The sequence below is a fragment of the Pipistrellus kuhlii genome, unplaced genomic scaffold (assembly GCF_014108245.1).
Source record: "Pipistrellus kuhlii isolate mPipKuh1 unplaced genomic scaffold, mPipKuh1.p scaffold_m20_p_5, whole genome shotgun sequence".
Classification (NCBI taxonomy): domain Eukaryota; kingdom Metazoa; phylum Chordata; class Mammalia; order Chiroptera; family Vespertilionidae; genus Pipistrellus; species Pipistrellus kuhlii.
In genome coordinates, this window is record NW_023425551.1 from 17,430,912 (window position 1) to 17,575,090 (window position 144,179).

Genomic DNA, 144,179 nt, shown 5'->3' on the forward strand with positions numbered 1-144,179 from the left:
CATGTTTTTAAAGAGGCAATAGGAGAATGGGTAAATAAATAAGTAAATAAATGCTTGGAAATCATCAGCAAACCAGTTATATTTATAATATGGAGTTTCTTTTTCAAATAAGTTGAAAGATTAACACTAATTCTTTCTCCCCATGATCCCATTTTCTGTGCCACACATAAACTGAGCATCAAGATTTCCTCTCTTATTTACACCAATGTATTCTTTCTTTACATAGTTTTTATACATCTATTCTTTCCTTTATATTTCCCCTACCTTCCACTGTTCTATTATAGGTCCAGACTGCCTCAGATCTTGGTTAATATAACAGTTTATTAGTGCCTTTGATTCAGTCTTAGACACAAACTCTGCCTGAAAACATAGTATCTATGTTTGCTTGCCTAGCATCTAATGCCTTTCATGATCGGACTTTACTTTCCCAACTCTAATCCTACATTTTCCCTATCCGATGTGTTTGTTCCAGGTAAACAAGCATGCCTCTGCATCTTTTCCTTATGTCTAAAATAGCCCATGACCATGGCTATATTTCAGTTTTGTGAAATCCTATCCTGCCTTCAAAGTCCAACTCTAATGGCCCCCTCCTCCAGAAATCCTTTTCCAAATACTTTGGCTTGAAGGTATTAGCTGCCATGTGAGTAAGGTGGGTTCTAGAATGGTTCAAATTAATCTAATTAAATCAACTACTAAGTGGAAAAGACATAACAGTTGGAGGTTCCCATCAAAATAGATTTGGCCATTTAGTAAAATTCATACATCTGGATCAAGGGTAGATTGACAAAAGGGCCATGATTGACATAATGAAACAAAATCTCCATTCTATACTCAGAACTTCCGAGGAATATATGAGGGCCAGAAGAAAATTTGTCACCAGAAAGGTACTTTTTTGGTAAAATAAAGTTTATTGGTTTTCAGGGACGTTGGATGAAGGACCCACCTTGATAGTCCATGTCCAATTAGAGGGCAGAAACCATGTAGTCATCTGAACAGGTAAAGTACAATTTAAAAATTGATTGACTAAAGCAGAGCATTAACTAGAAAGGAAGAACACGGGGCTGAGGAGGTATACCCACAGATGGAACATACTTGGAAGAGAAGCTATCTTCACAGGCAGATATCCACTGGAAAGAAAAAGATCCTTGGATTGTTCTGGGCCAGAGCTGATCCACAGCTCATCTGAGCAGAGGCTGGCAAGCAAGGGACTTGGGGAGGGACTAGCATACAGGGAACATTCTCCTTGGATCCAGGCAAGCAGAGTCTGGCAAATTGGGAACCCTAAGAGGGAATGTTGCAAGTGATAGTCATCTAGAGAGATGTCACCAGAAGCGATCTTGGGTAGATGTCCTCATAGGGAAGTGTTGTGCTCCACTGGCCACTGGATGCTGCTGGCCACTACACATGCTGTAGGAGCCTAGCCTGCAGAGGCCACAGAAGGAGACTGCTGGAAGGAGCACAATGGGTGAACCAGAAAGAGTGCTCTTTCCTCTTGCAGTGTCCTTCCAGCGCCCTCTACTGACAAATCTTAACACTGTACCAGCTGCAAAGAAAGGATGCTTAGAAGATAGAGCTCCGGAACAGTGGATTGGGAGCTGAGAGGCAATACATTGGTAAATGGAACACTGCCAAAACCATTATCTTCTTGTGACCTTATTTTTCTATTTAGCAGAAAAAATAAATTTGTAAATCATCTTCCCAAGGATTTCTCTAGATACCACAGTCATCAAAGAATTCCAAGGGAACAAAATACATGATTAACTCTTGATTTAGAGTAGATGCTTGCCTACATTATGTCCCTGATGTAGGATAATGCAATATGCACTATATTGTATAGTAAGCAACATGTAAGTGCATGCTAGCATTCTTTTTACTTTAACATATGATGAAATTGAAGCTTAAGAATACATAATGCTGTGTATAAAAATCTGAAACTGGGGAAATACGTGATCAGTTCACTAACTTGGCCTAATTTCTTGCCAACAGACTAATTTTGTGTCTGTGATGTGCCAAGAAATTTTAGGTTTTAGACTGAAAACATGGTGCCTCAATAAAGACTTTAAGAAATTCTCCTTGCAATCAGTTTTTACTTTTTGGATGACACATTTGGATGAATGCCTAAAAAGGGCAATAGAAGTTATGATTTTTTCTCTATGAAATTTGATATTTCATAGTGATCACACAAAGTCGAGTTGTGCACACATCTCCACTGCTGGGGGATTCCCTCCAGCTTACCATTTATGGGGCACTGAGTATGTGCTATGTGCAATGCATACTTTTTCCTGTGTAATCCTGCCCACCACTTAGTGGGTAGATAGTACTACCCAGTGTTTCAGATGAGGAAACTGAAGACTGAAGAGGCTAAATACCTTCCCCAAAGTCAGCACCTAAGTGGTGGCACTGGAACTTTAATCTAAATAGGCCTAGCTCAGGTCTGACTCCATAAGACCATCTGGTCACCTTCTGTTGTACAGCTTTATTTTAAATCATCTAGATTTCTAAAAATATAGGAGGAGGTGAATATACTTCTCAGCTTCTTTTAAATAATAAAGGAGATTGTTCTGTTAATTTGGCTCCTTTAAGAATAGTAAGCTGTTTTACAGGATGTAGCCCATTACCAACCCTGTTAGATTAGCAGGGGGAGAGTTACTGATATAGTGCCCCTTCCCCAGTCTCATTAATTCTAGGAGAGGTACTGCAGACCCTGGGAACTTGATGTGAGTAATTTGCAACTGTCTAGGACAGTGGTCGGCAAACTACGGCTCATGAGCCACATGCAGCTCTTTGGCCCCTTGAGTGTGGCTCGTCCACAAAATATCACAGCCTGGCTGAGTCTAATTTGAAGAAGTGGCATTAGAAGAAGTTTAAGTTTAAAAAATTTGGCTCTCAAAAGAAGTTTCAATCGTTGTACTGTTGATATTTGGCTCTGTTGACTAATGAGTTTGCCGACCACTGGTCTAGGATGAGAATAGTAGCTGATATGGTAAACATTTTGGAGGGCTAGTTTTCATGGTCTTGCTTCTTATCCTGAGTGTGCTGTTGGAAGCATCACATCCAGAGGGGAAGGGGGGGGGCGGCGGCAACCTCCACACAACCCTGGGGCCTCCTTTTAACAAAAAATAGATCTCAGTGCACACTTCTGTGACACTCAAACTAGCAGAACTTATATAATTGTTGAAAGGAAATCTACTTAATCCTTTATGGTAAAGATCTAATATGCAAATGGTCGTCATGCCCTCATGCCCTCATGCCATCAAACCGGGGCCTGGGGGGTCCTGAGGCTGGGCCAGGTGACCTGAGGTTGCACTCCCCCACCCCCCACCCCCCTCCCACCCCCCCGCCCTGCAGGGTTTGATGGGGTAGGGCTGGCCAGGTCTGGGTCTCATTGATTTTGAAGCACATGGGGGCGGGTGGGGACTTGACCCTGGGTCCCGCGGCGTGCCCCACACTCTGACAGGAGGGAGATTTTCAAGAAATTTTACTAATTTTCTTTCATCTCTGACACTTCTATTATGGAGAAAAGGCAAATAGCAATATTAAAATATTTCCTCTAATTAATTCCCTTTTAATGTGCACAAATTTCATGCATCGGGCCACTAGTATTTAAATATTTGCTTCACTTACCATTCATTAAATTATATTTAATATTATTTCTATAACATGAGTATCACACCCAAGGTATCTGATTGTGAAAAAAAAAAGGTAGGAAGAGAATTTTAAGAATTTAATATCTTATAATGGATCATTTTATTTAATTCTTTTTTATAAAAATAAAATTGTGCACATCTAGACCTATTTTTTAAGATAAAAATACATATTCTGAGGGGCCTTTTGTAGATGACTCAATCCTGCCAATTATATCTTCCTGGGAGGTCAGTCAGCTCCAGAGCTAGGTCTAATGCTGTGCCTGGAGTCCTGATGCAGCCCAAAGAGGGCATCACATTATTGTAAACCTCACTAAATGAGTCCTAATAACAGTGACAAAAGATAGCAACTGCTGTTGTAATTAATGGAAATTCACTTTGCATGCTTTCCTCAATTCTCACACTTCTCTGTGCAATCCGCTCCTTTCTGTTTTACCATCACGCCACATGGTGGCAGCCTTGTTTCTCGTTTCCTCCTGTATTTTCCTGGCAGAGATTCCCATTGTCACTGAATCCATGTTGGGTTTCAGAAGAAACCTACGGATGCAGAACGACGTTCTGGAGGAAACTAGTGGGAAAAGTAGTGTGGCCTTTGTTCCTTATTTATAAAACGGAATTGATTTACAAAACCCCTTCTAGCTATAGCTTAGGATTCTGAAACCAACTTGATACTGAACTTGAATCTACTAACACTGTGGCAAGAAGATGGTGTGACAAAGCCTTCAGGAGCAAGCTGAACAAGCACCCGCAGAGAAAAGGGAAGTAGTGAGGGAGGGCGTGAACTGAAATGTTCCCAGCATTTTCTAAATGGAGGCAAAACAAAAACCAAGCCCAGCAAACCTCTTGAACAGTTGAGGATCTCCAGGACAAAAGAAATGAAGGAAGATTGTGGTGGAAGTTATAAATGAGCCAGAAAACACTTGTGATAAGTGTTTAATTTCCATAGCCTAGAAAATGTGCAAAATCAATCCTTATGTATAAAATTACCATCTCTGAGGAACACTAAAAAAAAAATCAATTTCTAATGAAAATAATTCTAACAGCTTCTTGGAGGAGAAATACAAAACCATGCAATCCAATCAAGGCATAGTTTCAGGAGGGGGAAAAAAAAAAACACCTGTTCAATAGTAATGTAACTTCTTTCTCTGAAGAAAAAATAATTTAACAGTAAGACAGGTCTGACTATATATGTTTTTCTCAATACCATGTCTTGAATGTTTACCCTCTGTCAACAGAATTGAAGTGCCTCCTTTATCATTTACTAGTTTCCTTTAAATTATGATCTATATTTTCTATTCTTTTAAACTCATATTTTTGTCCATCCCTGCCTACATTTATACTGCATTACTGATTTTTAATGTTTTTATATCTGGCAGTTTAATACTTTCTGTTTGCAAAATTGTCTGTTATACTCTGACATTTTCTTTTTCAAATAAAATTTAGAATCTGATTAATTATGTTAAAATTATAATTAACTATTGATTGGGTAACATTCAATTTATAGATACATTTGAAGAGAACTGACTTCTTTATACCATTGATCCTTTCCATCCAAGCAGTTTTACACTTGCTTTTCTTTTCTCTCCATCTTCTGTTTCTCTCTCTGTGTGTCAGCTTTATTTCTTCATAGTATTGTTCTTTTCCTTACAGAAGAGGATATGTCAGCTTATTGCCCTCAATAACAAAAAAGAATATTGTTTTTTTTCCAGATCCAATTCAATAAATCCTAGGGTAGAACACTCTTTGACCTGGCTTGGTCGCATACCTTGTTCCCAATCAATCATAGGTGCTTGAGGGCGGGGGGAGATTATGAATCCAATTAAAGGAGATAAACCATAGATTGAATTCAGCAGAGATAATACCATCTAAAAATTTTTAACCATAACAGGGAATTGGGATGTTGAGGAATTGGCTAGAAATAAATAAAGAAAATGCTATAGGAAGAGCACCTATAACGAATAGCCATTACCTCCAGAGTTAAGATGGAACACCCAAGGAAGACTCCATCCCTCTAACATGGCTGAGCTCCAGACCTTATTGGAGAGGTCATGGCCATGGCTCACTGAATAACAGAATTTGCTATGATGCTTGATATACAGAATTCTCTGGGACCCACCCTCTAGGATCTTTGAGTATAGTCAATCTCGATCAGGTCCAGTAATAGCTAAATGGTGAATAATAATTTTTTCCCAATGTACAAATATATAATAAAGGGGGTGTGTGTGAGATAATAAAAATGAATGTGAAGGGGCAAAAAGGAGGTTCAATATGCAATGGTTGTAAGCATATACCATAAACTGCTGGACAAGAATAATAAGGGTAAGAAGGACATCACTTCTCCAGCAGAGACATGAGACCTTGGGTCAATCAAAGTGGCAAGACTTCCTTTGTCTATTATTCTCAAAGACCCTGCCTTAGAGAAGTGTGAGAAGAAATCTCCTGGGACTGCCTTGACAACTGAATTCATCTCTCTTCAGATTCAGAGATCGGGACATTATCTTTGAGGCAGCATAATCAGTAGATGCCTTTGCCAGGCTGAGGTCTCCTGGCAATACCTTAAATCTTTCTTGGCTTTCAATCAATGTCATTTGGGGAAAATCCATTAGCTTGTTATCAGAAACCTCACTGAGACGTGAGCTTTGAATATGGACTCTGCCCTTCTGGTTTCTATCTCTTGGAAACTGGCCTGGCAGATCTGTCAATCTCCCTAGACCTTAGTTCATTATCTCTGCCATAGACTTTATCTGAGGGCAACCAGAGGGAACAGAATGGGGTCATAAAGCCAGGTTACAGCACCAGATTCTATGCCCTAAGCTGTATACCCCTCGCCTGGCATAACTAACGTAAGGGGTCTCAGCAGAAGGTATTTGAGAGGACTCCTGAGGGATGAGGCATTCCTGGCTCTGCAGGGTCTTCACATTTCTAGTGCATTAACCTTGCGTGGGGCAGAAATTTTAGTTGTGTCAATGGACAGAGTAGATATCTGATCCCCATCAGTATTAGAGAATGAACCATTGGCAGAAAGGCCTCCTAACAAAGCTGTGTAAGCATCATCCTACTATTGCCTACCTCTACATAAAGGTCATGCTGAACCAGTCTGTCTATCTCATAGTACTAAGGGCAGCAAGCAGTAGCTAACATATTCCTATAGACTATTTTAAACCAAGTTCATAAAGCTAGAGCCTTAGTGAGCATAACTATCTGCAGTGAAGGATCAATTTTGTGTTTCTAGTTACCAACCAAACACAGAAAAATGCTTTCATAAATATGCAACTGCATGCTTAGTTGCCAAAGTAATGTCAAATTATTAAAAGTTGCAAAGTGCTCCTCTCAATGTCTATACCTGTTTCATTGCTGATAAGTACAGTTTGCAGACTGGCTTTGGTCTATACATCACATTTTAAGTAGCACTGATCTAACTGAAAAAGCTCACTATTTGGTTAGCCAGCCTATGTGTCAATTTCTGTATTGAGAGTCTTTTTAAAAAATATATATTTTATTGAATTTTTTACAGAGAGGAAGGGAGAACGATAGAGAACTAGAAACGTTGATGAGAGAGAATCATTGACCAGCTGCCTCCTGCGCACCTCCTAACGGGGATGTGCCCGCAACCAATGTACCAGATTGACCAGAATCGAACCCGGGACCTTTCAGTCCACAGGCCGACGCTCAATCCACTGAGCCAAACCGGTTTTGGCTTAATTGAGAGTCTTGATTCAGAACATCACTGCATATTTTAACCTTATCTAGCACCTGAATAATGAAGCATGTTATAAGTCCAGTGGAGCCCATGGTCTTTATCTCATTGTCTTACTTCTTTCATGAAGTGAATTCCTTTGTCAGGAGAATGGTGTATAGGCGAATGTGATAATGTATAAACACTCAGTAAGTCTGTAGATGGTGTTTGCAGCAAAGCCAAATCCAATTCCAATACAAGAAACTATTGTAGTGAAGCAAATTGTTGACTGATCTGTGATAAAATTGAATCCAAAGTAATTGATGTGCTTGATATCAGGTATCTGCTGGCTTCTTGGAAGGAGGGTGCCTCCTAAAGATCTGAAAACTGGGTCACTGTTGCTGTAAAATCGATTTTCAGCAGCTGCAGGAATCACCAGAATAGAGCCTTTCTCCTGCCACTCATTTCTTGGTACATCAGACCATGATACCCGGCAGCTCACAGCCCTCATGTCCCCTAGCGCTTGGAAGAAAACCCAAACTCCCTTCTATGATCTACAAGGCACTGAATATTCAAGACCTTAGCTTCTCTCCAACTTCATCTCATGTTGCTCTTCTTGCTCTGACCAGGATGCCCTATCTTAGCTAGTAACTCCAGCACAGCAAACTCTTAGCATATCCCGTTCCTTCTGTCTGGAACACTATCCACATCCCTCCCATCCCCACCCCCTTTAGAGACCTGCTGAAACGTTACCTCCTGACAGCTGTCTCCCCACTACCACAGACGTTACTTTCTAATCAGGTCCTTCTCCACGCTACCTAACGCAAGCTGTAATTATTTACTATTATTCAAAAAACAATTTAGCACAGGAATTGAAACAAAACGGAAATGCCATATTTCTGCAGAGCTTTCAAGTGTTCAGATATTTTTTCTTAACACTCAGAGGGGGAAGCAAAAGATCAAGAGACATCTTTGAAGACTTACTAAATAATGAAATGTCCAAATGGTTTCCTATACCCAAAACCTCCCAGAAGTCAGCCTCTGTCTTCTCTTTCAAAAGGAGAGCAGCATTACCCTTTTTCATCTACGATTCACATCCAACGCAGGCCAGGAACCCAGGGAGGCCGCCTTGTGGCCTTTTATTAAACCGGAGGCCCGCGCAGCGCGGGGGTGGGCTCCGGGCGCCGCTGGGTTCTACGTCGCCGGGCTCTCCGGGCGGGCGTTACCTGGAGTCTCGCTCCCGCCCGCATCTCTCAGCCACCCCACTGCCCCAACCCCCGAGTCCCGAGGGCGCCCTCGGACCGCAGCCGTTCAAACTGGCGAGAGTGCCCCCTCGGGGTTCCCGGGCCGTCTCCTGGTTACTTGGGCGCAGAGCTTCGAAGGGGCCTCAGTCCCCAGGCGCCCAGCCTTCTCGTGAGCGCCCTCCTGCCCGGGCTGCCTCTGCCTCCCCGCACCCGGGTCCCAGCCTCGGCCGCCCCCTCCCACGGCCCATCCTCCCGGCGTCCGGCCACGCGGCGCACAAGCCTCCGGCTCCCCAGCAGGTCCTGGCCTCAACCAGAACTAAGTAAGAAATCGAAGAGACAGGAGACAGTGTGTGACTCGAGGTCCCTGCTCATCTATCTATCTATCTATCTATCTATCTATCTATCTATCTATCTATCTATCTATCCATCCATCCATCCATCCATCATCTGCCTTACCTACCTATCAATGTATCTATCGACCTTCCTATCCACTCCCCACCCCACCCTCTTACCTAATCCATCCATCCATCCATCCATTATCCATCCATCCATCTACCCACCCACTCACCCACCCACTATCGCTCTCCTGTAGGACTAGGATTAATGAGAGCTTTAACTGGAAAAAGCCAAGTAGGACTTTTTTTCCCCCAGACAGAAAATGTTTTAGAAAATGTAGTTTTAAAGTCTAGCTTTACTAATTATGTTACATGGTGGAACTTTTCTATAAATTGAATGAGCTCACGAGAAGGCTCCAAGGTTTCGACAAAATTGAAGTCCAGTTGTATTACACTTTACAACAAAAATTACGTACTTGAGTTTAGGAATCAGCCAGATACGCACAAGGGGTACAGAGGTTTTTGTTTTCCCCCCCAAAATCTTTTTAAACGGCTTCAGCAAAAGTCTGAGCAACAGTACGGCCCCCCATCCCCTACCCCACTCCGACAATCTCGTGGGCAGGTGGGGCCGGAGCTCGGGACCAGGAAGGAGGAAGCGGAAGTAAGCCAAAGAGGGCGGAGACAGAGGCGGGAGCAGTGAGAGCCGGAAGTGGGAGGCTAGAGAAGCAGGGAGGAGGGGGAGCCCCGAGCGGTGACGCTCTAGCACCGGAGCGCCGTCTCTATGCTCCCCCGCGTCTAGTCTATTTATTGTCGCGGGGAAGCGGCGGCCGCCCCGGACCCGGAACAACAAAGCGCGAAAGAGGGAGCCCGTGCCTCGGGGGCTCCTAGCAACGGGCCGGGGCGGGAGTTCCATGGAGACTGGAGAGCGCGCCCGCATCATCATCCTCCTCGTCCTCCAGGTTATCCTTCGCGTCCGCCGCCACCGGCATCAGCGCTGCCGCCGCGTCCTTTGCCGCCGCCCCCTCTTCCCACGGTAAACCCGGGGGCGCCCCTCGGGGGGGCAGGGAGCGGGCGGCCCGAGTGCGGGTGCGGGGTGCGGGGCGGCGAGCGGTGCGGGGCCCCGGAGCCGGGCTGCGAGCGGGGCGTGCGGGGGCGGGTCGCCGGAGGAGGGGCGCTCCGGTTGGGAAACGGCTCCGGGAGTCCTGCAGGGACGGACCTTGGGGGATCTCGTTGGGGGCGGCGAGGTGGAGGGTGGGGCGTCGCTGCCGCGGAGCGTCTTCCAGCGGGGTGTCGGAGGAGAAAAGAGGTGTCTCTTTCTCGTGCTCGCCACCCCTGGGAGGAGAGGAGAGCCGGGAGCCGGAGATTCCCTGCCCGCCTGCCCGTGTGCAGCCCTCTCCCGGGGAAGGAAGGGTCGTGCAAAGATGCTCAGGGGGTGCGTTTGTTCCCCAGAAAAACTTGAGTGGCCTCTGCCGCGGCCGGGGTGCTCCCAGATCTCATCCGCGTCGAGAGACCCGCTTTGTTGTTGTTTTTATTAGCCAAAAAGATCAAAAAGATGTGAAGAAGGATCTAGAAACGGAGGAAGAGAGAATGAATTGTGGGTAGGGCTGAGCCAGGACGAGGGTTGGTTGGGGTAAGCGCTTGATAACGGGAAGATCCTAAAAGTGAATGCAGTTGGCAGCGACGGTTTTTTAAAACTCTCTTCTGCCGAGACGATGTGCCTCTCTGCGGGTCGTGTCAGTGTGTGCATTGCAACCAGGCGCAGGCTGCAGCCAAGCCACATCTGTGAGCTCCGAGGCTGCATCTGTCACCTGCGGTTCCCCAGCGACTCTGCCAGTTAGGCGGCGTGGGCTTGTGTGTGAGCGTGAGGAACAGTGTGCCTTCACATCGGTTCAAGGAAAGAAAAGGAAACAAGCTTGGGGTGTGATTTTTGTGGGAAGTAACAATGGCAGATTCTCTGGGGGAATTGAAAAAAAGAAATATCTAAGAAGGTTCGGCTAAAATCTGCAGTTTCTTTGGAAGTTTAAGGAGATGGTCAGTTAATTCCAGTTGAGAAGAGGCTTTGATTATCACTATCTTGTTTAAAGAATTACTGTTTCATTTGGCCAGTGCAATCCTGGTACGTCCAGGTCTATGCTGCCTCTTTAAGCCTTACCATCACTAACTAAAGGTTTTATATTTTCCAAAACTATACTAGGTCAGTGAATGAGATTTTTCCTATGGCATACTGAAAAGGCCACATATACGTACCACAATAATATCGTTTTTGTGTTCAATGGGAACAAAGCTCTGTACATACACTGAAGATTAAGGATGAGAATAAAACTGATAGGTCACCGAAGCACAGCTTCTGTTTTGCTAAGCCTGACTTCTTAAACAAAAAGGTATCATCCTTATGTCCAGCCCTCTCTTTTTGTACACTCTGCCCTCGAAATGAGCCCCAGAAACTGTAATGATCTACTTACTGTGTGTTCCTGAATTTGATGCCGGAATACTCGGGCTTTTTCGTGTAATAGAAGTTCAATGTCTCTTGCTAAAGGATTTTCCTGTGGAAAGTGGTGGGCAGTTTCCTTTAACAAAGATGGGAAGTACAAAACACTGGGAAATTTAAAATTGCATTTTAAGAAGAAAAACATGATATTGTCATCTTTAGGTTAATGAATGGATTGTTGCATAATCTATATAATAAAAGGGTAATATGCAAATTGACCACCGCTGGACCAGTCACTATGCGGTTCACCAACCACCTCTTGGTTCCTTTCCTCAGCCGGCAGACTCCCATCACCTGATGGCCAATGGGGAACTGGGGGCGCGTGGCGGGAGGGGACAGGGCCGCTGCAGGCAGCTGGGGACGATGGCCCTGATAGCAGGCCTGGCCTCGGACTGTACCCGCACACGGCCTCTATCTAGTCTTTTCATATAGTAGCTGTTCTTCTGTAAAGGCTGTGCTGGGAGATGATCACACGTGAGGCTGTTGGATGGGCAGCCCCAGAATTTTCATAGTGTATACGAGACCGTGAATTCAGTCCTCCGTGTCAAAGCTGCTATCACACTCAGTTCACCTGGACCTCTTAGCTGTTGCCTCTGTTCCTTCTATATTTGAATTGGCGTCAAGCCCCACTTTCCACCTTTATTCACAATCCAATTTTTGCTTTCCCTGTTCTGCTGCAACCCTTCCAACATTTGATGTCTTTTTTCCTCACCTTACTTGTGTCCTAATAAAAAATAGGATTTTTTAAATGCTATTTGTATTAGTATTTCTGTTTCTTAGGAAGTTGTCATCATGTGCTTGGTCTGTATATCCTTTTCTTTTCTTTTCTTTTAAATATATTTTATTGATTTTGTACAGAGAAGAAGGGAGAGAGATAGAGAGTTAGAAACGTCGATGAGAGTCATCGATCAGCTGCCTCTTGCAAACCCCCTACTGGGGATATGCCCGCAACCAAGGTACATGCCCTTGACCGGAATCGAACCCGGGACCTTTCAATCCCCAAGCCGACGCTCTATCCATTGAGCCAAACCGGTTTCGGCTGTATATCCTTTTCATTAATGGCACTTCGTGTATTGCATATTCCTTCTGTGCCCCTCCCCTTTATTTGGAGAACTGGAGTAGATATGTCAGATGTTCTGTATTCATTCTGAATAGGTGTTGGTTGTGTAGTACAACAGGTAAGAGCCTTATGCTGAGAATCAAAATACTGTATGGAGATAAGCCATGAAAAATATTTAAATTTTTAGAATAGAAGGTGTTTTAGAAGTTCAGAAGTAATACTGTGATTGTAGACATGGTCACTTTTTTTTTTTTAAAGATAAAAGACTATTTTTGGTTATTTATTGAACCATAGATTTTCCTAATTCTTAGTCTAAAAAACATTTAACATCAATCTTTTCTCATTATTATGCATCTGAATGTTAGACCAAAATTACTTTTTGCCAGATTAGGGGGACAATTGAGGTGATTCCCCAAAATTTTTCTTCATGTGGAAAATTTTTGTGGATGCATACATATATAGAATTTGTTATAAAGCAGAAGAAATACATATAAGACACATAGCTGAATATTTTTGGAGAGTGTTATTTCTTATGGATGTGGCACATTTTAAAATCAGCAAATATTGTATAATACAGTTGAGTGGGTATCAGTGCTGTTTTAGGAGAAGTAGGCCCGTAATAACCTGGTGATTCATTTCATTCTGTTGCATCATAGACCATGTGAAGAAATTAGTGCTATGAAAACTAAAGTTTAAATTGATTTTAGAATAATTTATAGTAGAATGTTCCCATAGTGTCTCTGAGCTAAAACCTCTAGTGTTTTGAAAATTTAGCTATATTATGATTTTTGAAATAATAAATAAAAATTTACTGTAATTTATACCCATACTTTTTGCACCTTTTATAAACCTGATGTCACATCAGGTGTGCAAAGATGGATGAAAAGTGTTTCTCTTCTTGTGCCTTTTTTTGCACTTGTAGATAGCAGAGAAATGACGTGCATGGACACCAAAATATGACAGACAAAATTTTTGAATTTTAAATCCTTTATTACATACTGCTTGAAGCTATAGTTACTGGTGTCAGGATTTCATCCATACCTGCTAAATTAGAAATTTCCTGAGTGTGTGACTGTGGAAAAGCAACATTCCAGAATTATGTCATTATTCTAAAGGAATCGGGTCATATTAGAAATTGTATACATCTGGTTTTATCTTTTGTCATCATGTTGCATATTCATGCGTGTGTGTGTGTGTGTGTGTGTGTGTGTGTGTGTGTATTTTGAAGATTAATGTTAATAGAAGGATATATTTCTATTTTACTTCAGGGAGTTAATCTAGTGAATGAGGGCAACTTTTAGGCATCTAATTAGTAGTCTAATTCTTGATCCTTAAAAGGTCAACTTTTTATACTAGCTGCTAGTTATAAGCAGCAAACATTTCTTGAACATGGTTAGAGTTTTTGTTTTTCTAACCAATTCAAACAATAGAAATAATGGCTTACTGCCCTGGCCAGTGTGGCTCAGTTAGTTGGAGCATAGTCCCGTAAAACCAAAAGGTGGCAGGTTTGATTCCTGGTCAGGCCACATACCCAGGTTACAGGTTCCATCCCTGGTTGGGATGGTTGAGGGAGGCAGCTGATCAACCGATGTTTCTCTCTCACATTGATATTTCTCTCTCTCTCACAAAATAAATAACTAAATAAATAACAATAGCAGTAGTAATAATAATGGTTCATTGCCTTGAGTAGATACAGTATTCTTGTCACAAGACTCCCAGTTTGAGAAATTTCAAAAGGGTGAAATTATATACATATCTGATGTCTTTCAGGCCACTTAGTAACAATCAACCTTTTATTTAGAAGAGAGATTGTGTGTGTGTGTGTGTGTGTGTGTGTGTGTGTGACTGTGGAAAAGCAACATTCCAGAATTATGTCATTATTCTAAAGGAATCGGGTCATATTAGAAATTGTATACATCTGGTTTTATCTTTTGACTAAAGGGTGATAAAATACAGAATTTGCTTCAATGGCTCGTTTTATACTGGAAGCAGACTTCTGGGCATCCCGTAGTATGTTCAAGAAAACACACACAGAAGTGAACTCCGGGATGGTTCAAATCAGAATTCATGTAGGAGTCAATAATGAGATTTTTGAATTTCACCCTCCAAAATGCAGCACAAAAGTTTGCCTGGTGACTTGGACCATACAATATTTATCCGTCAAGAGAGAATACTGAAAATCCCATTGTGTGTTAAGGACAGAGATTTCTTGGGACATGTATGGATGGGTGGCTTTAGTACTTTGTGTTTAGCACCATAAACATCTGTCTATAGACATCGGTCCATGGTATGCTTTTGTTTTTTAACTCACAACTTTTAAAAAGATGTAAAATGTTATTTTATTAATTAAATGGTGTTACTCTTTCTCTTTCTGATAAATTACAACTATTTTCATTGAGACAGAACAGTTTTGATAAAAGTTAGCTATGCTTTCTTAGAATTGGTGTGGAGTTTTAGAGTATGGCCTCCGAATACAGCCTGCTTGTATCCAGGATGGTGGCAGTGCTGCTTACCATGGCCTCGAGCAAGTTACCAAGTGTAATGCTGGGAACAGTGCTCATCGTAGTGAGGTGGAAAAGTATCCGCTGGTCCTAGAAGCCCTGGTACTCGGTAGTACATTAAAGGTGAACCATTAGATCGCTTGAATGCTTTGTTTCTTTGATTTAGAGGCTTTCTATGAAAGCATTGAAATTCTTTGTGAGCACTGACTGCTCGACTCATCTCTACTCTTAGACTTTGGTAGGGGAGGGGGAAGCACTTGCTTTAATTTTTGAATTGTCACACAGGCATCTGGTTATCACTTATGGCAGATGGACTAAGTAAAAAGAGACATCTCTGTTTCTTAGAAAAGGAAGGCCAACAAAGCCTGGTCTGGCACTGTGTTGAAGCTATTGAAATGCTATTTCCCTGTGGACTTGACTGCTTATTTAGTTGTATGGTACCTCTGAATAAAAGCAATAGACTCCCAATGGTTTCATTTAGCAGAATTAGTCTTTCTTTAGAAGACACTATTTTTTACTTGTATAATCTTAAATGATGGTAAACTTGAAACTTGGTATCATTGTCAAGCCATTTAACTTGAGTTTTCTGTGTCATTATAAAGGTTCTAGATAGTGGCTACCTTGTAACTTTAGCAGGAGCTGACACTGCTCCAGGCTCCAATAATTCAAGTGGCTGGAGAATGACTGCATGAAATTGCAAAATTATACTTGTTTATGGTAAGACTGACACCAAATGCTCAGCTACCTAGCCAGGGGAATAACTTGATGATTATAGCTTTTTTAGGCTGCTATTGAAATGGTTAACAGTTAAGTCCAAATATTTTAGTTTAGTTTTAGTTTGTACATTTGAAACTGCTGACTAGAAAATGAATAATTATGCTAAAATACAATGAATTGCAAACTCTTTTATTTTGGCTTCTATCCAGGTCTTGGTTTTTAGTTAAAATAATGTCTGTATAAAATATGTGTTTTAGAAATGTATATAAAATATGTTATTAAAAGAATATTTTGCTTTAAATGTACAGGGGTAAAGTTTTATAATTTCTCCCATATTGTACTGTTTTTATTGGTTTTAGTTGGTCTTTATACCCCTCCCGAAAGTAGATTGACAAATATGCTTGTATTTAGAGTGTGGATTTGCTTTTCTGTTTAAAGAGAGTAATGTCTACATTGATACTGTTGATTTATTAGAGTAATAACTGCATTGGCCAGAATAGATTTAGTATTGATGTGATATTATTAATATTATTCCCATAGCCATCATAGATTCTGGATCTAAAAAATACAGATAAGCCAGGAAATGATTATGGCTATTTCACACACACACACACACACACACACACACACACACTCTCTCTCTCTCTCTTCTCCTCACTCTTCTTCCCGTCCTTCTTATCTCCTCCTCTCTCTTCTCTCATCGCTCCCTCTCTCTCTCCTCTCTCTCCTCTCTCTCCTCTCTCCTCTCTCTCTCTCCTCTCTCTTCCCTCCCTCTCTCTCCTCTCTCTCTCCTCTCTCTCTCTCTCTCTCTCTCTCTCTCTCTCTCTCTCTCTCTCTCTCTCTCTCTCTCTCTCTCTCTCTTTCTCTCCATTAGGGTTTTTTAGGAAAACACATCTCCAAGGTGTCAATACTATTGTCCATAATAAAGCCTTCTGTTTTGAGATAAGGATCTAACACATTGTTAATGTTTCCCTGGTGTCCTTTTCACCACACTGTTTCAGGGACAGGTGTTGCTATCCTTTAGATATAAAGCTAATAAAACCACTATGTAACCTAAAAGAGCAAATATGAAGACGGGTATTTCGTTTTTTACTATAGTCAATTCTGCACCTCAGCTAAGATTCGTGGTGAACCTGAAACTTGTGGACCAAAAACTGACTAATTCTTTACAGATTACCGGATAATTTTGTTAACCACAAAGTCTTTTTTTCTGACCTGCTCATGGCTACAGCATGTTTCTTGGGTATCTCCAGTTTCTTGTGTGCAGGTGCAATCTAGTGGAGTTGGAATGAGCATCCATCATTGTTCATGGGTTTACCACATCCCAGCATCTCCACTGGGGGCAGGTTAGGTGGTTGTAGGAAACACAGCCATGTTGAAGACAGACCCAATTCATTAAGCCTTCCTCAACACAAGTTTTATATGCTAATCTCAAAGGCACACTAGATTTTTTAGCTCAGTTCTCTACTCTTTTTTGGTGGTGGTGATAGGGGGAGCCTGAGGTAAGTGATGTGACATATCTTAACACTTCACAACTGACAAAAAGCTGTATTAATGGTTTTATCATTTTCTCAGCAGCATATTGCTATTATAAATCTTTAGGTCAATTTGGCAGAGAAAACCTTTGGCTAGCCAGTAATCTTGAAAATTCTGCTTCAATATGTAGAGTAAAATTACTTGGATAATTGTTAATTTGTACGTGCATTAAGAATATCTGTCTTTTAATTTACTCTTTCTAGGCTTTTTGTTTTGGGCCTGTTGGAAGAGTTTCAAATGTCTTATATTCTTCATTTATCTTGCATTGTATTCTCACCTCACTTTGTAAAAAGATGAGTAAGAGTTTTATCAAACCCTGTTTAATAGGAGGGTAGCTGTGCTGAAAGGAACAGAGAGGTAGCCAGTCTATAACCAGCTATCATGGAATGAACTTAGCTTATGGGTGAGTTAGGACCCTTGGGGAGAAATGGAGAGCAAACTCTTAGAGGAGGGAAAAAGAAATATGTATCAGAAGTGCTGAGGGTCTATATGTGTGTGTTTTAATTAAATTCTTTCCTTACATTAGAAATGTATTATATTTCTGTATCTGTCAAAGCTCCCAAAACACAGTTGCTCTTCAGGATTTGGGGGTCAAAACTAAAGCCAATTATAAATGTGCTAAGCAAAACATACCAGAAAGTGAAATCTATAATATTAAAAGTGTGATTTGGTAATTAGACTAGACAGCCAGACGTCCTTCCATACAGCCTTCTGGACGAAGCCAGGGCTGTGAGGGAAGCCCCGGTCCCGGGTGCCAGAGGGAAGCTGGTGTAGGCAGCCAGGGGAAGGAAGGCCTACTCTTGCATGGATGTCACACATCAGGCCTCTATTAAGGAAATAATAGGGTACTGTTGGAGAGCTTGAGTGGTTTGGGCCTATGGAGATTATTATTATAGTGAAAAATGTCTTTATTCCCACTGTTTCCCCACCCCAACGATTCTTTCTTTTAATTGCTCTTCAAATATTCATTTAATTCATAACTATTGAGTTGATGACCAAGTGCCCCTTGTTAAAACAAATCTTAAAGAAACACGTTTATATTAAACAGTTCTCTTCAAGGATCATGAGACAGTTATAACAGTATCTTTGCATTTGCTGTGCCCTCTATTTTGGGGGTCTTTTCTCTCAGTTTTTCATATTGCCTGGCTCTTTATCCTTCAAGATCTAACTGTAAGAAGAATTTCTCATCTTTGAGGAAGTTCAGAGGCCTTCCAGGATCATTCTCCTGAAGTTCCTCTTGTGACATCTACTTCCTTAGGTCACTTTCTCTATTTTAATTACTTCTCTGTTTGTTGTCTGTTTCTTCCACTGGAATACAACTTCCATGGGTGTTCCTTATTGACTATTTTGTTCTGAGCTTTTTCCCAGTGTCCAGCCACATTAGTTGTATTCTAAATGAATGCAATTATGAGTAGTAATTTAATTGAAGGAGTGGAGAAGGGCATCCTAGGCAGATATACACTCAGAATAGGGTCTGCTATTGCAAGAGGATTGGTAACTTCAAACTGCTTAAGTGTACTGAAAGTAGAAAAGGTTACAAAGGTATATTTGGAAACGTGAAGCTCACTGAATTTATAACAAAGCAAGTAATAAATAATAAATAAATAAATAAATAAATAAATAAATAAATAAATAAAAAGATAGTAGGAGCCATAAACTCATGTATAGCAATTGAAGCCTGAAAGTTGAATGAAGAAAAGAATTTACTGGTATCTAGTGATCTTAAACCTCAGGGGTCTTAACTCACTTGAGAATATGAAGAAAACAATGGCCTCCTCAGGTGCCACATTCCGATTTTGTGTACATATATAATTTCAGGGGTTTCTCGCCCTGGAACCTATGGTTGAGCTTTCAGGCCTGAAATGAAATTTGGTTAATTAAGAACTTCCAATTTAAGGAGTAGATGGTAAAGTATTTGAGCTAGGAGGAGAATTTAAGATGAAAGGTGCCTCTGAAGCCAAGCCAAGGGTGGGGTGTTGTCAGAGGGAGAATTTTGAGAATGAGGGGTTCCCAGTTATGCCCTGGAGAGGTCAAGTAGGAAGGAGTTTCAACTGTGACTGAATTAAGCCAACAGCCATTCATTGGTAACGTTTTTTGTCATGCAGAGGCCAAAGGCAGATTGAAAGGAAAATTCTGTTATTTTGACTTGTTGTGGTATGGTGTTTCAGCCCAGTGGTTCTTAACCAAGTGCCCATTAGAAACAACTTGGAAATTTTTTAAAAATCAGGGCCCTACAAACCTTAGTTAAATAATGCTTTAGGGGTTGAGCTTCTTCATAGTTTTTATTTCAACTTCTTGTTAAGAACCAATGTTCAAATCAGAATACTTCCTTATCTCTCTTGTTATGTGTTCTTTTAGTTGTGTGTTATTATTTAATTGCTCAGTTTACTATTGTGCTACTTTTAAGTCATTGTCCTTTAGTCTTTCTCATAGAACTTAGTTTCCAGCATAAAAAAATTTATGGCTTTCTTTTGATGTTTAGCCAAGTTCTCCATTTTTATCATTTGAAAATCTGACCAGTTCTGTGTAAAACCAGAAATTCTTAATTGTGCTTATATATGGAAAGTGTATTTATTCTGTAATCCTGTTTGCTTTTATTTATGTTGCATTTTTTACCAAATAGTAAAAACTTAACTAGAATAGGTTGAACTCTTGAACTTTATACAAGGAGCTGATTTCATAATCTTAAATTCCTTTCTTTTATAAAATATTTTTCACTGATATAGAGAAAGAGAAAGGAAGAGGGATAGAGAGATAGAAACATTGATTGACAGCTTCCTGCACCCTCCCCCCTCACTGCAGATCGAGCCCACAGCTGGGGCATGTTCCCTGATGGGGAATTGAACCAGTGACTTCTTGGTTCATAGTCGCTGTTCAACCACTAAGCCACACCAGACAGGCTTACCTTCCTTTTCTTAACATGGCAGTCATAAATGGCATAGACCTCTAACACGTTGTCTAAATTTATACAGGCATTTTATATGAAAAGTAAACCTATAAAAGCAATTGAAAGGAAACTGTAAAAATAGGAAATTTCACTGTTATTTTTTCACGTTGTAGTGCTTTCTCTTGATTAAGCTTTTGATGAGCTATCAGCAGTTCAAGTTTGAGCCTTGCATTCACACATTTTTTTTTTTTTTTAGTTGATTTCAGAGAGGAAGGGCGAGGGGGAGAGAGGAAAAAAACATCAATGTTGAGAGAGAATCAATTGATCGGCTACCTTCTGCATGCCTCCTACTGGGAATCCAGCCTGCAACATGGGCATGTGCCCTTGACCAGAATCGAATCTGGAATGCTTCAGTCCCAGGCCAATGCTCTATCCACTAAGCCAAACCAGCTAGGGCTCCTTTTTATTTTTAAACATTTATCTAACCATGGAAGAATGAAGGAAGGAGAATAATAATAGTAACAATGAGAATAGTTAAATTTGAATGCATGTTACCATGTGCAGGTACTATGCTATAGGCTTTGACATTTCAGTGTTTACAACACGGATAATGTTTTTTTTGCCTTATTTTGCTGGTGAGGACATTGAGGCACAGAGGCATTAAGTAACTTACCCAAGGTCATAAGACTGATGGTAACATGGTAGAGTCTAGATTTAACTCAAATAATCTGCCCCAGAATCTGAGCTCTTAAATGTGTGTGTGTGTGTGTGTGTGTGTGTGTGTGTGTGTGTGTATAGATACTGCTGCTTAATAATCTCAAACTAACGGTTAAGCTCTTACATACATTATATTGAATGTGTTTAGTGCCTTGGGAACTATGCCAAGGCTAGTGTACAGAAATAAGATTTGATCATACATCTGGGAAGATTGTCAACCAAGGAAACATATATAAATAGAAACATTCACTAGATTGTGGGAAAATACAGTGATAGCGGTATGCATAGCAACATGGTAATGGACTCCAAGTAGGGATACTCTGCCATAATCTTGGGGATCAGATATCTTAGTCCCTTTTATTTCTTATTTTACCCATCGTGGTTTTAATTACCTTCTATACTGGGGTTTCCAAATTTTCACCTCCATTCTAGACATAGACTTATCCTGAGCAATGAACTCTTATCTGATTTTTCTGTCTCTCCTCTTGTATGACTCACAATTTCCTTTGGTTCCTCAGTTCTAAAACAGAATCCATACCCCTCCTTCATTTGCCATCTCCCCTGCAAACCTGCTCTCCTCCAGTGTTTCTGTTCTAGCCAATAGTATCTCGGGCCACAAACCTAGAGTCATGCTTCCTCTTCCTTGAGTCAATCTCAAAGCTCTGTTCACTCTGTCTCCAGAAAATGTCTCTCTTCTCTCTGCTTCTTTCCATTTTCCTTCACCCTGTCATCAGCCTACTAGTCATCTCTCCTGGGACTGCTGTACTGTAGACCCTGACTGAGTTTTCTGGCCATTCTTATCTACTAGCTCATTCTCCTGTTACAAAAGCAGCACTGATAGTTTTTAAAAACATTGTCATCTTTTGCTTTGCTTTTCATTTACCGTGCTCTTGGGATAAATATGAAAAGTTTTAACATGGTCTAGAACTTATGATTTGATTCCTCCCTGCATTTCCAGGCTGATCTTATGCCAATTTCTCATTCACTCTTCCTACTCTAGCCATGCTGGCCCTCCTTCAGGGTCGAACAGTTTATATTTTTAACTCACCCCAGAGCTGAGAACATCTGCTATACCTTTTGCCAGATCTTGTTTACTGCTGGACCCTATCCCCTAGCGCTCTAAGAATGCTTAGATTTCCGGTTCATTGTTACAGAATGGATTGGGTAAAAGTGATGCTGAGCTACAGAACAAGTGGGAGTTAGCCAGGTGTACAACTGGGGATAGATCATTTTTAACAAAAGAATAGTATAAGCAGGCAGAATACAAATATTTCTTCACATGGAAGAGCCTTTATAAATCAGTAAGAAACCTCAGAAGGAAAATGAACAAAGGATATGAGATAGTTAACATAATAAATAGTAGTTAGTAATATTTGAAAAATTAAACCTCTTTCGCATTCAAAGAAAATTAATCAATTTAATATTGCTGATTTTTATAGCTCAGGTTGTCAAAGGTTTTTACAAAGTCCTTTGTCGACTAGATATGACAGCATATAATATGAACCCAATCTTATTAATATGCACAGATAAATATGTAGATTTAGCAGCCTCAAAACGTGTCAATATAAGCATAGAAAAATATTAGTAATTATCATTGTGGTAGAATGATGGGTGACTTTTTTTCTTTCAGTATTTCTTATGTAACCAGAAAATGATATGCTATCTTCTTTAAAAGCCATACATCAAGACATTAATTTGAAATACTAAATCTGTCCAAATTTTGCTTTTACATAAGGACTCAATATGCTTGATATTTGAATCCCCAAATTTTAGGTTATATTCAGTAAAATATATTTCTTGTTATCTCTAACTAGACATTGCTTCAGATTAATATTAATGTTAGCACTGACTAATATGACATTGTTTTAATAGAGCATTTTTAATTTGTGAGGTGCTTGTTATTCTGTTAAGACAATTTTGTGAGGAAGTGGGGTTTGCATTTATACAAGAGAGGATAGAAATAGTTTACAGTTGACATGTACCTTCCATCAGGGTCCACATCTTCAGCATCCAAGTTTTATTCCACTAGGCATACACTGTAGTATAATACATTCTGAAGTAGTGGAATTCTTTTTAAAAAGAATATATGTTTATTGATTTCAGAGAGGAAGAGAGAGGGAGGGAGAGATAAAAACATCAGTAATGAGAGTGAAATCATTGATTGGTTGCCTCTGGCACATCCCCTACCAGGGATCTAGCCTGCAATTTAGGCATGTGTCAGGACTGGGAATCAAACCATGACTGCTGGTTCAAAGGTTGATGCTGTACTGAGCCATGCTGGTTGGCCTGAAATTTTAAGAAGGCTGCTATTTAAACATCAATATGAGATGAATATAGGTTTAAATTAAATATTAAGTTTAATTTAACTTACCAAATTTTCATTTTCCTTTAATTGGAACTTCATGAGAATGTAAACCACTGACTTCTCTTTCCTTAACATCCATTCAGAAAAGTCAGTATCATTTACATTTTCTTCACCCCCTTTTAGGTACCGTTACAAATATTTTTATCAACTGAAGCATAAAATATACTGCTCTTTACTATTTTTAAAAATAGATTATTGCTGGCAACCCTCAGAGTTATTATTGTTAATTAACTTCCATTAACATTTTTTGTAGTTTTCTTAATATAGATTTTTTTAAAAGTGTAACACTTTGTTTTGATGCCAGTTATTCACATGCTTACCAGTCTTCAGAACTGGTATTAAGAGTGAGTCAGAGATACAGTAGTTGGAGACATGTAGTGAACATAGTTTAACTTTCTGTTTATCATAACGTGATAAAGATTTTGTACATCAAATACCTTTGCTCTTATTTAAGCACTAGAGGTCCAGTACACAAAATTCGTGCATGGGAGCGGGGGGGGGGGGGGTCCTCAGCCCAGCCTGCAGCCTCTCCAATCTGGGACATCCCTCTCAGAATCCTGAACCACTGGCTCCTAATTGCTCACCTGCCTGGTCGCCCATAACTGCCCCCCATGCTGGCCTGATTACCCTTCACTGCCTCTGTGTGCTGGCATGATCGCCTCTAACACCCCTCTCCCCCCGCCAGCCTAGTTGCTCCTAACCTTACCTGCCCCCGCCCCCTCACTGGCATGGTCACCACTCACAGCCCACTCACCAGCCTGGTCGCCCCATGCAGCCTGCTGGCCTGGTTACCCCATGCAGCCCACTGTTCAGTCGTTTGTTTGCCCCTCGCTAACCCTCCTGATGGCCTGGTTGAAGGCAGCCATCTTGTGAGGGTGTGAGAGTTAATTTACATATTATCTCTTTAGTATATAGAATTTGTTAAATGTTTTATATTAGAGGTCTTGTTACAAAATTTGTGCATTGGTAGGTTCCCTAGGCCTGGCAGGTGATCAGGGCTGATTGGGGCCTTCTGGCTGCCAGCCAGGGCCTTTCTTCTTTCTGCGGTGGTCAGCGCATGTCATAGTGATCGAACTCACATGAGGACACTTGGCATATTAGCCTTTTATATATATAGATGTTGGTATAATATATCATCCTTTCCTTGGTAAATACAAGGATTTTTGTGACCAAGCATATTATTATTGACTTTTTTCATGTGGTTAGAAAATAAAAATGCTAACCCCAAGGACTGGTTTCTGAAGTATAAGCTCTTGAGTCATGCATGAAAACATGTCCTCATGACAGAATGTTATCCTGCCAAACAAGTGAAAGGTTTTGCAATATTGTTCACTGTCTGCTGTCACCCCTTAATACAGTTGTCGGCAAACTGTGGCTCGTGAGTCACATGCAGCTTGCGAGCCACGGTTTGCCGCTCCGTTGACTAATGAGTTTGCCAACTACTGCCCTAGTGCATCTAACTTCCTTCCTTTACTGTCCCTTTGAACACAAATGCATGTTGAAGGTAAGTGGGATATTGATTTAACTAAACTAACATAATAGCTCCAGAATTAAAATTAAAAGTTAGTATATAATTTCTAAATTTTGTCTGTGTCTCCATCTAAGCTGTTATAATTGGGAACTTTCGAATTAGATGGAATATTAGAAACCATTTAGTCTCATCTCCCACCTAATAGAAGACTCATTCTATACCCTTCCTGTTGGTAAATTATCTACCCTTACCTCCCTCCCCCACTCTTCTCCTCCTCTCCCCTCCCCTCCTCTCTCCTTTTTTACCCTTACCTTCTTAAAAGACCAGATTGTAACTGTTTTAGATTTGTAGGTCATTTGGACTTAGTAAGAACTGCTCAAAGGTGCCATAGTCATTATGTAACAACACGAGCCTGGTTGTTTCAATAAAACCTTTTTTATAGAACAAGCCCTAGCCCTTTGGCTATAGTTTGCTGACTCCTATCTGACCTATTAAGACCTCAGTTTTTTTCTGTCTGGTAATGTGATTGTTCTCAAATTTTGTTCCAATTCATTAAATACTATTTGGTTACAACATTTAGCTATGTGAATCTATCAAACAGTAATAGCTGCCATTTAATAAACGGAGTGTGTGCACTATGTGCTTGGCATAGGTAATTAAATTGAAGTCTTAGAAGCACACTGGGAGAGTACAGTGATATTATTACCAATTTCCAGAAAAGTAAGATATATGCTGTACTGTTAAACAGGTGCAAAAGAACACCCTTTTTCTCAAAGGCAAAATGTTTCATTTTTCCATCTTGGTCACAGGCATGTGTTGGGATACTGTCAGGTATAGTAATTGATTGGAATCACCATACAAACTGTTTTCTAGTCTGCTATTTTGGGAGCTTTACAAAGAAGAGTTGGTTTTAAATGCCATGTCTTACTTTTAGAAAAGAATGATCCCTAGGGGAACAAGTGTGTTCTTGTTGTGTTTGCAAATTAGTCTGTAGCCAGCCTTCCCTCTGCCATTTCTTAAATCATGGATAGCAATTTTGTGGTTAAACCTTTTAGGCCCCTCTCTCAATACCTTCATAGGCAACTTGAATACACTTAAAGTAGCTAGAATCACTTTTTTGTATATTACATACTTAAGTTTCTTTAGGGTTATTCGTTTTGCTTTTAGTTATATCTTAGAGTAATTTTTGTTTTGTTTTTATCATGATGTTTATTATGGCCTTTCAGAAGTATCTTTGCTGGTGTGGAATTTAAAATGTATTAGTCTTAAGTGCAATTTGTCATAAAAGCCAGGAGGTGGCAGTGTTTTCCAGGTGTTGCTTAAGGTTTCAGGTGCTGAAGGAATGTTTTTCAATATCACTAGAAAGTCATAGGACCTAAAGAACAGTGCATTATTGTCTGTAAAATCATAGATTGAAGAAAAAGTTGCTTCAACTCTAAAGTGCATTTAATGTAAGCTAGAAATATAACATTTTCTGAAGTTAGGACAGCTGCAGTTTTGAACTTTTCTTCTTATTAGAAGGATATATTTGAACTCATACTAGGTATTTACTTCAGAAACAGGAGAAAACACCCAATTAAGCCATGTCTTCATTTTAGATAGTGGGCACTGGAAAAATAACTGATAACTATATTTAAATAAAAATGGAATTAACTTTATTTTTTATAGTAAATCTAATAAATATTTGTTGTTTTTAAAAAGATAAATCTAGACTACAAAACAAGAGAAGAAAAAGGTTTTAAAATCATTTAGATGCCAACTCTATGAATACAATAATTCTTAACATTTTGACTGTTTAAACATCTAAGTACATACTTAGGATGAACTATGTGTGTGACCTCATCTTTAGAATTTAAGTTGCTGCAGTATAAAAATAATCATCTTTTTTGAAGTTCAAGACTTCTTTGCATTCACAAAGGTTTGCTTTACTCTTTCTATCTTGACTTATTTTTACCCTACATATTGTCCTTTAATTTTCTCCTCAGTTTACTAATTTAATACTCAGAGAAGTACATCTTAAGTGAATTTGTTTTAGCCTGTTTAATGTAAAAAAAAAAAAAATCTGTGTGAAGCAGTAAATTTGACATAGTTTATTTATATGTAATTTCTCCTTTTTTTTTTTAAATCACAGTATCTGCTACTTTTATTTTATTTTTTTAAAATATATTTTATTGATTTTTGTACAGAGTGGAAGGGAGAGAGATAGAGAGTTAGAAACATCAATGAGAGAGAGTCATTGATCAGTTGCCTCTTGCACACCCCCTACTGGGGATATGCCCGCAACCAAGGTACATGCCCTTGACTGGAATCAAACCCGGGGCCCTTCAGTCCCCAAGCCGACACTCTATCCATTGAGCCAAACCGGTCCCGGCTTCTCCTTAAATAATGTTTTTTTTGTAGCTTATTCTCATGGGATGTGTGTCGATTAGGATTGGGTTTGGCTGCATACATCAGAAATCCAGTATGAGGGTCTTAATAGAAATAGATTTTCTCTCATATTCATGACATCTGGAATTCAGAAGTACAAGGAAAATAAGGAATTTTATTACCCAGAGCTTCATGATCTCAGATGACCCCTTGAGCTCCCCCTCTCACATCCAGATTCCAGGCCACAAGTATGAAGACGGGCAGAAAGGCAAAGAGTTTTCTTTCTAGCTTAGATCAGTCCCTTTAAGCACGCTTTCCAAAAGACACAAAACTATTTCATTTTATATTTTATTGACAGAGTCACAGAGTTATGTGACCTTTTGGCTGTACCTGTTACCTGGGAGCCAGGAATGTGTAGTATTTTATTTCTTCCACAATGTGTGTGGCTGCACAGCTGGGTTCTGTCCCTTGTGAAGGAAGGATGCAGTGGATGATGGGATGAGCAGCTTGGAGCTTGTACCTCACAGTTACAATGTAATCATGGGAAGTGATGCTAAGAAACTTCTGTTCTGCCAGTTGATTTGAACTAATTTTATCCATAATCACTTTTGGTTTTATGTTATTATTTCCAAAATATATGTGCTAAGTACTTTTCATACATTTTATGTAATCCCCCAATACTATCTCATGGGCACCATCCTTGTTACATGTCACATCTGAGAAAACCAAGGCACATAACTTGCCCACGTTCTCATAGCTAGTAATTGATTATTCAGACATTGAGCCTGCTGCTTAAGATCAGTATTGATAACTGCCTCTGTCCTCTGCTTATTAATCTACCTATATACCTATTAATAAGGGTCACTGCCACCCCTACCCCACACTTTAAACATAAAAATCATTTGAGTTTGCTTAAACACACACAAAGAACAGAAAAGTGAGAAAATAAGCAGAATGTAGGGAACATAAGTGTGAGAAAATACAATGAAGTTGAGGAACAATTGACATGCAGAATTGGATGCAGTCTGATCGTGTGGAGGTGCCAAAGTCTTGGTCTGGCTTGTTGCTGGGTTCTAGTATAGTGGAAGGCAGGAAAACAGTATTGAATTTTCTTTATTTGGACACTTGGCATCTTCATTGATTTAGTCACATAATTTAAGTCTGTTGCCGCTTTCTGATTTTCTCTTTGTAAATTAGGTGAGTAATCATTACTTATTTATATAAGATATGGAAATCCAAAGAAATTTTTTTTAGCTGGAATATGGGTCTTTCGCATAGTACAAGCTAGGGCTCATTTTGTTTGTTTATGGCAATGCTCCTGTCAGTAGTTTTAAAGTGATAAGTATTTTGGAAGTTGTGATCTCAATAAAAATGATATTGTGCTACTTGTTAGAGTGCCTTCCTACAAACCATACGCACTCGCGCGCACACACACGCACGCACGCACGCACACTCATCTGTGAACTCCTTGAGGACAAAAGGCTTGGCCTCATTCACTGTTTTTTTCTCCAGTATCCTCAATATCTAGGTGTTCAGTAGGTGAAAATAAATGAATGACTGGTAAATAAGAAACATTTGTTTATAAATGTTATTAATAATATTTCTGCTTCTTTAAACTTAATTAAATCATTTACTTGAAATAAGTGAAAAATAGGTTAGACTTTTTATAGCCCTAGCAAATGTGAGAAAGGTTATAGTGCCATTAATTATTAGACATTGGAACCACAAAGTGCAGCCCTTCAACTTGGTGTGTTTGGAGAATTGCCATGACTGTGATACACCTGGAACATAGTGGTTGTATAGGCAAGTAGCAGGAGATAAGTTTGGCAGCCTCCTGGTATGTAAAGTTATTTATTAAATTTAAGAAATGAAAGTTAGATTTTAAAGATACCTTTTAAAATTGGCATTTTTAGTGGGGAATATTAGGGACATTTGATTTGAGTAACATTTAAAAATAAATAGTATAGATTTTTTTTGCATTTTAATTTTCAAACTTATTTGTGAAAAATTCAGAAAACATTAAGTTTAATTACTTTATTTTATTTTGTTTCTCAGGATGTGATCTTCGTGGTGGGAAGCTAAGTTTTTAAACTACCCCAATGGATGCAGACAGTGATGTTGCATTGGACATTTTAATTACAAATGTAGTCTGTGTTTTTAGAACAAGATGCCATTTGAACTTAAGGAAGATTGCTTTGGAGGGAGCAAATGTAATTTATAAGCGTGATGTTGGAGTAAGTATCTGAGTTTTGGTATGTATGCTAATTGCATAGTACTAGGAATGATATACTAAAATGTGTTTATTCTGTAGAGCATCCGACACCAGCTGATGGTCCATGGACCACTGGTAGTCTGTGAGGTCCGAAAGATTGGCGACCACTGCTATAGATAGTTTATGAGTACCTTACCATGTGCTAGTTGTGCTGGATACAATAGTGAGCCCTGTAGAAGTGGCCGCTTTTCCCATGAAGTAGCAGCTTTTGGAGATACTTATCTCCAAGTCTTACCAAAGAACTCATTGGCTACTAGACATTTTATACTGTTCTCTCAATTTCTTTTGACTGAAAAAGGCGACTTTTATACTTTATGTGTATATTTATTTAAGTACTGGAGGCCCAGTGCATGATTTGTGCACCAGTGAGGTCCCTCAGCCTGGCCTTTGCCCTCTTACAATCTGGGACCCCTCAGGGGATGTCAGAGAGCCGGTTTCAGCCCAATCCATACAGGCTAGGCTTAGGGACCCCAATGGTACACGAATAATCCGTATGCACTTAAGGTCTTGGGTTAATCTCTTTCTGCCTTCTTTCCTCCCCACTTCCCTCTGAAATTCATTAGTCTATCCCATGTTTCCATGCCTGTGGTTTCTGCTCCTGCATTGAGTGTCTGCCCCCGTGGTGATCAGTGTGTGTCATAGCTACCAGCCAAATGGCCAGTCGCTTCGGCTTTTATATATAAAGATAATTATGTTTGAATGGTGTCCTAGAATGGAGAAAGTCAGATTGTAAATTTTGTAGCATGTTGTCAAAGTCCTCTTTAATTAGCCAAGATAGTTGGTATTCTTTCAGTAGCAAATTGCTGAAAATATGGTTTATATCCTACCCTGTACATTCTAATTGTAGTTTTTATAAAACCTATAATATTGAAAATAAAAGCTGTTAACTTGCTTTTTTAACCTTATAGTGTTTTGAGATTAACATACATGACAATGGGTGTTCATTTGGCTTTTATAAACCAAAGAATGATGAGATTATATATTTTTTATGAAAATTAAGAATGTATCTGAAGGCTTTATTTAAGCTGTAAAAATTAGATGCCATTATACTTAGGAAAAATATTATTAGTTTTTAGTGCTAGAAACTAAGTGAAGATGAATTAAAATTTTCAATGACCTGCAATTAAATATTTTCAAGTTTAATAATGCCATCTTTATTTTTTTTAAAAAAGAATAAATATGTTTGCTAAAAAGTTTGCTAATGCTACTTTGAAATTTTTGATATACCATATGGCAGGGAACTCATCTTTCCTAGGAATAGTAACTGAAAAGGCTGAATTGATGGACAAGCTGGTGGTGAAAGTCAAACGTAGAATAAACTCAGTCTAGTATTTCCCAGCCACTTCTGTTGGAAATTTTATAATTATTTTAGTTCAGATTTTACTTTGTTTCTTCGTTAATTTTTGTCTTCCCAGATTTAATAACTTTCTAGTTTGATAATATGGAATATAACAGAAAAGGAAGACCTCAGACTGTAACAAGAGTTTTAAGGAGAAATATCTGATTAATTTATGTGCTACATAATTCAGTAAACATTTATCTCTTACACAGAATGGGCATATGATAAATATTCTCATAAATGAAAATTTGCAGTGAAAACTTAAATTCACATGTTATCTTGGATCTTAATTCTTGACCTATTTATACTCACTCTGTAAATAATTTTATTCATACCTATAGCTTTAAATGCCTTTCATATCTAAAATTATATCTCTAGCTCCAACTTTTCTCTTGCATTCAAAATTTGCATATAGAACTAGAATATGTAATAGGCCTTTTAACTGTAAGACAATGTGAAGTGGTGATGGATACCATGAAGCTGAAGAAAGCAGGGTTAGAATTCGCAGAGCAATTAAGGAATGGGTGTTTTGGTGGAAGAGTCAGGAAAGACTCTCTGTGGAGGTGGCATCTGGTGAGAAACTTGAAGGAAAAATATTCCAGTTGAAAATAACAGCTTCTGCACAGCTCATGACATGTGAAAAAATTTCCTATATTTGAGGATCTATGCAAATTATAAATTGTAGTTATGTGACTGGAGTGGAATGAGAGAAGAAATGTTTACATACTTGGTACTTCATCAGTTTTAAGTATTAGTGAGAGATTTATACAGTCCATGTATTTTTTAATTAAGTGTCCTTTTGGATTAATACATTCTTTTGTTCAGTATGGTACTTAATTTCAAAATGGGTGGATGATATAGGAACAGTTATTTTGATCGTGGGTAAGCTTGGAATAGTATTTAAACATTAAAATAGCCACACAGAACAGAAGCATACAGGGTGGGGCAAAAAATGTTTACAGTTGTTTGGATGAAAAATTATACAATAATTAATGATAATTATTAATAATAACTGTTTTGCATACTCACAACTATACGCCTATTTTTATTCACTCTGTATATGAAAATTAATCCTTATTATGTACTTTTTTTTTCAGAAAGTATTAATGAAACTTAGAAAACCTAGAATTACAGCTACAATTTGGTCCTCAGGGAAAATTATTTGCACTGGAGCAACAAGGTAAATTTTACTTGGGTTTTTAATTTTTTAACTTACCCCTCATGGAAGGAACATTTGTAGACTTAGGAACAAAATCATATGTACAGTTTGTCAAGTTCCTCCGTATAAAATTGATTTCCTATATAACAGTCTTTTTTTCCCCCCTAAAACCATAGTGAAGAAGAGGCTAAATTTGGTGCCAGACGTCTAGCCCGCAGTCTGCAGAAACTAGGTTTTCAGGTAACATTTTCAAAATGTATCAAACTGCAAATGTTCAAGGATTTATTATTAAAAAGTTAAAACATTGAATTTAGTAGACTAAAGAAATCACGACAGAAACTACTAAGGTTTTTATACTGTTCTTCAGTATAAAAAGTTGCAAAATTTATCCACGTGGATGTTTTTAAAGGATTCTGGCTTTTTTTTTTCAGATTCTTCTTATAGAGAGACACCGGCTTGTTTTCTTATAAGTTAATACCTTTTTCTTTTCTTTTCTTTTCTTTTCTTTTCTGCCCATAAGAAATTTATTGTGTCTTCAAGACACTATATAGCCAAGACCGATTTGGCTCAGTGGATAGAGCGTTGGCCTGCGGACTGAGGGGTCCCAGGTTCGATTCTGGTCAAGGGCATGTACCTTGGTTGCGGGCACATCCCCGGTAGGGGGTGTGTAGGAGGCAGCTGACAGATGATTCTCTCTCCTTGATGTTTCTAACTCTCTATCTCTCCAACTCTCCCTTCCTCTCTGTAAAAAAAAATCAATAAAATATATATATATTTTTAAAGACACTATATAATGTAGACTTCTCTCCCTGAGGAGATAGGGAACCATCTATCCCTTTCAGAGATAGGGAACCATCCTCCATACGAGTTGCTCATTTGTCATTTTCATAGGTGGCTGGATTCTTCCTCCTGGGTTTCTCAAACTCCTCAGCCCCCCATGTGTAAATAAGATAAAATGCTACAAATGCTCGCCCTCCACAGTCACAGAATCCACTGGTCTCTGTCCACCACTTCTTAACTACCTTTTTAACTCAATATGCCCTTTAATATGCCCTTCTTCTCCCTCCCCCTAAAAAAACACTCACACACATATTTCTGATCATCCCAAGAGTGGTGTGTGTGTGTGTGTGTGTGTGTGTGTGTGTGTGTGTGTGTGTATCACAGTGTTCTGAGAGCTGTAGGACCCTATTGACATGTACACACTGGTCAGCAGACTCTCACACTTATACAGTGACCATCACTGGCCGGGTAACCTCATCCAATATAATTTTGTAAAGGCATAAATTTGAATAAAATTAAAACATTATGCACTTGCTAAGTCACTTGCAGATAATGAGTAAATGAAAGATAAAGACGAGTCCCTAAAGAGATGAGCCTAGGCTCTTTTGAATTTGGATGGGAAGTGATGGGAAGTTGAGTTTTCCTCTGATGTCTTCAATATCCTCTGAGGTAGAAGGTGAGAGGAAAGCACTGAGGAGCTAGTGCCTGTGGGAGTTCTGGTGGTTGAAGACAGGTGGTTTAGAGACAAAAAATGCTGGGGCCTCTTGGCACAATTTTATGGCTTTCTGCAGCTGTCTGGTGCAGGTACTGAGTTGGAGGATGGTTATTTATCCAGAATTGTGGTTTTACTAGGAACATTTGAAAAGATAAGATAAAACCAGTCAGGGAGTTGCTGAAGTTATTAATTTTAAAAGACATTAATTTTAGCCTTAGAGTTTCCTATCTTAGCATAAAATTAGAAATGTTGAGAGACATTCCAGTAAATTAAAAGCACAGTTTTATCCCTTTATCCCTCACTCTGTCCCCCTAAAGAAAACAAACATCTAAGCATACAGAAAGATCATTTTACCTCACTGCATATAAGAAAAAGTCTGATCTTTGCAGTTTAGTGTACTAGTATACTCAACTATTCGTTGAATTTTAAAGTAGCAACTTTTTCATTTAAACTCTTGAGAAGAGGACTGTGTTTTCATTCTTTTCTTCTATTTGCTCTCCTATCCCAGTAGACTGAGTATCCCATTTCAAATATAAAAAAGTATTAAACTAAACATGAAAGTCAATCATGCAAATATCTCAGGTTTTATTTTCTTAATAAAGTTTTTGAGTTGGTTTTCTTTAATTACAGCATTTAATGAATCACTGATAACTTAAAATACTGGGTCTGTGCTTAAGATATTTGTTTTATTTATTTTTAAAGATTGAAACTTAATTGTTAAGGATTTCTCTGATGAAAAGATATTTTGTTTCAAAATAATTCACTGAATTTTATTTCTTTCCTAAAGGTAATATTTACAGATTTTAAGGTTGTTAATGTTTTAGCAGTGTGTAACATGCCATTTGAAATCCGTTTGCCAGAATTCACAAAGAACAATAGACCTCATGCCAGGTAGGTCTTTGAGAAATCAAAGTAACTTACCAAATTTGAAATTACTTGTCAGGCTATAAACACTTATCTTGTGGCTTTTTGTGTGTGTGTGTGTGTAGTTATGAACCTGAACTTCATCCTGCTGTGTGCTATCGGATAAAATCTCTACGAGCTACATTACAGATTTTTTCAACAGGAAGTATCACAGTAACAGGTATTTTATGACATTGAAACCAAACTTGTCAATTCTGTATTGAATGAAATAAGAGATACCCATACCAAAATAGAAAGAATGTCTAATTTGTCCTTTAGTCACTTTTGCCCTTTAAGGGGAATCAGTCTCTTGACTTCAACATGATAGGTTAGTTTTACCTGCTTTCATGTACTGTTTTAATACCATAACAAAGTACTTTGCTTCTGTCTTCTTTCACTCGTTGTTATCCCAGTAGGATTCATCCTCCGTGTAGTTATAGATCATTCATTCTCATTGCTGTGCAGTGTCCAGTGTATACATATACAGTCCACAGAATTTGGATAGTTTCCAGTTTCTAGCTATTAAGAATATTCTAGTATATTTTTTCATAATATTACTTTTAAACTTATATCTTCCATTTAAAATATGTAAGAGAATCCAATTTTATGAACTTCATAAAGATTTTACATAAGCAGAGATTTATTTGTTATATATCTTTTGAGTCAACTATTGGGAAGAGGTGGTTTCTAAACACTAGGCCTGGGTGTCAGAGCGTATCTTGAACTCTGCAGATGATTTGTAAAGGTGCTGTGCTTATAAATTATACAGAGACATTACTTGGGAATCAGACCCAATTTTTGGCACATTTGTGTTAAGGAAATTTCTTTAGTGTCCTTGAGTTTTTCTTTTTATTCCCTCAATCCCTAAAGGAAAATAAAAATGATTAACACCTTTAAACACTCAATAAGTAAGTTTTAGTTTTAACTCATCCCATGGGTTTTTACACCTACTTCTGAAACTTTTCAAGCTTATTGCCAAGGCTGTGCCTGCATTAAAAGTGGAGTGGTGAGGAACACGTCTGTTTGTTCCATTCTTTCAGTTGTCATTTCTGTACTTCCAGAACCCAGTCTTCTGAGGGGCCCCAAAGTCTACAGATAAGTCTCTGCTAAGTCTAAAATAAAATGATGCATATGTAAAGTCTATCTTTTATTGAGTTAATAGATATTTAAACAACACAGTAACAAACCGAAGACAACTGACCTGGTTAATTAGGATGCATTATCTATTTACATCTATAATATTTATGAAATCCTATAAATTCAGTGAACTCATACTCAGTGGTTCCCATGGGGAAAGCCCTATACTATGTGTAGGGGTAAACTGAGTCAAGAAGGAGTGGAGCAATGTAAGATGTGTTTAGATTGCAGAATCTACAGCAGGTCCATATGTATGTTTTTTAGGATCCTTCAGAGGTGATAAGTATAGTTATGAAGCCATTTTTATTCAAAATGTTATAAAATATTTTTTATTCACTTTCATGTTTTTTTTTTTGAGCTATTTAAATGGACGATTACATTTTTAAAAGTTCTTCCCAGCATCACCTCATTCCCTTGTGCTTTCTTTGTGTTCTATTGCCTGAGTAAGCTGTGGGCGTTTCAGACCAGGTGGCTTAGAACAGCCTCCGAGTCCCAGCACTTGGGCAGCAGCTTTGTTTTACTCTGCTGGGCTTCGGACTCCTCGAGCTTCAGTAGCCCAACAGAGAGCCAGACTGCAGGCTCCAAAAGGATAATGGTTTTCCGGGCCCGTTTGCCCTTTCTCCCTCTAATCATCCTATCAGAGCACTTCCTGTTCTCCTCTGCGAGAGTCTGGAGGTTTTTTATGAGCGCTCCTTTCACACCGGTGCCCTAAAACAAGATAAGTAACATCGCTGTTTCAGATTTCCTTTCTTGTCCAGGGAACATTTTTATTCTCTTCGTTTATATTATGATTATGTGCAGAGTTATGTTTGTAGGTTATTTAAAACATTGACCCCCAGGCTACTCGGGTATTTTTAATTGTGAGAACTGAGCTTTTCCTATTGTTCTCTGTGCCTCTTCTCACCCCTTCCTCCATTGTGTTTGTTTCAGGGCCCAATGTAAAGGCTGTCGCTACTGCCGTGGAACAGATTTACCCATTCGTGTTTGAAAGCAGGAAAGAGATTTTATAATTCATCACTTAATTGGTTAGAATCCCTAACTGAGCACCTTTTAAAACCTGCTGCACATTGGACTCAAAACAAAAGGAAACTGGACCAACAATAATTGAGAAAATAGACTCTTTTATTCATTCACGGCTACAATGTAAAAAGCTCCAGTCCCTTTGGATTTTATTTCAAACTTTGCTGTAATATAAAAAGGAAGTTTACAAGACATGACATTGCTGCTTTTACAGAAGGACATTTCTATTTATTTTCGCAGTAATTCTCATGTCCCATAAGCAGAGCTGTCACAGTGTGCACTACCTTAAATTGTTTTGTTGTTTTTTTTTCCAGTTTGAGCTAATGTGTTTTATTTGTGAATAGTCTTTTACATTTTTGTATGCTGAATATGGGCACCAAAGAACCTGTAAAAGTTATCTTTTTCAATTGAATATGCACAAATAAAAGTTTGGAAAAGGTCTCTCTTCATATCCATTCTATAACTTTTATTCCCCATTTTCTATGAATAAAAATAGTAATTCGTAATTTTTTTTTTTTTTAATCTATGCAAGCTTAGACTTTTGCTAAAGTGTGTTGGCTTTTTTTTGGAAGTATGTTTTGTAAATATATATGTAAAGTATCTTTTAATTCTCTGTTACCAAATATCAAATAGGATTTTGTTTTTCCAGATTAGAAATAAAAACATGTATATAAATTCCAGGGAACCAGAATAGAACTTTATAGATTAAGTGTAATGTTTTATGTTGCTAATTTAATATGATAGAAAATGTTAAATATCTTTTAAAAGTAACAAAACTGTAGTTTTAAAAAGAGAAATGTCTTACTTACAAGATGAATATAAGAAAGAAGCTATGATGGGTTGTACCTCATATGTGTACCTTTATATCCTGGAAAGACTCAACTCTAGTTATAGGAAAGTAATAATCTTAGGTTGGTACTCAAGGCCATACTGTTTTGTCACGTGATATATTGTACTGTTTTAATAAGAAGTTCCACTAGTTGCCTCTGGGCCATAGTATCGCCATAATCTAGTTCAACTTGAACTTGAAAGCCTTTTTTGCAAGATCTGTCTTTCCCTTGCTGTGTCTTATGTAAAGGAGCTAAAGAGTAGCTAAGCATATGGGATGGCTTCTCTTAAAGTAATAAATATGCCTTTGTGAAACTGGCTGTCTGGCTCGGCCACCAGCCCGGGAATTGTAATGCAGGATCAGGCTGCCGTTGTGCTCTGCCCTGAGTGTTTAGGAGTTTAGTATAAACAGTGATTTTACCTAGAAATAAGACCTAATCCAGAATCAAATCAGCTTCTCCATGAGACAGTATTCCAGCACAGACTTCCTCTAAAACCTGAATTTCAAAAATGTTTGAAACCTTTGTGAAAAATTGCAACATCTTAACTTCTATATTTTAGTACATTTTCCTTATCGTATTATAAAACCTTGAAAACTTAGTTTAAGCACTGCACTGAACAATACATATCATTCTGTTTTTATCTTCTTTTCTATACTTTTCCCTACCCTGCCTCTCATTCCCTTATAAGCAGGGGCAAAGGCTAACTTTTGTATTTTCTTTCTTGTGAAAAATTTAATTGTGATTTTTATTCTTCTCTTGTCCTTTCTTTTACATTTGTGTTTATTTGCTTCATTTGAAATTCCAGTAGGATAGATAACCTCATAAAATAGAAAATAAAAAAATTACAGGTTCTGTGAAGACTTTTAAAATTGGAGATATTCCACTTATTTTTAATTAACAGTAATTAATAAGTGACTTTGGTTTGCTGTGTTCCCAAAAAAAGGAATATGGAAAGGGGAAAAACATGATTATATGGCCAGGTTACGTAACCAGATGTCATGCCATTTTTAGTATTCGAGTGACTTAATAACGAGAAGATCAGTAAGCACCTCATCAAAATGCTTTCTGGGAAAAGAAGAGGAACGACAGTCCGGCCAGGTCTGGTTTCAGACTGCAGGAGCAGCCCCTGGCTGGCTGGCGGAGATGACCTGCAGAATTTAGCAAAGCCGGTGAGAAAGGATACAGTTTGTGTCTTTGGCTGGCTTTTCACAAGTGCTGTGAATGTTTTCATAAATAAAACCTGTGACTATATACATACACATTTGAAGTATTTCCCCTTTTATTTTTGAAAATCAAAAGCTCTGATTGGCGGTGTATTAGGTAAAAATTAGATTGAAGATAGAGTTGTTTAGTTATAGACTCAATATAAAAGAAAAATATTACAAAGCATTTTAAGAACTGAAGTTGAAATCACTAATAATGAACATAATAAATAGGTTGATAATTTCCTGCCCCTTAACAAAGAATGGCTAAACCCAAGATAACTAAAGTATGTATAGCATTTGAATTTCAAAGTAAACGTAACAGTTTTGTTAAATATATTCTTGAATGCTTGGCAAAGCACAAAAATTTATACTGATTACCTATCTTGATTTTTTTTTTAAATCTCAATATAATTCCACTGAAGATTCATAATAAATTTCTTAAATTGATCCTCTACAGAACACTTTCTCTTCAAAACAAATAAAGGGTGGAAAAAACCACACCAATGCGTGCTGTAACTTGCATATGAAATGTTACACAAGACCCAATACAAGTAGTGTCTGTGTAGGGAATTGTCCTGAAGTCTGAAGGTCATTTATCAAATCTTTCCTTATAACTTTCCCTGCCAGTTTTAATCAAGAGAGTACATTTCAGAACCAGGATTGTTAAACATTCTCCTGAGTCTCTGATAATATAGTATAGTTTTACTCTGTTTTTAATACTTAAAAAAAAATTTACTGATTTTAGATAAGAAGGAAGTGGGAGGGAGGGAGAAACAACAATGATGAGAAAGAATCATTGATTGGCTGCCTCCTGCAAACCCCACATTGGAAATCGAACCGTGACCTCCTGGTTCATAAGTTGATGCTCAACCTTTGAGCAATGCCAGCCAGGCTAGTTTTTTTATTTCTTAAAACAGTCTTCCATTTTGTTACAAGGAAATGCAGTGTCATATGCCCTTATATCAAACTTGGGACAGTTTGTTATGTGCCAAGAGGAAAATAAAAAGGGTCCTTGTTTTTGACTCAGGATTCTCTTTTCTTCAGATTAATCATATTTTTTGTATTAATTTTCAAGTTAGGTTGCTCATTATGTTTTTTTAGTGTCTTCCACAACTTACAATATTAGTAATGTAATGGATTATTACTTAGTGGTTTGAGACTCTTTACTGTAGGTTTTCTATCATATCTAAATTCTATTGATAAAATGCTTCACCAAGTTTTAAAAGTCAACTGGAGAAATACACAAGAGGGCAACTCATTTTGTGGATGAAAACCCAAGCTTATGAGACAGTTGGTGATCTCTGTTTTAGCATAGAGCAGAACATAGGGAATTGTCCTGATGTCTGAATGACTAGTCATCTGAAAGTCAGCATTGGTTATAGCCTGTATGCCATAACCTGAGGTAGTGATAATCCTGAGAAACACAAATAATTACAGGAAACCGGATTGCTATTAAGTTACCATGAATGCCTTACAAAGAAAATTTTATAAGCTTGGCTTGAGAAGTCCAATGTAATTGCTTAGAGATTGGGATAAATAATCTAATGGCCTGACTCCTAATGTTTTACTAATAGCTACTTCTAAATAAATATGGTCCCAGGATTTCATATTGTCCTTTCTATTCATCTTTTTAATGAATGAGAACATGCTTATTTTTCTCAGCTATTGAAGAATTGTTTTTCACATTGTTTTATAATGCTAATATGAAATTCACAAGAGTAAGGTACTTTGCATTACACTGTAGTTCACAATTCATAAATTAAGATGCAAAATGTTGTAAGCTGTTAAACTGTAATTAGGATTTATCACTAAAATCCTAGCCAGCACCCTCTCCTAATGTAGACCATATGTGCAATTGTCCACACTGTGTTCTGATTCTTTTTTACACAAGACCCAGTGCAAGTAGTGTCTTCGTAGGCAAAAAACCACAAGCTTGTGTTTAGACAACTTATGTATCTGAATGATAAAACCGCAATTGGCCTCTATGCATACACACCTGAAGGCCAAGGTGAACGCATCCCTAGTTCAGTCTGTCAAAGCTATTCTCTGAGAAGGTGCAACGTGAGGAACCAGACAGCATTTTTTTACCTGGTATCCTGCTCAGAGTAACAAAGAGCCTTGAGGCTTCTATCTCATTTACCTATTGTGGGTGGAGATTAAAGGCTGTTTTTATAAATTAACTTCGTGACACGAAAGACAAAACATAGCATTGGTCAACACGTATTGGTATGAAGACTCTACTAAATGTTCTTAGACTGCATCAACGTTTATAAGGTTTTGAGGCCAGTAGGTCTCTAGACCAAACTACCTTGGTTGTCCCCCACCACAAAGCTTTTACACTCCAAGAGCTGCTCTTGATGTTTTCTTTTTTGGAGTTGTTTTGGCGCCAATTCCTCTTGGTGATGACTCATAAAGCAAATGTTGTTTTTCACATAGTTCCTGAAAGAGAAAGAGGCATTAATGGAAAATGTCGTTCTTAGTTTACAGTACTTTGGAAAAAAGGCACAAGCTATTCTTTTTTAAATCTCCCTGGGCTTTAATGTTTTAACTATGAAAAAAAAACAAAACAAAAAAAAGGAAGAAGACGACTTTTTATTGCAGAGCCTTTATGTATCATAGAATTGAGTATACCACAGAGCGTGGGTGTGGCGTCTTCTCAGGCATGAGGCATTCCTATATTATGTGCAGAGAAGGACTCCAAGGAGAGAGTTGCATAGGACTAATGGAGGTACATTCCCAGATCCTCTCATTCGTTCCATTTTTTAAACTCAGCCAATATGCCTTTAAATATATATCTACATAATCCTATTTTTCATTGTTTCCTCACTCCTGCATGAAATTCTTTTCTACAGGATTATCCCACTCAGCGTGAAAATATTTTACATTTATTAAAAAAGAGAAATGTACCTTTGAACCTCTTTCCCTTTTAAATAGCTTTTTCTGGAATTTAACCAGTTTATCAAGTGACTGCAATATGCCTGGTGCTAAGGTAGGGGCTTTATATAGAGAAGAAAAAGACTCCTGTTTTTAAGAAGCTACATTTTAGTAGAGGAAATAGCACCTAAGCATGTAATTTCAAGTACTGAACATGCCAATGAGGAAAAGGGGAAAGGAATGACTTTTTTTTTGGAGGGAGGAGTGGCATATGCTTCTGGCATCTCTAAAGAGGTAACATTTGATCAGAAACTGGAATGAAGTTGAGGGAACCAAGAATTGCAAGTGAAGTACCTTCAGAAAGGCCAGCATGGCTGGAGCATTGATGAGTACATGAAAGACTTTTTTTTTTTTTTTTTTTTTAAGATGAGGGAAAAAATACCAGGTTTTTAATGCTAATGAAGAGGTAAAATATAGATGATGTAGAGATGAGCAGGGAGAACTGTTGGTGAATGTCCTGGAGAAGAGAAAAAGCGAAGTGTTTTGACCTTACATAGGAATGATAGAGCTGAGAGAGGCGGGAGGGATGGTGGTGTATTGGATGTAAATGTGAGGGTTGATGTGGGAGGTTATAGAAGTTCCCTTCTAAGTGTGTCTTTTTCTTAATGAAGACAGGAGCAAGGCCCTCCATGGGAGTAAGGAGGGTAGAGGAGGTGGGGAGGTTTCCCGAGAGGTGTTACTGAGCAGCCACCTAGGGGAGAGGCCAGTGATGGACTGGGGATGTGTGTAATGGCCAGGCAGCATCCAAGGCCACCTGAAGTCCGTGTTCATGGTTTTAAATGAGACCCGGCTTGTGTGCTTTCTCAGCCAAGTTCATCTATGCGACTGCAGAGGAGCATGTGGTAAGCCTTAAAATGTAAATTAGATCATGTCATTCCTCTGCCTAAAATATTTTAGTAGCTTCCCCTTACCCTTAGAATGAATCCAAACTCACTCAGATTATAAATCCCTATATACCAGTATCTATCGAATTTCTAAACTGGATCTCAAAGGTTGCAGCCTCCTGGATTTCTTTCAATTCTTGGAACAGTTCAAATGTTTCTGCTTTATCATTTGCACTAACTGTTCTGTTGGCTCTTGATTATCACCTAGATTTTATTTTAAATGTTACCTCTCAGAATAATTTCTCAGCTCAATCAAAAGTAGCCACCAATCACTATTTTTTTGCTCACTGATTAACTGTAGCACCTAGAAAGAGGCCTGACACACAATAGATGCTCAATAAATATTTATTGAATAAATGAATTTGGGATGAATAAAGGAAGAAATGGCCACGTAAAATTAATTATTAAAAGTGAAAAAAAGCCTGGCCAGTGTGGCCCAGTGGTTGAGCATAGACCTATGAACCAGGAGGTCACAGTTTTATTCCAGGTCAGGGCACATGCCTATGTTGTGGGATTGATCCCTAGTAGGGAGCATGCAGGAGGCAGCCAATCGATTCACTCTCATCATTGATGTTTCTATGTCTCCCTCTCCCTTTTGCTCTGAAATCAATTTTTTTAAAAGTGTCTTTAGGCCTCAGAACCAAAATATTTACAAAACAAGTACTTGAGGTTCTCTATATGTTTCCACTTAAGTTGGAGGAAAAATCACAGCTGAAATAGCACATGTGGCCAATGTTCCATTTTCAGTTTTTAATTTGCAAGGCAGAAGTTCAAACTAGAATCCTTTCAGATTACATTTTTGCTGAAATCTTTCCCAACCTCTCAGCTGAGTCACTTTATTTTATAAGAAACTTAACAACTTTGGAAGAGTATTTGTTTTCTCAGGCTAGTAGGAATAGAAGTAAAAGAACCCAACTCCAAACACCAGAGAGGAAAAATGTCAGGCAATGTGTAGGATCAGAAAGTTTCCTTTCTCACTCCTTAGCAAATCATCAGTACTATTTCTTTCCCTGGTGACAAAAGTTAATTCATTGTTTCCTTAATTCCTCAATTCACAGACCCCCTTAACTCAGCAGTGTCCTTTCTCCTTAATTCCTCAAATCACAGACCCCCTTAACTCAGCAGTGTCCTTCCTCCGTCTTCAGGTTAACTTCTGCTTCCCAGGCCTCACAAGGTCCCTGGGTCTCTGCCGCCCCACATTTACTTCGCTGGTTCCATGGCTTTTCAGTACCGTTACGTCTTTTATTTTTATTTCTGTCTCTGGCATTTCCCTCTAGGGAACCTTGCTACATGCATATTTCACACATACTTTGATCAATCTACACACTCCAAGCTGCTTATCTTTTTATTTTCAAAGCTTTTGCCAACCTGCTGCGGCAAGCTGAGACAAGCCCCGGGCCCTAGCGCTGCATAAATAGGAATTCTCCGGTTTCTGCCAGCAGCCTTGTTTCTTAGAGCCTGCCGTCAGTATGGGGCTTCGCCACACGGATACACCCCAGCAGAGACTCCTGCTGCTATAAATGAGTTTAACATGCAGGATTGCTTTTTTACCACCTCATCTTTCATACTTCTCTGCACCAGAGCCCTTTTAGGGGTGTCGAACTCAATCAGAGAAGGGGCCAAAATCTAAAATCCAGCCTAAATCGCGGGCCGAATGGTTTACTGAACAGTCATAAACTGTCATTGTGATGGAAACGCAGCGGAGTGCAGTGATGACAGCGCTGTGCGGGCCACATTGCAAGGCCTGGCGGGACGGATTTGGCCCGCGGGCCTTGTGTTTGACACATGTGCTTAGGTGGTTTTATTCTTCAATACCAACCTCCCAGTGCTTGTGTGGTCTGCCTAGGGGTCGACAGTACCTTGGCTTTCGGTTCTATCCTACTTTGCAATTTTTTACCTTTCTTGGAGAGGGTCTGGCGTTAAGTGTGAGTTACTGCATGACTCAAAAAGTAACAGGAATATGTTTCTTTTTAAAACGTGTCCTGATTCAGTCTTACTAATTTAGACAGATTCCTTCCCCACCCCAGATGCTGACAATAGTTTTGTTCCGTTTTGGATCCCATGTTCTTAGGAAATGTCTTATCCTGGAGATCTGCTAGAAGGAAAGATGGGCCTCTCTTAAGTTCTGCCTTCACATTTCCATTGGGTCTGCAGTTTGATTCATTACGAGCCCCCTGTGAAAAGTAGATCTAAAAGTTTCTTAACCTTAGCTCATCCGGGACACTTCAAGTTGCACTTTATAAGAAAGAGGGCAAAAAAAAAAAAAAAAAAAAAAAAAAAAGAATAATAATAGGGTAGCTTCCTTGGATGAATTCATTACCACCTTCTCCCTGGCTCAGTTTTTTAGTTATTACTGCTCATAAGAATTTTAATGAACCTTTATATTTTAAGGGATTTTTGCTCCCCCAGCTAGTACATGGGTAGCTCAAAAGTGCATATACACAAGATGGGTTTCCATGACACCAATGAAACACACCCATGACCCCTCACGCGCATGTACGTTATCATGAATAATTTTGCATTTATAATTTGTGATATTTTTCTTAAACTGGACCCTCAAAAGTTTATTAAGTTCCACAAAATGTGGATCTGCCGCTACTTGTGGACCTATGTGTTGAGTACCAAGTCTATTTCTCCAACGTGGATACTTCTCCTCAACTCCTGCTCCCAGTAAACACTGGCCCTCTTTTCCTTTCACTTGCATGTCCCATAGGCACCTCAGACGCTTGCAAACTGCTGAGGGTTGTCCCTGACCAGCCAGCCACCAGACCCCTGCCTCCCACACCCGCCTTCTTCCTGCTCTGGGTCTGACTTCATTGAATGTCCCAGTGTCTACCTGGTTAGTTCTCTACGCTCGAGAGATCCCTGTTCCCTAAACTGCCTTTTCCAGTCTAGCTCCGAGCTGTGTAGGTTCTATCCCTGCACCAAGACCAGCCTCAGTTTCCTATCTGATTCCTCCCACACACTCCTCAAAGGTCTCCCTCATTCGGCATCTCCCCTTTCCATTTCCCAGATTTTGCCAGAGTGCTTCTTCAAAAATCCAGTTACCCTCTTCCCCTGTCCCTCTGCTTTTATGATGCCTCGCTACTTTCAGAATAAAATCCAAATTCTTGACCAAGATGAATCAAGACCCTTCCTGATTCCTCAGTGCCCTGTGCTCTGGGCTCACCTCTCAATCCCCAGCTCAGAATCTGTCCTCTTCATCCCCCACTGGTAAGTGGACTGGCCTCTACATTTGCCCCCTCCTCTGTCCTCCACACAATCCCTTTGCCCAGATAACTCTATCAAGACCTTGCTCTGGAATTACCTCTTTCAGGAAGCGTTTATAGATGAAATCCTCCAATGTACGATACTTTGCTTTGTGTCTTCCAACACAGTGTGTTAAATGGTCTGTTTTCTTAAAAAGTCTCTTAAAGAAGCTTTGGATTCTTTGTCTCCTGTACCTTCAGTTCTTTCCTGGCCCAGAGCCGGCCCATAGGAGATGGCCCACAGAGAGCTGAATAAGTAAGATTTGAAGTGGTGGAGAGGGAGTGCCTTGGGATAGCCAGTGTGTCCCACTCATCTGAACACAGACCTCTTCCTCCTCCCGTTGCACAGACGACAGAGTAAGTCACAGCCTGTGACCCACAGAGCAGTTGCCTTCCTGACTATTGCACTTCTCTTTGTAAATGAGTGAGCATCGTTTTCATTTTCTTTTTTGAAAGCAGGCCTTGCCCTAGCTGGTTTGGCTCAGTGGTTAGAGCGTTGGCCTGCGGACTGAAGGGTCCCAGGTTCGATTCCAGTCACTGGTACATGCCCAGGTTTCAGGTTCGATCCCCATTGGGGGATGTGCAAGAGGCAGCTAGCTTGTCATCATTGATGTATCTCTTCCTTTCTCTTCTTCTCTGACATCAATAAGCATATATTTTAAAAAATAATAAAAACAGGTCCTTATCTTTATCAAAAATTAGCCGTATAGTTTGACGTTTAACTTATGGCTTGAATTAAGAGAAAAGTTTTTTCTGCTTTTTACTAAAGTGATATGTTTCTAAAATATGAACCACTTAAAAGTGTATAAAGTAAAAAGTAAAACATTTCCCACCATCTGCTGACCATGCACCCTAATAAACCAGGATTAACAGCTTGGTCTATATAAATACACATGCCTCCTATCACTGCAGGTTTATTCTTCCTTCAGACAAAAGCTGGAGAGTCACTATGCCCACAATTTCAATAGCAATCACATATTTCTCTCTAGTGGATTGAAAGTATCTTTAGAAGAAAGTCTCAAACTATAAATACATTGTTTCCTCCCATTTTATTAAAACCCAAGAACAAGTACCTCTACATTTTCAAGTATAAGTTTTAACTCCTGGGAAGAATAACCAGTTCCCCTTCATTCCTGGCCCGATACACACCCCTTCCCCAGGCCTTTTTTAGCTGTTAGAACCATGAGTTCTGCTACTTAAAGAAATGGAATTTCTTATGGCCCGCTTCTGACTTACATTGCTAACGTGATGCCTGCATTTGGAATGTATTTAACCAGTTTTCTAAATGCAAATTACCTAAGAAACTCCTAACCTTTCTTAAACTTACGTTGTGCCCTATTTGGAATAATTTGTAGACATTTATGCCTGAATTTTCCTGATTATCTTAGCTTAAAGAGATCATCAGGTAGGATAGAGATGAAAGAACTGAACCCCGAGCTTCTAATGCAAGGTGAGCCTGATGTTCTAGGATCTATTATACCTTCAACCCCAAACAAAAAAACCTGCATCAGGGGAAGGTGGGGGAGATGGGAGGGTCCTTTGATCAGGGCGGAAAGATCTTTGAACAGTTCGCTTGTTAGAAAGCATCGATGACTCTAATTCCTTAACCGAGTCACCCAAACTAGATACGCGTCAGAGAAACTGGAATTATGCTATGAGATACAGTTCCACACCAAAGAGAATATCCTAAAATACTTTCAGATGTTGTTATGATTTGGTTGTATATAAAGGCTGCATTTTTTTTTTTAAACCAAAAAGTGCTGTTCGGAGAGCAATGCACATCATACTTACGTTTTTGCCAGTTCCATTGATATTTGTTCCAAAGAGCATCCTTTGGTCTCAGGTATAAACGCAACAACGAACCCCAAGGCTGCGAGACTCATGATCGCATATATGAAGCACACCCACTGCAGGCCAATGAGATCTGCAGAGGACGGAAGGAATTGGTTAGAAATGTATTCTGGGTTGCTCTGGTGCCACTTGTTTGTGGACAGCAGCTTCTTGGAGCATATATAAAAGCAGGTATTTCCAAACACGCGATAGTATCCTGGGAAATAGCAGCACGAATGAAAACTACAGCCAGCCTCGGAAAGCGTCGTGCTTACAAACCACCCCAGCTTCCTCCAGCAGAACAAACAGCAGTCTTGCAACACCCAATGCTATCTTTTTGGTGAGCAAGCTTTTCTCTTTGCTCATTGCAAAAAGAGAACTGGAAACAACACAGAAACGTATGAAGCCGAAGGTAAAATATCTCCTCTCTCTCCTCAGGCTCCACAATTCCTTGGAGAACCACTGAGGTAGCAGTTTGCTTTCTATTAATGGACATCTTAAAAGACACATTGATACAGATGGCTTTTCTGGGAACAAACTCACTCTCCTATACTCTGAATAAATCATTTACCTGTTGGCAATATTTTATCTCTTAGTAGCTCGTGTATTTGCAATGCTTCTTCCTGGATTTACGGGGGGGGGGTGGGGGGGGGGAGCAGAAACGTGATGGTGGTTCTAATGAAAGGCATTTGCTTGCTCAGATTCAGCAGCAAGAAGCCTTGTTTTCCCTCATACCACTTCTAGCGGAAGGTACATTTCCTCTGCAGTGACTGACCAAGACCAAGGTACATTAACCATGAGCTGGCTAGCTTGTGAGAGATGGTCCCCTAGACACGTGAGCCTGCTTGTATCGGGCCAGCCCTGGCTCTGCAGCAGGAAGTCCAGAGAGGCAGGGGGCAGTGAGGAGGCAGCTGGCTCTTCAGACCAACCATGGGCTGGAACCGTGCAAACAGCCCTCAGCAGCTGCAGCCACAAATCACGGCTGGTCAGCCAGGAAAGCTGGCCGGTCAGTTATGTATGAGGCAGTTCCGTGAGTGCGGTGGAAGGAGCTAGTGTGTAGTCAGCCAGCTGTGCAGAGAGGAGAGGCAGGAAGCAGACACAGCACGGCTGTCCTGGCGTTTTATTTAAACCGATGCGTCTGTGCTCTTCTTACTGTTGGCATAGGGTTTGACCCAAGTGAGTGCTTAATAAAGTGCTTGTGCAATTGGTCCTTTTTCCTCTTCTGGGGCATAAAACCAGAGTATAGAGTAAAAAGCGCCAAAAGGTTGTCTCATCAGATGTGTCCCCTGTTCTGTCTTAGCACTCTCCGAACAGGGGGCTCACCACTTTCCAAAGATTTTCTGGGCATGGTGAGCCGCCCCTATCTGTTGCAAAGGCCTTCCTTTTCAGTTTCTACATGCAAGTCTGCCCTTTAGGAACTCCGGTTCCGGGGTTCTGCTTGGCCCTCTGGGTCAGCTCTCCCCACCCCTCTTCAAGACAGCGTTCAAATGTGTCCGTGCACCTGCATCCCTCCCTGAGCATCCCCTCCTCCAAGCCAAACACCCTGAACCGCAGGTATTCTTCACAAGCCATGTTAGAGAGGACAAGCGTCTCAAGGTGTGGGTCATTCTTACTGAACGTTATTCTTGCCAAATGCTAAAACGTAGCACAGAATTTTGCAGACCAGCTGTAAGGAAGATAAGCTTGACAGGAACAACATGTAACTGATCAACTATTGCAAATGAGCAATGGCTAAGCCTCCCTTGGGAGCCAGAGCTTTGGATGTCAATCTTCTGTCTCTTTTACCAGCTGCAAGTAAATGAACCTATCTACCATGTCTCATTCTTGACTAGAACACCCAAGCAGCGGCCCCCCCTTGAGCTCGGTAGCAATAGGTCACACGACCATGTCATCCAGATTGCACTCGCTTGGTGGACACACTGCAACCCTCTTAAAATATTTAAACAGCCTTCTTAAAAATGCTTTACTCAGAGCTGAGCACAATACTGCAGCTGCGTCATGCCCACTGCGAGGAAGTCTCTCTCTGGGACACAGCCTTTATTGACAGCTGAACTTGCACTAAGAAAGTTTGTGTCCAGGGATTTGCTGCCCTTATGCTTTTGACTTGGAAAATTGATTTCTTGAAAGCAAGTAGAGAATTTCAAACTTAGCCCAGTTAAATGCCATCTACGGGTTTCAGGTTATCCCAGGATTTGTAAAAAGTGGATTCACTTTCCCAACGTCTGCTCTAAAAGCCCATGAAGAACTTTGGCATCTTCTTTAGCCCATCACATGTATTCTCTACTCTGCCCAGAGATTTGTGTCATCTTTTTTGTGTGTCCCGTATCATTTCCATTCTTTCTTTAAAAAAAAAAAATATTTATATATATATATATATATATATATATATATATATATATATATATTATTGATTTATTTATTTATTTTTACAGAGTGGAAGGGAGAGATATAGAAAGCTAGAAATGTCCATGAGAGAGAAACATCAACCAGCTGCCCTTGCACACCCCCCACCGGGGATGTGCCCTCAACCAATGTACATGCCCTCGACCGGAATCGAACCTGGGACCTTTCAGTCTGCAGACTGATGCTCTACTGCTGAGTCAAACCGGTTTCGGCCATTCTTCCTTTATATTTCTCTTCCTCCTCATCAAATAGCAGACTAGCGTGTGTGTGTGTGTGTGTGTGTGTGTGTGTGTGTGTAAGTGCAGGGCATAGGCCTCTGAGTGTGATTTGAGTAGGAGAGGTATGGTTGGTGTAAATAACTAGTTCCTGTGCTTCCTTTAATTTTGGGCTATTTCTAAAAAAGTAGGAAGGATACACACATTTTAAAATCTTATATAGAAACTTAAACCATGCTTATTTAACAACTTCAAATGTTCCATAAGTAGATGCACTTAAAAAAAAAAAGTTGACAAGATTCAGAAGTACTATATGAAGATATATAAAAAATCTACATTTTTTAATATACATCCACTTTTGAGAATTTGTATATAATATATGCATATTATTCACATTCTCCCAATGATTTTATAATTATTTTTATACTTTGCTTGACTCACAACCCAAATACATAACTTAAAATTGATATGTATCTTAAAATCTGTAGGTTTTAGCTCCATTTCTCCTCCCTTCCCTTCCTCTCACTTTACATTTTTAATGAAGAAACTGGGTCATTTGTCTCATAGTTTTCCCCAGGCTGGATTTGCCGATTGTCGTCATATCACATGACCTTCTGTCCTTTGTTTCCTATAAGCTGCAGTCTGGATCTAGAGCAGCGTTTTTCAGCCTTTTTCATCTTAAGCACACAATAGAGCCCCGGTGCATGAAAATTCATGCTCTGGAGGGGGGTTCCTCAGCCCAGCCCCTCTCACAGTCTGGGAGCCCTCAGCGGCGGGAGGCAACCCAGTGATCAGGGGAAGGTGATGCCCTATCACACTTCTGCTACTGCCACTGCCAGCAGTGCAAGCCTCAGCTGGCCCTGGTTACCTGAGTCTTGGGTAGCCCCGAGTGGCTGAGCAGCCGGCATCTGAGGCTTGCCTGCTCCTTGGGCCATCCCTGGGTAGTTGGGGGACTGAGGGGACTGGGGGACTCTGGAGAGGCAGGCACATGCCCCCAAGCAGGCCCAACCTTGCTGCATGCCTGCCGCCCCAGCAGGGCTGAGGGACTGGGTGCTGCCATCTTGAGGCTGTGGGTGCCGCCATCTTTGAGGGTGGGGCAGTCAATTAGCACATTCCCTCCTTATTGGCTGAGGGTGCCGCCATCTTTGTGATAGCATGAGGGTCAATTAGCATATTTCCTCTTTATTAGATAGGATAAGCTGCGGAATACCCAAAATACATTATTTTTGCCAATCTGACAAAAAAAAAAGGTATAATTTTGATTCATTCACATTGGACAGCTATTGCGGTGGCTGTTATATTTTTCATTTGACAATCTAAAGGAAAGAGGTTGTACTCCTGACTGAATAGTCAGGTATTGCATTTTTAAAAAATTCTTGTGGAATGTCCAAGCTGGTTTGGCACAGTGGATAGAGTTTCAGCCTTTGGACTGAAGGATCCCAGGTTTGATTCCGGTTAAGGGCATGTACCTTAGTTGCTGGCACATGTTTCTAGCTCTCTATCCCTCCCCCTTCCTCTCTGTAAAAAATCAATAAAATATTTTTTTAAAAATTTAGAAGGAATGATAGAGTGAAAATAACGGATCTGGGCAATAATGCTCAGAGGAAGTGGTTGCGACAAAGCAGGAGACAAGCAAACGAGACATGCCTCGATGGCAGGACACACACGCCATCATCTACAAAGCAGGTTGCAGACAAAGAGACAAGAAAACCCTAATCTCTGCAAGTCTCCAGACCCAAACAGCAGTTGGCAGGAAACACAAGGGACAGAAGGTCATGCGATACGACAGCAATCAGCGAAATCCCGCCTGGGGAAAGGGATGAGATGAATGACCCAGTTTCTTCATTAAAAATATAAAGTAGGGGAGAGGGGAGGAGGAAGGAAGATGAAACCTACAAAATACAAGGAGCATATCAATCAGTTGTAAGTTATATATTTGGATTGTGATTCAAACAAACAAAATATAAAAAATAATTATAAGACACTTTGAAGAATGTGAACACAGGTTGGATATTGACACCAAGGAAGTTTCATTAATATTTTAAGGTTAATAATGATATTGTGGCTGGGACCGGTTTGGCTCAATGGATAGAGCGTCGACTTGGGGACTGAAAGGTCCCGGGTTCGATTCGGTCAAGGGCATGTACCTTGGTTGCGGGCATATCCCCAGAAGTGGGTGTGCAAGAGGCAGCTGATCGATGACTCTCTCTCATTGATGTTTCTAACTCTCTATCTCTCTCCCTTCCTCTCTGTACAAAATCAATAAAATATATATTTTTTTAAATAAATAAATAAAAATAAAAATTTGTTTGTAGACTTTATTTTTTAGAAAAAAAATAATGATATTGTGGCTATAGTTTCTATTTCATGTGTGTGTGTTTTTTAATATGTTTTTACTGATTTCAGAGAACAAGGAGAAGAGAGAAAGAGATAGAACATCCATAATGAGAGAGAAACATCATTGATTGGCTGCCTCTTGCATGCCCCCAACCCGGGGACTTAGCCTGCAACCCAGGCACCTGCCCTGACCAGCAATCAAACTTGTGACCTCTTGGTTCATGATTTGACGTGCAAGTATTAAACCACACTGTCCAGACATGGCTATAGTTTTTAAATGTCTTATCGTTTAGAGGTTTATGCTGAAATGTCTAAACAAATGACATGGTGTCTGAGATGTGCCTTAAAATAATGTGGGAGGACGAACAGGTGGGATTAAGTGAATTATGGCTGACAAACTTTAAGTTGGGTAGTGGGTACGTCAGGTACCTTGCCACTCTTTCTTTTGGAATGTGTTTGACAATGTCCGCAGAACAATGTTTGTTTGTTTTTTAGGTTGTTGTTGTTGTTGTTGGTGTGTGTGTGTGTGTGTGTGTGTGTGTGTGTGTTTAACTGAGTGTGCTTCTCTTGCGTTTGTCCTAAGAGCACAAAGGCATTAGTGGAAGAGGATGCAGTCTTACCCGTCACAGTCAAAAACGTCAGTGAGATGAGGAGGTTGATGCCCCAGTTCATGCTTGACGTTAAAGCCATGGCTCGACCTCTGATTCCACCAGGAAAAATCTCGCTGAGCACCAGCCAGGGCACTGGAGGAAAAGGCAGAGGGGGTGGGGGCAGCAGAATTATCAAAAAGCCATTGAACCCGGGGGCGGGCCACGGATCTCTGCCCTAGTCTTGCCTGTTTGTGGTTGGAGAGCAGGGCCATGTGCCTCCTCCTTAACTCCAGCCAAGTGAGGAAGGGTTCAGGAGGAACTCTGAGAAAGCCTGACAGTGGTCCCCAGAGGAGGGATGGGGATTTGAAATGCTGTGTGTGTGTGAGACACAGGTCGGACAAATGCAAATGAGAGGGGCAGTGGGTGGGGCCACCTGCCAAGCACAGAACCTTAATGTCAGTGCCTCCGGGCCCTTTCCTGTAATTTCGTTTGCCCTTGACCTTGGAGAAATCCCACAGCATAGCTACTGAGTGGGTAGAACATAATACTCTCACTTGTCTTGCTTGTGCTTCCTGGCCTGGGGCAAGCTAAGTAGAGAGAACCTCTAAATTCAATAGAGCTCTAAGATTTGATTAGCATGCCAGACTCAACACACTTGGATCTCTGAAAGGAGACTCTTCTTGGCATGAACACTGATCAGAAGACTTATTATCTGAGAGTGACAGGGAATCCTATAGGACCTGCTTTATGGACTTTGAAAGGGGAGTCCAGGAGTAAATGAACTTGTCTCCTGACCCCAGCCTATCAAACCTAGTTTGCCTAATAAATTGGCTGTGAGTTCCTACAATGGGCTGAACAATTTACAAAACTTACCTCATCTGATCCTCACAAAATCCTACCAGACGAGAGCTATTACTATAGAACAGGAAATGGAGGCTTAAAGAGTTAATAACCAGCCAAGGTCATGGGCCTCCTAAGTGGCAGAGGTGGCATGAAGGCCTGGTGCCCAGTCTCTGGAACTCGTGCTTTTTAATCACGGTGCTGCCTTGGTGGTGGCTCAATAAATATTTGTTAATGAATAATTAAATGCAGAGTTCAAACACAGTTTGATTCTGAGGAAAGAAGGATTTAGGAGCTGTCCAGCCCAGGCTCACTGACCGAGTCATCTTGTGTTGAAAGGCCAGCTGCACCGTCCCAGCCCGGAGGAGGCTGTGGGAAGAAGGAGCCAGAAGCTAGGGAGGGTCCCACAGGTCAGCAGCCACTCGGGCCACCTATGCCAGAATCATGCCGTCAGCTGTGCCTCTAATTTAATTGCTTTCATGACACTACCATGCTGTAGTGAAAACACCTGCTCTTAGTAAATTTGCTGTTTTAAAGTAAGAAAAAAATAAAAAATAGAAGAGGGCAGGAAAAACATTTTTTTTTTCTTGTTTATCTTCTCCAAGGAAATCTACATAGGGTTATTGTTAAAGCCTGGAAGAAAACGGCCATGATTATTAGTGTTCTAATTCACAGGGATTCAGAAACACACGTCTATATCACACTCTCCCACCCCCCTTCTTGCCCCAAAAGACCTTCACTAGGTTCTTGCAGTGCAGTGCTCCGGTAGCCTTGCCTGATGGGATCAAGACTGGGATCTGGCTCTGAGTAGAATGAGAACTACATAATTCTGATGAAGCGTTTGTAATAACCCGTCCTTGGGCAAATACAAGACAAAATTATGTAGATCCTGCGTTTTGAAGCTAAACAATCTATACCACAGACCAGTGCCCCTGTGTCCCTGCCTGCCACGGGTACTTAACATGTTCATGGTAGAGCAGAGGGCCCGACAGCCTTTTGCTCTAGCAGAGGAGGAGGCGAGGGAAGGACACTCATTTTCTTTAAGTGAGGGCATTAGCAAAGGCTTTCTTTCTTTATTTTCTTTATTTTTATTTTTTAGTATATTTTATTTGATTTTTTACAGAGAGGAAGAGAGAGGGACAGAGAGTTAGAAACATCGATGAGAGAGAATCATTGATCAGCTGCCTCTTGCACACTCCCTACTGGGGATGGGCCCGCAACCAAGGTACATGCCCTTGACTGGAATCGAACCTGGGACCTTTCAGTCTGCAGGCCGATGCTCTATCCATTAAGCCAAACTGGTTTCGGCATCTTTCTTTAAAAAATAAATAAATAAATAAAAATATATATATATATAGTTTTGCCCTAGCTGGTTTGGCTCTGTGGATAGAGCATGGGCCTGCAGATTGAAGGGTCCCAGGTTCGATTCTGGTCAAGGGCACGTGTCTGGGTTGTGGGCTCAATCCCCAGTAGGGGGTTGTGCAGGAGGCAGCTGATCAATGATTCTTTAAAAAAAATAAATAAATAAATAAATATATATATGTGTGTGTGTGTGTGTGTGTGTGTGTGTGTGTGTGTGAGAGAGAGAGATAGAGAGTGTGTGTGTGTGTGTGTGTGTGTGTGTGTGTAATTTTATTGATTTCAGAGAGGAAAGGAGAGAGAGAGAGAGAGAGACAGTAACATCCATGATGAGAGGGAATCATTGATATGCTGCCTCCTGCACACTCCTCACTGGGATGGAGATCACAATCCCAGGATGTGTCCTGACTGGGAATCAAACCTTGACCTCTTGGTTCATAGGCTGATGCTCAACCACTGAGCCACGCTGGCCTGGCAGCACAGCTTTTCTTGATTTACTTCCATCCCCACTTCCTCATCTCTGAAACCCTGTTCTCTCCTTTCCCACCATTCATAATGAAGCCTCCTGTAGTCATTCAGTGGGGCCTGGGGATTATCATTGCTGAGGTCATCAGAGCCATGTTGGCCACAGATGAGAATGAGCTGGTCCTGCTGTTATAGGAAGTGTGGTCTCGCCAACCAGAAGATGGAGCAGATGCAGGAGGTCCTAGTTGTTAACTGCTCAGTCTCAACTGCCAAGAGCACCCAGGACCCACACTGAGAGCCTTTCCGAGGCACATATGCCATGCAGTACTGAGCCACGTCCTCGGGCAGTCTGACCAGCCTGTGGGCAATGAACGGACTACTAAAAGAGACTTCCCTCAGTCTCTCATGGAAACGTGTTGGGCAAACCTTGCAGCTGACATGTCAAGAGATAACGTAGCATTGCTGAAAACTTCTACTTCTTTTTAGAAAGAATTCTGAATTCCTTCTAAATTCTACTTCTCAGAGAGAGAATTCTAGAACTGAAGCCTTGGTTTATCGAACAGACTGGATGTTGCAACAAAACTGATGTGTTTCAACAAGGATAGTTCACCTCCTAATATGGAATCTAAATAAAAAATAAGGAGAATCTTATTTTAACCATAATTTTAGTACCACAAATCACAGGTTTTCTGATCCTGAGAGTGTGAAATAAAAATCAAAATGGCACCTTTAGCAAGAGAGAACTTCCGGAAAGGGTCAGAGCCTTTTCATGGCAGACTGAGGAGCAAGATAGGGCCGGACTTCTCCAGGCCTCCGTGTTTCCCTGGGCCAGGGCTGTGAGTGCCCCTAACAGGACAGACAGAGAAGCTTTGTTTCAGTTTGGAAAAGGTACAGACCCTCACCCGAGGATTTGATATGCTGATATTTATAATGTAAAGTGTCTTAAAACCACTGATGTCTTTTCGAAGGAGTTGGCCTAATTTCTCCCCCAAGGAAAATCAAGCTGTTGCCACACACCACAGTAGAGAGGTGGTGGCTCTCTCTGGCTGTCCTCATGTCCCCTTCCCTGATCACAGCCCACAGGAGATGCTGTGTGCTCTTTGCTTGAGAGGAATCCACAGAGTATCCAGAGACATAATGAATGCCTACCAGGAGCTCAGCCACTACAGTTTAGCTGGTCCGGAAACAATTCTCCTTGACCCCTATTACTCCACTTTCAACCCCACCATCCCAGGACTCCCTCAGCAATATCTGTCTCTATAAATGTCAGCATCTGCACGTCTTTAAGGCCTTCACTGTGCTGCACGGGTTTGCTGGGAGATAACTGAGCACAGATATTAGACTCACATTTCACATGATATTAAATCAGGCTGCCTGTCAGAACTCGCCTGGTTCTGATGAGTCTACAGAGTGTTTATGGCTGCACTGAGTGTCATAAAAACACCGTGATGGGCAATAAGTTAAAGTGGCTCTGTGCGCAGTGGAGGACACGGACTTGGATTCACAGGGTCTGTCAGTGGAAATGACTGAGCCCTGCAACATGGAAACCGCCATGGGCATCTCCCCCCTCTTCCATGTTGCTGCCACTGGCACAGTATTCCCCACTGAGGTCGTCAGTTCTCTCCCTGTGCTCGCAGATGTAAACCTTGGGGCGCTCCAGACACACTTTCCTTTTGGCTGGAGCTCTTCCTGAACCACTGGGTGTGGTATCCCCAGGTGTGAAAGTCACACGGGAGTTTTGAAACTCTTACCAGAAAACGCCTACCAACTTTGGAGGAAGTTCTGTGCTTTGGCTGCAGATTCTTATTTATTTTTTTAAAATATATTTTATTGATATTTTTTTACAGAGAGGAAGGGAAAGAGATAGTTAGAAACATCAATGAGAGAGAAACATCGATCAGCTATCTCCTGCACACCCCCTACATGTCCTTGACCTGAATTAAACCTGGGACCTTTCAGTCCGCAGGTTGATGCTCTATCCACTGAGCCAAACCGATTTTGGCTGGCTGCAGATTTTTAACAATTTAGTTTGCCCAGGAGCCAATCCTATACAGTTTGAAGGAGTGAAGCCAACTCCTACAGTTTCTATCACCTATGCAAGTAGCATGTAGCCCACCCAACTCTTATTGCATAGGGCTACTTTCGTGTGCATTTGAAAGAGAATATGCCCACTTTCTTCCTCCCACCCGGATGGTTAGATTCTGGCCTCATAAGTTCCCTAAGTGGGAAAAATTACATTCTTTAAAAAATGTGCTCCACCATAGGTCACCATCTCCCACATCTGTGTTAGTAGCTTTAATTCATTTTTATTTTCTTGTATTCTCTCTTCTCTAAGTCTCTTTGAGTTTTATTCACCCTGTGCCTTGTGAAAACAAACAAACAAACAAACGAACAAACAAAGAAACAACAAAATTTCATTCAAGCTGAATTCCTTAAATAACAAATCAAGACATTCCAAGGTGAATGTCACTGACTTCTAGAATTACATATTCATGTATTCTCTATAAATAGGTAAATTTATTGTTGAGAGGAATAATAAAAGTGGATGGGGAGTTGAAGAAGTTTTATGATAGTAAAGTCATTCATTTCTTCTAATTAACAACTGAAGTTATTTCTAATATCAGCTGATAACTTGTATAGGTCATACTTCAGGTCTGTTGAAAGCAAATTATTGAAAACAACTAGGCTTATAAAAAGATGATTATCTAGTTATTAGAGTCATTTTCCACCCCATACCTACATCAATATTTCCAATTGTCGCTTTAATTAGTGTTTCTGAGGTTTTTATAATGTGTGGCATATATCATAAGATTTCTGATGGATAAAAGGTGCGCTTTCTTTTAAGTGGAAGAACACATAACTGGGGAGAGAGAAGGGAGAAATGTTGGGAAACAGTAAATTTTTCTGAAATTCAAATTTACTTCCTTTGAAGTGTTATTAAAAGATCATTCTGGAAAATAAAGCCCAGAAGCATGCAAGTATGCATATCCTGATTTGCAGACCACTGAATCAGTGTTCAAAATGCAAGGGGGCGGGGGTGAGGGGTGGGTGGAAAGGAAGCTACAAGAAATTAGTCTTTTGTTGTTTAAACTAGAACTTTGAATGTCAAGTTTCAGGTGTAACATTTTATGTCATGCTTTTTCATGCCTGATGCTTTGGACTTCAATCCGAAAAAATTTATAGTTTTTAATGTTGCAAGTGTTCCTTGGAAAATTTTGTAACCTTGTGTTCTGGAAAATAGTAAAGTAAAAAATGAATGCTTGTGCTTATTAAGATGATGTTAAAACCTTAGTATGTCTCTTTAATATTGCTACTGTCCAATATTGGTAAGTTTCAAGGTCATAGGACTATGGTTGTGCTGGGCTGGAAATAACGTTCAGCACTTTTGTATTATGTGAACAGTTGCTGACGGTAACAGATGGATGGTGTCATTCTGTCAAAACACTACAAACGCAATTTTAGACTCCTTGGTTCTGTTAGGGACTACTGCTTCATCATCTGACTCCCAAGAGGAAAATAGGATTTAATTAGATCAGAGTACAATATTTCTTTAAAAGTTTTGCCTCTTTTGCTTGAGTGTAAATTTAGTGTAAAACCATTCAGATACTATTTTTTGTTTATTTTGCATTATTTTAATGACTAACACCAGAGGATCAAATAATTCACCACTTTAATCAATGAAAATGACCTTTGACTTAATTAACTAAAAAAAGGAGCAGTAGTAGTGTGAATATTGGTAATTACTGAAACCTAAGATTTAAAAAGGGGAATAAATGGTTTGCAAGATCTTAAGGTAACACAAACCCTGTGTGTGAGTATGACTGTGTAATGGCTTCACTTGATAACAAAACTCCCCTGTGTAAAGAATAACAATTTGTGCAATATACCTTTTCTGTAAAGATATGTAATTATCATAATAATGGTGGGAAAGGATGATAAACACTAACTGTGATAGTTCTGCATATCAGGGGCCCAGGGTCTAGGGAGAAATATGAAGAACATCTTTTGAAACATTTGATGTCCTTCTGGACTGTAAGCCTCTCTGCTCTAAAACTAATATATTTTAGAGTGAAGCAGCTAAATAAACTTCTAAATTAGAACCTATTTTTCCACATCCCTGGAATTGTCATAATCTTTGTGCAAAAATCACATGGAAAATGTGAAGAGCTGGAGTTATTTAGGTATAACATCTAAATGTAGCCCTAGCTGGTCTGGCTCAGTGCATAGAACGTGGGCCTGCAAACCAAAAGATCCAGGGTTTGATTCAGGTCAAGGGCACACACTTGAATTGCCAGCTCCTCCCTAGCCTGGGGCCTAGTGGAGTGTGTGCAGGAGGCAACCAATCGATGTGTTTCTCTCACATCAATGTTTCCCTTTGTCTTTTCCTCTCTCTCTAAATCAAAACATCCTTGGGTGAGGATTAAAAATAAAGATACATTTAAGAGTTACAGCAGATGGGTTTATGCTTCCTACTGATACCCATCCTCCTAAAAGCTGTTTAACTCCATAAAATCAAACCAAGCTAGGCTCTATAATCTTTGAACCTTAAAAAAAATCTATTTTTGTTGTTGTTGTTAAAGACAGGAAAGTGGGATATTTGAGGTGAGAAACAGTTCTCCATGGGTCTCTTGCTTGTCTTACAAGCAAAGACATGACTGCCTTTGTGCCAAGAAGATAGACATATTGTCTCATCTGAAGCCAAGGTATTTTTACTGTCCAGTAAATTAAAGATAAAGTTTCCCTGCAGGAAAAAAAAAAAAAAAATCAAGCTAGATTGCTATCCTAGCCTATATAATAAAAGGCTAATATGCAAATTGTCCCCACAGAATTCAACTGCTTGCTATTATGTGTGCTGACCACCAGGGGGTGGTGTGGAATGAAGGAAGGCCCTGATTGCTGGCCAGGCCTAGGGACCCTACCTTACTTGTGCAGAATTTTGTGCACCAGGCTTCCAGTCTATTATAAAAAGATTTGGGTTCCCTAAGCTTGGGGTTCCTCTCCTTTACAGTAACCCATCAAGTGTGTAGGTATCCTCTGTCCCTCTTCATGGGGCTTGAGGAACTGGTGCAGCTGCTGATATTCTGGCTATTGCTATTGCTAGCAGTAATACATGGTTCTTTGCCTCTGACCATGCATTCTTTTGCCAACATCCATTAAACTGTGACAGGCCAACTTGCTAGTTTGCAAGTGGTCTAACATACCATTCAGTTTGCAGTTCTTGAGAGTTTGATTACTTGTGGCTATGGTATAATCTTTCTACAAAGATCTTTTATTGCTGTTATTAACTTTAGACTTACCATTTATATCTGAAGAATTTAATGTGATTCTTAAGCCTGAATAATCCATTGAAATATTTCTAAGAGTTCTAATACTAATTAAGTAAGCAAAAACAACCCCCAAATTCCAGGTTCAGATTTTCACATATTTCTCTTCAGAAAACCATGAAAGAATTACCTTAAATTATTTCTGGTAAAAAGTTGGGTTTTAAAACATTCAATTATTAAACCAAGATAGGAATAACCACACCATGATAAAGCAAATCACAATCTTAATTTCCTTTTCCAGGGGAAGGGCTGGGGAAAATAATAGATATTTGGGAATGAATATTTTATCTTAACATCATAAAAATTTTAAATGCCTTAATTTTAGTATATCTAAAACATGAATTTTCTTTAGTCATCAGTTGAATTGGAAATGATCCTGAATTCTCAATTGAGTAGCTTTACTCAGATAATAATTTTTGATAAATGTCCAGCGAGTTCCACACAAGCCATGTTTATCTCTTATTCCCTAGATATTGACTCAGATTCATGCCAGAGGAGATCAGGATGTATTAACCCCAGACTAAAGTGACAGCTCCCCTTTAATCACAGAAACTGAGAGAGGTCCAGAATCATCTCTCTCTCTTTTTGAGATGTTTTTGACTCATCTAACAAATATTTAGGGAGCCCCTATTGTGGGTCAAGCCCAAGGAAACAGCAATGAGCAAGACAATTTCTGTGCACATAGGACAGAGGGTCTAAATTAGTTGCACCAACTTATACGAATGGGCTTTGGGTGTTTCTCAGCCTGCATCAATCATATCAATCACCTTTCACCAAAGTCTAGGGATTTTCTGTACCACCTGTCTGTTTTTTTAGGAAGCTCTCTTGACTGTATAGGTCATCCAGAATTGAACCATATTTCAAGCCACCAATGTTTTTGTTTTTTTCTTGACCCGACTAAAATGGTTTATAGAAGGGAGGTCAGGAGGATCATGGCATCATAATTCAGTATAAGGTATGGAGCATTACCTGTGTTCTGACATGACTTAAGCAAAATGCCTGCTGAGGTCAGTGCTGGCATTTTCAGAGCTACTTATCTCAGTTTGACCATAGCCAGACACTTTACAGTACTAAGAACTAAATATACTGAGTCTATGCTGCAGACCAGACACTAAACCACATGTGGATTGTTCCATTCAACCTCACAATTACACTGTGAGATGGACAATATCACCCCATTTTCTAGATAGGTAAACGGATGCCTACAGAGATGAATTGTCCTGTCCAAAGTCCTACCTTGTGGGGCTGGGACACAAAATGATGCCAAAGCCTCGTCCCAATCCAAACACCACATTATACAGCCTCGAGAGGCTTTCTTGCTGTTCTCTTAAACCTTCTGCTCATGTCCCTCTCAAGATCATTCGACCTGCCATTCTCCCTGCTTAAAACTCCCTTCTCCCAGAGTTTCACACTTCTTTCTTCATATGAGCAGTAGCCCAAATGTCACCATCACAGAAAGGCCTTTTATGGCCATCCTATCTGAAATAACGCTCCTCCAAAATGCTCTTTCATTTACCCTTCTTTGTTTTTTTATCACTCGTCCTCCACCTGACTGTCAACACCTCTCTTTTCCTGAACTGGGATAACACCTGTCTTCATTTTCTTGCCCATTGCCTATCCCCACACTGGTTCCATGAGGGCAGGGTGTGGCTCTTGCTCAGCCATCCCTGAATCTGGGTGAGCGATACACATGTGCTGGATGGGTGAGTGAATCAGTGAACCCCAGGCTTTCCCTCTCTCTCCCTTGGTTGGTCACTCCAAATTGTTTTCTTGCTGGAGGAGCTCCTGCTTATTTGACAGAAGAGATTGGGGCAGATGATTGGGGACCACCTGTCAGTCAGTGTTCAGTATGAATACAAAGGAGTTAGAAGATGGCAGCCACAGTCTCATAACCAAACTTAATCTGTGATCTTGGATAAATTTCTTTCATTTGATCATAATGAAAAAAATATATAATCATGAGATGGAAGAGGAGGTGAATTAATTTTACAGATGCAGGAATCTGTGGATTTAGAAAAGCCTTGGTAATTACTGTGAACAGAGTAGCCACACATTTTTCTGAGTTACATTTGCTGGGTTTCTACACAAGTATTACCTCAAATGAACTCATGAAATAATAACTTTATGCCTTCTGTTCGGGCCCAACTCTGCTTTACTTATAAAGCATGTGGCTCTAAGTCCTCACAATGTCAGAACTCTTCCGTTCTACCCAAAAGCTTGAACCATGACAGAAAAATACCGTTATTAAAAGAAATTAAAACAATGATCAGGGCCACTCCAGAAACACTGTGGAGAGTAAGGGTAAGATTTTGAACATATTTTGAAGTGAAAGATCAGTTAAGGGGGGGAAAAATGTTTAATAGTCCTCAATAAAAGCAATAGAGTATATATTCTGATTTTACTTGATGAGAGAATTTTAGTATTAGTTGTAAAAAAATGCAGGGCCGAGGTTCTTAAATTCTTTGGGCCATGAATTCCTTTTTAGAATAATATTTTAAATACATTAAAATATAATACATAAGATTGCTTGGTATCACATTCATTTCCCCTCCTGAATTCCAGATTCTAGGGCAACCTATTATTTTACAGTTAGGGAAACAGAGGCCCAGAGAGTAAAATTATATAGAGCATACACTCAATCCAAAAATAAATAAATAAATAAAAGAAACACTCCTTAGGCAGAAGAAATTATGGCATGATTTAATTCAATTAAGGAACGCTGTTCTAAGCCAACCCATATTTAAGAAATTTAATGAAGATGGTGTAATCTTGCTTTTTATTTTACTTTAGAACAACATGTGCATTTTCTTTTATACCTCTACTTATAGAAAGGATTTGCTTTACTACAAGCAATCAACTCTCTAAATGAGATATCTGAGAATAATCACATTAGGTTAATAAGTTTTAGAAAGCATTCAAGATCTAGTATGAAAATCTTGCTCCTAATAAAAATCTTCTTAAAACTCCCACTGGTTTTTGCAGCTTACACCAATGCTCTAGAATACAGTTTTGATGATTGAATTGGAATTCCTGTAGTATTCTTTCTTTAGAAAAGAAAAATAAACTACAACATGAATATGGACAAAAATGACTCTTAGCAAGAAAAGAAAAAAAAGGAAAATTACTCAGATCCCTTCTACGAGCTCAAAGAGAATCAATAGCCCCAAACCATAGATGGGGAATTCTGTCTCAGGCTACATACTTACCAGACTCAGCCGTGAATACCTAGCTCAGTCCTTGAAATTACAATTATAAGTTGGAGAAACCAAGCTATTTCCCTTTCCTATGCCAAAAACCCCCATTCAACTCTGAGATTCGCTACCTCACTAGTATTGCTTGGGAGTCTAAGAAATTCTCAAAGGGCCTCACTTCTCCAGGTTGTAGCAAAAAGCAGAGGTGTCAAAACAAACAAATAAACAAACAAACAAACAAACAAACAGTACTGGGACTAATTTTAGGTCCTCTGTACCTGAAAATCCTAATAACTGTGACTTAACAAAGAAAAGCCTTAAATGCCTCCCACTACTTGTTTCCAAGCATGACTAACCCCCCTGCATCTTCTCTTATGAGCAAACACAGAAAGATTTTCCTCACATGCCCATGTGACAAATTATTCTGCAAAAGAACTCGTGATGATGTTTGGCAGAAACAGGAGTTTCTTATGTGCTACTTAGTTTGCCCATAGATTGCTTAATACATGTAGAGAAGCATGCTTTGAGATTTTTCCGATATATGCATCTTATTTTTAAAGTCTTCCCCACCCCCTTAGAAACACAAATGTGTTCCTGCATGGCTTTCAAACAGAATTAAATTGCCACGCTCACTTAAAGAGAGAGAAGAAAAAATATAAAATGCCATTTCTTTCCTCAAAGAGCTTATAATCCAGTAACCATATTCTTGCTAATAAACCAAAACATATAGTAGCAATAACTGTACCAGTAAGAATTAAGTTATATTACAGTGTGCATTACACTACGTGTGTACACTTCCATTTATATCATACCCTGTAGCATACATTTGCTCACCTGATGCTGACTCTGTGACATAAAACAGATATTATTATACCCAATTCATATATTAAAAACAGCTTCATGAACATAGTTGATTTAAAGATCACACAGCCAGTAGGTTGAAAACCTGAGATTAAAACCAAGTTTTCTGACTTAAATTCAAGCTACTTATAGTCCAGAACTGACATATGCTACACTAGAAATGACTAGTAGTTCATACAAATAAACACCTCTAAGAAAGAAGTGAATTCCTAGAAAAGAGAAGAATTTCATTGAGCTTTAAAGGTAGTAAGAATCTCACTGAGCTTTGGGTAGGGTAGAGGAAGTGTAAAGCAGTGGGAAATAAAGAAGCCCAGAGTGATAAGGAATTGCCTCATTGCACAATGCCAGAGACATTGTTCACTGTGCTGTCCATGTGGAGTCTATAGGCACCTCTGTATGAACGGTGGCCCTTGAGCATAAATCACATAAATCCATAAATCACAGTGTAAATGGTGCCCCCTGGAGTTGTGTAAACAGCCTGATATGGTTGGGTGGATGGTGGGGGATCTTGAAAGTTTTGCAATACTTCCTTCAAAGAATGGTGATATAGTGTATGCAAAGCATGGAATTAGGCTTCCAAAGCCTGGGGTTTTATTTCCAAATCTGTGTAATCTCAATCTCCTGTGTATCTTCTTTCTTTTTCAGTAGAAGGAAAATGTTGGAATAGATCATTTCTAATCTTTTTATCTTGTAAAGCATTTGATTTATCTGATATGGCAGAAAGTAGGACACCATGGAGAGTGTGTGAACATTAGGGACATGAGGAAAATGGTATTTCAGGAATACTGCTATAGAAGATGAATGGGCATGAGAAAGGCCTGGAATAGGAGAGAATTACAGTCTCCTAGCAACCTAAGAACCATATGGAAGCAGAAATGGGAAGAAAAAAATAAACACTAGAGCCATCTATAAGCAAAATCCAAGAGCATTTGGTCATTGACTAGATAGGGCATTGTACTCTCTTCGGTTTAGTTGAGCAAGTTTGTTTGGACCTTGATCCTTATTGACAAAGGTTTTAATACCAACTGTATGTGTGAGAAAGAGAGTGAGAAGAGAGAGAGAGAGAGAGAGAGAGAGAGAGAGAGGGAGAATGAGAGAGAGATGAGATGAGGATGATAGAGTAAGCACTTTATTTTCTTGAGTGATGTACAAAAGACCTTTTACAACTTCTCTACAGAGAGGTTTAGACTTTCAGGCCGACACTAAAAGACTAGGGAACTTCAACAAACAACCTATTCTAGCAAACCCTAGAGACTTTGCTTCAGAGAAGGGTTTAAACTTTGTCACTGGAGTAGACTGGCTACATAAAATAAAACATGCTGTAGCTATCTCCCTGTAAATTGTTTGTATTCTGTTTAATAGGAGTAACTTGACTCCCATTCTCTGTTTCATAGGGGAGAGTAAAGTACCCTGGGAGGCTATTTTAGTGATAAAATAGTTTAAAGAATAATTCATTCTCCTTCCTATCTCAGAATTCCATTCTTCTTCACTATTACTAGAATGCACCCACCACAGTAACTTTAAGAAAATCTTGGTACTTTCCCTTTTCACCTATGAAAAAACTCAGGAATGATATGTTTTAAAAAAAAAATGTTATCTCAGTAAACTTTGCTTTCATAAAGCAATATATTCTCTGGAGAAATAAATATCTTCCAAAGTCTGGTTCACCTCCAATCAATTGGTGTTAAAGTATCTTTGTGGGACATATAATTGCAAAATTTCCCTTTGGGTGAATACTGGCCTTGCACATTTCACTAAGCAGGTATAAGCCAGGCATACTTTCTTCCAATATTACCCATGTCCTGCTTCTAGTAGGTCTGTGTGTGAGATACTATAGCAGCGGGATGCTCTCATTGGTCAAAAGCAATTCATTAGCATTTAAAAGGGGTAAGGAGGAGGAATAAAAAAATAAAATACTTACTCGGTCCTAGACCGATTGAGAAAGCAGCAACATAAACAAGTAGGCTGGCCAAGGATAGCCATTTCAAAAAAGGTGGGACTTCCACAGGGTCTGTGACTATCTGGTATTCCGTTTGGCTCAGTCCAGCATTCAGTAAGGATGCTGAGGTCGTCTCCCCTCCCTTATCCACATCGTTTCCCCTGGGCATTAATGAGCTTCTGCTGTGGGATGTGATCCCCTTGAAGGGCTCTGTAAGAGTTTCATTGCTGGCTGACAAGTTTCTTGATCCATAGAACACCGACTCATCCAAGGACTGGTTGATAAGAGTCTGGCTTCTGCAGATAATGGTGAAGTTCATGTGGATGTTGAGATTCACAATGCCCATGGTCACCAAGGAGGCTGCCATCACGGAAGAGCCAACACAGAGGAAAGTTTTGGCCCCAACGTGGTCTACAAGAAGCGTGGCTGGGATGGTGCTGATGACCTTGACAACCCCAACACCTGTGGAGGCTAGGCTAGCTGCCTCATTGCTTTGGAAGCCAACAGATTTCAAAACAGTTGATGCATAGAATAATATGTTTGGTTGGCCAGTGATTTGTACAAAAAACACCAGTGTTAGCCCTATCATTATTCTGGTCCTCATGTTGTCCTTCGAACGAAACAGATCCAAAAAACTATACTGATATTCATCTTTCAGAGAAGATTTTATCAGAGTGAGTTCCTCCATTGTATCTGAGAGGGATCTCAACCTTTGAAGGACCTTGCTGGCAGCTTCCTCCTGTCCTTTCATCACCAGGAACCGAGGACTTGGAGGAAGAAAATACATTCCAATCGCTTGTAAAACTCCCAAGGGAATTACAAGGCCGAACATGTACTTCCATCCATGGGAAACATTGGCAAATGCATAATTTGAAATGTAGGCCAGAAGAATGCCAATGACAATCATCAACTCATTCAGTGACACCAGAAGACCCCGTCTGTGCTGTGGGGCAATCTCGGCAATGTAAACACAAGTGGCAATTGAAGAGAGTGCAATGGAAACCCCTATAGCAATGCGTCCCACTATAAGGACCGTGTATGATAAACTGAGTATCAAGACTAGGCTTCCAAGTCCAAGTAGGCAGGATGACAAGATGATGGCAGCCCTTCTTCCATACGTGTCAATGAGGACCCCTCCCGTGAGAGAGGTGATTAAGGCCCCGATGAGGAGGGAGCTCACGACCATTTCCTGCTCCTGGCACGTGAGGGCTAATAAGGTTCTTAGCTGAAGAAGAGCCCCGGAGATGATCCCAAGTTCATAGCCCACCAGGAGGCCACTGACAGCTGCTGTGACAGATGACAGAAGAGTAAACATGCCGCACCCTGCAAGCAGAGAGAAACAGAGGTCAGTTCTGATTGTTATTTTAAACACACATAAGTAGAATATCCTATATAATAAAAAGCAAGAGGCATCATAACGGAGATGACCAGAGACCATACCACCACAGCTCCTCGCTGGGCTGGCCCTGCCCCTTGGCCCAAGCAAGCAGTTAGGGGCAATCAGGCAGGCAGCCAGGGTGGTTAGGGGTGATCAGGCAGGCAGGCAAGTGGTTAGGGGCAATCAGGCAGGCAGGAGAGCAGTTAGCTGCAATCAGGTAGGCAGATGGCCCCTCACAGGGCTGGCTCTGCCCCCCAGCAAAGAGGGAGGCCCAGGCCAACCAAGTCATTGTACCTCAACCTGTTGCCTGTAGAGAGGCCACCAGTGGCAGGGGAAGGGGGGGCGGGCAGACTGCACAGATGGCAAGCAGTGGCAGTGGCAAGGGTGGGGGGCCAGCTGCCTGCAGCCAGGTTAAGAAAAGCCCCGATAGGTGCCAATCTCAGGCCAGGCCTAGGGACCCTACCCAAGGAGTCCCAGATTGTGAGAAGGCACAGGCCAGGCTGAGGGACCCCCTCGAGTGTACAAATTTTCATGTACTGGGCCTCTAGTAGTAAGATAACATGCTAACCAAAAAAATGGTTAGCTATAAAAGAAAGAATCTTCTTTTTTAAGAGAAGGGTAGAGACATTTAGGAAGACAGTTCTTTCTTTTAAAAAAAAATATTTTATTGATTTTTTACAGAGAGGAAGAAAGAGGAATAGAGAGTTAAAAACATGGATGAGAGAGAAACATCAATCAGCTGCTCCTTGAACACTCCTTACTGGGGATGTGCCAATAACCAAGGTAAATGCCCTTGACCTGAATTGAACCTGGGACCATTGAGTCTCCAGGTCGACGCTCTGTCCACTGAGCCAAATTGGTTAGGTCAACAGTTCCTTATATTTGTGATGTTTATGTTACTCTAAGTTTTGAGCCAATAGTTATGTAAGACAAGCAGATGACATGATAAAGACTGAACAAACAGTTCAGTACCTTTAGCTCCTGCCTTGGTGTTGGATCAGACATTTAGATAGCCTGGCTCCTCCGGTTCCACCCTGGTTCTCTAAAGGCAAAAAAATGCTTGAGGGCAGGATAAAGAGAGTAGGAGCTTCAAGAAGAGCTACCAGCTTCCCACTGTGTACCCTGGGGAGAATGAGCACAGCTCCCAGGAAACCATTCTGCTGTCTCTTGGCCACAGTTGGCTTTTGCTCAAGCACATGAAGGTGTGGGGAGGGATTGGAGGAGGTGTGAGTGCCTTAAAGAAGTCAAGGCTGTGTCAGAAAGAAGGGAGGGAGAAATGGATGTAGGGCAGGAAATCAACCATACCTATTACTGGCTCTGAGTAAGGAGGAGAAGATGGAACAAAAGGAAGAAAGCTCAAACGTTACTTCTATTTTTCTATTATTATAATGCTAAAATCTGAGGAAGTCTGGCCAGTATGGCTCAGTGGCTGAGTGTTGACCCATGAACAGTTTAATTCCTGGTCAGGGCACATGCCCAGATTGTAGACTCGATCCCTAGTAATGGGGCATGCAAGAGGCAACTGGTCATTGATTCTCTCTGATTATTGATGTTTCTATCTCTTCCTCCTTCTCCCTTCCTCTCTTAACTCAATAAAAATATATCTTTTTTAAAAAGCTGAGGAAAATGGCAAAATATTAAGTTATTGATTTTGGTCATAGGTATACAGATGTCTGTAACTTATCAAAACAGAAACAAAAAGTAATTGAAGAAAAAAAAAAAAAAAACAGCAGTTTACAAGGCCTGAGATCATGTTTCAAACTTGTCAGACAGCCAGTACATCATATGTGGGGCATAGTATAAGCTTCAAGAGTACGGTGGAGAGGGCATCCGTGACATGCGTAAGTACAGAGGGGACACTTCATGAAGACCTGGCAGGTCACAGTGACAACTTTTTATTGTATCCCAAGTATATGGGGTCAATGCCTACTGGCTGCTAAGAGGGCACTGTCACTGAGTTTCTTGCTGCTATGTGCAGATGAGTTCTTCCAGGGCAAAGATGGGTAGCAGGGAGCAATGTGTTGCCTTAGTCCTGACAAGAGATGATGCTAGCTTAGACTAGGGTGTGAGGAGTAGAACTGAAGGCAAGTACATTCAAGTACATTCAAGAGGTAAAAACAAACAAACAAACAAACAAAAAAAAAAACAAAAAAAAAATTGACTACACATGCTCATGAACTGGAATTGGAGGTAAGGAAGTGGATTAGAACCCACAATGACTCAAGGGTTTGAGTAGTTGATTGAGTAGAGATTGGGGAGGAGCAGTGGAAATCAGAAGTTCCATTTTAGACTTATGAAAATGTCTTGATTGTTTTACCCAAGTAGGAGACTGAGTATAGAGCTTTGCAGCTTAAAAGGTAGGTCAAAGATGGAGATATGTCTCTGGGATTCAGGGGCATGTATTTGATATTTACAACAATGGGAATGAATGAGATCACTTAGGGCAGTGGTCGGCAAACTCATTAGTCATCAGAGCCAAATATCAATTGCTTCACATCTCTGCTTGTCATTTTTCATTTTATTTATATTCGATGTGTTGGTCTCTGATATTCAGATTGGAGAAATAGTGATTTGAAGAATGAAACACTTGAGAGACAGATTGAGTGAGGCGCCCCAGAAGGGGATTTAGAGTGACAGAGGACAGCATGGGGATACTGAGTCAAGGTCATGGGGGAATAGATGGTAGAACTGATCAAGGAGTAGAAGATTGTCCTTAGCACCCTGACCATGCATGCCGCCTCCTTAGTTTTTCCCTTTTGTTAGATGGGAATGACTGCTTCCCTACAGAAGAAAAGAATCCAGGAAACACCATGTCCTTCCTTGGTGCTCTATGAACCAACTTTATAAAGAGCCTGCGATGGCCGGTGAAGGAGGAGTGGGAGTAAGAGGTGGGCAAGCCAGCTTCTTGTAGTCTGGGGGAAATGTCTTCCAAGAGGAAAGGGATCCAGCTTTTTCTTCTGCTTTCTGGACTTAACTCCACATGCCTAATTTTTTTTAGGGCTCATAGGACACTGACAAACTGGGAAGTATGCAAAGGGTCTGGAAACCATCCCAATTTGTTCATGTCCCTCTTGAGACCTAGTACTGAGTATAATTCTTCAGAGATATAATAAGTTATTTCTATAAGAATTGCTTAAATGCTTTTTACAAAATCAAAAAATTGTATATCCTTTAATCTATGTAGGAAATGTGCTTTCAAAAGCTTAAAAAGTTGTAATAGGATTCTATGATCCTATTCTCACATGGGGGCATGTATACCAACATGGAGTTACATGCTTCAGAATTAAGCTAAGGTCTTCATTGTCTAAATTTTATTTGAGGAGCATACCTTCCCCGTTGTACGCTTTAAGGGCCACTACCCCAAACTAGCATCCCCACTCACCTCACGACTGCTACTTGTTACTGCTGCATGTCTACTACGGTCCTTTGTTTGCCCAGACGGGATTTTAATTCCAATTCAGTGTGGAAGCCTAGTTCCTAATGCTCCAGACATGGCATCCCTGTGACCCCTTAACAGTGGTCGGCAAACTCATTAGTCAACAGAGCCAAATATCAACAGTACAACGATTGAAAAATTTTTTGAGAGCCAAATTTTTTAAACTTAAACTTCTTCTAATGCCACTTCTTCAAAACAGACTTTCCCAGGCCATGGTATTTTGTGGAAGAGCCACACTCAAGGGGCCAAAGAGCTGCATGTGGCTTGCGAGCCGCAGTTTGCCAACCACAGCCTTAGGACTTTGCAGTGATGCAGAAAGAGTCCCCCAAGATGTGCCACAGGGGTATGCAGATTATTATGAGTTAAAGGAGACCAAGATTCTCAGGGCTCTAGAGCAACCACTCTTCCCCTTAACTACCTGGAAAAAATTAAATTAGGAGTTTGACCCATTTTGGGAGTTATCACCAGAAATAACTTTTTACCCACCTCTATGGCAGGGCAAACTATTTATTACTGAACATGCTCTTTCCCTGCAGTTGCCTTCTGAAGCCCCAAGGTACCTTACCTCATTCCTTAGCTCAGGAAGCCATAGAGACGTCAACTTCCTTTTCTATCTCTGACTCTCATGTATGCAGCATTCCCATACATATGCATGTAATTAAATTTGCTTATTTTCTCCTGCTAATCTGCCTCGTGTCTGTCTGATTATATGACCAGCCAGAAGAACCTTGAGGGTAGAGGAAAGTTTTTCCTCCCCCTCAACTTCCTTCACAGATAATTTTCCTGTGCTATTTTACCACATAAAAACAATGAGAAGAGACATAGAGAGTGGATGTTTTCCTGTGTCTGCTTTTTGGCGGCCGATGATAGAAGCAAGATGTTATCCTATGGATGCCAGAAAGCAAAGAGAACTCTTCTAGGAAGTGTGTCAGGAAGCAGGAGGAAAGAGAAAGGATGTGGCAGGAAGGTGGGATTTCTATTTGCCTAAACGCGATGGGAGAGTCTGGGGCGGCTGTGTGGACAGGAGCAGCAGCCAGCACTGAGGGAGAGAGCAGGGTGAGGAATCACAATTAGTGCCTTTTCAAAAAATGACGAGGAACACCCAACCCTGAAGTCAAACAGTCTGCACTCAATGTTCCTGAGGAAGGTTAGCTTTCCCCGCCATGTTGCTCATGGCCTAGCTTTACAGGGGCCCTCCCCTGACACCTCTGTGGTCTCCGAACTGCTCAGCCTTTGTGGACATCACAGAAGTGGCCACTGGCTGGGGACCAGCAGCTGGCCCCCACAGGCTCTGGGTCATGCCTACTGCCTGTGTGGCTTGAAGCCAGCAGTCTGATGATGCAGTGAGGGCTTTTTAATCAGGTAATGAAGGGAGACTGGTCCTATCACCAGTGAGATCGCGGCCAGGAGGCTTTGCACAAAGGACAGGCAGCCCCACAAGCCAGCAGACTGCAGCCACGAGCGACAACAATGGCTGCATTGTCTACCCGGCTCACCAGGACTCAGATGAAACCACAATGAGCCGGAATGCCCAGGAACACTCCACTTTTGCACAGTATTTGAGTTTCTGACTGTTTTCTTTCCCCTCTTCTCCCTATATGCCTATTATAGAGTATGTTCATCATACAAACTCAATAAACACTTGCTGGCTGACTCAATCCTATAGCATGAAAAGCATGTGTACCCAGGTGGTGTGTGTGTGTGTGTGTGTGTGTGTGTGTGTGTGTGTGTTGTTGTTGTTGTTGTTGTTTTTGTGTGTGTGTTTTTGAGGGGCAGGGGGCAGGTAACCAGGTAATTATACAGCTTGACCAACTGTGAATGCTTCACAAATTTAAAAGACCCTTATTTCTTGTTTTGCTTGAGAAAATCTTGTAATAGCCCCCAAATTTCCTTGTATCTGTGGTCTCCCCTTTCTCTGCTTCTTCTCCCCGAATACCAACCCATCTTTCAAGAGTCATTTCAAGTGCCACCTCTCGTGACAACCACCTTGCTCTGCCTTATTTTGCGGCTCCTCTGTGCTTCCACTGTGCACGGGATGTGGGTTTTGGCACCACGTGAATAATCAATAAATGTTTCTTGAGTGGAGAAGTAAATACTGGCCCTTGGACTCCCCCACGCAGGTTTGTCAGCAGATTAAGGTTAATACCTAGTATTACATAATGGTTAGTATATAGAACTCAATGTACACATAAATGCCTAGCATTTAGACAGCACATCGTTAGCATTTCTTTAAAGCTTTCAGCGCTGTTATTATTAACCTGCGAACATAAAAAGCATTGTACAGACCACAAAGTGTTTCATTGTCCCTCATGTGTTGGTAGTTTATTGAATGTCAGCCCCGTGCGTCAGCCCAGACTCGGCGCTTAGCAGTGGAGCAGGTGTTCAGGCCTCACTGCGGTCTCCAGGTAACAGTTGTCCAGCCCATGCAGACCACGTGCTGTTTCTGGGAGATGCTGTGCACCTTTGCAGGCTTGTGCTTCTCTTCATGCTGTTCCCCCTCCCAGCATGGCCTTCCCCTTACTTCAGAGTCTAGAGAAACCCAGGTTTATCTTGGAAGATCCAGCTGAAACATCCCTTCCTCTCCAAAACCTTGCCAGACTCCTTCTCATTAATCTCTCTGCCCTCTCTTGCCTTTGAGTGTGTGGCCTTACAGCACCTCCAGTAATACTTAGTTATGTTTGTTTTCCGCCTTACAGAGGGAGTGCTTTGAGAGCAGAAGTGTCTGTATCATGGGGGCCCACTGTACCTGAAGCAAGAGCTCAGTAGAGGTGTTGGGTGACACAGGAAGGAGGAGCCAAGGAAGAGCGCTGGCTTAACCAGAAAGTTCCCTCACTCTCCCCAAGGGCACGTGCCATGGACAGGTGAGCGGTGGCGTTTCCCACAGCTGACAAAGGCCCCAGGGGTCCCACAGTCTCTTATCTCTGGACCCAGTGTGGTAGGAAATATTGGGTATGAGCCTTCATTTAACCAGTATTCCCTCCTCCCCTACATGGCAATGCTTTCATCAGCATAGAGTGAAACTCAGACCACAAAAACTCGGCCTCTCTGTGCCTCCTATCATCTGACCTTTCTCGGACAAAAAGGTAGGAACTTTGCTTTCACTCCTTCTTTTTGTCCCTCCTTCAATGTGGAGCTTCACTGAGGATAAAGTACTTTTTTCTGGTATTGTTTTGTGCAACTAGTTGAGTTCTACTTAAAAAAAAAAAAAAAAAAAAAAAAAAAAGATTTTTCCTTTTATTTTAGGGTATTTTTCTCCCAGATTATTTAAGAGTCATTCTTTTAGCGTTAGTTATAGATATATTGATTTCTTCTCTTATCTTTATCTCCTTGTCCTTTTTATGTGCATCTGGAATAACTTCTCATATGTATCCTCCACATCACAGATTTCAGATAACAATTCTTCTCTTGCGCTTTTAGCTTCCTCACACTCTTTCCGTGTCTCTGTCTGTTTGCATGTTGGCTCTCAGCTAGCTTTAGCTCGTGGCACCTCTGTTTACTCTTATCATTCATTAGATGTTGTTGACTTAAACCTCTTTATTCAAAGTTGATTAAAAAAATAGAAAACAGAAATCAGATGCTTTACAAAGCTTGTTTCTAGTAAAAAGAAATCTCAGAATGCATGCATTGCCTTTGTATTTAAAACATGCTTGCCAAAAACCAGATCTGCTGCATTCTCTGTACCCAGTCCCCACAAATCACTGGTGATATTTCTGACTTCAAGAAACCACAAGCCTGACAAGCAAAGGCTGAAAACATCGTGGCACCTGTTGTTTAACTAGAGAGACCAAGTTGAGTTTGGTGTCTCCAAGAATTCTATCCACCCTTTTGTTCCCATCTCCTCAGAGGGTTGGCTTTTGTCCAGACTTGTCTTCATAGGTGCAAGGTGGCTGCCACAGTGTCATGCATAAGACTCATTCACAACCAGTTTCAAAGGCAAGAGACAATGGAAGAAGGTTCAGGGCAAGACTTCTTTCCTTTTATCAGGAAAGGAAATTTCCAGAAGCACCTGGAAGACGATGAAGCTCCAGACACAGTGCTCCAAAATATGGTATCTTGGCATACTGGATATTTTTAGCTGAAGGAGTTTAAGAAGCAGGAGGGTCCCTCTGGCCTTTCCCTCACTCTTCCCCCAAAGCAGGTCATAAAACCCAGTAAGAAGCACCCTCCCTATACTAGGAGACAAGTAATGATCTTATCTCCAAAAAGAAGCTAGGAGGAATCCAAACAAACCGGTCTTGTTAAATTTCTCCCAGTTTACTACACTTACCTCATACTCCCTCATCTATCATATTTCTACACCAAACGTGGCATAAAAATACTCAGGTTCAACAATTTCTTTGGGTCTCCATTTCCTTATGAAGACTCCCATAGCTCATAAAACTTGTATTAAAGAAATTTGATTGCTTTTCTCCTGTTTAATCTGTCTTTGTCAGTTTAATCTTCAGATCCAGCATGGGACCCTAAAAATTTGAGGAAAACGTTTGTTCTTCCCCTACAAGGTCACCCCAATGTCTCATTAACCAGAGTCAGTGGGATCTGTGGTCATACTTAGCTGCAAGAGAGGCTGAGAAGTGAGTATCTGAATCTTTTAGCTTCCAGGTAGGAAAGGTAGAAAATCAGAAGGGTGTTCCAACAGCTGTTAGGCTGGCAGTGTCTGACCTCATTCTAGCTGCCCAGTTGCAGCTGCAAGCTTCTCTTAATCAGACCTGGAGGAGCAATTGCTGTGCACAGTTACTAGCCAAATTTCTGACATTTATAAGTTATTTTTCTCATGTGATTCCATTGGACTCAGAAAAAAAATTTTTTAGGGTCCCCTAACTGTGACTAAGGGACATTATTCCTGCATTATTTAAAGAAGCCTGTAGGTTCTTTGCTTAGCACATCAAAAATAGCACATGAAAAAAAAACTACAACTTCTAGAATGCTCATTCCAGTGGCTCCTCTAGGCTTTGCCCTTTCTCACACTGATTTCATGTCCCAAAATGCAACCAACACTGTTTTTCCCATCTAGCCCAAAGTTTCTGGAATCTTAGAAATTGTAATCCCTGAAGAGATATAGAAAGAGAAATAATAATGACAAGACGGGCTGGGAAGAATTGCACTGTGGAACAAACTTCCCTCTGAAAAAGTGTCTCTAAGGGGCTATGAAACATCTCTTTCTCTAGTTGGTAAAAATTCTTTCAACGAGGGATGCACAGTGAGAGTCTGGAAATCTAACATTTTACTGCCCCATTTTATTTTATTTATTTTTAAATATATTTTTATTGATTTCAGAGAGGAAGGAAGAGGGAGAGAGAGATAGAAACATCAATGATGAGGGAGAGTCATTGACTGGCTGCCTCCTACATGCCCCACACTGGGGATTGTGCCCACAACCTGGGCATGTGCATTGACCAGGAATTGAACCATAACCTCCTGGTTCACAGGTCCTGAGCCATGCCAGCCAGGCTACTGACCTAGATATTTTATATTACCCCCATGTTTGCATTTTATTTAGGGTTAACTCAGAACCCTGATAGATCCAAGAACACATATTTTATTTGGGAACTTGTAATCTTATAGAAGACACATTCGTTGCATGTTAAATTAGGAAACTAGCTAAATTAGAACTCAATAAAGTTCTGAAATGAGTGAACCTGGATATCCAATTCTTAGGTCAGATCACAGAACAGAGCAGAAGTTAAAAACATCAGTGCTGGATGATTGGTCAAGTGAGAAAAACCCTGCATTGGATTTAGGATACTGAGGTTCAGATTCCTGTGCTACCTGGAATAAGTCACTTTGCTTCTCTCTAGGAGTCACATGGGCTTAATGGTGAAGGAACAGTCTGGAATCAGAGCACCTGATTAGTTTCCAGCTAGACTTTGATGTGTCTCTTAACTTGCCTGTTCCTCCGTGTCCTCATTCCTAAAATAAAGGTAATAATATTACCTACATTATAAAGATGTTATGAGAATAAATGAGATAGAAGAGTACCCAGTGCATGGCTGTTGCTCTCTCAGTCTCAGTTTCCTTATCTGTGAAATGGGGGTAATATTATCTCATTGGATTATTATAAAGATAAGAAGTGAAAATATTAATGGAAGTTCTTGGTTCACAATCTTCAAGATTTGTGTAGTCTCAACAATGGGGTAAACCCTATAACAGGGAAATAAAACTTTGAAATAGTCTCTTACTGACAGCAACGGATGCAAACTGATACTTGTACCCAGCACAAAAATTATGCCTTTTTATAAATCCTTGAATTCCTTTGTTTTTGGCAGTATCTGCATAATTAGGCCTATAGCATGGGAGATTTTACCTGTGATTTTGTCTTGGGGTTTCTACAGGTTTTTTCCCCAATGGAAATAAAATATTTTGTTTTCAGCTTGGGAATGCTCTCTCACTGATCAAATTGATTCTAATTGCAACTTTCACCCCTATTCTTATATAGCCTTGCACACTTGAGGCGGAAGTAGCATTTCGGGCAGGTTACTAAGTTAGCATTGCATATAGCTCCTGACTTCAACTTCCACAAAGTGTGGCAACAGGTGTGTGCAGGAGCACAGCATTTTGGGTAAAATAATACAGACATAGTTAACACTCCCAGAGCCTAACAACGCCAGGCAGACCAGAGTCACACATGTTTCTAAGAAACAAGTGTTTCCAAGGGCAACGAGATGTAGCTGGTTAAAGGTAAATTACATTTGATTTACTCAAGGAAAAAGACACTCATAAACACTCCCTGATATTTTGGCAGAACAGTATAAAGTGAGTCATTGTTGAAAAAGAAGGAAACCTCCTAAAATTAAGATAACGTGATAAGTTACCTTAGTCTTATTATTACTTCTACTTAAATTGTATAAAAGAAATTAATATATCACTGAGACATAGCCAGTTAACACATCCATAAATGAGTGTGCAGTGACATAAGAAGGAAAATGATACCACTGAGAGCCAAAATAAAGTAGAAAAAAACACCCATATGAATGTATGATTTACTGTAAGGATAATATAGTTGAGTCAAAGTTTCAGCTGGGAAGCATTAGGGGTGGGAGAGGGATTCAGGTTTTGTGCCGTTAGCTATTATTGGGTACTTTTTGAGGGAAGATGGGAAGGGAAATAATTCTTACGTGGACTTTGGTCTGAATGGTAAAAGGGTTTGGTACCCCAAAGTATGCCTTTTGGAATATTGATTGTTTTAGGCTGGTTATTTTTTAGGAAAGACTCCGGGGGGTAAGGAAGGAAAGAGGTTAGGAATCCTTGACCTTCTAACTGTAAGATTTAGAGAGAGGACCTGACCCAGGAAGAGAGCTACCATCATAGCCAACCACAGTTTAATATGAACTGGGTATGATAGACAGAGAGGAATCTAGCAAAGCCCTTTGGATCAGAGTCTTCTCTGTGTCCCACTGTTAAATGTGGCCCAGCAAACATATATTTACCGAACATTTGCTTTTCATCTGCATATGAATTACCTTCCTGCCCTATGATGTCCCAAACCACAAGATTCCTCTCCCTACTTAGCTGAAGATGGCATATAAGCCTCACCTGCCTCATCTGTCTCCCAGTCTCATATTCTTTTGGGGCCCCTGTATGTATTGTACATCCTACCTAAAAAATAAATAAATTAATTAATTAATTAATTAACCATCATTCTGCTACATCCACAAGCCATGCCCACCAGCCACACCTACCCACCCATCAGAGCGAGTATGCAAATAAACCCAACCAAGAAGGCTACAGCCACAAAGAGCAGGAGGGAGGCTTGGGTTTCCCAGCAATGGAAGAAGCCAAGCTTTCCACCTGTCCTTGCCAGCCTAGGCCTCCACTCAAGGCTACAAAGTTTCAATTATAAAAGGTAAACAAATCCAAACAGACACAGCTGCTGGCCACAGAGGGAGCAGGAGGCTTGTCTCCACTCCAGGCTACAAAGTTTCAATTGTAGAAGGTATTAGGTCTAGTAATAATTAATGTCGTTTTCTAATACTTTTTTTAAATCGAATTTATTTAAACAATACAACAAAATTTAATCAACAATATAGTTGCCGTTGTTTTCTACTACTTGTGCCCAATGCTCAGGAAGCATTTTAATCCCTCTGTTGTAAAATTCTTGTGATTTTGATGCAAAAAATTCGGTCAATGCATTTTTGAGGCATTCTTCATTATTAAATTTTTTTCCAAGAAGAAAGTTTTGCAAACAAATGGTAATCGGAAGGGGCAATATCAGGAGAATATGCAGGTTGAGGGAGAACTTCCCATTCCAACTGGCGCAGTTTTTCAGCAATGATTCTTGCAGTATGCGGTCGTGCGTTATCGTGGTGAAGAATTAGGCCCTTCCGATTAATCAGCGCGGGTTCTTTTTCTCTTAAAGCTTGGGCTAACCTTTCCAATTGGGCACTATACACTGCACTTGTAATGGTTTGGATAGATGGTAAAAGTTCATAATGAAGAATTCCTTTAAAATTCCACCAAACACACAACATCACTTTTTTCGCATGCAAGTCAGGTTTTGGCGTGGGCTGCGGAGCCTCATTTTTGTCCAACCATTGAGGCCGCCTTTTCAAATTAACATACAGCACCCATTCTTCATCTCCGGTAACAATTTGCTCTAAAAACGGCAAACGGTTTTGACGAGAGAGGAGCGAACTGCAAATTGTGACTCTTTGATTACGGTTGTTGTCTGTCAACTCATGAGGAACCCATTTTCCAAACTTTTGGACTTTGCGAAGTGCACGCAATTGATTGGAAATTGTTTTTTGTGAACAATTTAAAGTTGTCGCAAGCTCTTGTTGGGTAATTTGAGGATTTTGCACCAAAAGAGCTTGAAGAGCTTCTTGATCAAAATTGGACACACGGCCTCGACCACTCTTGTCATCTAACGAAAAATTTCCCTCGCGAAATTTCTCAAACCAACGCTGGCATTTTCTGGCGCTAACTGCATCTTGACCAAGAGCACTACAGATGTTTTTTGCAGCCTCACTTGCTTTTCTTCCTAATTGGAACTCGTAAAGCATGCAGTGCCGAATATGCTCTTCATCCGCCATCTTCTTAGCCCTAGTTTTGCAACAAAAACCAAACCAAACACAAACTTTTTCAAGCAAAACTTGTTAATTGCACTTCACACGTCCTGTAGATACCACATGTTTGAAGGTTATGTCAATACAAGTCAACACCAAGCAAGATTTTAAATGAATGTTTAAAAACGACATTAATTATTACTAGACCCAATAAATAAATTCCAGATACCAGGGCCTCCACTTGGGTCACTGGAGGGCATGGCTGGCCTGCAAACCACCACAGGCACCTTGCTCAGGCCACCTCACGCCCCAAGGGAACCCCCATCCTGATCCTGGACACCCTTCAGGGCAAACCAGCTGGCCCCCACCCATGTACCAGTCCTCTATCCTATCTAATAAAAGAGAAATATGCAGATTGATCATCACTCCAACACACAATATGGCTGTCCCCATGTGGTCAAAGACCCTGCCCCTTTGTGGACTCAAGATGGCTACCACAAAATGGCCAGCAGGGGAGGGCAGTTGGGAGGCACCAGGCCTGCAAGGGAGGGCAGTTGAAGGCTATCAACCCTGCAGGGGAGGGCAGTTAGGGGTGACCAGGCTGGCAGAGGAGAGAAGTTGGGGACAAATGGGCTAGCAGGGGAGCTAGCAGGCAAGTGGTTAGAAGGTGATCAGGCTGGCAGGCAGAAGTGATTCCGGCAATCAGGAAGGCAGGCAGGTGAACAGTTGGGAGCCAGCAGTTGTGGATTGTGAGAGGGATGTCCGACTGCCTGGATGGGAGTCCCAGATGGGAGAGGGTGCAGGCTAGGCTGAGGGACAACCCCTGGCCCCGTGCATGAATTTTGTGCACCGGGCCTCTATGTAGTAAGTGTAGTCATTTTCCCCTGTATATCCCAATCTTCCATTTTCTCCTGTAATAAATTAGCAAAGCCAGAACTTAGAAAGTTAAGAAGAAAATGTATTGTTCTGCCCCCACAGGTCAAATAATTCCTTGCAAACAAGCCCAGTCCAATGCTTCCTCCTTCTCATCACCATGACTTGATGTCTTTTTACATGGCTTTCATTCCCTTATTTTATTCAATAACCCATCCTCTTGGGAAAGACTGTTTATGAGCAACAAAACTGAAACTGGGAGCCCAGACTCTGCTCAATTTAAGAATCTTATAGAACCAGTTCTTGCTCATAAAATCTGAGTAAATAGCTGCTTAGGCTCTGAGAAACCCAAGTTAATTGCACTTTAATGGGAGTTTGGAGCTCTCAGAACTCTTTCAGCCCTGAGGCTAAATAGCACTTGGGTTCCTCTTGTTGAGAAAATGTTACCTACAAAACCAGATCTAAGAGCTAACTCTTCTTGAACAAGAAATACAAACCTGCACAGGTATAGCAATTAAAAATTGCATTTTAAAATCACCTGATTTACCTTGGATATCTACCTGTAAATGGAAATTTCCTCAGGCAGCTCCAGGGTGGATTCATTGTACTATGAAGTCTGTTCTTACCAGCTTTTATACGACCTAGACCACTAGAAAGTAATCCCTTGAGAATTCACAAAAAAGACTCTCCCATTAAGGTCCTTATCAGTGACCATCAGGCATGTTCCTGGGATCTCTAGGCCTAGCTCCCACTGGCAATCTTACTGATAGAAACATACTGTTTAAAATAATTAACAGGTGGCACAGGGCACGGACCTATCAGAGGAGACACTGACTGTAAAAGTAGCTCATGCACACTGGTGTCTGCCAGCTCATTTCAGTCAATCCAGGCAGCGCCACTGCTGGGCGGCTTCTTGGCTGGCCTTTGATCCATGTTTTCCAGGACCTGCCACCACAGGTTCCCACCAGTGTGTGTCTGCTGCTGCTGTGACAGCCAAGAGGTGGTCTGTGCCAAATGGCAACCTCTCTGCCTTTCTTGGCGACATGATCTTAAAGGAAAACTAGAACTCTTTAAGATCTGGGTGAGCCAGTGCCCTCTCCCTCCGGAGATCACACCTGTGCCTTTTCCCACTCTTCCCCCTCACCCTAACTTCCCCCACATGCATCTTCTAAACACTAAGGAGGCTTACAACCAGGGCAGCAATGGGCAGTGGAGCCCATACCCAATGGATTGGTGGACTGCAGTTGGGAACGCAAGCTAAGCTAGCCTGATGCTGGACCGGATTGTGCAAACATGGACCCCAAACTATGGGCAAGGGCTTTAATCCAACTCTACTAAGGACACAGCTGGATTTTTTTTCCTGGCTGGATGGAGGGAGAGGGGACCTCAGGAACTTAGGTATTTAATGCCATGCAAATAAATGCCACTCATTCTAAAAAAAAAAAAAAAAAAAAAAAAAAGGAAGGAAAGAAGGGAGGGAGGGAGGAAGGAAGGGAAAGGAAAGGAAAAGAAAAACTTGGGTGAACTGAAACAGCTCTCACCATGTTGTGTAGGGTCTTCTCCCTTCCTAGATCTTGGAGAAGCTAGTTTCTTAGGCCTTGCAGTTATCAAAAGCCTCTAGCTTAGAGCTTTGATGTGATTTCCAAGTGAGGTTAAATGTACAGTGACAGAGAGATAAGTGACTGAAGTGGAAGGGGAGATGGTTATCTGTAAATCTGGTTGTATTTCCACATAAGAGAGCCTATACGTCCTCATAAATTCAGATGTCCATAAATCCTGGCCCGTCCTTGGGAATGTCTAGCTACACACAACAATCTGCTGTTATTGTGAACACACATTTATTTGTTCAATATAGGTTTTTAAAACACAATAGTTTTTTTGTTGTTGTTGTTTTGTTTGTTTGTTTTGTAGATGCTCTTTATTGATTAAGAAACTTCCACTTTTTGCCTTTTTTTTTTTTTCCACTGAGAGATTTTTAAATTACATTCATTGCGGTGACATTGGTTGGCATGTTTATATAGGTTTCAGGGGTGGGTTTCTATGTTACAAGATCTGCATTTTGCACCATGAAAAAACATAATAATTTTTGACATGGGTTTTGTCACCTCACTTTTTAATTTATGGGAAGCCTGGAAAATTAGGAGTGGCCCCGACCTGGGTTCCCAAAGTGACTGGCCTATTGATAGTCTTGCTTCTCTCACACTTAAAGTTTTGTTATTAGGTCAAGCTGGTTGGCCTGACTCTCTTCCTGGGGGATAAGTTTGTCCCCCAAAGTTTCCCCAGTCTCTCTTACAAGTAGACTTTCCCTGGAGCTGCCCAAGGAAGCCTGAGAAAGCTGAGCCTGACTGAATTTAAGACACCAGTTAAGCTAAGTCTGGGAGCCCAGTACTCAGTAAGGGCACAGTACATATGCCCCAACCAAAGAAACGGGGCCTGCCTAGCCAAGTAGTAATGGACCTGCGGTTTGCTCAGTGTGATCCCCAGCCAGGAGCCTGCCTGCTCAGGGCTACAAGGAAGGGTAGTGAAAGAGCCAGGACCCAGCGCCTTCCTCTCCCCAGCTTCCTCTTTCCAAGCGGTGGGCCATGGTTACTAATCTTATGTACTACACAGCTTCCATTCAAAAAGAGTTCCTCAGTTTTAAAAACATTTAAAAATTCCTTAGAGTATTTATCTGATTAGCAAAGTGTGCATTTATTAAATCTCAGCCTGGGGCATCTGGGATTTAGAAGGGTCTTAGCAGGAAGTGCAGCCCTTTCTGCTGGATCAGTGAGTTTAGACCTAGGGATCAGCAGCTGGACCTGCAGTGCTGGGAACTGCATCCATGCAGTGAATATCGTTCTTGGGTTCGGACCTTTAGGGTTGATCCGAGAAGAAAAAGCAGTGCTTGGGAGGTAGGGGGAAAGGAGGCGGTAAAGAGAGGCTTAAGGGAATCTTCTCCTTCACCCGCTGTTTGAATCATGAAATCAGAAGAGACTGGAAGACCCAGCGTGTGAGATGGAGGAACAGGCATTGGGCCTAGGCCAGAGGTGGCTGGAGTCAGCTTTGTGCCAGCCACTGCATGTACTTGGGCCAACCACACATCTTCTGGCCTCATGTCTTTCTTGTTGGGATGCTGCAGAAGGCCAACTTTCTCACTTCACCTGTGTCTGTTGTTGGCTCTAAGCACTAAGATTTCAGACTGAGCTCAACCCTGCCCTAGAAAGCCAGTTATAACATGCCTACAAACACTGATAAATTGACTAAAAATGTACTCCCACTTTGTGTCATAGATTTTAAAAAATGGATTTCAGTTCATTAGCTCCTAGTCATGGAAATAAAGCATTTTTTTTTTCCAGTTTAAGAGGGGTTGGTCAAGGAACAACTGCCAATACTTTTCATTGTGTGTAATAGCATTAAGAGCTTAGGACTTTTGTTTTGTTTCCCTTTTCATTATCTCGTCCTGGACTGTATAAGTCAGAGAAAAATTTACTACTTCAAATGCAGGAATAGTATGATAATTAGTAAACATATTTTATTTATTTTTTATTTTATTTTATTTTTTAATATATTTTATTGATTTTGTACAGAGAGGAAGGGAGAGAGATAGAGAGTTTAGAAATATCGATGAGAGAGAGTCATTGATCAGCTGCCTCTTGCACACCCCCTACTGGGGATATGCCCGCAACTAAGGTACATGCCCTTGACCGGAATCAAACCCGGGACCTTTCAATCCCCAAGCCGACACTCTATCCATTGAGCCAAACCGGTTTCGGCTAGTAAGCATATTTTAAAAACCATGGAAGTTTCAATATATAAATAAGTAGAAAAGAATATTTGCCAAATATTATTTCATTAAGCTTCAACATCTTCATCAAACAAACTAAAATATAATCCCAATAGCTAAGGTTAAGTAACTAGTCAAAATCACAGAGAGAGTCTGTACTACACATTCATTATATATGTATGTATATTTGGGTACCAAGAGATGTTTACAACTTAGAAATTACAAAAGTAATAATAAGAGGCTTGGATTAATCAAAATATAAACCATAACAGCACAAATCAAAACTGTATTAATTTAAACTTTTAGGGAAACATTTAGGCTTCCTCTTCTGAATAATAAAAGATAATTTATAGTATTCATTTATCACGTCTTTTAAAAAGCATAAACTGTTGCACTTTAAATTACATTTTGTGCATATATTCACCATTTGCAAATATACACACATCTTACCTTATTTAACCTATTCAGAGTCCACTGTGCTTTCATAGCCATATCAAACTTAAATAGTCAATTTTCAATTGTTACACTGGAGGTCTCTCCAGGCAAAAGTTTCTTTTCATCTTCTTTGTGTTATCATTATCATCTTATTGTTGATGTCACAGCCTCAACCTGCCCTTCAGCTCAATCTTGCAGAAGTTCAGAGAGAACTTTTGTAAATCTTTCTCTTCATCCCCTTGCCTGCCTTTAGACTCGGGAGCAGAACACACTTAGAGAAAGCTTTGCTTAAGAGAGGACTGGGCCATTCAAAGATGATCTCAAATATTACTCATTTTTTACTGGAAGTGGGAAATCAAGAGAAGGCTGAGCAGGGAGCAGGACTAGGAAGAACAATTTCTCAGCCCCCAAGAGGTGCCATTCTGCCTCTGTGAGAGAGGTCTTGGGTGGAACTCCAAGAGCAGACAAACCCACAATGCAAATGTAGGTATGTAGAGCCATTGCAAGGTGAATGCTTTTGTATCATTTGGGGTTTTGGATTATTCATGAAATCCCAATACATAGCTTGGGAATGTATTATATAGTTAGGGGGCACAGAGCTAAGAAAAGCAATAGGAAGGGGAGAATTATTTGTGTTTGACTTCATTTCATATACCCTGTCTCTGTCCTTTTGAGAACAAACTGAATGGATAGGAAGAGGCAGCTCCAAGTGTGCAATATGTGCGTGGGGATTGTACCTGGGGAAGTGAAGAAAGGTGTTCTCTTTGGTGTAGCCAAGATGACTGAAATGAATTAAAACTTCTGCAAATTTCACCTCAGGAAGAAAACAACATGAACCATCAGTTCAAAAGGCTGGGTTTAAAGAAAGCAGGAGCAAGCCAGCAGCAGTTTTAGGCTACGAATAGAATAAAGCTCCAACTCAGCACAAACAGATGCTGGGAACTTAAAAAACAAAGTTGTGTTCATTGATTATGTAACTAATAACTTCATGAAGCCTGCTTATACAATATTTTAAAATGTCCACTTGCTACAGGTGTCCATTTGTGACAACAAATGGAAAAAAACACACACACAAAAACAACAAAAAAAAAAGGTGTGTATGCCTATGTGGGGTGCATGTGTGTTTACACGTGACTATCTCGCCGGTCCATCATCCCGAAATGAAAAAAAGATTTACACCTTATACTGTCAGCGCCATCGGTGGGACCCAGCTCAGCAATCTGTGGAACTTCAATTGTCACATTGTACCTCCTTGTCACTCCTTCCCCAGATCCTGCCCCCTCTTCTCCGTGCACCCAGCACACGCTCACGTGTACACACACACACACACACACACACACACACACAGGAGTGAGATGCGAGCTCAGCCCGCCTGCCTGGCTTTACCTCTGGCGCAGGGAGGATGCGGGCCGCCGCGGGCCCTGTCGCAGCCATCTGTCCCGGGCGGGCTGTCCTTGGGGCTCAGCAGACCGGGGCCCTCCGTGCTCTCAACAGGTACCATGGCCGGAGCTACAGCCCTTCCCTGCGCACCGATCCTCCGCCACGGCCCCCCGCGACCGCAGTGGTCACTCTCCCCATGGCCGCATGCTAAAGAAGGGGAAGAAAGAAAAAAAGAAAAGAAAAGAAAAAAAAAAAAAACTTCGGGCAAAAGCCAATGTGATTTGTGACCAACTTTGTTTCTATTTCCGAAGGCTTTGCCCTTTTCGGTGACACAGGCTGTTGCTATTCCAGGCAGCCTATCGCAGGCGGGGGGCGGGCCGTGGCTCCCTCCCAGCGCTTCTTGGGCCCGCCTTCATGGGCAGAGCCGGGCGCCAAGGGGTTAAAAGGCTGGGGGAAGAAGGGAGCTCAGACACCCCGAGTTTGGCCATTCAAGAGGGGCGGCAGCGCTGGATTCCTGCACCTTTGCAAAAAGGCGCAGATTCAAACGCTGGCAGACAGCGAGTGGGGGCCCAGACCACTCACAGACGGTCTCAGTTAGCCTTGCAGAGAGAGGAGCTCTGTATGCCAACACACACCAGAAGGGAAAGTGTGTCGAGTTTGCAGCAAGACTGTTGTGTTTCCAAGAGTCATGACACTTACCAGTTTGCACAAAGCATGACACATCTGAATTGTTTCCACCTGATTTTACTCTAGAGGTGAATGCCCTATGGACTCTCTCCTTCTCCAAAGCCTGCCAGACCGATCAAGGCCCGAGACCAGGCATACACACACACTCAGAATGCATACATCAGTGGTCGGCAAACTGCCGCTTGCTCGCTTGCCACATGCGGCTCTTTGGCCCCTTGAGTGTGGCTCTTCCACGAAATACCACGGCCTGGGCAAGTCTATTTTGAAGAAGTGGCCTTAGAAGATGTTTAAGTTTAAAAAATGTGGCTCTCAAAAGGAATTTCAATCGTTGTGCTGTTGATATTTGGCTCTGTGGACTGAGTTTGCCGACCACTGGCATAGATTATTTGGATTTCTTATCCCTTGGGACGGTAGCAAAGTAATCCAGTTTACATCACGCACAGTTGTCTTAAGAGAGGAACCGACCCCAAGTCTCTGCCAGGTTGTGCAATATACTGACTGTAGGAGGAGAGGCCAGAGTAAGTGCCGCAGGTGTGGGTGTGATGGACATATAATCTGAAACCAGATCAGGCCTGTGAAAGAGGACTTCTTCCTGATTTGTGAGTATATTTATAGAAAATGTCTTGCAGAGTTTTAGGATAGCTTGCCTTCAGCTATGTATTCACAAATCATATTTATTGGAAAATCTTGAGCAGCAATCAGAATTATTTTAGAAAACCACTAGGAATGAAAACTAAAATTTATGGAGCCAGGAATTGTGATCAGAGTATGACTCTTTTGAGGAAAATGTGTGAGGCAGACACCTACATTACAGAAGAGTCAAGGCTGATAACTTGCCTGAAGCCTCCCAGTCAGTGGCAAAGCTGAAGCCATGAAGCCAGGTGGCCTAATGCTCTCACTTTTCTATATGCTACATTCCCAGCCTTGTCCTTCTCTGATTTTCTTGGATTCCTTCACTTTTGGTTCATCTTGACCTTAAGAAGATGCCATGAAATATGGTTTGCAGACTAGGCATTCCTCTGGACAAATTTGTGCTGGTAGAGGCAGAAGCTAACCCACACAGGATTCACTTTCAGTATTTTGGCTGGATCATAACATAGCTCTAAATTAATATATCACCTGTACATTTCCTTTGCACATCACTAGATATTTTCATATCTTTCTTACTCTTTAGGGAATCAGGTAATAAATAAAAACAAACTTGTAATAACTCAACTAGTATTTATTATGCACCTTTTGTTTGTCTGCTAATAGTGCTTCCAAACATAGCTCAGTCCCCTCCTGATGAAGAAGTGAGTAGTTCAGAATCCCACGGATCAGCTTGTTCACACACACACACACACACACACACACACACACACACACACACACAGTGTAATTCAATGATGCCTTAGATTTATTTGTGCCCAGAATGCGTGGCTATTGTAAGAGCAGCAGTTTTTATCTGTGAGACACATATTTCTCACGAGTTCTCCATATTTTTTTGGCTTTTATCTTCCTTCTGTTCAGGACTAATGAACTCAGCTGGGGGACATGTTCTTGCAATGAATCAGTGGTTTAATTGTTTTGTTTTTAATTCCAGCTCTGAGTCTCCAGCAGCTTTTTGGCATCATGGAAGTGTTGGGGTGTTTGCTGTAGTCTTTGGCTAGGCAAAAGATAAACCTAATTCCAGAATTCCTTACAATGGCGAAAAACAATCCAACAATTCTTACTTTGCTATCTGTAGCCCAACTGTACCGGAACTCCTAAGGCATAAGCCAACAAGAAAACAGAAGGACTAAGCAACAATGTGACTGGTCACAATGCCTCCTGGTGTACCAAATTCTGTTGCCATTCCTTTGTTAGCCTGACTTGGACCACTGGCTATCCCAGTCTCTGTTCTGTGCTGACTTTACTCTCTTAACTCAGAAAAAAAGTTTAGGGAGAAAATTGTTTTTACTCAACCTAGAGTGGAATATTCTCCTGCCTAAGTCTGTTTAAGAACTTGTATTGCCCCTACACAGTCTTTTGCACACTTACAATGTATTTATTATAGTTACATGCAATGATTTTATTAATTTTTATTAAATTTACCTGACTTGCTAGTTAGTAAGATGCACGAGTGTGTAGGCTATGTGTATTTGATGTTCCAAGTGCCTGGCTCAGAGCAAATAGTAAGTATTTGTTGGCTAAAAAGCCAACCCCTATGAATCCAACTAACTTTATCATTACCAGGATGTACAGTAAACTCCAAGACAACAGGCACACGTCTGTCTTGTGCACTCACCCATATTGGTATCTCCACCTCTGAGAACAATACCAGGCATGTAGTAGACCCTCAATTCATATCTAAGTAAATGAGCACTCACAATGTAGCCTTTAAGTAAGTTGAATACTTTTTTTTTAATATGAAAACCTAAATGAGGATTACTTATAATGCATTGTCCTTTCTCTCTCTCCTCCCTGTCAATCTCTTTAAAATAAGTGTCACCACAGGCTGTCCCTCCTCCGTGTAGTTTGAGCCATTATCATCATTTAAAGCTATTCTTCCACTCAAGTGATGTATAATCAGCAGATAGTTCATCCCTGATGGCCTCATTAATTTTGATACATACCATTTTAGACCACTGGTTCATTGGCAATGCTATCAAATTCAAAAACACATATCATTACATAAATTGAGAAGACAGGTAGGAGGGAATGAGAGAGAAGGCAAGCAACTTCACATAGTGTGTGAACATCTATATATCAAGCCTATTTTGGTGGCAATTTTTCTTAAAATTCTCAATTTTGTGAAGTTGCTGGAGAAATCAGTGGGTCCAATTTCCCTGACTCTAGTGAGAATAGGGTTCTTGTGATATCTTAAAATTTTTTCTAAGACTTGCACAGGAGAGTGAATGGTTTTTATTGGGGTGGAATTATATTTTTCGGTTTGCAAAGTCTCATGTCTCTTAAACCAATCTTAGAAAATGTGTAGCTGGGGCCCCAGCAGAGCCCAAAGTAGGATCAGTGTCCAGAGTTTCCCTTCAATAGTAGAGCTGGGTCTGATGTAACATCAGACTATATTCGTCCATTCGTCCATTGTGCGGGTCCCACATAACTGTGAGCTACATGAATCCTGGGGATTGTGCCCTTTGCAACAGGAGTCCCAGGAGTGCGGGCAATGCGAGGAAAGAGAGAGAAAGAAGAGAGAGAGAGAGAGAGATAGGGGGGCTTCTTTGTTCAGGAGTTAAGTATCTCAGATTCTGCACCCTTACAGTGGCCACACCTATTCTGACCACTGACTTGTACCCAGATGTGACTGATAGATAAATATCTTGCCATGTCACCGAGACCTCATTGGGCATGAGTCTATTGTCCAGTCCCTTCCCTCAGTGATCATGGGGAACAGCCTTGGAGAATGTTAACTGTAACTTCCTGGCAGAGTTGTATAAATGGCATGTCTATATTATTTAGTCTTCCTTTTACTCCTGTTCTGTTATTTAAAAACCAGTTATTATAATGGTATCACTATTGCCTCCATTTTGCAGAAATTGATAGAACATACTTCAGATCAAAAACCACTTTCCAATATTTTAAGCATGACAATTGTCAATCACCAGGGAAAACCTAGATTCCATAATCAACATTTTATTATGTGTGCTCTTTACCCAGCTACTGATATATAAATATCTCTAATCCATCCATTCATGCATGTCAAAATAAGTTGAAATACTTTGGTGTGTGTATCATCAACTGGAATTCAACATATGTTTAGATTCTTCTTTTTCCTTTGAGGCATGAACTGCACGAATCTTAAGTGTATCCTTATACGAGTTCAGAGAAGTACATACATATGTAAATCCAAGTCTTATTATTCCAGAGTGTTCCTTTATGTCTCTTCTGAGTAACTTTCCACCTCAACCTCTAGAAGCACCAATGTTCTGATGAGTTTCCACATGGGTTACCTTTGACTGTTCTAGCTCTTCACAGAATGGAATCAGAGCGTGTGCTCTTGTGTAAGGCTTCTTTCACTGAGAGTGATTTTGAGATTCATCCATGGTTTTGTGTGTACTAGTAGTTCATTCTGCTTTTATCTAAATAGTATTCTAGGAGTGAAGACATCACAGTTTATTTATCCATGTTCCTGCTGATGGTCACCTGGGCTGTTTGGTTTGGGCTAATATAAATAAAGCTGTTTTAAGCATTCTTGTGAAAGTCTTTTTGCAGAACATACCATTTCAAAGCACAGCGGTCTAAGTCCATTTGATTCCAAAATCCACATGTTTTTCTCTACACCCTGTTGCTTCTCCATGGTGCGTCCCATTGCACTGTTATGTAAAATGTACCTCCAGAGTTTTTATTCTAAAATGGTTCATTACAATCTAAACACAACTGGGAAATTTTCCAGATATAAATTCAGCTCTTTATTAGCCACATTCCAATAAAATACTCCACCTGGTATGATTTTTGGAAGAATATTTATTATTTTACCTGTTTATGACATCTAACTCTTTTCTCTAAAAGTTTTCTTTCTTTCTAAATATAACCTTTTCTCTCATGTGTAGAATAATGCCAGTCATAAGATTACAGCTCAACAGATTACAGAAATATGCTTAAATTCATTGACATGTTCACTTGATCTAAAATTATTTGTTAAATCATTAATAGCAATAATTTCTATGCTTTTAAATGCGAATATCAGAGTAGAAAATTGCATGCTGACTACCATTACAATACTTTTTTAAAGATCTATGTGCATATTGGTAGAGACAAGGGAACTTGGAAAGTTTTAAAATAAACAATACATTGGAATAGTAATCTTAGATCATCTTAAGAAATTTATCAATCGTAGTTATATATAAAAAGTATTTTCTTTAAAAGTTGTTTTCTTGATGTTCTTATAAAATTGTATATAATTCTGAAAAAAGTTCTTCAAAATTAGGTCTGGCATATACTGCTGAGCAGTTTATAGACTGCACAGGTATAGTGGGGGCCATCCCCATTCATAGTCAACAGAGGTTTTCTTATTTATGTATTTTAAAATATTTCCAGAAAAAACATTAAAAATCATGAAGGAGCAGCTTTTTCTAATTTGCTCAAAGTTGCATTCGGCCAACTAATAGGATTGTTCAAATTATAATCTTCCTTTAAATTGCATTGTCTTATCTATTAGCATGGTCTAAGTCTGCTTTGGCATTGCTTAGCTATATAACATGAGCAGCCTTCTCCATTTGATCTGCTATTTTTCCAAATAAACGATTTCTAATTTTTTTAATTTTTAGTACTATTACCATGTCCTTTGACTGGAGACAATTACATAAAGTTATTCAGTGACTAAGCCTATCCTTCCTTTTATATCATAACTTGAGGCCTGGTGCACAAAATTTGTTCAGGGCTTGCTGGGGCGGGGAGGGAACCTCTCAGCCCGGGTTGCACCCTCTTGCAATCCAGGACCGCTGGAATCGGGCCTAACCAGCATTGGGCATCCCTCTTGCAATCCAGGACTAATGGCTTCTAATTGCTTGCCTGTCTGTCTACTGACCACTCCTAATTGCTTGCCTGTCTGCCTCCTTAACCACTCTGCCTGCCTGCCTGAGCACCCCTAACCACTCTGCCTGATGCCCCTAACTGCTTGCCTGCCTCTGCCTTGCCCCTGCAGTGGCAGCTTCTTCTGGAAGAATGTCTGGAAGGTCATTTGGTTGTCTGGTATAATTAGCATATTAAGCATTTATTATTACAGATGTCAGAAAAAGTTGCTCAATGCCGTGTAACAACAGCAGCCTTTATTGGCTTGGGAGACAGGACACTGTCTCCCACAGAAAAACTGGCAAAGGTCTCCTTTCTGGCTTCCTTTACACCTAGGACCAGGCTGTGCCAAGCAGGTCACTCATCCTGGATTTTGCATCAGAAGCTGGCAGCACAAAGTAGCAGGATTCATAAACCTCATTCCAGCCATGGACATGGCCATGGTTCTGGCTTCCATGTCCAGTGTTCAAGATTACTAGATATATGTTGAGAGTTCTGTGCCTAGTGGTGGGTGGACCAGCTCAGAGCAGAGCTTTGGGAATTATTTTTAACTGCAAAGTCTCCATTTGATGTCTAAATTCATCTAGCTGAGTCCTTAATCAGCACGCTAACACAGTTTCAGGCCCTCACTCACACTGGCCTTCCGAGGCCCTGGAAGAGGCCCAGCGATGCATTCTATGACCATACACTTTGGTAAAGTTAGCAAAACAAAATACTAACTGCACTCAGTTAAAACCATTAACTCTTTGCACCCTGACACTGACATCTTTGTTGTCACATATTCCTTATATCAGGTAACTAGGAGTGACCATGGAATATTTGGGATCTGGTTTATAAACAGTTAATTTGGGAAAATATTTGTTTTGGGCTTCATTTAGATGAATTACAAGTACTTCAGTTAACAGATGCTTATTCTCTTGGTAAAGGAAGGTCTTCCAGGAATTCTCCTACTACCCACTGGGCCAACTCATGATATACGTATTCCACATTATTATACATGTAAAATTCAGATTAAAAGATGCAGTTTTATCTGACCTCCATCCCACCACCCTAGCCCCTGTGTCCATGGTCCAGAGTGTAGCACTAACATAGGGTTAAGCATAGAGCATATAGGGTTAGTAATGGTTTACTAACTAGTTCTCTCTACTAGACTGTAAATGCTGTGAGGGCATGTCGTGATCACCTTGTTCACTGCAACTCCTCTAGAGACTAGCATGATGTCCGAAACCTTGAGTTCCACACAAAATATTTGCTGAAAGAAATGTCAGAGACAAGGATGGAAAAGATGATGTAAGCAATAAAACTTTAAATTGATCTTGTGTTGTGTCATTACAGCATGATTTTGAAAGTAGGTTCTAGGACTAGTCTTAGTTTTAATTCTGACCATACCACTTATTAACTCTGAACCTTTTTATAACCCCTTCTAAAATGAAATCATAATATCCTTCACCTCATAGAGTTCTTATGAGGATTAAATGAATTAATACAGGAAGTATTTAGAACAGCATCTGACCACAGTGATCCTAGATAAATGATAGTTTTTGTTATTGCTGCATCCAAGAGACTCCATAGAAGTATAAGGTAATAATAGAAAAAATACTGGTTCAAGAATAAGATAGTATAAATTATAATGTTAGATTTTCTATTTAGTATCCACATAACTTTAGACAATTCAAATCATCCCTCGGTTTCCTCAACTCTAAGATAGGGAGACAAACACTTGCTTTGCCTAAAGCCACTAATTATTATTATTATTATTTTTTTAAACTTCTTTGGCTTTTTTTTTTTTTTTACATTTTATTGATTTTTCACAGAGAGTAAGAGAGAAGGGTAGAGAATTAGAAACATTGATCTGGGGATGTGCCAGCAACCAATGTACATGCCCTTGACCAGAATCGAACCTGGGACCTTTCAGTCTGCAGGCCAACGCTCTGTCCACTGAGCCAAACTGGTTTTGGCAAGCTACTAATTATTTTTGCCAACCTCTCTTCTTTTGGAAATCTTATAATTTCTTTTTAGAAAAATTACATGCTGTTTTATGGTAAACCATCCCTAGCCAAGGGGTAGGCTTGTAACTACCTGCCATGACATTCAGATGTTCTATCTCTGGAATGTGAGCCTTGAGGGGTGACAGAAGGACTGCACCTGGGTGGAAAAGTCAGTCCTTCCCATGGCAAAACCCAGAAAAGACTATCCACTAGTTCCCATTACCCATTTCTCCAGAACTTTCCTCATTCTTCCAACACTTTGTTCTTTTTATTTTCCCCTTCAGTTCTGTAAATCACTTCAAAGCCAAGCAACAAGTTCATTTTTGCTAGTGTTGGACGGAGTTCAAAACATTCTCTAACGTAAACTCTCTCAAAGAATTTTAGTTAAGAAAAAAAAAGAAAAAGTATTTGAAAGCATTTTAAAACTGTTAAGGTGCTGTGTAAATATAATTTATTCATCAATGGTACAGCAATAATAAGTATACAAGAGAATCAACTCTTTGTCTATTTGTCCATTCAAATCATGCTCTCTTTCTAAATAAGAATGGAAACAGCATATGACAGTAGACTGGCAACAATACAATGGTGATAAACCAGAAAGGCCTATGAGTCTCCAGCCTTTACAATAACATGACATGACTCAAAAGAGCCACATACCCAGCTGGAGGCCCCTGGTGAGACCTTTAACCTACCACAACAGAAGGTGAGAAGAGAAAGAGTCAAGTATAAAGGATATATTTTTCAAACTCCACCTTTAGAGAAGTGTCTTGAGCAAGGGAGAATCCCCAAAATGAGTCATTCACACACATCTATGTCTTTCCACAATGCCAGGTTTATTAGGGAGAACTCCCCAAAGAGCCAGTAGAGTCACATGCAGGTTACATAAAGAAAGGGGGAGCTTACGTGTTAGAAGTGGGCATCTGTCTCAAGTCAGGCAGTACATGTTTGGTAGAGTGGAAGTCCAAAAGAGCTCCAAGTGTGACCCATGGTACAGCCAAGCTTGAGTATTGGATGGTTGGAGCTCTGAGTCTTATAGTCATAAGGGTGGAAGTCTCACTCATATGGGCCTGGTCATCTCAAACTGCCCTCCCCTACAGGCCTGTCCCCTCAACTGTCCTCCACTGTAGGCCTGGTCTCCCCCTCCCTCAACTGCTCTCCCCTGCAGGCCTGCCTCTCCCCCCCAATTACTCTCCCCTGCAGTCCTGTTGTCCTCCAACTGCCTTCCCCTGCTGACCTGGGCCCCTCCCCTCTAGCTGCCCTCCTCTACTGGCCCAGTCACCCCTAACTGCCCATTACTGCCCTCCCCTGCAGGCTGTCTTGTGGCGGCCATCTTGTATCTTGGAGTGATGGTCCATTTGTATATTACTCTTTTATTAGATAGGATGCTTTACTCATTTCCCTGCCTTAGTCAACATAGGGCAGGAACAGATGGAGTATTTCCTGGATTATTCTTGGTAATGAGTGTATCAAGTTGCTGATCAATGATGTCCTGAAGAGTAACTGATACGTAAAATATGAAATTGACTCTGCCCCTTTACTAAGTTGCCACACACATTTTTGCTCAAGCATACCTTAAAAGAATTTGAAGACTCTTGTAAACTTCTGTACTTCTTTACATATTTTAAGGCTGATATCTAAGTGTTTTACCATAAACTTAAATCTGTACTTTCCAGAATACTGAATAATGTGTGTGTGTGTGTGTGTGTGTGTGTGTGTGTATATATATATATATATATATATATATATATATATATATATTAATAAAAAGCAAGAAAGTGTAGATTCGGTCTGTGGATAATATCTGTCACACATCATGATAGGCTTAAGTGTCAGACCAAATAGTTGAATAATACTTATTTTCCACCAGGCAATATTTAAACTCAGTTTTTAAGTTCAAATAACTACATTAGTGTGCATCTCTTTTGACAGTCTTCTCACTTCTGAATTTTTGTTCTAAAATAGATTAATGGTAGATAGAAATAAGGGCGGGGATTTGCCATAAGTTGGAACTTGAGGCCTGAAGTGCACATGAGGAGCAGGCAGGCCCAACACCCATCTCATACTGGAAAAATTGTAAAAAAACAAAACAAAACAAAACACCACAAAACAAAACAAAAAAATAACTAGAACTATCAAGTTATGAAAAGATATGTAGGAGTCTTAAATGCAAATACTCAATGAAATAATCAAATATTAAAAGACTATATTCTGTATGATTCCAACTACAGGCATTTTGGAGGAGGCAAAAACGTGGAGACAATAAAAAGATTAGTAGTTATCAGGAGTTGGGGCAAGGGAGGGATGAATATGTAGAGGACTTTTAGAGCAGTAAAATTTCTGTGTGATACAATAGTGGTGAATCCATGTCCTTATACATTTGTCAAAAATCATAGGATGTACAACATCAGGAGTGAACTTTAATGTAAACTATGGACTCTGGTGATTATGATGAGTCCATGTAGGTTCATCAGGTGTAATAAATGTTCTGTCTGGTGGAGGATGTTGGTAGTGAAGGCAGGGAGAATATAGGAATTCTCTGCACTTTCTGCTCAATTTTGTTGTGAATCTCAAGTTACTATTTTTTAAAAAGTCTTTCTAAAAAATAAAAGCAACTGGACTGCATTTGACCAAGCTCAACCTGACTAAATCCTTCTGGCCTGGGGAACTAACTGTGCCAATGCTGATCTGTTGTGTGGAAACTGCTGTCTAGTGCTATAGTGCCAGACTAAATCCTTCAGGCCTGGGGAACTAACTATGCCAATGCTGGTCTGCTGTGTGGAAACTGCTGTCTTTCTGGGGCTAAAGGAGAAGGTTGGCCTCTCTGGAATGGGGATACAATTCCAGGAATCAAGTGGAAATTTCCACAATCATCCTGAGAAAGAGCAGATCTAGAAACCCAAAACAAAAGAACACTTCAAGGCCAGGGATGAGATGGGGAAGAACAGTTCAGGGAGGAGAGGTGTTACCAAACTGAAGGAGTTCATTTGCCTGCATGCATCAAAGCTCAACAAAATTTGAGCAGGAGTTTTCAGCACAAAAAGTAAAGGCTTATTTAAGGAAATGGTGCTGAGCCCAGAGACACAGATGTGCTTGTGCACTAAAACCTGACTCTTCAATGGCCCACACACAGACAGAGTATACAGGAAAAATTCTTAATCATGGTCTTTAAGGGAGTTGGGATCATAAGCTCTACTGATTGGTTTGGGCCAAGGTACAAAGCAGTTGATCATTGAATCACATCTTCATGTCAGCCATGGCATGTCAGTCATTCTGTCTGGTTTCATGAGGTTGTGAATGGTAGGGTCATTCCACTTTAATAGGCTTGGGGCTGAAACAGCATTGAAGTTAAGATGTTATCTTTAGTTTGACTGAAACTCTATTTCTGTGTTCAACAGACTTCAGGCTTTGTTCATAAGACCATTTGATGCAGGCCAGACTCTAATGTCTTAAGGGCTAAAGATTAAGGTGGAGTTGACCTGGAGGATGTACAAAGGTGGAAAGGTCTGGTTGAAAGGAGACCAATGGGTCATGGGCTATTACAATAGACAAAGCTAGCTTGAATTAAGGAAAAAGTCATATTATAGAAATGAAGCTCATGGCCGATTTAGCTAAGTGGTTGAGTGTTGACCTATGAACCAGGAGGTCACAGTTTGATTCCCGATCAGGGCCCATGCCTGAGTTGCAGGTTCAATCCCTAGTGCAAGAGGCAACCGATCCATGATTATCTCTCATCAATGAAGCTCCAGTGTGGTTATAGAGGCCATGATGTGCTCAGAGAACACCTGCTGGAGGCACAGGTTTGGACCCAGAAGTAGGTGGATGGATAGCAGTGAAAATAGCATAAGGCCAGTCCTGTGCCTCTGAGCTGTTATTCTTAGTGTCTACACAGTCTACAGATTTGGCAAAAGGTTGCAGCTATTCACAGCTACATCATGGGGTGTTGAGGCGATGGCCCTGTGTTCAGGATCAAGGCTGAGACAGGGGAGCAGAGCAGCAGCTGCCTGATCTTTTCCCTCCTTTATCAATCAGCTGAGCAGCCTGCTGAGTGCCAGAGAGGCCTGACAGGCTGTAGCTCTTCACCCGACTCTTTCCATGAACCTTCGTTCTCTACATCTCCACTCCCCACTTGGAACCTAAGAAGGAACTCAGGCTAAAGGAAAACAGACACTTCTAAGCTTCTACCTAATGAAACGGGCTCTGAGCCTGAGACAGGAAGGAGTAATGCTGTCTCTCTTCTGTGCACAGCATGCACAGACGTGTGATAGCTCTTTTGACTGGCTGAGCCCTTCTGTATGCTTATTTCTGACTCGGAACCCTTCACTGGCGTGCGATAACACCAGATAGGTAGGGTTCAAATATATCTGGTGATGAAAAATTCAAATAGAAAAACTGACCCAAGAACATTTTTCCTCCCATCAGCTTTACAAGTGTTGGATAAAATCCACATAAATAATCTATGGAGATAATGAGTGTGTCCTTCACCCCTGGCCCAGTCCCACCTGGCTTCCCACAGGGAAGCAGGGCTTGGATGCCCTGCCTCTGGCTAGTGAGTAGCAGACTGAAGGCGGCAGTGGCCTGACCCTGAGCAAACAAGCTGCCTCCTGCCTTTGGTTTTACCAAAGTCCAGGCTGATGGAGGGGATTGTGCTGAAATATCCAATAGCCAGCAGGAAGGTGGGCCAGGGCTTGGAGCTTATATTAGTTTCTGAAGGCTGCTGTAACAAGGAATTATAAACCAGGTGTCTTAAAACTATAGGAATGCATTCTCTCATAGTTCTGGAAGCTATAAATCTGAAACCAAGATGTCAACATGCTCTCTCTAAAAGACTCCAGGGAAGAACTCTTCCTTGCCTTTTCTAGTGTCTGGTGGCTGCTGGCCATTCTTGGCATTCCTTGGCTTGTAAACACATCAAGTCAACCTTTTCCTTCATTGTCACTTGGGGTTCGCCTTTTATGTCTGTAGCCTCTCTGCTCTTCTTATAAGGATGATGCCAGTAATATAGAATCAGGGCCCATCCCACTCCAGTACGGCATCATCTTAAATAATTACATGTGCAAAAACCCTATTTCCAAATAAGATCACATTCTGAGGTTGCAGAAAGGACATAAATTTGGAGGAGGGACACTATTCAATCTAGTACAGAGCTGAAAAGTGAGAAGCAGCCCTCCCCATGTGGGGCTTTGAGAGTTGGGGAGGAGGTAGAGGGTTTTGTGATTCCACAGTTGGTGAGCATCCCAAATGCCTCCCCCAGGGAAATGCCAGGACCTTGGACACAATGGCTACCTGGTGCACTTAAAGAGGTTTGGGTACCTCTCCCAGATTCCAGGAGTCCTTGGCTTGTGGCAGCACAATTGAAACCTTTACCTGGAGTTCTCTGTGTGTCTGAGTCCAAATGTCCTCTTTTTAAAATGGATACCAGTCCTATTAGATGAGGTGGTCTGCCCTACTCCAGTATGACCTCTTCTTAGCTAATTACATCTGTGAAGATTTTATTTCCAATAAGGTCACATTCTGAAATCCTGGGATTGGGACTTCAACATATTAATGGGGAGAGGAGGCACAAGAGGGACTCTGCTCAGAACTATCGATACCTTTCCTCAGACATTGTCCCAGAATGTCTAAGAACTTTAGGATCCACTGAAAACCAGAGAATATTGCAGACCCATCTATTCCCTAAATGCCCAACTGAATGATATTGAAAAGGCTGGGTCAGTATTTATTCTCAGTTTAGAGTCTTCGGTACAGAAGGAGCTGGCCCAGGAGATTTAGACACAGATAGCTTGGAACTCACTCATTTAAAACAGGCCTGGGCACATGCAACGCTGTGTGTCTCATCCTGCTGCTTACTCACCCTCGTTGGACTCTGTGTAACCCCTTCTCCATCCCAATTGCTCTCTTATCCATTGAAGCAGGTGAAGAAAAGGGGAGAGGGAAGGTCCAGGAAGTTATTGGTCACTTCAGTGCATTTAGGAGCATGACGTGAATGGGTTGACTTCAGTGGCCCATATCCTGCTTGCTGTGATAAGTGGGGATTTACCACCCCTACAAAAAGCCTCCAGGCTTTGGAGAGTTGTGTGTGGGCACCGTTCCCCAGGCCTCCTGGGAGCAGGATACTGAGGCACAGAGAGCACCCTCTGGTCTGGCACCCTATCAAAAGACATGGTCCTTGAAGGCATGTCCTGGAACCCAAGCGAAGCCACTGCAGCATGCAGGAGGCTCTCGGGGGCTCCAGTGAAGACAAGGAGTCCTGCTTAGCCTCATGGTGGGAAGATTCAGAGCAACCATCAAAGGTTTAGGGAAGCCAGAGACCCTGTTTTTTTTTTGTTTTGTTTTTTTTATGACGTAGACTCTAGAGGAGCACACTGTGGGGGAAGCTCAGGTCAGTCACAGTGCTAGGTCCTGACTCAAAACCAGATCTATTTTAGTCAAAAATGGACTCTCTTTCTCGCCAGCTGCCTTTAAGCCAAACACTGCTTCCCCAAGCGTGAGGGGAGTAACCCAGGTTCAGCAAACGAAGAGAACTCTGAGCCCGGGGTGCATGTAAGTGTAAAACCCGTCTTCTGAGGAAGACCCTTCTCTAACTGGTAAGCTGTTTGCGGGGAACTAGCCTCCTGGGAAACTTAGACCTGGTCCTCTTGGAGGGACAACAGGAAAGGAAATAGTTTTCAGATGGAGGGAGAGAAGAATGATGTAAGATCAGTCTTTGAAAACATCCCTTTGCGTTTCAATCTTGCTGCTAGGGCGTGCGTGCATCCCCTTACCCCAGGATAGCCAGGCCTTTGTCTTTCCAGCAGCCCCTGCGCCTTTGTGTGGCTCTGCGGGGAGGAGCGGTTGCCAGGCGCCCAGAGACACCCTCCTCCTGGCTTTTGTCTTGCCTGGGCCGGGCTCATTGAGGGGAATTAAGCTGCCTAAGAGGAAGAGGAGTGGAGTGAGTTGAAAAGACCCCAGCGACTGCAGGGGAGGGAGGTTTTGGAGCCCCCCCCCCCCCCCCCCAGAACTGAGACGGGAATGGTTTTTTTTGTGATTTCCTAGCGTAAAAGAAGCAAACACTCCCCTATGCTTCCCCCCCTCCCCCTCCACCCCACAACACACATTCACAATATCTTAAGTTTTGGAGCAAGGCTGGCAGAATCTCAGAGGAATAGAGTGATTCTAGGGTCACCCAGAAAGCCTACTCCTCTCCCCCACGCAGTCCTTCCGGGAATTAGAGAGAGACGCCCCAACCTGCCCCTCTCACACAAAGACGGGAACGGAGGGCAGCCGGGATTTCTCTTTCTACTGGCGCCTTCGCTTGCACACACCCGCCAGCCTTCTTTGCTCTTCCCTGTTCCTTATGGCTGTTTTTCCACACCCTTCCAGTTCTCTCCACAGCTCCTCCCAACTTTTAAAACTAAACTTATTTTTCCCTTCTCAATATTTATAGCATTTATGTTTTTAGTGCCTCCAGCTTTAGTTAGTGAATGTATGTTTTGTCTATAGATTGTTTATAACAACTGGTATTCGCTACACCTCATTTACAACAGGACGATTATGAATGTCTTATTGCATGTCTTATTCACCATAGAACTAAACAAAGTAATACGATGGGATACAGAAAGAAAGCAATGTACTCATATGTCACCAAAAGCTGTAACGCTGTTATCAGTGGGAGTGGGGTTCTTGCTGATGTCTTGTGGGGAAGAGAATTTCCGGAGACTCCCTTGGGAGGGTGAGTAATATTTATTTGGGTGGAAATAAACCCCTGGGTTTCCAATGTCCCGTTTCCCTCAGTCTCATCATGGAAAAAATCCAACCGTGTTTCCAGCAGGGCCAGAAAAAGACCCCTGCCTTTAGTTTCTGCTCTATATTAAAGTAGAATCCAAGGTTCCCACAGTATTCCTAGCAGAAACCCTGGCTTCTGAGCCTAGGCATGCTGCCCACAGGGAGTCAGTCGTGGCTGACAGGATGGCCTAGGAAGAGAGCAGAGGCTGTATGGGAAGTACTCAGCATGGCCAGGCTGGGTATGACATGCAGGGACAGGGAGCAGGGTGGCCCGAGGCCCTGAAGGCTGGTCACATAGCCCTGAGAGACAAGGGAGAGGCTGTGTGGGACTTTGTCAGGCACTGGGCTTCCCTTGTCCTGGGAACAGCAGTCTGGCCAGTAGGCTGGAGGGTGGGGACAATAGGATACGGAATGCTAGTCCTGTGCTGTGCGGGGGCTCCCCCAGAAGTTCCCTCTGGGTCCCCCCATGACCCTTGTAGAGTGTTGACCTGAGACTCAGAGGTAAAGTGGCCATGCAGGGATGGTATCCTACCCCCTCACCTTCACCCTCCGGGTAGGACTCTGAGACCTAGTTTGTAAGTGAGAAAACTAAGGCAGGAGTTTAGGAGTGGAATGCTGCTACTAATTATGTTTTCAAAGAATATCTAATAACAAAATTTCAGAATATATCATAAGTTGAATAAATCAAGCAGTGCATAGAATATGACCCTTACTTTGTAAAATATCTGTGTCTTGTGTATAAAGATGAATATGTGCCAAGAAAAAAGACTGGAATAAATCATTAATGATGGTTAAAAAAAAAAGAAAAGAAAAAAAGAAAGAAAGAAAGAAAAAGAAATAGAGTCCAGTTCAGCATCCTGCGTGTAGAGGCCAATGGGCCATGCGGCTGCTAAGGCCACATGGCTATGAGGAGAGAACAGGTCACAGAGCAAGAGAGAACAAGAGAAAGGTTGTTGGCTAGAAGCCACTCTCAGCTCATAGAAGCCACCCTCTGATACTTGCCACATGGACTCCCACGTGGCTACTCTCTTCTTCAAAGCCCTCTGGGAAAAGAGAATCCCTAGCACTAGTTTTCGAGCAAGAAAGGATCTTACATAATGTAACATAATCATAAAAGTGGCATTCCATCATTTTCTATAGTCAGTTCATTAGAAGAAAGCACAAGTTCAGCCCACACTCTAGGAGAGGGGATTATACCAGATAATAAACACCAGGAGGTGGAGGCGGTGAGGATCATGGAGGGGCCATCCTAGCTTCTGTCTGCTGCATCCCAGATCTCTTAGTCACCCCACCCTCTATATACATATTCATAACCAGATATTTTTTCTTTTAAGCTATGCTCTGGAAGATTTCCTCTTCATTTGCCTGTTCTTCCTGAGAATAAGAGGCCAGTGAAGTAGGAGAAAAATCACAACACTGTGATGTGCTGAATGTCTAATGAAGGATGTATTTCAAAGAATATGTTAAAACTATATTTTATTTTTTAACGAGTCAAAACAGATGAGGACTGATAACCCTCCCTCCTCCCCATCTATTTAACAGCATGGGAACACCGTGACCTTGGCAAGAACGATTTTGGTGGAATGTTGGGGTAGAAAGCATTCGGAGTTGGTTCGAAAAAGATTGGAAAGAGACAAACCAGAGTTAGAAACTATAGACAATGCTATGGAGGTGTGGGTTTTTAAAAATTATTTTTCTCCAGTTTTATTGGAAAATAGTGGACATACTGGAAGAGTTTTTCTATTCAGGTAAATAGAGTGAATGAGACATGTTGGACATGGATGCAGGATCAGGAGAGAGATTATTTAATATGTGAAAAGTTATTACATGTGCAGGGGCTAAAAAATACGAATACTTTTCCTCCACCTACTAAGTTTTTTTCTGTCTGGGTTTATAATCAAATTAGTACAGACAGATAAACAGTAGAAAATAAAAGTTTAATACATGCATATGGGGAATTCACATAGGTGTGATCATTCCATAAATATTCCAAAGACAGTGAGGCAACATTAACTATATGAGACATTTTTGGACAAAGAAGAAAGGGGAGGGGCAAGATGGGGTATTAGATTTCAGAAGTGAGAAAGGGTAATAGTTGAGAAAAAGAGGCACAGAACACACAAGGTAGGAAAATCCTTGCTAAGCAACTCAAAAAACAATGGAACACAGGAGATGTCCTGCAAACAGGGGCCTGCCTGAGGCCCTCTCCTTTGCTGTGCTCAATTCAAACGAGGCTAAGGAAACATTGTAAACTCTCCTTCCTGCAGCGGGTTTCTCTGTCTGAATCTTTTGGGCAGGAAAGAGGAAAGGGTCAAAGTTTCCTCCTCAGTCTTTTGTTTCTTAATAAAGAGCTTAAAATCAGTATCCCAAAAGGGCAGCTTCAAGGTGGCAGAATTTTGGGATATTGTTTACATGCTGGTGGTAGTGACCTAGGAGAGAAGAGCAAAAATTAAAGTGACTCAGGAGAGAAAGGAGGCAATGGCTGGAACAATAACGGTTAATAGATAAAGGACAACAGAATCTGATGTGTGAGGAAAGATGGTAGTTGGAAAGGTAAAGGTTAATAGCAGGAATTTGCCTCACTGAGGGGATATAGGAGGGGGAGGGAAAAAAGGGGGAGAGAGAGAGAGAGAGAGAGAGAGAGAGAGAGAGAGAGAGAGAGAGAGAGAGAGAGAGAGAGAGAGAGAGAACCTAGAGTTACATAACAAACCATATCATCATTCCAACATGAAAGCAAAATAAAGGCATTTTGAGACATGCATACTGCAGAAAATGTCCTACTATTTACTCTTTGGGGGGGAAAAATTGAGGATCTTCTTCAGGGACTCTTAAATCCAAGAAAGGAAAAAGGATCAGGTCAAAATGGCTTATGGTAAATAGCCGGGAATTTATGGAGTTATGCAGTGTTACTGGCTGCGGAACAAATATATACATTGTTCAGAAACCAGTTAATCTGAAAACAAAATGCACTCAAATGAGGGTGGAACAGACATTTTTAAAAGCTGAGTTTGACAGATTTGGGCTCCTTCCAAAAGAAATGCCACATTTGTGCCTGGTTCTTCCTGTTGTCTTTGAATTGCCAGCCAGGTTTGGTGCTGGATGAGATCTATTGTTCAAGTGAGTCTGTTGTGACTGACGTTCAGTCCTTCTCTGAAGGCAGGTAGGTGAGCAGATGTTATAGGGGAGTGTGGTGGGCACAATATCTTCTCTATGCTTTAATTTTCTTGGGTTTCCTGGGCAAACTTTGATTCCTTCGTAATTAGTCATTCTGTTTATTCTTCTTGGTCCTTCTCTTTAGATGATTAAATTTGGGAAATCGCTCTTGGTTACCTGGCAACAAGCTAGCTGAGACAGATAGTTCACGCCGCTCAGGGGCAAAGCCTGATATTTTCTATGTAATCAATCAAGTGTTCTGCCTGCCTCCGCTGGGAGGCCAAATTCAACTTCTCACAGGAAGTGCCCTCACATTTTTCAGATGTGGACAGCTGGAATTTCCCAGGAGGTTCCTAAATAACTAGCACCCAAACGCAGACTTCTTAGTACGCTAGGCCCAAGTGTTTGTTTTTCACACCCAAGACCGCTGTCATACTCACTTTAACGAAGAGCCACAGAAACCAGGACTTCTCTAGTGGAGCCCGGCCTCACCATGTGTTCAGCTGCTCCCCAGATCAAGCACGACTCTCTACAAGATTGTGAGAGGCCAGGGTCCTTCCAGCTTCCACCGCGTATTGCCTCTGGTGCTTGCCGGCATCTTGTGGGTGATGGTCTGATGGCTCTTAGTTCTCTTTTCCTGCTTCTACATGAAAGGCTACGCTAATGAATGGGGGTGGTTGGCATGACTTCCAAAGCCCTTGCATAGATCTCTTCTCCCAGAGAGCATCTGAAACTGGCACCCTGTCTGTGGAGAAGTGTGTGTGTGTGTGTGTGTGTGTGTGTGTGTGTGTGTGTGAAGGAGAGAGAGAGAGAGAGAGAGAGAGAGAGAGAGAGAACGACAGAGTTTACTTTGAGGTGGAGCCCTTCAGGAACACATATGCCAATTTTGTTGAGAAAAAAAAAAAAAGGCTAAAGCTTTACTCAGATGTGAGTGTTTACTCTTGGAGCCCTAACTGCCGTGTAATAGGTCACTTTTTCTTCAGCTACCACATCTCCCAGTTTTTCCTCCCTACGTGGCCTGCTGCCTGTTGAGTGTGAAGACAGATGGAAAAGCAGCCACCAGCATCACGGTTCTGCAGAAAGCCTTCCAATACATGCCAGCACCACTTCTGCTTTGAATAGGCCAGAGCTAAGCTCAGTGCCTCCCTGGAGCTTACAAAGGAGACAGCTGCCACCTATATGGCAGCCTTCTCCTGGCGGATGGTTTGTCTTGTCATTTAATACAGTACGTCCCAATCTTCTATCTGCATTCCAGAAATCAAAATTTCGAATCCACTTATTGGGGCTGCTTTCCCCTCTGCATTTCTTTACTTGTAATACATATGCTCATCCAACATTTTGAACCAGAGTCCTAACCCCTTTATTTTAAAGGAGTCTGGGTTTGAAAGAATAGGGTACTCTGAACCCTGCCTTTTGTGTTTGTGTAAGGTGCTAATATAGGACACTTTTGCTCTCAATTCTGACTATAGCCTCAAAAGGTTGAGCTGAAAATAATAGGTGGAAGTGTTCTCACATTCCCAAAGGAGGTGCTGTTGAAAGGGGCTGTTTTTCTGACCTGCCCTAACATCCTATTCTAACATTCACCAGAGGATGTAAGAGGTGAATGTTAAAGAGGGAGCTCCTTTGAAAAAAGGCTGGCAAGCTGAGGCTCTTTTCATTGGGAAAAAGAAAGAGCTGCTTCCTCTTTAAGGGCTTCAGTCTTTCTGCTTTGGCTTCAGAGACACAGTTGGAAAGCTTGGTGGGTGCTTCCTAGAGTTTGGGGATGTGTTTGAGCCATACCTATGAAGCCAAAGCAGAAAGACTAAGCTGAAACCACATGTGAATACAGGGAAGAAAAGAGGGTTGTAATGGGGCAGGTGGTATATTCAAGGATGTTTGAGTATACCATGGACTAAGTGGACAGTAAGGATTGTAAATGGATGGATCTGGAAGGAGCCTTACACAGGAGCACAACCCAATGAGGTAATCCTATCAGTTTCAGGGCAAAGGAACCCCACTGGGTCTGATGCTAAGGGTGGGAGTTGTCAGAACAGTTCAGTTAGGGAGTGTGTCATCCATGTCAGGCAATGTGAGGTCTCATGGGATGCTCTGAAGACCTCACAGGTGTACCAAAGAAAAAAAAAAGTCATGTTGGAACTCCATAACCCATCCTCAATTATAGCCCCAGATCAGCTAGTAGAAAAAAGAAAAGCTCAAGGAAATAGAAAAAAAACTGATCATGCCCATTTGTTCCATTTCAAGTTTTCAGTCCAAAGGTGATCTGAGCCGAGTATGAAAGAAGCTTTTACATAATGAAGTATGGAATTCTTTTTAAAAATAAACCGTATTTCCGGCGTATAAGACGACCCCCCCCCCCCCACTTCCGAGGCAACACCAGTTCTTTTTTTAATTAAATTTTTAATGAATGACATTTTTCGAACATACCGTAATATACCGAACATTGATATGATAAATGGGAGGTCTCTTCACAAATGGCAATGCCATGAACTTGACAGAGAAACAAGAAATCCAAAAGAGAACATTAACAATGATGGCATCATCTGGAAAGAAAATTACATGAAGAACTTGCAGAAAACGCTTGTTTGTGACTGGCTGGGATGATAAGAGGTTTTTCTTATATAATACTTGGCATATAAGACGACCCCCGATTTTCGGTTGATTTTTCGTTTCAAAAGTCATCTTATACGCAGGAAAATACGGTGTGTGTATATATATTATTAATTTTTTTTTATTTTTTTTTACAAAGAGGAAAGGAGAGGGATAAAGAGCTAGAAACATTGATGAGAGAGAAACATAGATCAGCTGACTCCTATACAACCCCTTATAGGAGAAGTGCCCACAACCAATGTACATGCCCTTGACTGGAACCGAACATGGGACCTTTCAGTCCTCAGGCTGGCGCTCTATCCACTGAGTCAAAAACAGTCAGGGGGAAGTTTGGAGTTCTTACTATATACATGGAACTAGATATATTGATAGTGAAATAAAGCTGTTACCAAGACTACAAATGGGAGGTTTTTTTTATTTCCTGAGAGTTATTATAAGATTTGTGGGGTCTGTCTTAGGTTTAATCCAACAGGAAGAAAAGAAATACCTCCATAGGCAGGTTTAAAAGGGCAATGAAGAAATAGAATGAAATTGTTTTCTGCTTGCACCCATGGAAGTTACATTTCTGCTCACTCTGATCCAATTTTCAAATGTACCTTTTGAGGAAAGATGAAATTGGAATTGTGTGTGTTATGTACCATTAAGTCAGCTCTGGTGACCCTATAAATGAGTGATGTCCATAATGTCCTGTCCTCAACAGCCCAGATCAGCCCCTGTGGACTCATGTCTATGGCTTTTTTTATGGAGTCAATCCATCTCATAGTTGGTCTGTCTCTATTCCTGCAGCCTTCTATTTTTCCAAAGAACTCTACCTTCTCATGACGTGCTTGAAATAGGACAGCTTCAGGTCTGTCATTTTTGCCTTTAGTGATGCTTAAGGCTTAATTTGCTCTAAGACCTTCTTGTTCATCTTTCTGGCAGTCCAGGGTATCTGTAGAACTCTTCTCCAATACTACATTTCAAGTGAATAAATATTTTTCCTATTAATCTCTTCACTGTCCAACTTTCACACCTGTACATAGTAATTGGGAACGTGAGGATGTGGGTGATCTTAGCCTTGGTCTCTAATCACACGTCCATGCTCTAGGTGATCTTCACTATTTCTTTCACTGCTGAGTGTCAGCATTCTTTTGATAACTTGGTTGCAGTCTCCATTTAATTGATGATTGAACCAAGGAAAGCAAAAATCATCAAGTTCAATGTGTTCATTGTCTATGTTAAAGTCTTATGTTCTTCTGTAGACATGATTTTTTCCTTTGGCCATATTCCCATTGCCAAGAACTATTTCTAGCATATTGTGGGCATTTGCTAAAATCTACATTAATAATAAAGAAACATGCAAATTGACTGTACCTCCCCTATGCCCACAAACCATGCCCAACAGGCAATTAGGAGCAAGTATGCAAATTAACCTAACAAAGATGGCTGTGGCCACAGAGCAAGCAGGAAGCTTCGGTTTCCCTGGCAATGGAGGAAGTTGGACAAATGGGCAGTTGGACATCCCTGAAGGAGTCCCAGATTGGAGAGTGTGCAGGCTGGGCTGAGGGACACACACCCCCTGCACAAATTTCATGCACCGGGCCTCTAGTGTGTTGAATAAAAGAATGAATGCTTGAGTGATTATTCAAAGTAAACAGGAGGATTTACCTGTGTCTAAGGCCATTATTCTTAGTTGGTATCTGAAGGGGTTGATACATAGCACCCACTTTCTTCCCAGGCTTGAGTTCAAAACCAGCTGAGAGATAGATGCAGGAATAGTGCAGATGAAAATTAAAATGTCACTTTAGATCAGTGGGTTCTCAACATGAGGCACATGTTTCATAGGAGGGCATTTTGATTTTTAAGGGGGATAATTAGAGAATGAGTTATGAGCAGTGAATTTTTTTTTTTGCATTTTGTATGGTTCCAGGGGCCTCATATGCAGAATAGAAATATATATTGTGACATATTTATGCATTCCCAGTCAAGGGCTTGTATCTCAGTTGCAGGTTTGACCCCTGGGCATGTGCTGGTGGCAACTAATTGATGTCCCTCTAATTTTTTTCTCTCTCTTTCTCTCCCTCTCCCTTCCATTTTCTCTAAAAATCAATGGAAAAATATCCTCAGGTGAGGATTAACAACCAACAATAATAATAAAATAAAATAAAACCGATGAGAGAAAAACGTTATTGATTGGATGCCTTCTGCACACACATACTGGGGATTGAGCCCACCATCTGCATGCCTAGGAATTGAACCATGACCTCTTATTTCACACTGGCCTGGCTAAAATAGTCAATTCTTAATGTTTTCCTTTGAAGTGGACCTTCTGGTGGTACAGGCAGCTGCCTGACTCAATTTGATATTCAAAACAGTCCTGCTTTGAAAGAAAGAATCAAACAGCCAGAATAAAAAATGTAACTATAAACACTGGACAGGTTTTCTTTCTGGATATGGACGAAGAAACAGGCCATCCAGGTATCACTTGTCACAACCTTGTGAATGCGAAGGAGAGCCATATTTACACAGTCAGAATAAGAGACGCTGGGTTCTTAATGACACCTTTGAACTTGCAAGTCAGATCAATCCTATTCTACCTCTGAAATTTTAAGTTTCAGGGAGCCTATAAAACATCTTTATTATTTGAACTAATAGTAGACAGAAACTTTTTAAAAGAAGTGGTAACATCTTCAGCTATTTTACACCATGAATTTGACTTTTTAAGTTAATTCCTGTTACTGGGTAGGCTTTCTACTGGCAATTATTAAACTAGGGTAAAGTTGGCTTTTAGTTTTGAATGAAGAAGAACTTTACACTGCTCAAAGGAGAGTTATGTAAGAACTAAAAAAAGTCTTAAAATAGTTCCAATATAGAAATAGGGACTATGTTCTCTGCAAGACCTCCTAATCAGTAAAATTTCGACCATGGAGAAGATCAGGAAATCACAAGTTAATGTCCTGTGACCTAATTTCATCTACCCTTGATCAATATGAACAACCAAGAATGAGACAAGGGCCCCCTGGTGGCAGGCAGCTGGCCTGATGCTATCAATGAGGTCTTGGTTTTGCTCACACTCCTGGCTGGCAGTCACAGCTAAGCTTTGTCCTTTTCTGTTGAACAAGAACAGTTTCACAGAACATTAACACCAGACAAGGCCATCTGTGACCGTGACTGTGACATAATACAGTTCATTAATGTTATTGTGGTCAGAGATCATATAAATCCACTTCGCATTCGTGCCTGAGCACAGACAAAACCATAAACGTTCTCCAAATTACAAAAACAACCAAACACCCCCCTTGCCTGGCTAGTGGTTGTGGCTGCTTCTTTATCAATGACAACACAACTTCAGCCTATTCCCTTTTTCTAGATAAGATTCTATAGGATTCCACTTATGGATTGAATTGTGCCCACCCCCCATTTATATATTGAATTCTTAGCCCCCAACACCTCAGAATGTTACCTTGTTTGGAAATGGGTTGTTGGGCCTACTGGTAGAAATAGTTAAATTGAGATGGGGTTGTGCTGAAGTGGGGTGGATTCCTAATTCAATGTGACTGGTACCCTTAGAGCAGTGGTTCTCAATCTTTCTAATGCTGTGACCCTTTAATACAGTTCCTCATGTTGTGGTGACCCCCAACCATAAAATTATTTTTGTTGCTACTTCATAACTGTAATTTTGCTACTGTTATGAATCATAATGTAAATATCTGTGCTTTCTGATGGTCTTAGGCTCTACAGCAGCGGTTCTCAACCTGGGGTTGCAACCCACAGGTTGAGAACCGCTAGCAGGGTCACCTAAGAGCCTAATAAGCACAGTGCTATCACCAGAGTATATGTTCCTTATGGTGAGAGACTAATTTTACATTTTTTCACTAATTTATAGCATAGTATCTGTACATATTAGATAGTCAATAACATTTTTTTGATGAATAAATCAGTTTGATCTAAACCATAGATGATTCCTAAATACACAATTGGTATTTCTTGACACCTAAGAATGAAATTTCATACTCTTCATTTCCAAAGTCACAATATCCTGCTGTTCACTTGATGTAAGTTAGTACCAACCTCATAAATTTATTGTGAAGATTTAAAGAGTATTGCTTTAAGCAATATAATGAAAGATTAGCTATAATGAAAGATTAGCTTTCATTATAAACTACTCAGAATGTAAGCTCCTTAATGGCAGGATTTTAATTTTTCCCTTCAACTGTCTTGCCTTAGTATCTAAGTGCTTGGTATACATTTACTGAATGAATGAATGAATGAAGAATGAATGAATGAAATAGTGAACAAACAAGTTCAGTTCACACCCAGCCCTAAGTTCTCCACCATCCACTTTGGAAGATCAATCACTGGTTTTTATTATCTGTATCAGAAACTGAGAAGTCACTAAACTTGTGTATCACTTGGTAATACCAACACAGGTAATGAGAATCTTAAAATGATTAACCTCAAAATAGGTATGACTCCCTACAAAGAAATTAATTCTAAGTAAAATAAGATAAATTTCTTGTCTAAACTTGTTCATGACTAATATTGTGACAGGCATTAACAGCAAATAATTCCACATAAATTAGTACTTGAACCCTAAAATAAGGCTGCTTAGAGAAGTTTCCTTTAATTTTGGCACAGTGACTTCCTGAAATATTCAGCATTCATAACTGTTTGACATGCATTCATTGAAAAAGTGATTTTTGCTACTATTAGTGGAAAACATAGGTTAAAAAATACAATCAATATCTTGGAAAAATTGGGCAACTAAATAGTTACAAAAATTTACATTACATAAGACAAATTATTTAAAGACTTTTCTATTAACTGATCTTATTTATCTTACTCTACGGTGTCACACCTCAGTGAGTCTGCAATATAATGAACTTAAAATTTAATTGCCTTCTAGCTCTTAAATTCTATGATTTTATAGTTCATCAGTGATGGGAAAATGTGTTTTACTTCTCTCCTCAAGTAAATAAAGATAAAAATGAATGCTTTAAGTTTTTGAAATGACATACAAAGGTATTTCTTTCTTTTTTTTTCATTTAGATACTATTTCTATCCAACCAGAGTGTTACTTCAGAAATCTTGTGAAACTTTAATGTTTTCTAGAATTTTTCTTTGCTCCAAAACAAATTTAATGTTTGAAGGTTAGAGAGAAATTATAAAAGAAGAAAGCATCAACATCACTATGCAAACAGAAGCAAAAATCCTCTTCTTTGACAAAGCCACGAAGACCTGCTGTTGCTTTAGGGCCAGAACTGTTTGTGAGGATCATGTGCAGGGTGCTGGTCAGACTTTCCCATGCCCACATTGCCATCTATTGGTAATGTCAGTTCAGTGTCTTACAAAATGCAATTTTGGTGAAGGTTTTGTTTTCCTTTTATTTCGGCCTGTTTTATGAATTTTATTCAAATTGGCATGAATGGAAGAAGAGGGTTTCTTCTATTTCCTGAACAAATTTCACAATTTGGTGTTGTGACGAAGAACACTGGCTTTCACAGCTGCACTGTCTCCTACTTGTATGACTTCGGCAAGTTACTTAGAGCTTTCTGGGTATTTGCCTTCCCATCCATAAAATGGACAAACGTACAACAGTGCCTGACATATAACCTTTGCTCAATGAATATTAGCTAGTATTATTACTTTCTTCTTAAGGCAAAACTGAATGAAAGACTCTTGATTACTTTCTGAGAACATCCCTAATTGCTAAGCTATTTCTCTTTTTTTGTGTGTGTGTTCCAATAGCCTTACAGTAGCAGAATATAATAAAGTGTGAACTTTTACTGATGTTTCGTTTTCTTCACGTAAAGTTAATAAATCTCTTCAATATATTTATTTTTTTAGTTTACAACCTCTTTTTTAATAAGCAGCACTAGGTTTATTTTGAATTTTTACATTTTTATAGAAACTCAGTTTATTATGGTGACAAAATTTGAAAAGATAACAAATAAAAAATGAGTCCTGATTTTGGAATTCACCATATACTCACTAAGAGCAGGTTCAAGAAAACAGAATACCAAGATCTCAGCATTCCATCCAATCTCAGATCCAAAATTCATTGGGGGTAGGCTACTATGACATTTCCATGCTTCTTCTGTTCTCCCATCAGCCATCATGTTCCTTTTCTTTAAGATTTATTCTTCAGACCCATGCCCTTTACAGAATAAATTTGCCTTTCTTTTCTTAGCTCCAAATTTTCTCTTCATCGATTTTCTGGATCAATGTCAAAAAAAAGTCCAGGAGTACAACAGGTCCCTCAGAGTCCTCCTCAGAAGGTCATGGGGAGGAGGGTTGGGGATGCTGCCATCATAATATCTGTGACTCAGTCACATACATATTTTATAAATTACAATTAACACACAGTGCCATTAAATAATAACACATGCTCCTCGTTGTCTCTTTTTCTGAACCCTACTATTGTTAAATCAGAATGGTAACTTTTCTTGCATTGAGACTTTTATACTAATTGCAGAGAACTCCCACAACACATCCAAGCCTGGTGTTTGGATCACCACACAGGCTCTGGTCTTACCCCAGCTCTACTTTGTTCTTATTCCATCTTTGTAAATGACACTCATCGTTGACCTCATTGCTCAGATCCAAAGTCTTAGAGATGTCATTCATTTCTCTTTCTGTCTCACATCTCAAATTCAGTCCTTAAACAATTCATCGGCTCTACCTTCAAAATAATATCCCTAGTCTGACTTTTTTTTAACCTCCTCCAGGGCCATTGACCTTTAAAAATGTAAACCAGATCATGCTTTTTCTCTGTTCTAACCCTTCAGTGTCCTCCAATCATATTTAGGAAACAATTCAAATTCCTGACCAGAATTCTAGGCCCTATAGAAATTGGCCAGGGAAGACCTCTCTCACTTCCTTCCAGATCCCTTCTTCCACATGGTGCCTCGGTCTCCCTGGCCTTCTGGCTCTTCCTGGGCCTTCTGAGTTCACCCCACCTCAGAGCCTCTGCGCTTGCTGTGTATCCACCCGAAATATTCTCCCCCCAGGTGCTGCAATGGTGTGCTCCCCCACACCATTCACACCCCTGCCCAAATGTGACTTCCCTGCAAGGCCTCCTCTAACCATGCTAATTACCTGTCCCATTACTTCCATCCCTGAACTAGCTCTATGTTAATATGGAGCATGAATCGCTCCCTGCTTGTCTGTTTGTTGGCATTGTGTCATCACTCTAAGCAAGGCAGGGCCTTTCTGTTGTTCACTGCTATATTCCTACCATGAAGGAGGAATTTTTAAACATGTGTTGAATTTATGTGAGAATTATTGAATAAATAAAAGTTCAGGGTCTCTGTCTATTTCATAGACATTACACTTAATTATTAGAAGTAATAATTTCCACTTAGAGAACTCACCAAAAGACAGATACTACAATAAGTGCGTCACACATGTCTGATTTAATCCTCAGAGTAAATGCTAAAAGAATCCTATGTATTTTTTTCAGCTGCCTGATGACTTTGGTACTAATTTTCATAAGGTAAGAAAGTTGTTGATCACTATTGATAAGTAGCTTATATTTTTCTCAGACATTTTATAGATGAATAAAATGTGTGCTTTTATATACATTTCTCTTCTCCTAAGTGACCTCTGTGCAAGATCACTGAGCTTTCCAAAACAAGCCTTTCCCCTTGGTTTAAACTGACCTAAGTTATTCTGTCCATTGAGCTAGGTTCTTTTGGGGATGTGTCAGTGGTCTCCAGGGACTAACAGTAGCAGAGAGTTAGAGGATCATCATACAACCTTACTATCGGTATGTGTTACCATGAAAGCAAGATTCTGGTAAAAATATGCCAGGTAAACAGATGGGAGCCAGCCAATCAGTAACAGCTCTGCAGCTTGTTTTTGAAAGCCCAGTGACCTTGCACAGAGGGCTCACTAACTGTGACAATACTAGTACTCTGGCAGTAGAAGTTCACCAGTATAGTCCTGGCAGGTGATTTTTATGAACTGGTGTGACCAGGTCTTATTTGGAGCCTTGGGATGAGAGTTCTGAAAAGGCTAGGCAGCTGTCCTCATCAGATGCTTATATATGCCATGCAAGCAAATCACATAACTTGATTATTCACTTTAACAATACAAAAATTCCAACAGCTCTTATGCTGATGAACAATCCTTATAATACAGATGGAAGTAGTCGATGCCTGTAGCAGCAGTGTCTGGAGTAAGGTAGCCTGATTAAAGTGCTTCAACTACTTAAGGAATGTGTATTCTTTGATTGGAAGAACATAAAGCACACTTCAAATGTCAAGTAAGTTATCCTCAAGGTTTTATACTTCATACATACAACACACTGCCCAAGCTGAAGCATTGGAAGAGAAACTACAAACCATGCTGTATCTTAATGAGAGAGCTGTGTGTGATGGACAGACAGCCAGGAACACCTTTATGACATCTTTGTGGAGAGTAAGCAGGTGAGATGAAGCCCTCACACTTGGCAAAAAAAAAAAAAAAAAAAAAAAAAAAAAAAAGACATCTCTGCAATCCATTACGGGATGAAGCAATCTTTATTTTTATTCCCACTGGGCCAGTGGTAGAGTTGGAAGTTAAATTGGGCTTCCATCTGTAACTCTTAGCCTCTGGTGGGAGCTCTGTGAGGCAGGCACCCACTTATTTTGGAGAATTGGAAATAACAAAGACCAGCCCAAGGAGACAAGTAAGGACTACTTAGTCAGAGCTGCAAAGCAGTCAGCCTCCGTCACGCATGCCTGGGCAGGACTTAGGCAGGCAGAGGAGTGGGAAAGCTTTATAACGGAAGAAAGAGAAGGCTTCAGGCCTGCCCCAGTTGGGGGCTGTTTGGAGTGAAGAAGTCGTAGGCAGGCTAACTGGAAGTGGGGCGTCCTCTGTGATTGGTTGGAGGTACATATTTGGCTTCCTCTGATTGGTCCTAAGTTAAAAGCAGGAACAACAATTAGAGAAGCTCTCAGTTACTATTCCAGTCCTGGCCATTTGAAGGCAACTTGTTACAGAACTTGTTCAGCTTCCTGGTCTAGTAGAGATAGCACTCCTACTTCCTCCAAATTTGACTTCTAGGTGGCTGGCTTCGGGGGCTAAATACTATAAGTAAGGTTTTGGCATCTTGGGCAGCTTGCTGCAGGATGTGGGTCAGAATTCTTTTAAGAAAATATGATTTGGCTATATTGTATGTTTGGTCTCTTGGAATAGTGGGTGAGTGAGAGGAGATGACGACCCGAGCCAGTTTTATTCAGGCTGGGATCTGTGGGTTCTCCCAGAGCACTCTTTGGAAAAATAGCTTCACTCTGTAAATATCTTCTCTCACAGCTACACCTATTTTAGTTTGTGCTTCTCTTTACTAAGTGCTTCATCAATAAGAGCCACCTGATACCTGTCTTTTAGGAATTCTTAGAAATTTCTTTTCCATTGATGGTACCCTTCTTCATGTATCAGATTCTTATATCTTTTCTGTCATTTTGATGGTATTTTTTGGAAGGGAGAGGAGCTAAATATTTTTGTTGCAGGATAATCTGCAGTGCTTTTTATATCAGGATAGAAAGGAGAAACAGTACTTTCTCATCCCCAATTGACAATTTTTGGAAAAAAATTAAAAGTCAAGGCTTTGATTTCGGCTCTCAACAAACACAAATATATTCTTGAGCTTCTTTATTTTCTAGGAATTTGCTGAAGAAAACCCTACCTTGCTTTGTTTGGATGATTAGGCCCAGCAAAGAATTAAGTTGGCCCTGGCTGGTGTGGCTGAGTTGATTGGGAGTCATCGTGTGCGTTGCAGGGTTGGCGGTTCCATTTTGGGTCAGGGCACATCCCAGGTTGTGGGCTCAATCCCTATTCTCTCTCTCTCTTTTTGCCTTTTTCTCTCCCTAAAAATTAAAAAAAAAAAAAAAATCTGTAGGAAAAAAAAGGCATTAAGTTGGTGTTGCCATGGATATGGGCTTGGGAGTGGAAGTGGAAGAGTGGAGAAAAAGATAATAATTATAAAAAATGAAATCATTCTGCATGTTTTATGTAAATAAAGTCAATTAACATAAAATCTAAATTTTACTTACAGTAATGAGGAACACTAGAATATAAAACAATTGTTATAAAATTATCACCCAATTTCCTTTCATAGAAAGAAAATTCATTGTGATAGTTCCAATGTCTTTTTTTCTACAGAAATGGTTTCTAGATTAGACATTCATGTGACATTGTAGACATCATGTCATTTTTTGTAAGTTTTGATTTTGAGGGGCCACATTCTCCACTACTGACCAATTTTGGCAAATTTACATATATTCTGTAGTATTAAAAAGAAGCTTTTTAGAAATGCATCAAAGAAATTATCCCTGAATATGTGCTATATTACAATGGGACTCAAAATATATTTAAGAAAAACTCTATGTTGCTGCTCATCAATATCACATTCCTGACTGTGGTCAGCATTTCATTTTAATAGAAAATGATTCATAGTTACAATAGTTCTACAGTTAGTTTATCATTTGAAAGGCTACAGTGTTCTTTTGATATATTATAGTTACTGTCTATTTTTAAAGTTGTGTTGCTGTATCCTACACAAGAAAATAATTTATTTTAAAATTTAATTTTGGGTCATAGATGGAACAGACTTTCTAATTTACAGTTGAGATAAATCTTCTTAATATTTCTAACTGTTTTTCTATGTAGATAAGTTGGCATTAATATCTACACACTCTGTCATTTATTTAGTATCAATTTATACATTTTTCATAAACACAACTTCTTTTTCTTTGAAATTTTCTTTGTACTTTTGATTATTTCAAAGGCTCTATTTATACTGAATTTTGTTTCCTGCCCTTTTTTGCTTATAATATTAATTTAACTTAAAATATTGTTAAATTTATATAGATTAAATGTAATAACACTTATTTTTCAAAACTCTACTTTTTGCTTGTATACTAGAATCTATTTAATGCATCAGTAGTTTCTAAAAGATCATCTTCTGCTACTATTTTGAGTTTTTATGTTGACTTTCCAGTTGTGTTGTAGATAAAAAATTTTAAACATATGGTTATTATGTTTGAATTAACATAATAACATATGGTTATTAGTTTTTACATATGCTCCATTTCATTGTAGCTTAAAATTAATAAATTGAAAATATCTTCCATAGAAATCTATTGTTGTTTTAATTCACATTATACTTCTAATGTAAATAAAAAGAGAGAGTTAACACAGATCTGGTTTCCTACTCTTTACATGCCTTCATGAGAACCGGGAACCATGATTAACCCTTGGCCAACCCCTGAGAATGTGGCCTTCAGAATGTTCTTTTATGTTAGTGATTTGTTAGTGATTGATGATTTTGTGGCTTGCTCTGGAGCAATGGACCATGCTCTACCAACTTGTCAGGTTGCTTTGCACAAACATCAAGATTAACAAGGTGCACCTATTCTCATTGTTGGAGTCTGAGTTTCAGTTACCATGGCTGGTTGAAGAGTAGGATACCAGTGTGTCTACGTGATCAGCACTCCAGTAGGCTTCAGACCCTGAGACTTGAACAGGCTTTTCTGGGTATAGACACTCCCCACTTGTCACTGTAGACCAGTCCCATGACCTTAAACAAGTGACTCAATCTCTTTAAGACTTACTTTCTTCCTCTGCAAAATGAGGTTTATCATATCTACCTGTGACAATTAGATAAGTATATGTAAAACATGTGACCATTAAATGAGAGAGAATTATAATTACCATTACTTTATTGTTTTATAGAGAGTGTTCATATTCAAAGATGATATATTTGATTATTTTACGTGCTATGAATTATGTGATAAGTGTGAAATTGCTAAGACCTCAAAATATGAAAGCCTTATAAATGTAAATATAGAATAAATATAGAATGAGATAAAGTAAAATAACTAAAGTCTTGAAGAAAAATGAATTAATGTAACATGAAGTGGTATGGTTGAATTCCATCAAACAGGAGCACACATAGGGCAAAGAGCTAAAGATTTTTAACACATCACCAGCTTTGTATGCTCCTTATACCAGGAATCAGTGTCTAACACAAAACAGCTATCTAGCCAATAATCTCCAAAATGTTTGGGACCAGAGCTCTGCCCAAGCAGGAACGCTCTCCAATTGGTGGTGACTCCCTCAGCCAGTCAGAGACCCTCCTTGAGGCTCTTGAATGGCATACCTTCAGATGTGAACACAGGAACGCAGAAGAGAAACACACAAAGAATTGCTGTAAGCAGAAAGCTAGAGGTGTAGAATCCAAAACAAACAAGAGGTGTGCTGCAGCTGAGAAGGCAGGTTTAGTCATGAACCACAGGAGCAGAAGCTACCAGAAGAGAAGCTGCTCAAGCAAAACCCTGGGGCAGGAAGCAACAGAGCCAGCTTCTGGAGGGACATCACCTGGAGCTGCCACTGGGCTCCAGGAGAGTGGCGGACCACTGGGCCACTGGAGTTCTGCTCTGTGAAGGCATCCTCCCAAGCCCTGGTTGTGCAGCTGCTCACAGGGCTTCCTCTCTCTCTCTCTCTCTCAAAATATATTTTTATTTTATTTCAGAGAGGAAAAGAGAGGGAGAGAGAGATAAAGACATCAATGATGAGAATCGTTGATAGGCTGCCTCCTGCACACCCCACACTGGGGATGGAGCCCACAACCCTGGCCATGTGCCCTGACTGGGAATCGAACCATGACCTCTTGGTTCATAGGTCTATGAGCAACCACTGAGCCATACTGGCTGGGCTCTTCCTCTCACTCTCACTCTTTCTCTCTTTCTCTCTCTCTCAATTTGTTTTTTGTTGATTTTTTTTTTTTTTTTTTTTTTTTTTACGTAGAGGAAGGGAGAGGAATAGAGAGTTAGAAACATCGATGAGAGAGAAACATCGTTCAGCTGCCTTCTGCACATACTGAGGGTGTGCCCACAACCAAGATACATGTCCTTGACTAGAATGGAACCTGGGACCCTTCAGTCTGTAGGCCGACGCTCTATCCACTGAGCCAAACTGGTAGGGCTCCTCCTCTCTTCTTAATGCATCCTTAACCACCAGCCTTGGAAACCAAGATATCCTCAATGTGCCTCTGCCTCCTGCAAATCGGAGCAGTATAATTAGCATCATCCCCTATGAGCACCAGGGAGAATTTTGGTTTGAGTGACACAGAGAAGCTCACTCCTATCATTCAACAGACAGAATGAACCACCTCACAGGAGCAAACGAAATCCGTATCTGCTCCCACTGCCTCGTGTATTCTCTGCTTTCCCTTACCAGTGTCTCTTTATTCATGTCCATTTATAACTCTCAAATTCTCTCACACTGATGATCTCCATTGATTCTCACGATGATGATTTTTTTTTGTTTTGTTTTGTTTTGTTTTTTGTTAGGGAGGAGCATCAAAGTAATGAACAAACTGCCTTTCTGCAGTTGAGGTAGATTTGGAGCTGTGCACAAGGTCATGTGGCTCATTTATGATTTCCTAAACTCAGGGAGCTGTTTATTGTAGCAAACCTTCAAAAATCAGAGGAAAGCAGTCAGAAGAACACTAGGCCAAACTGATTTGAAGGAGAGGTACACTAGCGAGGGAGGGATGTGCGTATGGAACTTCATGGTAGATGTAATTAGAGGAGTCTAGGCGAATTTCATTGTGGTTGTGACAAGCACACATCCCGATTGTCCACAGGTCTGAGGCCTCCGCAGTCCATCTAGTCTAGATTTGTCCCACCTCCTTTCACTTTCAAAATTGTCCCAATTTGAACAATCGGTTATAAGGTCCACTCTATTATGAACCTGAGGTATTGCTAGTTAATAAATTGTGGAAAGATAAAAATATATTTTCTTTATAACTAGAGCCAAAAAGCATATTTAGAAAAAATTATCTTTTGGAAAAATTGTCAATGAGGTAATTCAAAATCAATCCTTATTTAAGCATTCCTTGAGCATTTGAATTCACACCTCTGCAGGCTGAGTAAATGAGTCCATTGCATTTGTGGTATGGGGCGGGTGTGTGTGTGTGTGTGTGTGTGTGTGTGTGTGTGTGTGTGAAGATTCTGTTCTGACCCTGCCTTTCCATATGACATTGGAACTACATAGAGTTGCTTCTTGTCATTTGGGCAATATTTAATTGAGATGTCTTGAACTCATTTTATATTTAGAAGGATAATTTTTCAATAGGTAGGGATAAAAGTGCTCAATAGTATGATTTTATAGCAGCCTGTCATGCATAAAGGAGTAACTGAGATTGTCTGAATGTGGGAGCAGATGTTGGTTATCGGCACACATATATACTCCTTTGTCCACTTTTATAGATGCACATATTTTATTTATGTGTGTCTCAAAAGATAGAAGTCCAATACAATCACTTTGGCCAAGTTGACTGTTGATTCTACTTATTTTGGAATCAAGTCCAGATCCTTATCATCCCAGCTATTAATAATTCCAGTATCCTAATCATTCTTTCTTCTTTATTCATCCTCAAATCAATCCATACTATACATTATCAGAAGTTAATTTTCCAAGCACACTAATTTTATTACTACCACTTCTCTGTTCAAAAACATTCAGCGCTCTCCCTCTCCCCTGACATTAAAAGAGATTTGACTCACTCCTTTGAAAGACTTTCCAAGTGTTCCAATAATTGGTCTCATCCTATCACTTACAGCATTAATAGTTTTCATTTTTAATTTATAGATCAGCCTTGTATTGCCATTTAATTTTTTCTTGGTGATAGATCTCATTTTCTGAACAGAATTAAAGGGTCAGTGGTGATAATGCCCTTTTTTTCTGTCTCAGGAATAGGTGGCTTGCAGCTGAATGGTTAGTCTCTAACCTTGATCACTGGAGTTAATCTCCATGGTCACAGAATCTAGAAAAGCATCTAATATCACATTTGTTCTCAAATTATTGAATTGAATTCATCCATAGGTATTTAGTAAATGAGTTGAAGAATTCACCTCTCTCCAGCAGATGTCGCTACATTTAAGGTTTAGTTTAGCTAAAAAAAAAAAAAAAAAAAAAAAAAAAAAGCCTGATGCTTATTTTCAAATTGTAAAGTTTTACCTTGTAGTCTTGTAACTTTCTTTATCACGGTTGTAGTAGTTCTTTGGCTTGTTCCAAATTGTGCATTTTTTCTTTTTTTCTTTTTTTTTTCACGAGTAGCTTGTGTTTGTTGGTAGTAACAATGGCTGACGTTGATAGAGTGCTTACCATGTGCCAGGTGCAGGGCTGAGCACGTCATCATATCAGCTCAGCTAAGAGTCCTAACCTTTCTATCACTTCCATTTTACTAATTACAAAACTGAGGGAGGTTAAAAAAAAAAATCTCACCATTGCAAAGTGACAGAACCAGAATTCAAACCCAGGCATTTAGACAATATTAGCATGATGTCATTAAGCAAACAGAACTTTACTAAATAGTTAACATGAATGCCAATATGTTTGCTTACTACAAATACCACATTTTGCAGTGGCGTGGGCTTCTGCTCTTCCAGTTTTCCTGATAAACATTTATGTTGATTAGATTGAAGCTATTTTTTTTTAACTAGAAAAAAGGATGATTGGAATTTAAAGTATTAAAACTCAAGCTTCTCTCTCAGCTCCAAACTAACTCAAAATCTTTGGTGAAATTTTCTTCAAAGAATTATCTTTAAAAGGGTCTCTTGCAAAGCACTTAGCACAGCCCTACACAGAGAATGTTCTGTATTAGGTATCACAGTGATTATTATTATCTCCCATAGAGAAACAACCCAAAAGGCCATTTAGTGCTTGTATACTTAAAAAAATAATTATTAAGAATAAAAAAAAATTAAACATGGGTTTTTATTCAGTGCTTAAAAATAATTATTGCATTCATGAAGTCAAGGCTATCTAAATGTGGGGACCACATGGCTCTTCCATCTGTTTTCTCTGGCTTATTCTCTTTCTCAAGAGCAGTCCTGTTGACACCTGGTTATCCCAGGAACTTCACTAAAATTCTAAATTCTCTGATCTTAAACCTCATCAAAGCCTATCCTTCCTTTTATCTCTTTCTTTAAATGATTACCTCATAGACAAATGGAGGAATGCTTTGACCTGGGTTTGGTGCCTTATCTTATAGAATAAATTCATGCATTCACTAATCTGTCCACTAAAGATTTGTACAAGTTTACTGCATGTAGTTAAGCTGAGGACAATGGGGGATTTCCCACAACTATCATCTTGCCTTATGAAATCTGACCTTAAAAGTGAATTGGGATTATCCATTTCCCCAACAGATGGCAAAGGAAACTGATTCACAGGCACACTAAGACCCAGGCACTCTTCCAAATGTTTGTGGAGGTAAATCCTAAGAAAAGACAAGATTTCTAACTAATCAAGCGGGTTGGGACGTAGAATATCAAGATTTGTTCTGTTTTCATACACAGTGATCTCATTTGTAACAGCTGGCCAAACAGGATCTCTCTGAGTCAACTAAAAATTAGAACCACGGCCGACCACATCAGTTCATTTATAGTGCTAGCTCAGCACATTTCTGATTTTTTAAAAAAGCATTACTAAGATGATTCAGCAGCCAAATGCTTTCACAAGAAAGAACACCTGATTAACAGAAATAGCTTGGTTGGTCTGTGCTTCTTCATTTACAAGCTTCCAAAAATTGCCCTTTGTGCCAAATACCTCATTTCTCTCCTTGATTTTTACTTTCGTATATATTTCATGCTGGTGTATGTAGTCTGTGACAATTTATTAAAGGTGATCAGATTTGAAGCCAATGAATATTGGCATTCAAAAGTATATTACAAAGCCAAGATGGCTAATCTTTGATCTGCATCTTCCAATAACTTATGTTTGTGTTTAGAGCTGCCAGGTATGTGTGTGTGTGTGTGTGTGTGTGTTTGTGTGTGTGTGTGTGTGTGTGTGTGTGTGTGTGTGTGTAGAGTGAGAGACAGAGAAACTTGTCTACCTCAAGGTCCTCAGTGTAGTTAACCAAAAATATAGCAATATTAATAATAGTGATAGTAGCAGCAGCAGCAGCTTAGCAGCAAATTTTGTAATCATAGTGTCATTTAAGGAAGAAGAGTTGCTTTGAGCACTTTGATTCATCATGGGAGGAGCACAATTTCTCAACCTAAATATTTCTGGGTTCAATTCTTGATTGGCCATGCATTTACTGTATTAATTAAATGACCTTGGACAAGTTATTGAACTTCACTGAGCCTAAATTTTCTCATCTAAAAAATGGGAAAAATAATCTTTTATTGTTTTTGTGAGTTGGAAATGTCAACACTATAGGAGTGTCTAGTACATAAAAGGTAACATACCAATATGTTTTATTTCTCTTGTCCCAACTGATAGACTATCCTGATACATTTTTCTGGAAACATCCAAATCTTCCCCAGTCCCCATGTGGGGGTGTTGCTTTGAGACTGTTGTAGACTTAGCTGAAGAAGAAACAGTTTGAGCTCTTGCACAGGGTCACTGCCTTCCAGCCAATAGATATATTTGGACTTCCTGTAATGTATATGTGTAGCAGGGTGGCTTAAATTTCTAAAATCGTTTATTGCATCTGACCTTATTATTTTATAAATTAACTGGAAAATAAAAATGTGAAAGTTGCCAAAACTGGTTTGGCTCAGTGGATAGAGCATCGGTCTGTGGACTGAAGGGTCCCAGGTTCGATTCTGATCAGGGGCATGTACCTTGGTTGCGTGCACACCCTCAAAGCAACTCTTCTTCCTTAAATGACACTATGATTACAAAATTTGCTGCTAAGCTGCTGCTGCTGCTACTATCACTATTATTAATATTGCTATATTTTTGGTGTTTCTCTCTCATCGATATTTCTAGCGCACTATCCCTCTCCTTTCCTCTCTGTAAAAAATCAATAAAATATATTTTTTAAAAATGTGAAAGTTGGTCGGTTTATAAACAAAAAAAAGGATAGGTCTTAGAAACAATACCTTTGGAACAACAAGATGTAAATCATTAGTCATGCCAAAAGCTGTGAATGTTTAGTTTTGATGAGATATTCACTGTTAGGTTTGATCTAATAACCAAATCAATACCCCTCACCCCCACCCCAGAAAACTGACCTTTAGATCATTTCGAAACTGATATTCCCTTTCACTTAGACCACATTTCATTTGCTAAGACCAATAACTTTCCCCTTTGGACTTGTCCAAGATCTGGACCCACCCAGATAATTCCCTGCCAAAAAAGCCCACCTGGAGTCCTTTACAATCTCTGACTCCCCATCCCTGGGTGCTGATGCCATCTTGGGTCTCAGCCCATCTGGTTTGCAGATTACTTAATAAACTTATAATTCTTTACCACTTTTGGCTTCGTGTATACCTCCTTTAGTGACCCTAACATTTGGTGCCAAATCCCAGGATAGGCCTACTTGTACTCAGGAAATACCATCCCTAGACACCATCACAACCTCCTTTTGTACCCAGGCCTCATTGTCCCTCTGAAAAAGAGCAGAGATTTTTGGCTCCTAAGGGAAAAAAAAAAAAAAAAAAAAAGTGTCAGCCCCTTTCAGCAGGAAGCAGCTATAAAAAAGAACCTATACCTCCTTTCCCCTGAAAAAAATTCAATGCCAAAAATCCTTGAGGGGGGAAATGTTAGACAGATACCCAGAATGATAGACCCCAGAGCAAAGAGGATAGGCCAAATACAGAAACTCATCATCAGGGCAGAAAGCTTCAAAAGCCTAGCAAGGGGCAAAACTGGGAAAATAAGAATAAGAACCTTGCCCCCAGGGTAACCTATCCTCCCCTTTATTATCACTAGTCAGACAGCTCAGACCCCTGACCTTTTCCTCCCCAAAGATAATATCTTAGGCCTCCCTTGTATTTCCACTCCAGGCCCAGCAAAGCAACAAAACCAGACAAGAGACGCCGTAGCTGCCTCAGGACCAGCTTTTACCTCCCAAGTCACTTAACAGGTTTCTTCGGCCTTGGGTATCACATACCAACTCCACCCAGCATCTAATTGTAATTTCATGTACTAGGGATTTTTCTCTACATCCCTTCTTAGCAGGAGACAGAGTTCTACTCAAAACAGGGATGATCAATCGGACAGGAACCTGTACTCTAGTCTATCTCTCAGCCAATGTAAACATAGCTCCGTGCCCCCCCCCCCCCCCCAATAATCAATCTTTACCTGTCCCTATAACCCCATCATATCCGACACAAAAGGGAAGTCCACATAATCCCTTTCTTCATAACCCTCGGTATCTCAGTCAGTGCTGGGACTGGCATAGGAGGCTTAACCACTGCTCTATCATATTTTGAACTCCTGTTTCAGGCCCTACAGGAAAGCCTAGATGACATAGCCAAAATTTAGTTCAAATTCAGGGTCTGTTAGATTCACTGGCAGCTGTCACCCTCCAAAACTGAAAAAGACTAGACCTCCTAACTGCAGAGAAAGAGGGTCTATGCCTCTTTCTGGAGGAAGAATGTTATTTTTATGTCAATCAGTATGGCCTAGTCAGGGATGCTGCCCAGAAATTAGCAGAAAGGGCCACAAAGATTAGAGAACATCAACCAAATTCATGGGACTACTGGCTAAAAATATAAATCGGTATATCTGGCTACTTCCCTTCATAGGACCATTAACATTCCAATTCTTCCTCCTCATTTTTGGCCCATGGAGTCTGCATCATTTTTCATCTTTCCTTCAGGACAGCTTTCAAGCCATCACCAATCAGTCAAGAAAATTATGCTGCTGTGACCCTTTGCTCCAACCATGAGGAATATTTACAGTGTTCTGGGTGACTACAATCAAATTCCATCCCCTTATGATCTTGATGTCCCCCCCTCAAGCAGAAGAAATGACCTCTCTTCCTATTCCATAAAACAAAAAGGCTGGAATGTTAGGTTTGGTCAAATAATCCAATCAATTTCCCTTCCCCTGGGAAACTAACTTTAGATCATTCCCTTTGCTTAGACTACATTCCATTTGCTAAGACCATAACTTTCCCCTTCAGACTTGCCCAGCATCTGGGCCCTCCAGAGAAATTCCCACTGAAAAAACCTGCCTAGAGTCCTTTAAAATCTCTGGCTCCCTGGTCCCTGGGTGCTGATGCCATTTTGGGGCTCAGGCCAACTGGTTTCCAGACGACCTAATACATTTATAATACTTTACCACTTTTGGCCTCATGCATACCTCTTTTGGTGACCCTGACATTCATTGCCCTATAAATGAAAATTAAAGAATGCTTATGATATGCTGAGGCTCTAGCATTGTGTCTATAGGCAAGGAGAGAGTAAGATTCCTGGAAAATGCTTAGGTTTTTGGGAACAGTCTTGTACATGAAATTTAAAGAACTGGTTATAATGACTTTATTCACAATGTATTTAATTATGGAGTAAAGGGTTCCTCAATGTCACCTTATGTTTATTTCAGAGGTAGAGCTCCTCAGTAAAGAAACTAAGATTCTTCACTGAAGACTTACAGTGTATAAAGCACCCAGACTTACTATGTAAAAATTTTTAGCTCAAAATTCGGCAAATACTATTTTAGGAACCATCTTGGAAACAGGATCTCATACGCCAGTCTTTTGCTGTCCTCTCCCGCAGACAGAGGCTGCTTTCTTTTCTGGCTGGTAGCACAGCAGTAACAGCCTAAAAGGGAAATCTCAGAGGATTTACGTGACATATGTGGACTCCAAAATGCAAGCAGCTAAACCCTCTTAGAATACTTACCATCTCATGTATTCCACTTTGCTATGTAATAATACTAAAAACTTGTTAAAGAAAATGAAGGAAAGTTCTCAGGAGCTGCAAGCTGAGAAAAGATCATGAACATGCACTGGCCTACGATAGAAGGAAGCCCTGGGAACATTAAGTGGTCTCTGGAGGGACTCCTTGGGGAGCAGATTCTCAGGAAGCACTGGAAGGATTGAATTTAATTTAACTCCCTTTAAGGCAAAGAGGCCAATTTAAAGTAAGACTAGTAATTTTAGCTCAAAGGATCTGTGACTGTCCTTCCCTGGTGGCACAAAATTATCCTTGGGGTCCCCCGAGGGCCAGGTACCTTTCTCATCCCATGGAGGCATTTCCTTTATCCTGTCCTGGCCTGAGTAAGTCTCTCCACTTTCCATTCTTTCTTATGGTCCCCTCCACACACAGAAATAGACACCTTTCCCCGTCCCTGACTGAAAAGTGATTGTTGATGTAAATAAGTGTTTCCAAAGCATATTCAGTGCAAGAGCTTCTCCTGCCCGGTGCTTTTCAGTTCTCCTTAGCAACCAGTAGTAATAACAATTTCATTCTAATTACTTTTCATAGTTATGGCAAAGATTCAAATCACTTGATATTTTTACTGGAATGTGGTGTTTTGTTGTTTTGTTTTGTTTTGTGTGTGTGTGTGTGTGTGTGTGTGTGTGTGTGTGTGTGATTGGAAGACCATGAGGACATTATGTTGGGAATAGGGAGGTTCGAGCCACAGCTGTCCTCTGGGATGCCTCCAGAGATCCAGATGTCTTTACACCAGAGGAACCTGGCATATACTGGTTTGAGCTAACAAATGGCCTCTCTGTGAGGAGCAAGAGGGCAACAAATATGTAATAGACACTCTCTCCAGCTTATAAACAGTGAACGATTGACCTTCCCCAGTGAATCGGGGGAAGGAGCGACCTACATTTCTCAGATACTTCGTGAATTATTGTAAGTATACTTTCTGTAAGTATACTTTTTGAACCATGGGGTTTCACAAGGACATTTATGCAGTGGGCCACAAAAGAGAATTTTGGAAAACAAACTGAGAGTAATACTCAGAAATACTTGAACAGGACTGTTGCCTGGGACATGCTAGAAACAGAGCAGTATGAAAGGAGATAAAGGTACCTTCATGAAAAAACTTAATGATTAGCACAAAGACACCAGGAAGCAAGGCTCTGAAAAACCCACAGTAATATAAATAGACTGAGTTCTGGATAACCTGTTACTATTGTTATTATTGCTATTTTAAAGGTCTATGAGTCAAGAAAAGGTGTAAGAATTAATTACTAGAATTAAATTAATTCAAAATGTCACAGATCATTTTTAGCTGTACCAAAGTTAAATGGAGCTTCTCTCTCTCTCTCTCTCTCTCTCTCTCTCTCTCTCTCTCTCTCTCTCTCTCTCTCTCTCTCACACACACACACACACACACATACACATTCATTCACACACACACAGTTAAAATAGGCAAACCAAAAATTACTCTTAAAGTTCTTCTTCTCCAGCTGAACAAATTGGTCCCAAACCATCAGGCGAGGTCGAGCAAGGTAGATGTGCACACAGGTTAGGATGGGGAGCATAGGAGAGGTGTCGAAGCTGAGCATGTGTGCAGGTTGTCCGTGTGAGGAGTGGTAGATTGGTGTGAGTGTTGAGGCAATGTGAGGTTAGAAGATGTGCAGGTGTCTGAGCCTGATGAAGGTGAGTAGGGCACCCATGCAGGGAGGATGGGGCAGGAGCAATGGGACGTAGGTATGCCCAGGGAACTGATCAAAGGAATAAACAAATGCTTGAAAGATAAAGAAAGCAGGTTTCTCTCTGCTGGAGCAAGCAGTGGTAATTATGATAGGCAGAAAATAAGAATGAACTGAATTGAAATTAGTGATCTCAGAAGAGAGAGAGAGACAGGGAGAGAGAGGGAGAAAGAGAGAAAGTCCTGGCTCTGTGCTCAAACAGGTCGTAGGAGTAGTGACACCCCAGGGCCCAGCAAAGCAATGAGCACACCTAGCACCTAATCTAGTGTCTGAACACCATCCTCTACCTAAAGGACTTCTTGGAGAAATGGTTAACTTAACATTTAAAAAAAATTATTTTTTTTTTTCCAGAAAGTAAAGAAAATGCTCAAAACATGTGGGGGCAAGTCTAAAGTACATAGAAATCAGCTCAAAGGGACTCACACATCCCAAATTTGGGACAATTTGAGCATCAGAATAAATAAATATAGTAACATTTGGACCTATTAAAATAAAAAAGTAATGTCTATACACTGAAATAAATGAATGAATAAGCTAAACATTTGATGAGGAATGGTATATTTACATAGTCCTACCACACACATCAAATACTTAACAATGATAGCTAATGCAAAGTAATTTCACAATAATTTTAGCTCAAAGGATCTGTGACTGGCACACCTACCTTAACAAGTGACCAAAGTTAACATTAGAAATAGGACAATGAAATTGTGTCATCGAATAAAATGCAATGAGAACACGTAAGTTCTGTGATATTCCTTCTAAAGATGTGTGATCTGAATGCCATCATGATAAAATATCAGAGAAACCGAATTAAAGGATATTCTACAAAACTACTGATCTGAAATAGAATTTGTCAAGGTCATGAGAATTAGGGAAAGTATGAGGAACTGTTCCAGATTGAAGGATACTAAAGAGACGTGACAACTAAATGAACTGCATAATTCTGAACTGGATCCTTTTGCTATAAAGGACATTGGGACAAATGTCAAAACTGATCAAAGTTCAAGGATTAGACAATAATCCAATGCTAATTTCTTACTTTTGGTGGTTGCCAATTCTTACTTTTGGTGATTGATTGCGCTTATGTAGGATAACAGCTTTGTTTGTAGGAAATACATCCTAAAATATTTGGGGTTGATGAGGCAGCAAATCAGTTACTTACTCAGGAAAGAATGTGTTGGTACTGAACTTGCAACTTTTCTCTAAGCTTGAGATTATTTTAAAGAGTAGAATGATGCCCACCATAGCAACACAAAGAGGATTTTTCAATCTTTCCGTTTCCAAGACTGCCCAGAGGACACACAGGAAGGCTTGATTGAAATTGGTTTGCTCAGATCTTACAGGTTAGGTCCCTGGTTTTAAAGGCTTGGGCCAAGCTCTTCGGTGAGGACAGGTTTTGCTCAGGTAATTTGCCTTGGGTTTCCTTCTCTGCAAAGTTTCTAACCTGAAGTCTTGTCACCTCCTTCCCTCCTTCTATGTCACACTGGTGACAATGGAACCGTTTCTCTTTCCTTTATTTTGCCAAGCTATGAGACCTACCTATTTTGCCAAATCCAGCAAGCGATTGGCCATGATTAGAAAGATAACTTATCAACCTGAAAAACAAACAAACAAAATCTCCACAAATAATTTAAAAAGATTAGTAAATCCAATCAAATAAGTAGATTTCCATTTTTTTTTTAAGTCGCCAGCACACAAGTCAGGAAAAAAAAAAAAGAAAAGAAAAAAGAAAAAAAAAACCATGGTGTACATGAGTAGAGTGTCTTGGATAAGAAAGGGGCCAGAGCCCAGAAGAAGATTCCCAGGACAAAAATCCTGGCTCCGCCAGTTCCTAATTATGTGATGGTGGGTCGGTTACTCATTCTTGCCCTGTCTGTGTTCTCATCTGTAAACAGGTTTAAGACTTTGTAAATGTAAAGCTCTTAGAATAGTAACTGGTAGATAGTGGTTTCTCAGTAAGTACTATTATTAGAGTTATCTATTAAAATTTCAACTATTTATATCTTGCAAATCCCCTTCTAAGCTCTACCTCAGAGAAACAGAGGAACACCTTGTACAAGAATGTTCATTGCAACGTTTGCAATAGAGAGAAATGTAATAATGGAAATAACCATAAGCCAAAGGTTAGCTAAAACTTGACACATTCCTACCATAATTTTTATACTGGAATTCAAAAGAGTAATCTTCATGTCCTACTGTGAAGGAAGTTGCTACACATACTATATTTATGTGGAAAATTCACTAAATAATCTTATATATTTTTGTGGCTCTACATAAATATATATAATGCTTAGAAAAATATCTGAAAGAATGCACACAAGAGTGTCAACCATTTGTTACTTATTTTGGGGAAAAACTAAATAGAGCCATAATCAAATGGAATTTAAGTTTGCCTATAACCCCAATTTTCTATAAAGAGAATATATTTATGTATTATTTATATAACTTAAGATTGGTAATAAAAATCATTCCGGCATTTCCATGCTATAGGTATAAATATTTTAAGCATGCAATTAATTTTTTATTAGCATTGTAAAGAGAAGGGACAAAATATTTTAATCCAAAATATTGAATTGGAGAGAAACTTTGACATATTTTACTCCAGGAGGTAATAAATATTATTTGCTTGTTTGCTTCTTCTCCAGATGATTTCCAGTTGTGTTTTATAGAGAATAAAAATAAGAGTTGTCTTTATTTTCCAACCCAGTACTGACAGATTATCTGTAGCCTTTCTGGGAAGGGACGCTGGGGGAGGGGGGCAGTAAAAACGTGCTGAACCTGCCCTAGCCAGTTTGGCTCAGTAGATAGAGCATCAACCTGTGAACTGAAGGGTCCTGGGTTCGATTTTGGTCAAGGGCACATGCCCAGGTTGTGGGCTGGATCTCCAGTGGGGGACTTGCAGGAGGCAGCCAATCCATGAATGATTCTCTCTCATCATGGATGTTTCTATGTCTCTCTCCCTCTTCCTTCCTCTCTGAAATCAGTAATAATAATAATAATAATATATATATATATATATATATATATATATATATATATATATATATATATATTGCTGAAGTTTAGCTCAAAGGTGACAATTTTGTTCATGGCCTTTTGTAGTTGTTGCTGCTGCTGTCACAATCTAAAGTTCAGGACTAGTAAAAGTTTGGGTCTGGGGTGTTGTGACCTTTGGGAGTGAGAATGTGGGGTTTTCTCAGAGAGGTTTTCTCTCCCCTGTGTTCTTTGTTACCATGAGGAGCCATTTGCTTCTCAGAATGAGAAGAAAAGCTGTGGTCCTGAAAGATGAAAGCTCAGACCTGGTCCTATCTATAGGGTGCTCCTACCAGCTGCCCTTCTGCAGGTTCCGCTCCAATGGCAAAAGTTCATTTATAGCACGGAGGGGGGAATGGCCGAGCTGGGAAAATGGAGATGGGGAGCGACCAGCAGTGACCTCAAACCCTGGCCTGAGAGATCACTTACACTTCAGCTAGAGGACATTTAGCCTCTCCCTTTTTCCATTTATAAAATAGGAACCATAATAGCATCAACAAATGTAACCCAATGCCACATTTACACAGCACTTAAAGCTCTTGGATAAAAAGCAACTTAGAAAAAGTCTCCACTTTACTCATTGGGATAATGGACCAGGAATATGCTTCCTTTGAAAAAGTTAAACTAATAATATTCTAACTAGTTATTTGATCTCAATAGTTGTGCCAAGTGCAATGGAGATAATACAGTTTCTCATGCTGCTTACATTTTTATTACTCAGCCATAGAAAGTTCAAAATTAAACCTCGACTTATTTTTGAAAGTAGGGGAAAGCAAACTAGAACAACTGGCAGTATAGCCACAATAAAGATATAAAAGCTCTAACTTCAAAGAAAATATAATGTTCATATCCATTTAGTCAAATGCCTTAAAATAAGACTGATTTAAAGGACATGAAGTTAAAGAGTTGGCAAAACTTAGAGACAACTGGGACGCCAGATTTTCTGATGGGCTCCAAGGAGAAAATGAGATAGAAAAAGCCAAAAGCCACAGGCGTCAGCATGAAGCAGAAATAACCCATCTCCAATTAGACTTCAGAAAAGCTGAGCTTGAGAACAACACCCAATCTCTTCAGTGCATCTGGAACCTATACCATGTCCAGGATCTGCTGGCCCTGCACCTCCCCAAACATAAGGAATTTTCCTAGATTCCTGGGAGTTTGCTGCTGGAATGTCAGCTGCAGGTTTGGATTTGGAAGTTGGTTCTCATCATTTAAGAGCTCTCACAGTTTCTTTTATTTTTTTTCTATCTAGAATTTGGATGCAAATCAGCGCAGTTGGCCTGTAATTCCAGGCAAGCACAAGGGCTGGTCTGAACTGTCTCCAGAAAGAATGTTATGAACTTGCCATGGACTCCTATGTTAGCTCATGGAGGACCTGCTCTCCACCTGAGTCTAGTGACGGTGCCACATCAGTGAACACAGATTTGCAACTACAGAAATGTATGTGGTCCAGACTGGGTGGTACTAGGCTTGCGTAACCTGTACCTGAGTTTCCCTCATGTAGGTGCTGGTATAGGTGTGTCCTGGGTGCTCTGGAGGGCAGAGGCATGAGTCTGTCCTCAGTGGCTGCTGGAAATGGCCCCAGACAGAGAAGAATTTATCCTGCTTATATCTAAGAAAGGATTTTGTGTTCATCTATCCCCAGAATGCTTTCCAGAGTTTACTAGCCCACAGCCCGCACAGTTGGAAAGTTCTTCTGTGCAATGAGAACTAGTACATATGCTCTTATGTGTGAATGTGGGTGGGCTCGGGGGAATGGAGTGAGGAGGGCCGAGGGAAAGGTCTGTTTCTAGGATGTGTTCAGGCTGATCTGGCAGTTGATTGATACTGGCTTAAAATAAATACTATGGGGCTTTCCCCAGAGATTCTTTACCCTAATTTTTCCAGAATCCGGCTGTGAAGTATCAGTGGCTGAAACAGAGTCTCCCATCGGCCTTTAAAAGAGTGGTGCCCCTTCAAGCAAGTGAGAGGCATGGGTACCTCTATGCCACGATTACTTAGGGTTAAGTGAAGGAATTAAAAAAAAATTATTTATTTTTTACAGAGAGGAAGAGAGAGGGATAGAGACTTAGAAACATCGATGAGAGAGAATCATCGATCAGCTGCCTCCTGCACACCTCCTACTGTGGATGTGCCCGCAACCAAGGTACATGCCCTTGACCGGAATCAAACCCGGGACCTTCCAATCTGCAGACCGACGCTCTATCCACTGAGCTAAACTGGTTTCAGCAAGTGAAGGAATTTTTGATCTTCTTGTCAAATCTGATTTTTGATATGTTTCTTAGTTGTTTTAAAGACGACAAGAAAGCTTGTGTTTAAGTAATGAAGTTTAGGCTGAAAATTTTAATGGTAGATGAAAATAATAGGTTATGTTTGTGGAGCACTTTTAAACACTTCCAAATGGTTTTATTTATTCTCAACAATCCTGCAAGAGCACTGAACGGGGACATTCATCTTCTCCTGCCCTTGGACACTGGTGCTCCTGAATTACATCACTGGTTTTCCTGGCTCTCAGCTTGCAGATGGCAGATTGTGGGGTGTCTCAGCCTCCATGATCATATGAGCCAATGAGGCAATTCCTATAATAAATCTCTCTCTCTCTCTCTCTCTCTCTCTCTCTCTCTCTCTCTCTCTCTCTCTCCCTCCCTCCCTCCCCCGACCCCAGCACCAGAACCTGTTGATTTTGCATCTTCAGAGAACTCTGACTACTCTGATTGACACTTGGAGCCACAATAAAGTCGCTCTAGACATCAAGATCTCACTAGGTTGCTTCAAAGTCGGCCTCCCTTTGATTTCCACCCAGGTCTAGTTCTGTCCTGCACACAGCCCGGCAAGATAAGGCTAATCACTCTTCTGCACAAAATACTTGTGGACAGCTGTCATGCTTTCTATCACTCCCCTCTCAGGCTAAATACCCCCAGACTCCTCCTTTTCCAGCTAGAGACTCAGCTTTTGCTTATGGAACCTGGTTTCCATACCTTTCCCATCTCACTCATGTTAATCTGAAGGGGTTTTCCCGAAACCTCTCCTTCTGATATTGCCCCATCATAAGAAAAATGGAACTGTTTTTTATTTGGACACAGCCTTTCTGTTGATCAGCCAAGAGAACATTTGATTTTTGGAAGCTTCATTTGCACTTGATTCATATTGGAATTGCAATCAATTAGATCATCTAATTTTCACATATACTAAGGGTGACATTTTTAATTTTATAGTTGTGAAGTTGATTCTTTGTACTTTTCTCTGAAACTTTATATTTATTTTTTACTAGTTTTCATGTTACTTGTCCCCTCCCCCCCGCACCAATAATCATTTTAAATCCCAATTCTATCATATATCATGCTATAGCTCCTTTTTTAGTCTCAAGTTTTAATTTTAAGCTATCAATTACTTTATTTTGTTTATGTATAGTTTTTATTTAATTTTTTTGACTTTGATCCAAGTATCACCACCTTTGCATTTCTGGTACAGAGATTTTTTTTTTTTTTTTTTTTTTTTTTTAATGTCTGGAGAGTATCATACAAGTACTCATTTGTTCATTCAACACACATCTATTATCCATCAACAAAACAACAAGAAACCAACTGCATGGGAAACATATTTGCCAATGTTATATCTGATAAGGGCCTTCTCCCCAAAATTTATAGGGAACTCATGCATCTTAACAAAAAGAAAATTAAACAATCCAATAAAAATATGGGTTTAAATAGACACCTTTCAAAAATTGACATACAGAAGGCCGAGAGACATATGAAAACATGCTCTAAGTCAGCGTTTTTCAACCGCTGTTCCGCGGCACACTAGTGTGCCGCGAGATGTTGCCTGGTGTGCCGTAGGTGCAGACAAGACAAGAATTTTATAATTTTTCACTATTTTGTTTACTTAATATTTCATAATAAAGTAATTATAAAATACTTTCTTTGTGTTTATTTGATTCCTATTCAAGAGAATTACTTTATATATAGTCAATATAGGCACAGAGTTAAATTTTTTAACATTTTCTAATGGTGGTGTGCCTCATGATTTTTTTCATGAAACAAGTGTGCTTTTGCCCAAAAAAAGTTGAAAAACACTGCTCTAAGTCACTAATCATTCAAGAGATGCAGATCAAAATGACAATAAGATGCCATCTCACCTCTGTCAGAATGGTTATCATCAACAAATCAACAAATGACAAGTGCTAGTGAGGATGCAGAGAAAAAGGAAACCTCATGCACTGCTAGTGGGAAACTGGTGTAGTCACTGTGGAAAATGGAATGGAGTTCCCTCAGAAAACTAAAAATGGAACTTCCATTTGACCCCACTTCTAAGAATATATCCCAAGAAACCAGATACATGGATCAGAAAAGACATATGCACCCCTATGTTCATAGCAGCACAATTCACCATAGCTAAGATTTGAAAACAACTTAAGTCCTATTAGTAGATGAATGAATTAAAAAGCTGTGGTACATCTACACAATGGAATACTAGTCTCAGGGTCTCCTCCATAATTCAGAGACAACAGTACTTATCTGATTAAATAAGACAACGTATCTCAAATGCTTAACACATATGTAGGTTTTAACAAATGTTAGGTCTTTAAACTTTCCCTCCTTTCTCGGTTATGTAAGGGCTTAACAGGAGAGAAAACTTTATTATAATTGGAACAATAGTTGACACATCTCCTTTATTCAGAAATGAGGGAATTATCTGAAAGACTGTTTTCATGGCAAGGCTTCCAACAATATAGAGAAGTCCTTTCTGTTAATACTGTTTAGGAATTCAGAAGTATCCATTCTTTTCAATGGTATCTAAAGAGACAACATAGAGAGTTAGGTCTCATGAATTTTAGGTCCATTTCTCCTTTTAACTCTCATGAGAACTACATTAGCTAAGCTTTGCTCCCTCCCTTATCTAACCAGTTTAATTTAGAACAGTGTTCAGCAAAACGCAGCTCTTTGGCCCCTTGAGTGTGGCTCTTCCACAGAATACCACCTACACTAATTAAGTTAATAACAATGTACCTACCTATATAGTTTAAGTTGAAAAAATTTGGCTTTCAAGAGAAATTTCAATCATTGTACTGTTGATATTTGGCTCTGTTGACCGATCACTGATTTAGAATATCTACTTTAGCCCAACTCTTGGGCCTAATAAATGAGAATTTAAATAGAGATACTGGGTGTCTTTGAAATGTGAATAGTTTGTATTTGCATTCAAAGATACTAATGCTATCAATATATTGTGTTCTCAAAACTAACAATTTTCTCTTATTTTTATTTACTTTTACATATTTTTCTTATTGTTTTAAGCTTCAAGGTTCAGTAAATATGAGTGATACATTGAAAATCATGTGACTTTTGATATCATGATGCTTCGGGCAATATATTTATTAACCACCTATTACATACCATGTGCTGTAACAGTCATGGCTTTCCCCTTCAAGGTAGGTATTATTATTATTTCTATATTAGAAGAAAATAAAAAGTAAGTATCAGGGAGATAAAATTATTTGCTGAAGCCACAAGAATAGTAAGAGATCACAGGATTCAAAGACTGGTGTTTCTGATTCCAAAGTCCACTATTTCACACAGTTATGCTACAAGATGGAGAAAACTGCTTTCTTCCTGCTGCTTGTCAGGTTTAAACCTTTTAATTGTAAACCCACAGCCCCCAAAAACAAGATATATATATTAGGACAAATTAGGTTCTTGCTTTTTTTGAAAAACAACAACAAACAAAAACCAAGAACAAGTATCTCATTTCCTGAGCTAAGTGAGGCAATAACATTTGTGTAGTTAATTGCTGGGTACCTCTCTGACTAGATTTGCAAACTTCACGAATATTGCTTTTTGCTCATTGTTGTCTCTCCAGCACTAGGCAGGTGTGGACTTAGCAATTTTAAGCACAACTTACAGGCAAATCAAGACAGAAACAGACCTCTCCAACAACATTCACAGCTTTTCCTCCTGTGTTAAATAACAGCTGGTTTATAAGAAAAACACTGACAGCTAGCTATTCAGGCTGAAGCATTCATACATTAAAATATGGGGCTCTACCTGGTTTGACTCAATGGATAGAGCATTGGCCTGCGAACTGAAGGATCCCCAGTTCGATTCCAGCCAAGGGTACATGCCTGGGTTGCAGGCTCAATCCCCAATAGGGGGCTGCAGGAGGAAGCTGATTCATCATTCTCTCTCATCACTGATGTTTCTCTCTCTCCCTCTCCCTTCCTCTCTGAAATCAGTTTTTAAAAATGTATGGATTTATGCTCTGAAATTTGGCTCCTTTTTGTTGTTATAATTTATGAACATAAAATTCAGTCACAAAAATCATATAAATAAAAAATTCTAAAAGAAATATACTGAGTTGAGCACAAGGCCTTTGTAACAGATATGTAATACAGATAATATTTACCATCTGAAAACAAGAAGATACATACAAAGATCAACGTTTTGTACCACTGGGTGGCGCTGCAGATTGAGGTTGATGTTATTTCACACACTGCTAAAGGGTCTCTGGTCAGGCAATAAAAGTTGGGACCATGATTCCTTATATGTAAAAACTTCTTTCATTTGATTCTCACATCAAATGAGGAATGTAGAGTATTGTCTAACTATTCCATAAACACAGACCCCAGACACCATTAAACGTTAAACGCCAGAAACTGCCTCTCACGAGATTTGTAACAAATTTTAATGGAGCTATAAAATGACCCATTCACATTTGAGCTGTATATTCCAATGGTGACCTTGGTTTCTCTCTTCAGTTTCAAGTGTCTGACTCATAAAAGGGCAACCTCTGTGGAAAGGAGGCTGAGACAGCTGGCCTATCTGTTCCTGGAGACTCTTCAGCTCAGTAACGATGCCATGATGCTCAGAGGAGCTTTGGAAAGAGGAAGTCTCTGTTGTCAGAAGCAGTGGGCTCGCGTTTGGCTCTTCCACTTACTCCATGGGCCTGTTCATTTAAACTTCTCAGAGCCTCTGTTTTAGCATATGTAAAATTAAATAGAAATAGTCCTGACCAATTTGGTTCAGTGAACTGAAGGGTCCCAGGTTCCATTCCAGTCAAGGGCATATACCTTGGTTGTGGGCACATCCATCAGTAGGGGGATTGCAGGCAGTGGCTGATTGATGTTTCTCTCTCATCGATGTTTCTAACTCTCTATCCCTCTCCCTTCTTCTCTGTAGAAATCAATAATATATATATTTAAAAAATTAAATAGAAATAATTTACCCATTGACCTTATCTGTCCGGTATGATAAAATGAGCTAACAAGAGGTAGTGTGAAGTGTTCTGTGAGTGCAGGTTATTTTCTCTCTCTCTCTTTGTCTCTCCCTCTCTCTTTCCAAGTGATTTTCATTAAACAACAACAGACAACTGAAAGAATAGTGAAATGATTATTTGGATATTCTTTATTTATTAATATATACTATTTTTTCAATTATTTGTTCATTGTTCACATATAAGATTTAAACATGTTAAGGATTGTTGAAATGGAGAACAGTTCTTTATCTCTGCATTTGAAGATTTAATTCCTTGAAAAGGCTTTCTGCTTTTAAATGCGAAGAATTTTCAAAGTCCATTTAAATAAACATATGTATTGAGGTGTGTTTAGAACTGACTTCTAGGTGACGAAATTCACAGTAGGACAGTCTGTTAAAAAAAGTCTTAACTCCTAGAGATCTTAAGTCTTGAAGAACTGTGCAAACTAATATGACTGTGTAAACTGATACCTTTTGAGGCAGGGTGTTTTCTAGGAAGGTTCTGAAAGTAGTTGATCACTTCCCATCCAGTAAATCCCATTCTCATGCAATCTCTCTCTTAGAGCTTTGCACTGCCCTGTGAAGAAAGCAGAACAGTTACTAGCATCCCCATTGAAAAAGAGGACTTAGCAAGATGACAGAGGTAGAACCTGAACCCAAATCTTCTGGTTTACATCCAGGTACGTCCTCAGCAACCCTAGATTTTATCCCCCACCCCCATGGATTTGGTGATATTGCTATTCACAATAATGAAAATGTAAAGAAGAAAGCTTTTATGAGAGTATCATTCACCCCTTTTCACTTTTAAGGTTGACATGCAATGTCAGGCTACTGTAGCGCTATGCTACTTTGTTTTAGTTGTTGAATAGAGTAATGCAATTCACTTTTACTTTATGACATGAATTTAAGAAAACTAAAAGGAATCTAATTTACTCAACATCTCTTTGCTTGGCTTCCTGTTCATTGTAACTCAGGATCTTTTGACCAAGCTGATTTCTTGTCCTTTTATGGAAGATGGAAAATTCTTCAGATTATTATTAAAAAAAAAAAAAGTAAACAAAAACACTAATTCAAAAAGCTATATGCACCCTTATGTTTATTGAAGCATTATTTACAATAGTCAAGATGTGGAAGCAGCCCAAATGCTCATTGATAAATGAAATGAGTGGGGAAGAAGTTGGGACACACACACACATACACAGACACACATGCACACACAGACACACCACAGAGAATGAAATATTGCTCAGCCATAAAAACATATTGAAATCTTGCCATTTGTGACAACATGGATGGACCTAGACAGTATTATGCTAAGTAAAATAAGTCAGATAGAGAAAGACAAATACTATATGATTTCATTTATATGTGGAATCTATAAAACAAAAAGAAATAGTGAAATAAAACAAAACAGAAACAGATTCACAATACAGAGAACAAACTGAGGGCGGCTAGAGGGGAGGCAGGTGGGAGGATGGGTTTAAAAAGGTGAAAGGGAATAGGAGGTACCAACCTTTATAGTAGTTTTAAAAAACCCAGTATGTCATGTGGATGTAAAGCACAGCCTAGGAAAAATTGTCCATATTATCTAATAACTATATGGTGACAGATGGTTGCTACACTTACTGTGGTGACCACAATGTAAGAAATATAAATGTCAAATTACTATGTTGTACACCTAAAGCTAATATAATATTGTATTTCAACTATAATTTAAAAAAGAGAGTTGATCTAACGTGGCAATAAATTAAGATGGAACAGAATTGTGTTTAAGTCATCTGGATATCTGAACAAATTGTCAGTCACTTATCTGTTTTATGTGTATACATAAAGTGACACTATGTCTTTATAATCTACTTTTCACAAGAAGTGATTGTCTGCATGTACATGTTCTTGCGAACAGTCTGTTCCTTATATATTATTGCTTCAGTGGATCATCGTGCCTGCCATGATACCCTAGGTGGAGTACAGAACAGGCAACACAGAATTGTCAGTGACTTATCTATTTTATGTGTATACATAAAGTGACACTATGTCTTTTATGGTCTACTGTTCAAGAAGTGATTGTCTGCATGTGCATGTTCTTGTGAACAGTCTGTACTTCATATATTATTGTTTCAGCATCATCATCATGCCTGCCATGATACCCTAGGTGGAGCACAGAACAGGCAACACAGAAAAGAGGAAATCAAGAACCCTGCCCATCAGAATCCATGGTTTCCAAGATCTCCAAACACACAAACGTATCTTTGAACACAATGTTATATGTAAACACAAGTAAACGTCAAGGATTGCTCCTAGTCTTATTGCCAAAGCCCTCCCAGAAAAATGTAGAAAGCAGAGAAAACATAAATTAAACATATGCTTACATAGCAAGCATGTAGTGTCCAAAGAAGACCAGGAGAGATCACGTATAAGCCCCTAGTAAAGTCTAAGCAATAGTAATTAATGGTTGGCTTTGATGATTGATTAACAATTTCCATGCCATATGAGAAAAACATATAAGTAACTTCTTAAATTGGGCTTACATAGTTTAGAGAAGTGTGTTTTTCTTAATAGAACTGTTGCTCTGATTAACACCATCTTAAGTTAACATCCTTATGCTAATGTCTAACAAGCACACAATTTTTTGTTTCTATGTTCTGTTGTCACCTGTCAGGCAGAATAGCATAATGGTTATCAGCCTAGTCTTTGGGGCCAGATTGTCAGGATTTGACTTCTAATCACACCACTACTAACCAGCCAATCACCTTTCTGTGCTGGTTCCTTCACAATTGACA

The 144,179-nt window shown here is 40.3% G+C and overlaps 2 protein-coding genes across 3 annotated transcripts; one reads left to right on the forward strand and one right to left on the reverse strand.

Annotated features, from left to right (window-relative positions):
* The first annotated feature begins 9,615 nt into the window (after window positions 1-9,615).
* On the forward strand, window positions 9,616-36,774 carry TBPL1 (TATA-box binding protein like 1). Of its 2 annotated transcripts, none has more exons than XM_036415080.2 (7): window positions 9,616-9,932; window positions 29,170-29,242; window positions 31,717-31,799; window positions 31,955-32,018; window positions 34,061-34,164; window positions 34,263-34,357; window positions 36,244-36,774. In XM_036415080.2, the coding sequence occupies exons 1-7, from the start codon at window positions 9,811-9,813 to the stop codon at window positions 36,321-36,323; spliced, it is 621 nt and encodes a 206-aa protein (XP_036270973.1). In that variant the 5' UTR covers window positions 9,616-9,810; the 3' UTR covers window positions 36,324-36,774. The 2 variants fall into 2 exon arrangements, with proteins under 2 accessions (XP_036270973.1, XP_036270974.1); XM_036415081.2 differs by having other exon boundaries at window positions 9,796-9,932; window positions 29,064-29,242.
* Window positions 36,415-87,377, reverse strand: SLC2A12 (solute carrier family 2 member 12). The gene is given in 7 exon segments (XM_036415074.2): window positions 36,415-40,704; window positions 40,707-40,807; window positions 47,226-47,358; window positions 52,840-52,962; window positions 66,771-68,111; window positions 87,059-87,273; window positions 87,305-87,377. Coding segments are annotated over 6 exon segments (1,845 nt in total). The 5' UTR covers window positions 87,174-87,273; window positions 87,305-87,377; the 3' UTR covers window positions 36,415-40,672.
* Window positions 87,378-144,179: the final 56,802 nt, after the last annotated feature.

Excerpts from the sequence above, each read along its gene's own strand:
- TBPL1 (XM_036415080.2), top strand. The coding sequence starts at position 9,811 with ATGGAGACTGGAGAGCGCGCCCGCATCATCATCCTCCTCGTCCTCCAG. Across the intron at positions 31,800-31,954 it reads ATTTGCACTGGAGCAACAAG|TGAAGAAGAGGCTAAATTTG; the intron begins GTAAATTTTACT and ends CTAAAACCATAG. Across the intron at positions 34,358-36,243 it reads AGGAAGTATCACAGTAACAG|GGCCCAATGTAAAGGCTGTC; the intron begins GTATTTTATGAC and ends TGTTTGTTTCAG.